The following is a 144,179-nucleotide window of genomic DNA, read 5'->3' on the forward strand; positions in this document are numbered from 1 at the left end:
AGCAATCAAACATTACAAAGGTCTTGCAATAACATATAAAACTACTATGCATGAATTGTATTAGCTTCCTGGTTGATTTGGAATTCTTTTTTTCTTTTTTATTTTAAAACTCTTTTATTATTTTTTCAGTATTGTTTATGACATTTTTACATATTATAAATAGAATTATTTAGCTTGTATTTCGGTTTTTTCATAGACTTTGATTGACCCCGTTTGTTTGCTGGAAAGTAATTTTCTTTTGGAAAGTGAATTCCGAGAAAGTGAATTCTGGAAAAGTGAATTACTTTCTGATGTTTGGTAGTGTAATGAAAAATAAGTTGGAAAACAGTTTCCAGTGTTTGGTTATGTCATGGAAAATGAGCTGGAAAATAACTTATTAATATTTTTTTTTCAAGTTTATCAAAATAATAAGGAACAAATCTTACAAATTAAATAGTTGAATGAGAATGAAATTGAAAAAAATATAATTTCATAAATTATCTCAAAAAAATAAATAATAATCAAAATAATAAAGATCAAATCTAAAAATTTTAAAAAAATAAAAGATGAAGAGATTAAAATAATAATAATCAACATTTCATAAATTATTTCAAATAAAATAAGTAACAATCAAAAGAATGAGGACCAAATTTGATAGATAAAAAATTTCAATAAAAAAATGATAAGGAAAAAGCAAATAGCAATTATAAAAATAAGGACCAAAGTTAATATAAAAATTAAATTTTAAGAGATGAAATTGAAAAATAAATATTCAATTTTTCTTCTTTACAAGCCTACTATCTAAAGTCCATTACAAGACTTTTTATCGTACGCATTGTAAATAATGGGTAATTGTCATAACCTAATTTTGGGTTTTTCCCCAAAATTACCATTTTCTTTTGAAATGAAAAACAATAAAAAAAATAAAAATAAAAGAGACTGGCAACTTGGCAAGAGCAGGCTGAGAAGGGTTTCAAATGCATGAAGAAATCAAGCTTTCTATCCAAACCATCATGAAATTCATCCTCCTTATTTACCCTCACATGGTTGAATTACTCAAATGGTTGAACTCCTCTAAGCCTTTAGTTTCTATATGGTTGAAACCTACCAGTTTGGTTTTCATCAAAATCCTTGGCCTTCTCATCAATATTTTCAGTTATAGATTATTTTATAGGTGAATTAGCTCATCTCATAGACCTTTTTCTTTTCAAACCCCTACGATCTGGCCCATCTCGAAGACTAGCCACTGTGATTCCCAAACTGGTCATCCTACTCGTTACTTCGATAAATCTTGTATTCATCAACTCTAATTATTGTTATGTGGCTAAATGACCCCATTTCAGGTTATTCCTATCTTTCGAGGTTATTCCTATCTTATGTATGGTGGTTGAAACTAAAAAGAAAATGACACAAAAACTACATGTTTTTTTTTTCTTTAGTTTTTAAGAAAACCCATCCAAGTAAACCTAAAATATCCCAAATTAAGATTTATCTCCAAGAAACCCTAAGAATCAAGATTTTTTTCATATGTAAAGCAAGTGGCCGAACTTTGGGTTTTTTTTAATAAGGATTTGCGACAAACCCTAAATTTTTATTGTTGTGATTTTCCTTGTTCTATTCTTTATAATACTTTATTGAATCAAAATCACAAATAATTTCTTTTTTTTACTTGATGTTGTTACTAGTTTTTAGAGAGGATAAAGAACTCGATAATAATGGAGTATACAACAACTTGAAGATAAAAAGGGATATAACCAAATCTAGAGCCATGCTTTGATACCAACTAATACGAACCCTATGGATATATAAGTCTAGAAATCTATAGTCAAATTGACTTTTCCAAAGAAAACTAAGATCGGGTTTGGAATTGAGCTTTACACAATGATACCCTGTACCGAGACACTAAAACTATAAGTAATCTAACCTTCACCTAATGCTTATAAAGAAACGTGAATGAGAAGTATAGAAGATACCATGAAACTTGGTTAATTCTTTAATAAATCAGAGTAGTTCAATGAAGAACAAAAAAGTATGAACAAAACCTCACACACATAATGATAATTACTAAGGCCATGTTTGTTTCCTGGAAAGTAGTTTCCAGGAAATCACTTTTCAAATTTTCCCGTGTTTGTTTGCCATTAGGAAAGTTGGTCAACGGAAAACACTTTTCAGTCAAAGAAAAATTTGGCTTGGTCTAGTGAATAGTAATGAGCTCGGAGATTTCTGATTTCGATGTTCATTGGTTAGATCATGCTTCTAATATTGATCTATATCATCGAAGCTAAGGTTGCCATAGTATCAATAAATTGATTCTTATCTCTGCTCATCTAAGTGAATTTTATCTTTCCAAACTCATTAACTAACTTCGAGAGGTAACCCTGATATGACTTCAGCTTCTCATCTCTTTTTTTTTTGTCATTCTCCTTTCACCTCATAGATAATTTAGCAATGAATCTCTATAATCATCAAGCTTTCTAACTTTCAGCTTTGAAGTAGCTTATAAACCGATGATGCAAGCTTCATATTCGATCATGTTATTAGTGCATTCAAACTATATGGAGAATAGTCAATATGTTTGTCACCTACAGTTTTGAAGTATTTAGAGACAAATGCCTATAATATAAATAAACCACTACAAAAGATGACTTTCTTTCTAGGGTTATATATTGTTAATTGTAACTCGTGGACCAGCTCTCTACATGGAACTAGAACGTGGTTGAGAGGCTTCAAAACATTTATTATATATATGATTTATCCCTATAGTTAGTGGAAAGTAGACCATGTTTGGCTAGGACATGGCATGCTCGAGTGTGGATGCACTAAGGGTGAGAACTATTGAGGTTGAAGCCTTCAATCTAGGCTAAAATGGCTCTTATTCTTATTATACAAAGGCTCATAAGCATATTCTTAGTCCTATTAGTGCCCAAGCATGCTTTTTAGTCCCATCAATGGTCTTGTCATTTGTGCTTCCTTATAAGTGCAATTATGGTGACTAGTCTTAAAAAGTATGCTCAAGTGCATTTACATATAACAAAAAGTTAGGAGTTCACATATAGATATATAAGGATGGAAATTTCATCTGAACCCCATCGATATTGATTTGAACCAACCTAAATGGTGGAGTTCTTTTTAAGTAGTTACCTTACCCAATGAATAATGAATATTGTATGAATATTATCAAACACAATCCAAACCTAACCTAATACACACACACACACACACATACCTCAAATATACATATATTTGAATAATAAATTGTACTTACATAATGGATACCCGAAACTCGATGGATATAGTATAAGTATGTAATGGATAAGGTATGAATATAGTAAAAACTCAACTTGTGGATGCTCATTACCATTTCTATAGACATGTGTAAGGATATAAAAAGAACTCACCTTTTAAAATTATAAAACAAAACCTTTTAATTTATCCATATCAATAGAAGGTAAACCACATACTAGGTCATTATCGGGTGGATAAACTATGTTAACTTACTCATATGACGTGACTGCCTATATAGACAGGATTGTATAAGGTCGAAAAGTTAGGGTCTCTTTTATTTTTCTACCTTTCGGTATTCTTTGACCAATGTCTCTTATAAAGACAATTTTTAATCAATAAAAAATGCCACAAACCACCACAAAACACCTTTAAAGCTTATATATAGGCAAAAAAAATTATTTTTTCTCTTGTTATAGCAATATTATAAGTCTTTATATTACCATAGGTTTGAAGAATGTTTTAAGCCTTTCTTGTACCATTGCTTTATAATTTGATCATCAAACTTTTATAAGGTTAGCTTCTTCCTTTTTTAAAGTCTTTAAAGTATAAAACTAGTGGACCTAAATAGGATAGTGTTTAGGTCTAAGGCTACCTTAATAGGGAGTATTTTGATAAAATGGTAGATAGGGTTATGAACCCTAATAAAGGGTTAATACACCGCCCATAAAGACTATGAGGCCTTCATTAAGTGACTAGACAACCTCAAGCTCAATTAGTGGATATCTATCTAAGTGATATGTCCTTGATAAAATCGATTGAATATCAAGCTTGATTAAAAAAAAAGGTAGATTTCTAAGATGTCTTTCAAATAAAAAGAATCAATGCTCATTCCACAAAGGTTTTATAAGGGGTTAAAAGATAACATGCCCTCTTTATATGTTTAGATATGGGTACATCTTTCTCATATCAAAAATTATAGAAAAGGTGTTGAACCATTTTAATCTTTATGCTGGTTAGTTTATGAAAGCTTCATGAGGTAGTTAAGGGAGACACTCTCTTCGAGTTTATTTAGGGATTGTTATAATATGATTAGATATTTAAGAAGCAGTAGGTGTATGTCCTAATTTTACACTCTTTTCCAGTTTAACAGCCTAATCAAAGTGTCATTAATGGGTAAACTGACTGTGTAAAGGAATAGAGGGGGAATGGCTCATTGTAGCTTATATAGGTAAAATCCTCATCCATTAACCCTTAATAGATTTAGGGATGTTCAAGTTTGTAAAGCACCCTGGTTGAGCCATACAACATGCTCAGTCTATCCTCGAGTGAGAAATGCCTTTATGATAAGCTTACAACCTCTACTTTTAAGTACAAGATCAATGTCTTAGCCTGAAGGTGTAATACACTATAAGTCTATTTTTCTTAGTATTTTTATTGATTCAAATGTGTTTGAAAATTTTATAATTTTCTTCCTCTTTATAGGTGGATTTGGACCTAAAAGACCATCTAAAAGCAAGCATTGAAAGAGAGAAACTCTTTAAAGCTTTAACTCAAGGATTTTTCTTCATCATAACTTTATGTACAAGCTTCTTTTAGTCTATCTTAAAAGTTAGCCTTAAAGCTAGGAAAAACTCGAGCCCAAATAGATCTTCTTTTCTACACCTATTGATATAATCCTAACATAAAATCTATAGATAATGAGGGTGTTACAATTAGGATGAAAGTTAAGAATAAAAATAAAAAGAGAAATAGCGTGCCTAACTTTATTAGTGGCACCCCTCTTCAATTTTGCCACTTTTACACTAAATAGGTTTGCTAGCTTAATTAATTAACATGTTTCTCAGGATTCTATGAATCCAATTTTGACTCTAGTTATAGCAATAGTTTAGGGCTATTAGGGTTACCTCTCCTCCCTAATAACATCCAAGTTTAAGGGTGGTCCTTACTTGTCCCTAAAAAAGGTCATCTTGCCCCGAAAAAGTTAGGCTAGGTTATATGCCCCTTTCTCTTTTTTAAATAAATGAAGAGGAGTCTAAGATTCAATTAGTCTTATTTAAGAAGAACTTTACTATTATTAAGTCAGGGAAAAGCCCAACATCAAAGTGTTTATGCTTATTTTAAAAAAAAACATTAGCGACATAAATAGGTGGATATAGTGCATACTTTCTACACTAACACAAAACATAGTTTATATAACTTAAAATATAAGTTTGTTTCTTACTAAGTCCTTTATCTTTTATTTATTTTATCTTATGTAGTATTCATTAAGTCTTATTGTTTTTATTTAGTACATATAAGTAGTCTAAATAAAATTCAACAATGTCTAACACTAGTAGGTCCAAATGAATATAACTTTAAAGATGATTATAAAGAATAACAAATCATAAGCTCTTAAAAAAAAGGCCTAAATCCTGAAGGATCTCAAGTAGACTTGGAGAACTAACTCAAGCTTGCTCAAAATATGCTTACAAAGTTTTTAAAAGAAAAATGTTACCACCTTGTGTTGGGTTTCCTAAAACACATACACGCAACAAAAATGGTAAAATTAAAATTTTTCTATAGTCTAAAGGGTCCCGTTAAATAAATCTAGAGTTGTTTAAGGATTATGCAATTACCTAAAGATCAAATGTTTTTTTTTTTTGCTTTTAATAGTTGCTTCAAGGTTGAGTTGTCGCAAACCACAAGCTATCTAAATGTTTGGCCTCTAACGGTAATCCACACGAACCACCAGTGAGAAATATCATAAATCTCTTTAGGAGAAAGAGATTTATATACCTTAGAGTGCTAGTTCTTTTTAAGTGTTTCTGTACTGTACTCTTCTCACATTCTCTTAGGAAATTAGAGACATAACATTCTATTTACAAGGAAACTTAAAAACCCTATAAATGAAAAAAAATATATATCAATTTTCCCCTTAAATAATATCACATATATTATTTTAGGTTAATTTTAGAAATTTATTCAATCAAGTCCTTACTTGATTGTTTTAGGTTTAGAATTGTAATCTCATGTGTTAACTATATTCTAGTCTTTAATTTCTAAAATTTATTTACAATCAAGTCACACTTGATTAATCAACCCATTTTAATATTTGACCAATAGTTCTTATGTGTGAGACCTATTAGATTCCCTAATAAATTGACCTAAATATAAATTATAATTATAAATAAAATAAGATTAAATAAATTAAACAATTTAATTTATTATCAACTCAATAATTGATTGACTTATATTTAAAGATCATGTACAATGTCTAGCAATCTGTCATGATCCCCTAAATATTAAGAAAGTCATAAGTAATTTGACTTAACTTTTCAGTTACTAGTTTCTCGGTGTAATTATTATCCCTTCATCATAAATATTCTGATTTAAACATTATAACATGCAGTATGTTTGCTTTGTCAAATCATGTTAGTTCTCAATATTATATTCATTAATTCTTTGAATAAGATTTTAAAACTCTTTTCAAAACCCATTTCACCTTGGCTAAGGATTTTACAATCAATACTATTTAAGAAGAAATGAAACATTTTTTCTAATTCACTCAAGTTGATGAATCCTCTCTTGATTTCTCAAATACCTTCATATAGTTTATGTTAGACCCAAAGCTGGTCGTTTGTTGCTCTTGATTAGGATAACATATGGTCAGGATAAAAGCATAACATTCCATATATAAGATAACTTAGTGATCTCAAGTTTGAGAATCACTTACACAACTTTCACAAGAGCCTTTTCATAGAAATATGTGATCTCTTCATATAAAATTATCTTGCAGGTTAGTTCAGTATACATGTTATCTAACAAGAACCTGCATATTAGTTACAAGTATCCCTCATACCTAAGTTTATGAGAGCAACTACTTGTTTTCATAAAGGAATGAACATAATATATTTTCTTTAATACTTTTCATAAATTTTCCATTTAACTTTAGCACCTAATTTCAATGAGATTCCTGGTCATGCATAACTATTACTATTGATCAATTAAATAATATTTACATAATTTATATTATTAATTCCTTGTTTCTTCATTTCAATAATGAGAAGATACAATTAGGAACTTAATCTCAAGCATAGGCATATAACAACCTTGAAATCAAACAAAGTAAAGAAACACAATAATAAAAGTGTTGTTGTCAAATATTCTGATCTTTGAGAAAGATATATTATTATTTTAGGCGATGTGAGGTAAAAAAGAGAGTAAATAAACTAGAATATAAAGGAAAGCTTATAAATAAATCAGTAAAGAAACACAATGATAAAAGATAAATTACAGGAAAACTATATAAAAAAAGTTGTATATATGAAGCTTACCATTATTTTTAGCTACTAGATTATTTATTTATAATATTACATGGATATAATTCCATACAAATTCCTAATCCTACACAAACCATTTATGGAAAATAAGGACTTTATAATCTAAATCCCAGTACAATTTATACTTTTTATTTGTGTGTATCCTTATTATAGTTGTGTGTGTTTTTGTTAAATTATAATATCCATTAGTTTAACTTAACCTAATTGACCAATGTTTTAATGTGAATTCTAATCTTCTTGGTCAATGGTTAATCTCAGTTATCTTCAATGGTTGATGGTCGATGGTCATTTTATCTTTCCTCGCTAACTTATAAAGTGAACAACTATTGTTCTTAATTAAATGGCACGTGCTTGTTTATTTTTAGTATAAACAATTCCCCTATACTCTTTTATTTAGAATAAATGAAGGAATATTGACATACCTTTTATCTCAAATTGATTAAAAAATCCACCATTAGATAATGCAAATAGCCAATTATTATATTGAATTAGGCTTAATCCTATTTGGTAATGATCATGTTTATAGTTAATTATTAACACCACAAGTTAGTATTATGATTGGTGTTTATTGTTTATTGATTATTGACTAAGTGACTAGTCTTTCTTGATCTAAAAACTAGTTCTCTTAGTAAGGTATATGATTTAACAACATCCTTTTTCATCATTGTATTTAAATATTGTATCCTTCAAAATTGGATTTTTGTTAGCTAACCTTATATTTACCTTTTTATATATTTAGGAAATATTAGTGATCAATAGTCTATTTGTCATCCTCATTATTGAGTTTTGATGACTTATATTATGGCTAATGCTTACATTATTTTTTTCAATAGGCTTTTTAGGCCTAAAGATCTTGAGCTCTTGTCGTGTACCATTATGTTCAGCTTTACCCCCCAAGTCTTTTCTACTGGGTACAATTATATGAAAAGTGGGATATTTCACTTGGCCACCTAGGTCTATTTTACTTCTTTACTAATAGGCTTATTAACATTTTTTAGCTTTTTTAATACAATAACCTCAAATGTTTATCCATTTTTAAGTTTTATGAATGATATCAGTTGTTGTTTAACTTCTTTAAAATCTTTTTCAAAGTTTAAATTGGTATTGAATGAGCCATCAAAACTTTGTTGAAATAGTCAACTAAACACGTTCCCTTAACTTGTTGATCGACAAAAAATCCTTAGGTATAGGAAGATTGAGATTGGCTTGATGAAAGGCAACTTATGGGGCACTAAACTACCCAATTATTGGTTAAGCTAGTAGTAAATAATGTGGTTGGGCCATGTATTTGGCTTAAGACTACATATACACTTGTAAAGTAGATGACACCTCGTTAGCAATCAGCTGAGCTTGTTATGATATATGTTGTGTGAATTGTTAAAGTCAATTTAATTAAAAGAGAAAAAAGCCTTGTAGGGCTACATGTATGTGGTTAAGCTGCAAAGAGATTTTTAGTGTAAGATATGAAGTAAAAAAATAAAAAGAGGAAGTTCTTTACCTTGGAGTTCAATATTGTTTATATAACCTTGAACTCACGTGTGTATGTTATATTTGAGGGTAGAATGGTCAATATGCTTGCCAACTATAATTATAGACTACTTGGGAACAAAGGCCTAAAATGATAACGAGTCATTGCAAAAACTTACCTTTATTTTAAGATTTGTGTATAATATACAATTGATGGTGGCTCTTAGACCAATCCTTTATTTGACACTTGGATGGGAGGCACATCAATATTTATTGTATGTATAATTTGTCTCTTTGGTTGGTAACTAAGGATAAGCATTGATAGTTTGGTTTGAATAAAAAAAAATCTAATTGGACTAAATTTTGTTTCTAAAATTTTAAATTAAATTGAATAATCAAACCAAACCGATCAATTTGGTTCTAATTTTTTAAAAAACCAAATAAGTCTAATTCAATTAATAGGTCTTTTTGTTCAACTATTTTTGACATGCTTTAATTTAATGGGTCTTTAGTTCTTCTTTAGTTTATAATGAATGTTTTTATTTAGTTTGGTTAAATATGCTTCAATTTGGTTTTTCTATTTTAACTTTTGAAACTAAAATCAAACTGAATTTTTTTTTAATATTCTAACCAAAATTATCCAAATTTTTTTGAAAACTATTTGGTTCGGTTAATTTTGTATCATATTCTATAGATAATTCGATTAATTTTCTCACCGGAGTAAAACATGTTTGACCAGGATATAGTGTGATCAAGTGTGTTCATACTTCGTACTCGAGAGCGTGCACTATTAAGATTGGGGCTTCTATTTAGAAGATGGTGGCCCCCATTATCTCAAGCCCAATGGTGCCCAAATACGTCTATGAAATTTAATTTACACATATAATGAATTTGTCTGCATTTCGTATGCATATTCACCAGGCATGTCAAACAAAAAACACTCTTTCTCAAAACTTACCAAATCTATTTGTGTAATAAGAAATTACCAAACTCTCAACAAAATCCAAAATCATACATTCCATTGTCTCCTCTCTATCTTACTTCACATTCACTGAGCTATGGCATGTTGATGTTGAGATTTAGCTAATCCTTCTCTAATCCCATTCGGTGTTAATGTTGAGATTTAGCTTTTGGTTTCAGTGATTCTTTCATTTTGTTATTGTCTATGGGTTTTGTTGTTTGATCTGGTGGACTTATTCTTGCTTTATTTGGATAAATCAATTAGTTGGGCTTATAGTGATAATATCAGTTGTGTGGGTTTCGTCACAGGAAAGGGGGACTTTAATCTTGTAGTTTCTAAATTCAATTTGAAGATGAATTCTACACTTCGACAGCTCTTGTGTGGTGATAATCTTATGGTTTGGCGAGATTCAGGGGTTTATGGCTGGAGATGGTGGCCAGTGAGGGATCAAAGGAAAGGAAGGTGACGGATCAAGGAAAAGGAAGGTGACGACTATGTTTAGTGTCTAGCATAAGAAGATGGGTGGAATGGCAAGGGGTTTTTTTTTTATTCAATGGATATTTTATACAACCAGATACTTCATAGGAACAAAGCTAGGTAACAATGTCAGCCCGAGTGTGTGTTTGTGTGTGTATATATATATGGCAGGTTTTATAGCCAGTGCTCCTTACAGGGTGACAACATTCCATGAGATATGTTATCGTTCTAATTGAGAATAGTGCTTGCATTTCTCTTGCTCTTCTCTCTAAATGAACTCCTTGACGTGTTGATGCTGGGAAGGAAAACGACTGGCAGTACGTAGTCCAGTTCCATTCAGGGCTTGAAGCTTTCCTATTCATACAATATGCTTCTGCGATCCCTTTGTATCCATCTCCACTGTGGAAATATCACCATCTTTATATCTATACCATTTGGCACACAAAAGAAAATAGCCGAAGTTGAGGATCCCCAGACCAACAATCATGTAATAGAAGCAATCCAGTTTCCCTTTGTTAAGATCATCGTCCAACCAGTCTCCAGATTTACTCCCTGAAGTAATGCGGTGGACTATAGTAACTAGGAAACCACTTAGAAAATTAGAGATAGCAGCACCTGCGAAAAAGGATGACCCAGCGATACTCCTCATATTTTCTGGGAATTGCTTGTAGTAGAACTCGATCTGTGCAATATAATTGAAACCCTCTGAAAGTCCAGAGAGTGAAAGTTGCGGTATCAGCCACATGGCAGACAATGATGATATAGCGCCTCCTTTACTTGTAATGCCTAAGGTTGGCCTTGTTAAAGCAACGTGCCTTCTGTTTCCTTCTACCAACCCAGAAACGATTGTACAAAGCATTGCTAGAACCATTCCAATTCCCATTCTTTGAAGCAATGTTAGTCCACCTTCTTTGCCAGTAAGCCTTTGAAGAAACGGAACAATGATTCGATCATAGAGGGGAATCCAGATGGTGAGGGTTATCATTGTAAAGATTACGTACGTTGCGGCAGGAACCTCAAAACTGGTGCCCAGACGTCTATCCATCTGAAGGGCTTGGAAAACTGCATAAGTCTGTTGCTGGATTAAGGGAATATGATAAAGTATGGATGTTGACCATATGGGAATTATCCTCAGCAAACACTTCACTTCCTCGACTTGTTGGATGCTACAAAGTTTTGATGGGTTAGTAGCTGAACCATCCAAATTAATTTGATCTTCATTTGTAATGATTGCTGCTTTGTCAAGAAACCTGCAATGGTCGTGATCATTGAGTATTAAAAGTCAAAACGAAAAATAAAAATTACCTCTGATTCTGTAATTGGCAATCAAATAATTAATGTATGCTGCCGAGTCTTCACACACGAAAGTACTCCACTGACGATGTTGTTGTATTAAATGATTCATGCTTAAATGCTGTCCAGAAATTAATCCTTCTCACCTAAATTGTTCCGTGCGAGGAAGCTTAGAGTTAATAGATTTGGCCGGAATGTAGCTGAAAAGAGAGACAGTAGAGTTTTCAGGAAGCTTCAGGCCTCGTTTCTTCGTAGCAGCAACAATTACATGCACCACACTACTTATTGGGCTGCCTTCAGGTTTCACTATAACATAAATTCTTGTTCCCACAAAGAACATTACACAAGAAAGGAACATTAGGAATGCCGGAATTCCGAAACCAATGGTCCAGCTAATGTTTGATTGCACATAGACAATGCCAGTCACCGATATCATCACGGCGAACGTGAAGGTAAAGTAGTACCAATTGAAGAAACTGTTGATACCCCTCTTGCCAGATTCAGTATTGGGATTGAATTGATCTGCTCCAAAGGCTAGGTTGCAGGGCCGTATGCCACCAGCTCCGATTATCAAAAAGGCAAACGCACTCAGCAGGAAGGCAAATTGCCAAGTTGTTGGCCCAGCGCACGCAGCTCCTGGCGCACACTTTGGAGGGTGTAGAGTGGAGATTGCTGCTGTTAGCATTAACGCCACCATTCCCTAAATAGAAACAGAGGAAAAAAAATTTAATATGGGAATTCAAACTAGATATATAGTACATGATACAAAAAGCGTCGTATAAGAAAAGAGCAACCGTAATAATTATATACTTGACGTCGTTGGGAAATAAAAGAAATTTATCTTCACTGGATTTACTGCCAAGAACTCCGCGCAGACAGGAATACTAAAAAAATTGTATATATAAATTATCGACAAATCAATTCGTGGTGTCTGAATAAAAAAATTGCGTGTTGTTAAATAATGGAGCTTGAAAATAAAATTGTTTTTTTTTTTAAAAAATATTTTTTATCTATAAATATATTAAAATAATATTTTTTATTTTTAAAAAATAATTTTTATATCATAGCATCAAAATAATTTAAAAATACCAAAATAATATTAATTTAAAGTAAATAAAAATAAAAAAATCAATTTTTTTTCCCGAAGTAATTAAATCTAAACTCAAGTAATTTTCATTTTGTATTTAAGATTTTTTGTTATATAAAAGATATTTTTATTTTATAAAATATGATTAATAATTATAAAAATTATTGTCCCCAGATGCTCTCTGACCTCACTCACACAACCACAGATCGAAAGAGTTTTTCTTTCCTATTCCTTTTTTTTTTTTTTTTTGTGTAACACAAGGCTGTAATTCAAAGAGAAAATATATAACTACGACAAGCTTTTCCCTCGTTCTTTAGAGATGACACCTACCATTAAAACCTAAAGCAGCACGAAACTGTCAATAAGTGAAGCATGAATTTTTAATTCCATATTCAAAACATATGTCAATGAATTGCATGTGAAGACAAGATCTGCGCTGTAAGTCTCATCAACTTGAGACCAAGAACGTAAAAGAAAAGTTTAGACTCTAAATTTGTTTAAATCCTTGAAAGTTGGAAGTGCTTAGGTGGTAGCATCGTGCTACAGCTATCCCTGTGCTTTTGCAGGGTCAACACTGGCCTCAACTCCCTTCACTTGCTTCATTGCTGAACACCATCTTTTCCCTTACTTGTTTTTTCCAGAATAATTCAAGAGGCGAGTTATAAAAAAGCAAGGAATTACCACGAAAGAAGAGATCGAAGCAAAACCCAAAGTTTTGTAGCGTCCGAAGTAAGTGTCAGTGAGGTAAGCTCCAAGAAGAGGTGCCAAGTTGGTGGTTCCACTGAAGACATTAAGGAATGTGGTGGCAGTGACACCCTTCATGTTGAAAACTGTTGTCAGATACACAACAAGATTTGTCAAGGAACCAACTGTGCCGAGCTTCTCAAAGGTCTCGTTTCCTGCACATATACAGACACATATAAATGTCATATCGATCATGAAGAGATCACGCACGGGCATGAACAGACTTTAACATCCAAAAAAGCCAACTTTTTCTGCCTACGAAAAGAGAAATCAGACAAAAAAAAAAAGCTGTGTGAGCTTACCAATGACAAAGGGCATGGCTTTAATTCCTCCGTATTTAACCACTGGCTCGTCATTTGAGGTGGTTTTCTCCTCCCTTCCATTCTCCATGGAGGTCTCGGGGGACGTGGGAGTCTTTTTGTCTTCATCCCCCATCTTACAAGAATGATATTTGTGCACTCTCTAGTCTCTACTATGAAGATAGAATTAGAGATGAGAGCTTATTATTGTATGAAACTTCTATCGTCGACGTTGCTGCCTTTAAATAGAAGTGTTGGTACGTCAGCCAAAGAAAAATGCTCCAATCTCTTTAATAATATAATGATATATATATATATAAACACGTAATTAGATAAAATAAATTCTGCCATTGCTTTTTTTATGCGATATTAAGAGATATTTTTGCATATTAACCGAGATTAAATATCCTTCTCGACTAATTTTAAAAATACAACTCTTACATTAGTTTTATGTTTACAAAACTACTCGACTCCAAACATTTGAGAGACAAGATGCTAACGTTTTATATGGTATTGTGCACGGAACACAACCTTTCATCATCGTAGGTCCATTTAATTGAATAAAATACAAAAATATCTAGTTTACTCTTATACATACTCTTGTGTATTCTACGCTTAGGATAAAGGTTGGGGGATTTTTAATTTTTACTTATCCTATGTTTTTTAATCGAATTCAATTGTGAGAAACTACACCATAAATTTATACTTAATTTTTTAAAATTATTTTCTTCAATCTTGATTTAGTGCATGGTATGATAGCACATAAATACAAAGGAACATATTTAAAAAACTGTGAATTAACTCTTAGAAAATCAAATAAAAAACCACACAAATGTAATATCCATTTTATTTTTTTGTGTAAAATAAATTAAAAAATCAAAATAATAATTTAATTAAAAATAAAAAAAACTTGTGAACTTGAAGCCAAGCCAGGCATAACATACCTAAAAAAAATCTAGGTTGAATCACGAGTCGAGCTTAGATTTCTTAAAATTAATAATCTTATATATTTTTAATCTACAAGAAAAAGACTTTTCAAATCTTAATTTTTGTTAAGGACCCGTTTATTTTTGTATTTTAAAAATATTTTTAAAAAATATTAATATTTTTTTTTTCTTTCTTTAATTTTTTTTGATGTTTTCTTATTATTTTGATATATTATTGTTAAAAATAAATTTTAAACAATAAAAAAACATTAATTTAATATATTTTTAAATAAAAATAATTAAAATAATAGTCAATATCACAGTACCAAGATCACGTTTTTTTTAAATGAGTGTATATATATATATATATATATATATATATATATAGTGATATAGTGTCGTGAACCGTGTGGATATTAGAAAGCACCGTGTGTACGCATGGTAAGGTATTATTGCTCGATGGTGACCGGCGACAGGGGCTGACAGGTACTGTAGAAAGCCATATGATCGTCCGTTCATACCGAAGAACAGCCATATAGATATATCTTCGAAAGTGCCTGCCTACCGCATTGCCTTTCTATCTTTCATTCTTTTCCCTACTCGATCATGTGACTCAGAAATGTCTAAGAAGCTTTGGTTTTGAGCAGCTGGAATTGACAAGTAGAGAAAATACATGGCGGATCCATAGGATCGTTCATACCTAAGAAGAACAGTCGTCTACAAATTCATTACGAGCTGGCTCGAATCCATGGCACCAACTACCATTCTATGGCTCCTATTGTCGATTTCCTCATTTTCTCTCCTTCTTTCGCAGCTAACTTTCGAGGATATATCTCTTCTTATCTCTATATGAGATTGCTTGCTTAATATTTTACTTCTCATTCCTTTTTTCCTTCCAGCAAAGAAAGATTACAATTGAAAACTTAAATCGTCAGCAGAGCCCTTGCGAGTAGAATAAAGTGTGAAATTCTCAACCTCGTTAAGAAAATTACTATAAAGTAGGTAAAAACAAAAGAATTAATTAAAACAATAAACATAAAATAAATAAAGCTATAGTGGAAAAATCCTCTAATTGTTTTTTAAATATCAACCATAAAACAATAAACATAGAAATGTATAGCTAATCAAGCACTATTCATTTGTTGGAAACTAAGAAGATTTTCTCCATACAAGAAAACGAAATACATCAAGATTATAACTGCTTTTCATGAAAAATTAAAACCATAATTTATAATAGTCATTTTAATATTTTGTATTTGTGGTAATTTAATTGTAGAATATTAATTTTATTTCATTAAATTAAACATTATAATGAAAAAGTTGTATTATTATCTCAAACAAATCTTTATAAAATAATTATGATAAAAAGTACATTTATCATGCTAACTAAATATGAAAATACATAAAAAATAATTTTAATATTTTACATTGCTAAAAAGTGCTAGTATATAAAAGAATTTTTTTTATTGTTCATGTTTTTTCTTTAATTGAAAAACTATAAAGAACCTCTAAAATATATTTTTCAAACTCAATACAAATTTGAAAAACTAAAAAACTAGTTTTTCAAAAAAAAAATTGATGGAAAAATATTGCATTTGAGAAAGAAAGTTGCAGTTGTCCTTTAATAACTATAGTTTTTCATAAAGTTGAAGTATTACTCTATTTCTAAACAACCCATGGATTTTGTTCTTCAAAAAGGCATTTTCCAACAACTCTAAAAGAAAACATTCTCTAATAACTTGTTTCTAAAACTTTATTAGCTACATGTCTAATGTTAACTAGGTAATTATAAGTATTGTCATATAAGGTATGGTTGGGGAATGTTTAGGGCCTTACCAAAAAGCAATTATTTTTTAAAGAGATCATCTCTTCTCTTTGAACATTAAAAGAGAAATACTTTCACTTTAAAATGACCATGTTATCCTCAATATTTGAAAGAAATTAATTGCAAAATGGCCTAGTATTGCCTCTTTTGATTACATCAACTAGCTCAACTGATTGAAGCAAAACTTTGGTAATGGGCAGAAATGTCAAAGGATTTTCAACACCATTTAAGTATTTAAGATTACCATAAAGATAAATAAAGAGATGTTGGTCATGCTTTCTCTTCTGGTCAAAATGTAATGTCTTTATCTCCAGGTATAATATGTAAATTATAACTCGTCTTGACTTGGATATGATATGAGGCCTTTTTAGGACTGAAAAATTATGTGTCTTTTTATAAGTTCATATTAGTTAATTTAAAGATCTATTAGCAGGCACCTTTACGTTATAACACTCTTCTCAAATGAGAGAAGAAAAAAAAACTTTTCAAATTAGCGTGAGCAAGTAGCTTTCTTGCTCTACTAGTTATGCAAATATTTAATCTTTTTTAAGTCCAAGAAGCCTAGTAACACCTACTTAAAAATAGTCATGGTCTTAGTAGAAGATCAAATTATAGCTTTAGAACTCTAAGTGATTAACTATATTAATAATGCCTTGAGTGAATGCTAGGTTAAGAGCAAATGTCATGACGAAAGAAAACATCCATGATGCTTTTTAGTGGGTGCCATTAAGAGCTATAGTATACTTTTCATGAGTTTAGTGATGTGTAGTCGACCTTAGACGTTCATCTGACATGTATTGGAGAAAGGTTGATGAAGACCTCATTCTATAGCTTCCTTTAAAATGCTACGTGAAAACTTTCTTAGCCATAGTAAGTATAATTGATTGATCCATAACATTCCTTGTTCTAATAAGGATCAGTCTAAGTTGGTTGTCTCCTCTGTTAAGTTCATAATAACAAAGAACATAAGTTGTAATGGAAGAATATATTTTAGCATGAAGAAGCATACTGACTTACTAGGATATTTATTTTGGCTTGGTGATCTACCTTGTTTAAAAGTATAAGTACTTCTTGTATGAGCCTTACACCCCTCACTATTTGCTAAGGTAGCCAAAATTCATATAATGCATCATATTTTTAATAATCTAGTGCCATAAATTGAATAGGCTTATATAGGGTAATCACTACCAGAATTCTTATATTTATCAACATAATTTTCCATTGATATTTGTACTATTATTATGTTGGTAATTAATTTACCGATCGGATCACAGACACAAATGCTTCGTTAATGAATCTTTTGTCAGTAATTTTTTGTTTGTCGGTAAGTCTGTTGGTAATAAAAAAAAATTATTACCAATGGATTTACTGACGGGAAAAGAGTGTTAAAAACAATTTACCCGAATCTGTCAGTATTTCCCTCGGGAAACTTGTCATATAACCGATAAAAATACCATATGCAACAACATTCATACAATTATTAAGAACAGAAAAATTTAAAAATATAATATAACAACAAATATAATAAAAAAACACAAAAAAAAAGAAAAAATGCTACCTTAATGTAATTGTGAGAGAAGCTGAGAAGAGAAAACAAATTCATAAAATATGTTAATAAAAAAAACCGAGAAAAGAAAAGAAGAAAAGAGAAGAAGACATACCTAAGCGTGGAGGAGAAGAAGGAGTTGAAGAGAGAATAGAAGAGAAGAGAAGAGAAGAGAAAGGGATGTTGATGTTTTTTACATAAGAGGAAGAAGATGACGATGAAGAAAAAAAGGTTTATCCGTTGTGAAATGAGGGATTCTAGTCTTTTTATTGGGGCATTTTACCAACAATTTTACTGACGGATAATTAATTATTAATATTTTTAATCATCCCATCGATATTCTGTCTGTAATATTTAATTTAAATTTTCAGTTATTCGAAAATTTTAAAAAATCATTAAATATCACCAATGACTTTTCAAGCTGTCAGTAATTTTGTCTATAACATTTAATTTAAATGTTAATAAGACTATTAGTAAAAAAGTAAAATAAACCAATGTGATCAAGTGAAATATCTCACTTTATATATAATTGTACCCAATAAAAAGGACTATGGGGGTAAAGTTGAACATAATGGTATACGACAAGAGCTCAAGATCGTTAGGCCTAAAAAGCCTATAGAAAAAAATGATGTAAGCATTAGCCACATTATAAGTCATCAAAACTTAATGATGAGGATGACAAATAGACTACTGATTACTAACATTTCCTAGATCTGGAAAAAGGTGATTACAATGTTAGCTAACCAAGACCCAATTTCAAAGGATACAACATTTATACAATGATGAAAAATAATGATGTTAAACCATATACCTTACTAAGAGAACTTGTTTTGGGATAAAGAAAGACTAGTCATTTAGTCAATAATCAATAAACAACAAACATCAATCATAGTACTAACATGTGGTGTTAATGATTAACAATAAACATGATCATTACAAGATAGGATTAAGCCTAATATAATATAATAATTGGCTAACCACATTATTCAATGGTTGATTTTTTTCATTGATTTTCAACATCATTTAAGTGTTTAAGATTACCACAAAGATAAATAAAGAGATGTTGACCATGTTTTCTTTTCTGGTCAAAATATAATGTCTTTATCTTCAATCTATCGATGATTTTGTCTATAATATTTAATTTAAATATTCAATTAAATTCAAAAATTCAAAAATCCACCAAATAACACCGATGATTTTTCAATCCGTCGATGATTTCATCTGTAAATAACAATAATTAATAGTGCGATTGAGAAGCGAACAATTCTAGAATTCTTTGGAAAATACCGACAAAATTTTTCGTCGATAATTTCATTGGTAATTGACATGATGAACAATGTCAAGAGGATGTGAACAATTTACCAATGAGTTTATCCATGAAATTAAAATCGTTGGTAATTATGTTGGTATAAATGACACATCATCTTACTTTTTGGCTTTGTTTTAATTCTTCTTCTTTTTTCCAACTGTAATTCCCTCGGTATATACCATGAGAATATTTTCATCGATAAAATTCACTGCAATTTACCAACAAAAACATTTCATCAATATTTTCATTTGTATTTATCAATTTTTTTATAGTGAATGTTTTAGAAAATAGAGCAAGTGGTAGATGTAACTTTGTAACCTAAACATCATCTGAGTTGCTATAGGGTGAGAGACTTCACATTGATAATTGATCATCAATCATGCATTTTTTTCTTTATATTATAAGTTTATTGATATCATCTTTAACATTTCATTTAAAAAGATAACTATCAAGTTCTTTTTTGACTAGGAACTTTATGTTTAAATCAACAAGACCATTGAGGTACTAATGAGAAGGTTAAGTAAAAAGCCTATCTAAGGAACTCATAGTAAGCACGTTTGATTTTATCTCATTATGTTGTCATTTCCATAATTTATATATTGGCATCATTTTTCTTGTTTATTTATAGTTTCTCAACCTACTAGGATTCCTCTTTAATTAAGGATTGTTTAACCTATTGAGGTTTTTAATGATGATGATGAAGAACTCATCACTCAATTGGTGAGAAGAATACACGTAAATAATTTGATTGATTGTCCTTTTATCATCATCATCATAATTTAAATATGAATTTGTCTTATCACCATCCTTTTTGTTTTTCAAGTACCAACTCTTTATGAAAATAATAATTATCTCTTATATTGCTCTAGTATTCACAAATGATCAAGATAAAGCATTAAAGTCTTTTTCAACTTTAACTTTAAGGAGATGACCACCATTCATAAACTAACTATTGACCATATTTCTAATTATAAAGATTCATTTATGTTATGGGTGTTATAATAACACTCCATCCATGACAATCTTGATATGATCTTTGTGGTAGAATCTTTCTCTTTAATAAGTTATGACAACACAAAAGCAGTTACTGAAAAAGTCAAAAAAGCTAGTATAAGTGTTATTGAAGCTCATTTAGACAACAAAGCTATTAATGAGCCTATAATACTCTTACCTTAGAATGGACTTGGTAGGAAGATGTTATTACAAGGACTAACTCTAAAAGTACTTAGTTTTTTAAAAGAACATAAACCAACATCAATAGTTATTCCATATTAGATTAGTGAAGAAACTGGAGAAGTTGGTCCTTCAACTACACTAGTGGTTATGCAAGAGTTGGTAGTTGGGAGCACATATCTACCAAACATGACCACTTTTTATTCTTCATAAAAAATAAGCGAACTTCTTATTCACTCTACTCTTTGACTTAGAGCAACAACCACCCCTAATAGTTTTTTTTTTATCTTAACAAGGCACTTTATATTAGCTGTTAGCCTTGTTATCCTCTCCAACTACATGGAAGATTTCTAGTCTAAAAGAACGTTTGGGAACACGGTTTGCAACGCATTCCCAAAAACTTTAATTTTTTTTTTTTTGCAAAAGATTAATTTTTTTGTATGTTTTGGATTGTTTTGATGCGCTGATCACAAAAATAATTTTAAAAAAAAAAACATCATTTTAATGCATTTCGGCACGAAAAGTACTTTGAAAAGCAACCACAACCACAACCACAATCTCAAACAAGATCGTTTTGATGCCAGTATAGCTAGTAAATAAGAATTTGCTAGAGATAAAGAACAAATAAATCCTTGCTAATGAATATCGAGGAACTTCTAGCTATACCGGCATAAGGAACGGACATACTAGGCAATAAAGCTAAAGTGGACCATCTCCAAAGCTTGAGAAAATCTATTCTCAAGGATCCCAAAGCTTAATAGGTTATAATACATGGAAGTCCCTCTAACAATTTCAGAAAAAAAAAAAATCTTACCCCTCTCAAAACCACAATGGTATCTACTTTAGATATCAAAATAAGGTATCTATTTAGAAATCTATGGTGTCTTAAAATGAGTTTTGGGAAGCTGAGTACACCTTTACCCAACAAACTAACCTCACTCTTAAAAACCTTGTAATGCATCTTCAATCTTATAAGGCTAATGTTATTCAATTGAGAAAAAAAAAGTTAGTGTTAAGTAAATGATTGTTAAGACTAAGGCTTCTATGAATCAACTAGAGATTAAAGCTAGGAGATATACGAAAAAAACCATTACTTTGCAAGAATCTATGAATACAACCTTAGTTAAGCTTAAGAATAGAGGTCACCAAGGAAAAATGCCTCAAAAGATCTCTAGTCTATCAATACTATCTGGGATAAGTTTAGGACCATATTAGAGGAAAATATATCTTAATTTTTTGTATGAACATTTTTGTTCTAAAATTTCTAATATTAATAAATTCATGCATTCAATTGTACATGTAATTTTATATGTATAAGTTCCTAAAATTTTAATAATGTTCTTAATTTGAACATAATATGTTTATCACTTAATATTTTAATTTGAACAAATATTCTTCTTATCTCTTGTTTACTATTTAAATGTTTGTATATGATAAATTCTCTACTTCTTGTAAATAACCTAAAATTTTTGTTGTTAATTAAATATTAATAATAGAAACTTAAGTAACAAAACATGAATCTTTTAGTCTATCATTAGGCATGCAATACAAACAATTTCTCTAAAGTAATCTAAACTTGTGATATCTAGGCTGATCATTTTCCTCCCAAGTATATTAACTTTTGTTATGTCTCACATATAAAGGTTTTTTTTTAGGTATCGATCATTAATGAACCAAAAATATAATTTCCCATCTTAGTTACCTAGGTAGGCTCCCTATTTAAGTACTTTCAACAATGATACGTGGGCTCTCCTAATTAGGTGATCACTTGTCAAATTTTAAATCCTTATACTAATTGGTAATATGATCCTCCATACTAGATAACCTATAAAGAGGTTCTTTGATATAACATACTTGTTGAATGTTCTTTTAACCTTTTTTTATTGATTAGCAAGTGGTCTAATATATTAAATCTTACCTTATCAAAATTCTCTAATTTTGCCAACATATGAGATCGATAATATATGTTATCCATATTACATTGTACAACCCTCTTAAGTGATTGAACTACAAGTTTCATTGGCATCAAAACATTATGGTTATAAGTGAGGGTAAATGATAAAGTTCTAAAGATAGTTTTCTGTGAAGTTCTTTATACCCATAATACTTCTAAAAATGCATCATAACAAGTCTTAGGATTATTTCTAACTAATATCTATATTTTAAGGGTGATATTTTTATTGATGTATTTGGTTTGCCCATTCGAATAAGGAGTGCAAATAATTATTTTAAATTAATATTCCTATTTGAATTCCTTTACATCCTCCCTAATGAATATCGATCCTTGACCATTTTATGATTATTTCTGGCAGTCCAAATTTATGGATGATTTATTCCTTAATAATTTTGATCATAATTTCCTAATTGATTGTTCAATAAAAAAAGATTCTAACCTATTTGGTAAAATAATGCGTAGATATCAAGATGTAATTATACCTCTTTAAAAACTATGTGTGTGCGCACGCAGATTAATATGTAACTACATTTAAGTCATATATATAGGACACCCCAAGTAAAATAGTTTTTTTAAGGAAAAAACTTAATGCGTCTCTTTCAATAATATGAATGCTTTGATCAACGACTTTCTTCTCGATAGTTTTTTTAAGGAAAAAACTTAATGTGTCTTTTTCAATAATATGAATGTTTTGATCAATGATTTTCTTCTCGACATAATAGATATAAGAATTCTTCACCACTAAAATACATAAAAGAAAAACTAATACTTAAATACTCATGGACAAGCTAAAAGGAAACTTGTGGCGTGCAGATTTATGGTATTTTTATTTTTATTTAAGTGGCTCATGGGATGAAACAAGTCATCCATGTCTTTTTTTGGGTATTCAGGGCTATTATTTGTTTTCTTTTACTGACTCTTATTTTATTTTTCTTGTCTTTAAGTAGTTTATTAACTTGTGAAACCTTTCTCTCTTTTTTGACAAATGAATTTTATTCAAACTCGGATTAATTTATAGATGAATTGTCCAATATTTGATTGGTTTTTCTATTTAGTTATTGATCGAGTGAAGCAGAAAAAAGACAAATTAAGGGCCTAATAAACGGCGTGAAGTGAGAAACAATAATTGATTCAAGCTCTACAAATGCATGAATGATATATCATATGCTATGAAAAGTAAGACCTACAAGTCAATAATAGAGTTATTTTGAATTCAACACTACATCTACTAGTCTTACTTCAAATCACCACGCAAGTGTAAAATGAGCTTCCTTGCATATTTTATGGTGTTTTTCAGTTGATCTATTTTTCATGTTGACTTTGTATGCACACTGTTTTCATCTTCTTATCCTTTTAAAAAACAAACTAATTAGCTAATGGTTGAGGGTAGAATTTTCTTTACAGTACAACCATTTTGGCATTTTAAAACTAATTGGCTAATGGTTTAGTGTCTAGCATAAGAAGATGGGTGGAATGGCAAGGGTTTTTTTATTTTATTTTTTTATTCAATGGATATTTTAAACAACCAGATACTTCATAGGAACAAAGCTAGCTAACAATGTCAGCCCGAGTATGTATATTGATGGCAGGTTTTATAGCCAGTGCTCCTTACAGGGTGACAACAATCCGTGAGATATATTATCGTTCTAATTGAGAATAGTGCTTGCATTTCTCTTGTTGTTCTCTCTAAATGAACTCCTTGAAGTGTTGATGCTGGGAAGGAAAACGACTGGCAGTACGTGGTCCAGTTCCATTCAGGGCTTGAAGCTTTCCTATTCATACAATATGCTTCTGCGATCCCTTTGTAGCCATCTCCACTGTGGAAATATCACCATCTTTATATCTATACCATTAGGCACGCAAAAGAAAATAGCCGAAGTTGAGGATCCCCAGACCAACGATCACGTAATAGAAGCAATCCAGTTTCCCTTTGTTAAGATCATCGTCCAACCAGTCTCCAGTTTATCTCCCTGAAGTAATGCGGTGGACTAAAGTAACTAGGAAACCACTTAGATAATTAGAGATAGCAGCACCTGCGAAAAAGGATGACCCAGCGATACTCCTCATATTTTCTGGGAATTGCTTGTAGTAGAACTCGATCTGTGCAATATAAAAAAACCCTCTGAAAGTCCAGAGAGTGAAAGTTGTGGTATCAGCCACATGGCAGACATTGATGATATAGCGCCTCCTTTACTTGTAATGCCTATGGTTGGCCTTGTTAAAGCAATGTGCCTTCTGTTTCCTTCTACCAACCCAGAAACGATCGTACAAAGCATTGCTAGAACCATTCCAATTCCCATTCTTCGAAGCAATGCGAGTCCACCTTCTTTGCCAGTAAGCCTTTGAAGAAACGGAACAATGATTCGGTCATAGAGGGGAATCCAGATAGTGAGGGTTATCATTGCAAAGATTACGGACGTTGGGGCAGGCACCTCAAAACTGTTAGTGCCCAGACGTCTATCCATCTGAAGGGCTTGGAAAACTGCATGAGTCTGTTGCTGGATCAAGGGAATATGATAAAGTATGGATGTTGACCATACGGGAATTATCCTCAGCAAACATTTCACTTCCTCGACTTGTTGGATGCTACAAAGTTTCGATGGGTTAGTAGCTGAACCATCCAAATTAATTTGATCTTCATCTGTAATGATTGCAGCTTTGTCAAGATACCTGCAGTGGTCGAGATCATTGAGTATGAAAAGTCAAAAGCAATACTGGCCTCACTTGTGACCTGGTGGCATATATAGATATTGCTCAGTTCATGAGTTCGAGGGCTGGTAGACAGAGGGAAGAAGAAACAGAAAGGTCAAAAGCAATCAAATAATTAATTTATGCTGCTGAGTCTTTTGTAGCTCTGCCTTGACACTGTAACTCACACAACCACAGACCGAAAGGGTTTTCTTTTGTAGCAGCAACAAGTACATGAACCACCCTTCATATTGAAAACTGTAGTCAGATACGCAACAAGATTTGTTGAGGAGCCAACTGTGCCAAGCTTCTCAAACGTCTCATTTCCTGCACGTATTAGTGTCGTGAACCGTGTGGATATTAGAAAGCACCGTGTGTACGTATGTCAACGTATTATTGCTTGACGGCGACCGGTGACAGGGGCTGATCATGTGATTAAAAAATGTCAGAAGCTTTGATTTTGAGCAGCTAGAATTGACAAGTAGAGAAAATGGCAGATCAATAGGATCGTTCATAGCTAAGAATAGTCGTGTTTGTATCCAATACGAGGCTCTCCTCGAAGATGGGGAATCCATGGCACCAACTACCATTCTATGACTGATGTCTTTCTTTCTTTCGCAACTAACTTTCGAAGATATATCTCTTCTTTTTGGTGTCGATCTCTATATGAGATTGTTTGCTTAATATATTAAATATTAGTAGTTTTTTCCTTGAAAAATTATAATTTCAAAACTTAATGATCACCAGTGGAGCCCTTGCGAGTAAAATAAAATGTGAAATTCTCAGCTTTGTTTAACCAATTAAGAAAACTATAAAGTAAGTAAAAACAAAAGAATTAAAACAATAAACAAAAAATAAAGAAGGCTACAATGAAAAAATTCTCTAATTGTTTTCAAAATATCAACCATAAAACAACAAACATAAAAGTGTAAGAAATTCACTTTGGCTTGGTGATCTACTTTATTTAAAAGAATAACTACTTCTTGTATGAGCCCCCACAACCATGCATCATTATGTGACAAGGATTCATACAATGCATCATGTTTGTGATGATATAGTGCCATAACCCTCACTATATGACAAGGTAACCAAGATTCTTACGTGATTATCCATATACCCTTCCATGTAGTTTATCGTGAGTCATTTCATTCGGACTTTATTATAATCTTCAAATAGCATTTTTCACCTCCTAGAAATCTTATTAGAAATATGCCTTTTAATATTTTCTTAATCTAAAGCAACCTTCTAAGTGGATGAAGATGGTTTTTGGATTGGAACCTTCCTCACCCTTACTACTAAGATCTTTTATTATAGAGTTCGTCTATTACGCTACCAAAAATTTGTTTAAAATTAACGGAATTACTGACGGAATAATTATATCGGTAATTTGTAGTGATAATTACCAACTAACACTTTTTTATCTGTAATTCAGTCGGTATATACCAACGATATATTCCAGTTGGTATATACCGACGGAATTACATATAGAATATATAGAATTTTTTTATAAAAAAAAAGCGGTTCGCTGACATGAAAGTTTTTGCGAACGATTTTACCGAGGGATTCAAACCAGGATCTCCGTACAGTGACGTGACCGATTCACCGTCAAAATTACCGATGGAATCATCGACAGAATGAGTTCTTCGGTGATTCCATAGGCAAAAGTTAATATATCACCACTCTGCCGACCCTTTCCTTCCCTATTTCTCCTTTTTTCCCATCCTAACTCTCCCCTCCCAAACTGCAAACAATCCCCCAAAAAAATCTCCCTCTTCTCAGCACAAGTCATATTTCTTTAAGTTTTATGGTCACAGCATTTGTGTTCTGATTTATTATGGATTTTATCATTTTTTTGTAAGTAAATCTATCTTTTGTAATTTTAACATTTAAATTTTAATTTTATTGTTTTTTTAGTATATGTATTTTATTAGTATATGTACATGTTTTATTGTTATTTCTCAAACAAACTTGTAGTATATGAATGTATAATTTTGTACTTGTTATGATTTGTTTTAGATTTTGTAAAATTGTATCTGTTTGTCAATTGTTGAAACTTTGTTGAATTACCGAATTACATGTGTTGTGGTGAAATAATTAATAACTTGTTTAACGGGTCCATTTTAATTTTTATCAATGCTATTGCGGAGTTGTAATTTTCATAAATTTATAAGTATAAATTTGTATGGACGTTGATAATTGATAATGAATATTTAATATTTATGAGAAGTTGTAATTAGTTTGTTGGATAATCTCAAGGTAAACAAATATTTTTACAAATTTATTTACCTAACATGGTTAATTGATACATGTTATCATCATAATTTTATAGAGGTTCGATAGAAGTCATGAATGATCGTTCATAAATATATCGAGATTCACCCCAAGGATTGTGAAGGATGGATTATTGTGACGGGGTTCGGGGTTTTATTAATTTCGCAACATCTATTCCCAGAAATTTTACTGGATGTGGTATTAGGTATCCATGTAGGAAGTGTCAAAATAAAAAGTATCTGCATCCAGATGCATACAGAGAAGTATTTATTTGTAATAAGAGCATGGAAGAAAGGGTGGTTTGGTCAACTTTTAGTGCTAACAATGTGCATAGAGTTGCAAATGAAAATAGTAATCCTTACATGAATACGGTTATGGATGCAATGATAGCAGCACGGCAACTGTGGATTATCCCAGCTTCCATTGAAGCAATATTTAAAAGCTCTCTTTCGCACCAACAGCCGTGAGCAAGCTCAAGCCAACAGCAGCAGAGGAGCTCCAGCAACTCCATCAAACTATAAGCTCCAACATACGACCCTCTTTCCCCAATATGCTCTTAAGGCTAGCGTCCACCAGCTCCTCAGTTGTGAGAAGTTTCTTCTCCACCGTAGTCAGCTTCCTTTTTTCTCCCCCAGTCGCTGCTCCAACCATCAACAGTACCAGATGAGTCGTTGCCCCGTCTTGCCATTTTTAATTAACTTGTTATAGTGCAAGCATGTATTGAGCAAATCGAGTTACTAGCTTAGGCCAGTAACTGGGTTTGACTGCTATGCCTAGCTCAACCCATACGGCTGGGCTAAATCCAGCCCAAAACAATTTAAAAAAATATATTTTTCTTTTCTTTTAATCCAAATTTTGAGGATTTATTCATTGACGCCAGAGTTAGGAAACCGTACTTTTTGGGTTATACAATATTTACCAACACCAGAGTTGGAAATATTGATAGGCCAATATTCACTAACACCCGAGTAAGAAATATTATAGGAAGACAATAAGAATGAAGCAAAAGCAAACTCTTAGCAATTTAAGACAAAAGCAGCAATGCAGTCTGTCACAGGTAAGATGCTTGAGGGGTGATAGTATCTTACACTTCACATAACTAGTCTCGTACCATAGAATCTCTGTTGACCAGTTAAGGTTGCTAGTAACTATAATACTAGGTGGTGACTCTTTAAACTAGACATTTTCCTCTAAAGAACAAGATGTCAGATATATGTTCTTTTTCAAAGAAAACTTTTTTAATTGGTCGTCGCGACGTCTGGGTGTGATACCTTGCATGCTCACATTATAATTAAAAAAAAATGAAAGAGAAGGTGAAAACATTATTTACCAAGATATAATGCATAATGTTTTTATCTTCTTGCCCTTTTAAAAAACAAACTAATTGGCTAATGGTTGAGAGTAGAATTTTCTTTGTAATAAAACCATGTTGGCATTTTAAAATTGATTGGGGGCAAGAACAAGCATTTTATGTTGTGTAGCATAGTAAATTAACATCACTATTTTTAAAAGAAATAATTTTTTAAGCTTTAATTGAGAGTTATTTTTATATTTTCTATAAAAAATACACCGTAAAATAACCTATTTACCATTGGAATTAAAAAAAAAACACTAACTAGCAATAAGGGGGTCTTTTCATGTTTTTAATTTGAAATGTATAGTAAAAAGATATAGTTACCCTTGAAGACAAAATTTTTATCTGTTTGGTCATAAGGTTGCTAACTATTTTTTTTAATTAATGAGTTGGGGTGGGGTCATTTTAATATTTTAATAAATAAAAAGTATTTTAAAAAAATACACTAATAAATGCAGCTAATTTCAAAAACTAAAATTGTTATTTAAAGATGGTGTTTGGTTCGTCTCGGCATTCTCTCCATAAAAATAAAAGTATTTTTATTTTTTATATATTTATAATAAATCCATTTAAGATAAGTTATGTTGTGATTTTATTATTAGTGGTAGGCCAGTAAGTTACACCCGATTAGTTTCGATTCTTTAGCCACATATAATAATATTTACAGCTGTCATTAACAAAAAACAATTAAAAAAATAAATTATCGGCACTACCAGCAAGCCAGGGCTTGGTCCAGCCATGATTTTTTTGGCTGTCCTTAGAATAATAATACAGCTTTAGCTTTAGCATATTGTATAATTCTTATTCTAATCTAATTATTAATAAGTCACCGTCAATTAAATAATTTAAGAAAGGGTCAAAGATTCTTAACAAACGCCTAATCTATCTACCAATATAAAATTAAGATACATAGAAAAGCAAGACAATAAAGCAATGATTGAGGTTTATTTAATTGACTAGGAATTTGTTTGTTTTCGCACAGAAAAGTTATTTTTATCTTTTATTTAAATTAATTTTTTTAAATTAATTTAATATGATAATGTTAAAAATAAATTTTAAAAAATAAAAAATATATTTTTAAATAAAAAATAACTACAATATGTAAAGTCGTTGACTGGGAGAGCGCACCATTTATTCAACGGGTAAGCAACGAGAATGCGGAGATGAACAACAGATCTTTCAACCTTGAATGTTTATATTATTAGGATATATATATATATATATATATATATATTGCCCTCGAATCTCATCAAAAGATTTTAAAATTGATAGTATCCCTTGCGAATTAGAAAATACCAATTAAAAAATACCCAAAATTAGATTTTAAACTTCAATTTCACTTATAAAATCATAAGTATCCCTTGCGAATTATAAGATAAAAAAATCCATTTATTATATTAAAAATAATTACAACTCCATAAGAGTTTGTTTTTAATAATAGTTAAAAATTAAGTGGGGGTCAAGTCGAGTGAATTCCTCACTCAACTATAGTCAAACTAAATTAGATTTTATTTGTCAAAGTTTGATTCATGGATACAAAAAAATTTATTAAATTCTGCATTCAAAATTTTTTATTAAATTCTGCATTCAATGAACCTTTTTTTTTAATATATATATGCAATTTAAGGATATCAAATAATTTTCAAATTAGATACCTTATATTTAAGGGGTTAAACTCCTTTTTTACTTCTATAAAGTTTAAACATGTTTTCAATCTCTTATTATATAAATATTTTAAAACATACTCATTTTATTGGCAATAACTGCTTATGATTTATTTTATTTTAAATAAATTATAGTCTTGGAGAATATTTTTATTTCTTGATAACACTTAATCAACTTGAGGCTTGTAAGGTAAAAATAAAATAATTATTTCAATTTACTCGATAGATTATAATGCTATATATTAATATATTTCAATTAAAAATGAAAATAAAAATATTTTTTATAATTTTTAAAATGAAAAAAAATCAATGAATGACTTTCAATTAAAAAAATAAGAGGGTTTAAAAAGAAATTAAAAAAGTGTGCAAAGCAGGAAAGAAAAAGAGTTGGTCTGCGCACGCCAAGTTTGATTTTTTTGGGCCTACATGCACGACCTAGCTTTAAAATGATTAAAAAAAAAAAACTTGAGAAGTGATGGATGACGTGACATCTACTTTTACCAGTTTTGATGACTTACGTTGACTGGAAAATTAGGACAGCTGGCTTTAGAAGTTTGACTTATTTTTTAGCTATTTTTTCTCGCTCGTAACTCCTTCTCTCTTTTTTATATTATTAGAGGCAAGGACTAAAATGAAACAGAAATGAAGTATTGGGATTGAAGTGTTAAGAACATCTAGAATGTCTAAAATATCATACTAGTTTATCTGGTAACTCAGTTATTAAATTTTTAACTTTAACGACTAGGATTGAATGAACCCATCCAATGGTTCTTATTAATTTCAATAATGGAAAACTCATTTCCTTATGGTTGTACCCACCTTACCTTTCTTGCATCTGGGTAGCTTCTCAAAAGTTTATTAATGAATATTTTCTAGTTGAAGATTTAGATTTCATTTTTAGAAAATGTATTTATTTTTGTTTTGGATAAAAAACACCTACTAAAATTTTAAAAATTTTAAAAATTTTAAAAAAATTTATTATTGTTTGATTATATAAAATTTTATCCTTAATTATTTTATTTCGAATCTTTTTTTTTAATTTCAACTCTTGAAATTTAAATTAATTTAATTTTTATATCATTTTTAGTCCTTATTTTTTTTATTATAACTTGTTTTTCTCTTATTCTATTTTTAATTAAAAAAAATTGATCTATTAAATTTTATCCATATTTTTATTACTATTTATTTTATTTAAAATAATTAATTAAATTATTTTTTTTAGTTTTATCTCATTTTAATTTTTTTATCTGAGAAATTTGATCTTTATTTTTCTAATTACTATTTTTTTATTTAAAATAATTTATAAAATTAGTTTTTTTTTTAATTTCACCAGTTTTTTATTTAAAAGATTTCCAAATGAACTAGGTTTTTCAAAACACACAGGTGTATTTAAAGTTGCATTTGTTACACATTTACAAATGCAGAATACAAAACGTTAAAAATCATGCTGTAGTTCAAACTTCATTGAAATGGAACTGGAACACCTTGCTTCGTGTCCACGATGGCCATTGCCAGATACCGAGTACCCATTCCAATGGGCACCTGTTCATCAGGTCCCTCCCAAAATGGGGCTTCACCTTCACCTACCAGACGCCAGTATCCTGTCCTCAGGGAATCAGCTTGTTCATCTGTGCAGTTCTGCAGCAATGATTCCACTCGGAAGTTTATGCCGAGAGCACCAAGAAATTGGGACTGAGTAATTGGTCCATGGACAGAGATATCCGCTAAAATCGTCATGTAATAAACGAATTAGTTTCCACTATTTTTCTTTTAGCAATCCTGTTTTTAACTGCACTCAAGTTCTAAAAGAAACGACGTAAATCCAAAATGATGTATAACCATACCTGACACTTCCTCAGCAGAGTGCCTGATGGAAGCAAAATCGACATATGCACTGAGATCAGCTGACCCAGGATTATCGAGTATGTTGATGAACTTGTGTTTCCTAATTGCCTGCACAGATGTAGTAAGGGAAAGAATAGAAGGGTCTAGAGAAATAGACTGACTCAAACCAGCACTCAAAGTTTTCAATGCAATGAGAGTAAACCCAAATGAATACAAACCTTCGGTTAACAGTGCAATCTTTCTATCCCTGAGGAAAGTTTGAAGAAACATAATAGAACATGTAGGAATGCAACAGTACAGGTCATAAATGCCCAAGTATTCAAACATTGTGTTGACAGATAATTGAAAATGTTTACAATCACATCGATAAACCATGCAGTCCGACAGACATAATGGAAGCACTTGCACCAAAAACAATGGTAAGAGTCCTCACCTGCAGACTATCTGAGACTACTCCATTTAGGCCATAGTCAATAATCAGGGCCCCTCCTCCATCACAACTTATTCTGTCAGCAATAGCATGTGTTAAATCCATTGCTTTGGGGCAAACCTCAATATGACTAAGCTTCTCTATTTCTTCAGGTGCAGCCCACTTGCAGCGCTTCATTAAATATAGAGTTGCTGGTGTTGGCTGTGGGGATAGAACAAAACGGAACCTAAACGATATACATAAGAAATATCAATCTACAATTATCTGCAAAAGGATTATATCTCTAAGATTAAACTACAAATGCTTACATTGAATCTTCCGAAACATCAACCATTTTTTCACACCAGCCACGAGAAGCTCTCTGCAGGTGTTGTCAATCAGACTGACTGGTGAGGAGAACAGAAATGAATATGACGGCCAAAAACCAATGACAAGATAAACCAAGGGAGAGTAATTTGAAATATCTTTCTTCCAGTTATGGGATGAATACAAAGTAAAAGTTTGAATTATGACCTAGAAACTGGCTACACACTTAGAGCAATATAACAACTTACGGTTAAGTTTTCCATTATAGAGAAGATGAGACCAAAATTACAGAGGAGAACATGTTATCATTTTGCAACCTCCATGTTGAGAAACAAACTGAGATAGCTCAGCCCATTGTATTTTTCTGTTCTTCTCTCATTATATTTCAGTGATATTTATCCTATCCTTTCTATAAAATTATTTTAATATTTCTAATAAGTAAGTCAATAAGAAGCTTGAGTAATATCAACTAGTACAAGTGTAAGAATAGGTAGAAAGAGAAGGAATATGGAAATCAAGAAAACAAGATCCAAATAGCTAAAAATTCAAAGATAATGAACACTATTTAGAGTTCAGGAAAAGAAAATGCATTAAGCATTTTGCAGAAAGGATCCTAAATATCAGATTTATGCAAATAATGGATTACACAAGTACTAATTAACTGTGACCTGAACCATTTTTTTTAGGGCAGAGCGACACCAAGAAAATCAATAAGACTAACCTGAAACTGATGCACAGGTAGAGCATCGTAAAACTCATGGGCAATGATAATTGATGGCACTGAAACATCACAATGAATGATAATCAGAGAAAAAGCAAACTGTCACTTTACAATGTTGGAAAAAGAAAATAAACTGCTATCCCAAAAATGTGAAACTAAAATAAAATTAACTCATTCCATTCCATTCAAACAATACAAGTCTGATACTTAACATTTCAACTAAAGGAAATTTAAAATATAACTACATACATCCTGATGGAACCTGCTCTAGCATAGCATGCCATGACACAAGTGTCCCTGCCAACGTGCTGATGGTCCTTTTTTCAACACCATCACCGTTATCGTCTTCATCTAAACATTTTAAGTTGTGATGCTGAAGCTTCTGTAACATAGGACTACATTCTACCAAGTGTACATGCAACGATTCTGTGAAGCTCTTAAACTTGGATACACCCTACAAGTAAAAGGCATGCTTATTCAATAAAAACTGAATAACTTAAAAATTTTAAAGCACCGACTTATTTCACTAGTATCATCAGAATTGTGGTGATATACACGCAGAAGATCAGCCATCAGAGTTCCTCGTCCTGGACCCAGCTCAACTAGGTTCACTTGTTTTGGCCGTCCCATTTGCTCCCAAAGGCACATGGCCCATACACCAACCATCTGATATTACATCAAAAGGGTTAAATTATTTCCTCAGATAGCAATCAACCAAGAATTAACAATTGAGGTAAACAGAATTGAATATCAAACAACTACAAATGCTCTTTCAGTACAATGACTCCCTAAATGCCTCAATGACCTTAGAAATGACGTAAAGGTTTCACAAGTTCCATGTTACTCAATCACACAAGTATTTCAAAGTTCAACAGAAACTCATTTACCTCACCAAACATCTGGCTTACTTCAGGAGATGTAATGAAATCACCTTCTGTTCCAAACACATCTCGACTAATGTAGAATCCAAACTTGGGATTCGTCAAAACTTCTTCCATATACTCTGCCACTGAGATTGGCCCACCTCGGAACTGAAAAACCATCCACAACCTCCAATAAATTTTTCAATAACAACAGCACAAAACAATACTTTTCATTGATGACATAATGAAAATTTTAGCATCCATTTCTGAAAAGAGTTTCAAAATCACATGTATCTAAGTTCCAAGCTTCAGAATTTCCTGATAACCATATTAGGGTGAAAGTGAACGTCCTTCATCAATCCATCAACAAAAATTTATTTAATTTGTAAGAAATTTTTTTTGAAGAAAAACAAACAGAGGCATTTTAACAAACATAGTATCTGCATTGTAAAAAGAAATAAAAATAAATTGGTGGCACCTTGATAATGCCTTTAAGGTGCTTGACAAGCTCAGACTCCGATGTGGGTTCATGAGAATGATCTACAATAGAGTACAATAATAACCAAACAAATCAAAGAAAACAAATCCGAAGAAACACCGCAAAAAAAAAAGAATACGAGTATGAGAAGAGAAGTTGGACCAGGTGGATTATATAGGTCGGAACGGTCAATGGAGATGGACGTGCTATTGGGATATTGATCGGTAACCTTGTCGTCGACGAAAGTAGTGGTGGGGCTTTGTGATTCTGGAGAAGAAGAAGAAGACGAAGAGAAAAGAAGTGATTTAGTTAACAAAGGAGAAGAAGTTTTAGAATTCAAGAGGAAATGACGGCAGGTTGAAGCTTGCTTTAGTAAGTGTCTGGTAAGCATTTTTTATATATTTGTTATTTACTTAGCTTTGCTCGTTAGGGATTTCAGGTTTTCTTTCTCTTTATTCCATTGATGAACGAACAAGCATAGCACAACCTGAGTGCATCCGTTCGAAATGATTCGCAATTCAAGCTTTATTATTATATTTATTTCCCGCACACAATTCAAGGCGGGGATGTAGCTCAGATGGTAGAGCGCTCGCTTAGCATGCGAGAGGTACGGGGATCGATACCCCGCATCTCCATTTCTTCTGTTTTTTCTCAAACAAATTCTCCTCCAGATATTTATTTATGGAGTATCTTTATTGCTCCCAAAAAATGTTTTCATTATAATTTTATCAATCAAAGATATTCATAAGGTTTCATAATTTTAAAAAGTATATACTTGATTCATATTTTTAAAATTTTAAATATAATTTCAAAAACTATATATTTTTATCTCTTTCCCGTTCTACTTACAAAAAAATATTAAAATAATATGATGAAACATTATTCTAGATATAAGGTTTATTATATTATTTGAAGAGCATGAAATAATAACTACAGGATTATAACTTACAATAATATATAGGTTTAGTAGGAAGCTCAAGCCTGTTTATTTTTACGTTTCAAAAACGCTTTTAAAAAAATTATTTTTATTTATTTTTTTCATTACTTTAAATTAATATTATTTTAATATTTTTAGATCATTTTCATGTGCTGATATTAAAAATAATTTTTTTAAAAAAAATATTATTTTAATATATTTTTAAATAAAAAATATTTTAAGAAACAACTGTAACTACATTATCAAACAAACAAGCTAAATTGTTATAAGGATAAATGTTTTGATCAAAATAGATGTTTCAATCAATTTTAGCTCATACAATGAGTTGTTTTCTCTAGTATGTAAGGTCAGCTCTCCATGGTTGGCTCCTTTAAGGATTTTTCTAAGGTCTTTATTATGTACCATAGATCTTAATTTATAGTGCTGGATTCCTGTAATACTCTTTTAAAGTAATATTTTTTTTAATATTTTTTAATTATTTTAATATATTAATATCAAAACTAAAAAAAATTAATATATTTTTAAGTAAATAAAAATTTAAAAATAGCACCCTACACTATAATATCAAACACACACTTTATATATTTTCATATACAAATTATAATATTCAAAATCTCTTAACTATTTTTAGGTATTTATTTTGCTATTTCATTTCATTAAAGAGATTTATTGCATGTTTGAGAGTGTGATTGCAGTTGTTTTTTAAAATATTTTTTATTTAAAAATATATTAAAATAATATTTTTTATTTTTTAAAAATCATTTTCAAATTAAAAAATTTAAATTTTTTATTTAATCACTATTAATTTTTTAAAAGTATTTTTAAAACATAGCTCGACATGAAAAGTAGAGGGAAGGGAAACATGCGATTTCTAATATCACTTCTCTCATATATATTGGCACATTTTTACCAAAGTTTTCATTCTAAACAAGCAATAAATCAAATAAAAAAATCATGATAATTAATTGAATTAAAGTTGCACAAACCATACTAATTTCTGCTAAAAACCCTTCAGTGGTAGTCTCAAATCCTTCAAATAGTGATCCACACTCAAAGAAACACACGCACTCTCCAAGTCCCGTAAATGCAGAGTATATCTTATTCTCGGTAATTGGCATATATGCATGATTAGGCATGCTACTGCACTACCAACAGAGATTCTGCCAGAATTGATCTCCAGGCTTTAGACTTCTTCTAACGTCTTGATATCAGGATCGACATCCCTGTCAGCAGGAGCAGGAAACTGGAGAATTTTGATGCTCTTAACACTGCAGAAAGCCTTGTAACCACGTTGGGCATCATAAATGAAGTGGGCATAGAAGAGAATTGCACTGCTCACAATCGCAATGCCATACATGAGGAGAACCACAGTCGGGCCCATAAATGTTGAAAACTGATATGCAAAGCCAAACATTATAGCTGATGTTAAGCTCCATATTGTAACTTTCAACAGCTCTTTCTTTGGTGATTCTTCGTCGGAAGGCAGTCGATTAAACACGGTTAAGCAGTGGTCTACGATAAAGTAACTGAAGTAGGCAAAAACTATAAATGCTACCATTGGGATGTCATTGTGCATGTATGCACGGCATATTGTGCGTATGCTATTGAATGTGAGGTAAAAGTATGCAATAGAATGTGTAAATCTCAGGCTTTCACTGCAAACGTTGCAGTTGTTTCTAGCAAGTGAAGTTGGGTTTTCGCCATGGAAATGATTTGGCAACATTTTTGAAAATTTGATGAATTTCTGGTCGGGGTGGCAGCAAAGATTAGCTGGAAAAGAAGCTGGTTATCCGGATGGCATACTCGTGTTATAACTTGCTCTTATATAAATGGATGTTTTGAGATATTCCAAGAAACTACATAGAATTACCATGGAAGATGTTTCTAAAAAGTCTATCCAAAAAGTGCGAAGCCGCGGAATGTATATTTCCAAATCTCTTCATGGCAGCAGCAAAGAAAGGAGCGCTTGAAACCGCAGATGAACTTGCTCTGAATCTTCCTGGTGGTTTACTTACGCTGTTTTCTGGGCACTTGTCGTGGTCAATACATTAAAAAAATAAATAAATGAAGTCCAATCAGGACCCCTAGAGTGTCTGTTGCTTCGTGTACCTTTCGCTCTTTGGGCTTTAATGGAGTTTAAAGCAGGCCGGGCTTCAAACAAGAGAAGGGACAATTTTGGAGATATCAATAACTATACATAAAATCACAAATTCCTTCCAAACTTTTGAAATTTTGACTCAATATTGTACTCTAAAAACATAATACTAAGTAGATTCAAATCCACCTATAATTAAAAAAAACAATATTAATAAAATTCTTTAAAATAAAATGGTTGATTTTTTAGAATGAAACTAAGATATAGATTAATCCATTTTTTTATTGTTTTCTGATTTATACACCATATAAAACACTGAATAATATAAAATAAGTTATATAAATCATTCTTGAATTATATATCACAATAATGATATTTTATTTTGAATATAAAAAAGTGTAAGAAAATTTAAGAACAACTCAATAAGAAACATGAAGTATTAAAATCTGAAAATAATCAGATTAAATTGAAATTTATACAATTATTAAATTGAATCATTTTTAATTTTTATAGATAATTATTTGTTATTATCTTGTGTTCTTTTTTACTCTTTTGGACAAAAAACATGATATTATTAAGCAAAAAAAAGGCAAGATTTCTTACACATATAATTTATAAAATTTTATATTTATACATGTATTGTTAAAATAAAAAAGGCCCATAATATTATAATTTGAGACTTATTATTTTAGTAATTACTAGTTTTAAGATTACATATATTCTTCCCCGTTATTTAATTTTAACTACTTTAATCCTAAAAGTCTAAAAAGGCTTCAAAACAAGCCAATAAAAAAATCAAATATTAAAATCTGGAATTAATTGCATTATATTATAATTTATCATATTATTAAATTGGATTATTAGTCAATTTTTTATAGGCTATTTGTTATTATTATCTTAGGTTATTTTTAAAACCTTTGGACAGAAACAATTATAAAACTTTTATTCATGTATATATTATTAATTTATATTCAAAATAATTATTAAAATGAGCTGTTTAAATTAATAATGGTTTATAATAATATAATTTTAAGTGAAAATTTGTTAGTAATTATTATTTTTTAAGATTTATATAAGTTTATCCTAACTACTAATTATTATATTTTGAAAGATAATTAATTTATGTCTCTAATTTTTACTTAAGTTCAATTAAAAAATATTTTATATAATTAAAAATTTTAATTTAATTGTAAGTATTTGAGTTATTTAATAAACATTCAAAATTAATATTTTATAATTAATTGTATGTCAATTAGAAAAGTGAAGAAAAATTAAATAAATCAGTTAAATAATATACGTGTATAGAAACTATAATTAACTAAAAATACACAGAAACTTTTTAAAGCCCAAAAGGAAGATGTTGTATTTATTTTCGGATAGGCTGTTTCAGATCTCATAATCCGTAATATCGTAAACAAAACGACAAAAAGTATGTATTTTATTGTTATTTTTATTAAAAAAATACTGTGAATTAAAATAATAAAATAATATTTTTATCCTTCCAAAAAAACCTAACAAAGCTTATTATTAAGGGTAAAAATGTTTTTTCAGGGATTGGACATTACCAAATTAGACAAATTGATTTATATATATTTTTTAAAATAAAATTACTTTGTTATCCTTAAAAACAAAAAAACAAAAGGCTTTTGTCTAGAAGTTTTTTTTTTATCTTTTTAATATTCCTTACAAGTAAAATTATGTTAATATCTTTAAAAGTAAAAAATTATTAACTTTGAAAGAGAAGCTTTTTTGTAATAATGACCTTAAAAGAAAAAAATATATATCTTAGGATGGTGTTTTTCTCTTTATTTTTTATGAATTGTTTTGTAATATTTAGATTTATTAGGTGATTATTTGGTTATTTAACAAATATAAATATTAAAAAAAAACTGTGTGATGCATGTGTTGCTTGTGCAAGTGTATAGGTGGTCTTCCTACCTTTTAGATAATACATGTGGAGTAGACAATCATCAAATATTATTTTTTATAAGAGATTTAGTAGCTTTTTTATGATCTAATAATGCATGGAGCCAATGGATCTCTGATTCAGTGCCGATAATGTTTTGTTTTCTCCTTTCTCCTCAAATTTTATTCTTGACTTTTTAAAATTTCAACATGGCCTTTCAATTATTTTCTCCTTTATATTTGGTTTATATTCTTTTAATTATTATTTATTTTATATGAAATAATTTATCAATTTAGTTTTGTTATTTTATCTTCCTTTAATTTTCTTAATTTTCAATTTTATATAAAAATATTTTTTTTCAGTTTTCACCCTCCCACATCAGATTATTTGATAAGTAAGCTTAATAATTTTACTTAATTTATTTTTGATGAGGTTACCCTAATGTCGCGATTAAGTTGCATATTAGCATGCTAACTCGGATGAGATTGGATCGGATTTTTTTAATCTTTTTTTGTTTTGCATTTTGTTGTCACTTTATTTATCATCATTGTATTTTTTTATTCATATTATTAAATATATCGAGCTTATTAAACCTAATCAAATCAATGACTAGAGTCTTACATTTATTTTTAGTTTTTATGGAATATTTACATTACCTTAACATCTATTTCATGTTAAAAAAAAGATGTCACCCCTAACACAACACAAGCCACTTATCTAATTTAATAAATTAAAAAAATAGTGCTGATTCACTGTTCATTTATATAATGGTAAATATTGTTTTTATCTATTTTTACCCTATAAAGTAAATTAATAAGGTGTTTAAAATAATGGTAAATATTGTTTTTAAAATGTTTTTTTATTTAAAAATTTATTAAATAAATTTTTTATTTTTAAAATCAATATATTAAAATAATCTAAATATATAAAAAATAATTTAAAATAAAAGACCAATTTCATGAAACAGTGGTGGTTGCCTAGCAGCCCAAAAACAATAAAGATTTTGGAAAATCACGGTTCGCTTTATTACAGATAGACAATTTATCTATTTTGGTACCTCATCCTCTATCTTCTTTTATTTTTATCCATGAGTTTTATTTATTTTCAATTATATCCTTATAAGTCATGTTTACATGTTTTTTATTTATTGATATCTAATTCGATTTCCATGTTTGCTTGTTTTACTACAAATTGATTTTTATACCATTTATGTGATTACTTCTTTTAATGAAACACATTCCATTTCAAGTTTCTTCACTTGCACAGTTTAATATAATTTTACATATTTTAGGAAACTAAAGTTTTGTTCTTTTACAGGAGCCAAAGAAACCAATTTATTCTTTTTTTGTAGCTAATAGCTGTTGATTTTTAGACTTGCACCCCAGATGTTTGATATAATGGCTCTACTGAAGTTTTTGAACTGCTGAGAGGTTGAGCTAATTTATGCAGATTATAGAGTATAGGGACTGGTCTGTGATTCGTTATGTAGAAAGGGGACTGAGTTATCCCGGTAAGATATAAATAAATAAATCCCATCCCGCTTCTAAAACCCTTGTCAGAAAACGTTTCCAATCCCCATTTCTGCAGAAGCAGCAGGGTGGTGGAGTAGACGAAGGATCGACATGGCTTACGGTGGTGCAGGCACGGCCTCAACGACAAGGCAAGTTAAGCTAGAGAAAGAGAGCGAGCTGAGAATCGAAGTAGCTAACGACACTCCACTTCGCTTAAGACTCCTAAACGGCACCGCAGAGATCTTTGGCACCGAGCTTCCCCCTCAAATCTGGCTCACCTTCCCTCCTCACTTCAAATTCGCTGTAATCTAGTTTCCTTTCAAATTACAAATTTTATTTATTTATTCGAATGTAGAATAAATGTTATTTAATTTTTATTGAAAAAAAGGTTTTTACTTGGTATGGAGCCACAATTGAGATGGATGGTTCTACGGAGACCGATTATACAGCTGATGAGGTGCCTCTTTTTGTGAATTTCTTTTCTGTGTCATTTCTGATTTTTTTTTTTTTTGAAATAATAAGCTTTTCTATTTTGTTAATTTACTGATTTTTTTTTTATATTTAATTTAGACTCCTATGGTTAGTTATGTAAATGTGCACGCTGTGCTCGACGGACGAAGAAACCAGGCTAAAGCATCTCCTGAATCTTCTCAGGTATTAATATTGTTGTTTTTGTTTGATTGTATGAACAAAATTGGTGTTTTGCGTTGTTGCTGTTGTTAAGTTTTTGAATGTGAATTGTTCATCTCAGGGCCCTAGGGTGATTGTTGTTGGACCTACAGATTCAGGAAAGAGTACATTGTCGAGGATGCTTCTCAGCTGGGCAGCTAAACAAGGTTGGAAGCCTACTTTTGTGGACTTGGATATAGGCCAAGGATCTATAACTGCTCCTGGATGCATTGCTGCCACCCCCATTGAGTTGCCTATTGATCCAGTCGAAGGCATTTCGCTTGAAATGCCTCTTGTTTACTTCTATGGCCACACAACTCCCAGGTTACTCATTTCTCACTTAATTAATGCATTGCATTGTTAGAAAATTAGCATAGCCAACCATCTTCTCAAAACCAACCGGGAAAATTAGTGAACTGCCAATTAATTTGAATGCTTTCAAATGTTAAAGCTGGAAAAATTAAAATCCTTCTAACTTGTAAAAGTTCATCAAAACACAGAGACGGCCTGGCAAAAACCGAGGCGGGTAAGTACCTTGCAGCTTTGTATATTTGTGAACCAGAACATATTTGCTGCTGATATTCCTGTGCAAGTTGATTGGTTTAAATGACTTGGCAAAGGTGACATTACTACAAAATTGTAAAATAAGAAAGAAAGATGAAGAAAGGATTTTCAATAATAAAGGTCTGCAAAATGACAAAGTGAATCCTCTTGAGGTTTTTGTTTTAGATTATTAAGCTTGCTAACAAAGTCAGGAACATGATGGGGCTCCCATGGCTTGAGACCTATGCATTCCTAAAACCTTGGCATTGCAATAAGAAATCTAGTTGAAGAGATCGAGAAAACCATGCCAGAATAAAAACCAAAGTAGGAAAGAAGATTGGAAAGGAGGAAGACAGAAACTGAGTAGAAAGATAGTTGCAGAAGCCAAAAAAATGTGGAGAGGGTGGGGGTGGTGGTGTTCGGTTTTAATATTAAAGAGGATTGTTTTTTTCCTTAGTCTGAGTGATGAAGATTGTTCCAGAACTTAGTGAGAGTGTGGATTTGCACATCATCATGCTTTCTTATTTTGGCCTTGGCTGGAAAATTGTTTAGCTGTTTTCAGGGGTACATATCATTTTACCTCTGCTAGGTTTAGGATTCAAATATTTGCTGCTTTTCTGCCTGTAGAATTCATCCCCTATTTTTTGTATCACCAATAACATCATTCTAATATTTTTTTGGTAATTGAAGCTGTGTGCTTAACATTAAAGCTGTTATAAGAGAGTAGAGAACAATTCTCGATTCAAGATGAGATGAGAAACAAAGAAATAGTATTTAGACACCCTTTAAGCTTTTTCATAATTTGCCTTTGATTGATAGTTTGAAGTAATGGCAAGTGTCATATGACATGATGTTGAGAACTTGAAGATCATCTTCACTTCAAGGTTCTATCTCATATTTTGACCATTTTAGATAAGTTACTGATATTAAGGTTCTGATGTCATGGCAATTTAAGGTCTTTTTTTTTTCCATTTCTACTCTAAATTCATAGACATAGCCATTGCCTTCACCTGATTGGTGTTTGGTTCCAATTTGAAAACTATGAAACCAACTCTCTGCATTCAGACTAACACATATTGTACTCCAAATAACATTCTGATGTCATGGCAATTTAAGGTCTTTTTTTTTCCATTTCTACTCTAAATTCATAGACATAGCCATTGCCTTCACCTGATTGGTGTTTGGTTCCAATTTGAAAACTATGAAACCAACTCTCTGCATTCAGACTAACACATATTGTACTTCAATTAACATTCTTTCTTATTATTCAGCCAAAATGTGGATCTGTACAAAGCACTTGTAAAGGAGCTTGCTCAAATATTGGAAAGACAATTTACTGGAAATGCTGAATCTCGTGCTTCAGGCATGGTGATCAACACCATGGGATGGATAGAAGGTGTAGGCTATGAGGTGATGGAGTTGAGATCTTATACTGATAAATTTTGATGCTTCATTTTATCATGGTAATGTTAATACCACACTTTTGGAGCCTGTTTAACAGTATGCTTTCTTATCCTGCAGTTGCTTCTTCATGCAATTGATACATTCAATGCTAATGTGGTCTTGGTTTTGGGTCAGGTAATTCATTAGTCATTGTTTTCTTTTCTATGTTCCTTTTAAAATATAATTTGGACGATGACGTGAGTAATATATGTAAGCACATTTGTAAAGCATTCCTGATTCAAGCATCTTTATGTTGTTACAATGATTCTGTAATTGAACTTACCAATTTGTTCTTGGTTTTCATAAAAAACAATCTATTATTCTAAAATCTTGAGATGCCTTCTTTACTGGCATACTGGCTTTTTCATATTTTTATTTATTTATTTATTTTTTATTAAAGTTGCTGTAATTTAATCACAAAGAACTATCATAAGAACTGTACAGTACATCTTAGTATTTTATTGATCTAGATCTTTGTTTCTTGAGCAGAGTAAGCAAGTTTGTACTGTTTAGAAAGGAGATACCGCATAGTGTCTACTGTGGCCAAAACCTTCAATTGTGATGAATCGTTAGCCCCTTCAAACCTTTTTGCTATATGGGCTGCAAAATCTCCCAATTCAATTTTTCTTGTTTCTCATGAGTTGCTCTCACTTGGAAGACTATTTTGGCCCCCTTCTTTGTCCATTCCACTTAAGGTGATGTCTGCGGAACATTTCCTCTCTGTCCAAGTTTTGGTTGTATTGATCTTCAGTTCTCCTGTCCACTACCCTTCTTCTAGAGATTGCTCACCTCATAGGTGGCGAGTCTTTCTTGGTGCTGTATTTTTTACCTCATTGCATTTCCTAATCTGTTCTCAGTCCATTGAAGCAGCGGGCATGTCAGTTTCTTATTTTATTTCAGATAAGTTGCATATTTGCTAGCCTCTACTTCTCATACCATGCCTTTTTCTAGGCATTCTTCACTTCCTTTTGATCGTGTTTGCATTTGTTTATTCTTAATCATGTGTTTGCTCTTCTGTTTGTTGAGCATTGTTGCTTTCCTCTGTCTTCATTTGAGCAGGATTCAATCTGAGGTACTATCTTAAATAGACACTTCCACTTCTAATCAAGCCAACTTCCCAAACAACAGTGTGGTCTACTGCACAGTTCTGTTTTTTTCTTTTCTCACTTTCTATTTTAGATTCTCCTTTTTTGCTGAGATGTGCTCCAACTTCATTGCCCCTTTTATATATGAGTAGTTGATTGATGATTCAATCTCTAGCTATGCCACGACCAAGCACTGTTAAAGGCCCATGTAATCTCATCATTATCAAATAAAGATCACAAATCATTTTATGTTTTTTCTTTGGATTCATTTGTCATTTCAATCTATTCATAATGGTTATAGTTCTTAATGTCAGATTATTTTTTTTCTTTTGGAATTTAGGATTAGCAACAACAAATTATGCATTGACTTGCCCACATGTGCTTGTGTTAGCAATGAAATCCAACCTTTAAAGTTATTGGTAAACTTCTTCTGTACTCCTGGACAATTCCTTGAATTTTTACAGCATTCCATTTGATCATTATACAGGAAAAGCTTTTCAGCATGCTCCGGGATGTGCTAAAGAGCAAGCCTAATGTGGATGTTCTGAAACTTCAAAAGTCCGGTGGTGTTGTTTCCAGGAGTTCAAAATTCCGCCAGAAGTCTAGAAGTTACAGGATTAGGGTAAAGACAGTGTTTATGGACATAAATTTTTACTTTCGATTTTTACCCATATTTCATAACTTTACAGATATCCTTAAGAGTTCACACACATTCTATAGCATCTATTGTTGGTTTTACTTCTGTTTTATTTATGTAAGTTTATTATCATTTGATACCAGGATTTGGGATAATTCTTGTGTTTAGTACTTTGCTTACTTCAGTTATATGCTGCTGTTTTGCCTTTTCATTTCCTATCTATACTAACAAGGCTGGTATCCTGCTCTTTCTCTCAGGAATATTTCTATGGCATTGCAAATGATCTTTCTCCACATTCAAATATTGCAAATTTTAGTGATTTATTTGTGTATCGAATTGGTGGCGGACCACAAGCCCCAAGATCAGCTCTGCCAATTGGGGCTGACCCTGTTGCCAACCCTCTGCGAGTTGCACCTGTTAATATTGATCGAGATCTGCTCCATGTTGTTCTTGCTGTTTCGTATGCCCAAGAACCTGATCAAATTGTTTCTAGGTAATCTTTCCTTTTCCTTTCCTTTCCTTTTTCTTTTTATAAAACAGTAATTTTATCACAAGAAAAAATATCAGACCCAAGTAATCTGTTCTTTTGATCCTAATCTGTTCCTTTTCTTTTGATAAATCAGTTATTTATACTGAACTTTTATGTTGCAAAAATGGGAATGTCAGACCCAAGTCCTATTGAAAAATTTCCTTGATTCTTGTACCTGGCCATTTAGTTTCACCATTTTTATAAATCTTCCATGATGCTAGGACTTGAACCAAACGATGAAGAATGTTTATCTCCTTTCAACAGTATTCACTGTGAAAACTAATGAAATGACTTATCTAAGCCTGCTAATGCGGTCACGTTATGCCCTTTTTGATGCAGTAACATTGCTGGATTCATCTACGTCACGGACATTGATCTTCAAAGGTTAGATTTTGTAGCTTTTGACCTGCTGGATGCCTTTATTGTGTAATTTGCTGGTAGTTTTAATCCTTGCTACACCTAAACCTTACAGGAGAAAAATTACATACCTTTCCCCAACAGCAGGGGAACTTCCAAGTAAATATTTGGTCATGGGAACGTTAACATGGCTTGAAACTTGAGCATTCAGAAACCGCTCGCATTCACAACTGAAAAGACCTTGGTATGGGAATGCAGCGCTCCAATCAGAACCGTATACTAGTTTGCTAATAGTCTGTGGGGCCATTCTAGTTTTCAGAGTTGTCTTGACCGTTTAATTCAAAACCAAGAACAAGTTCTATATTACATATTACATTAAATGTTACATATTACATTGATTAATAGCTAATAGCTAATATTAATATTTATTATTGGTATTATTATTATTATTATTAAGTGATAAACTAAAACAACTAGAGGATTCACTGTTCACCGTTAACTGTTGTTTTTCTCGCAATTGCTGTAGTGTTTTCCCTTGAAAAGTTTGCTTTGATATTTGAAGTTCACAAACTGAGGGGAAATCATTGTTCTTCACTCCATTAATGATTTTTTGTTTCCCGTTTGATTTGAACCTTTTATGTTAGATTAATTTGGGATTTGACTTTGTTGTTTATTTTGGTTGTCATTGGATTGTGTACTTGCTCTGTCAAGTAACAAATCCAACTCTTGGTTAATGCTTGAATTGATAAAATTGAATATAATTTTACTAATATAAAACAATTAAAGTTATAAGTGCTGAAATTGAATAATTGATAAATATTCAAACTTTTTTCAGCTCTCTTCAGAGACTAAATTCCAAGGGTAGGAGAAAGATTATTTTTTTTCCTTTTCATTTTTTTTTATTCTCAAGTTGACCTTTATGCATTTGATATTTTTAGGATTGGATTTAATAAGTTTTTTCAATTGGTTACATGTGGGAATTTTGTGATGTCAAGGGAAAACTAACTGAAAAGAGGAAATCATTGTTCCCTGGTTTATTGGAACAATGATTGTTTTTTTTTTTAGTTATCAATTTTTTTTCATTTTGATTTCATTTTTTATGTTAGATTAATTTAGGATTTAACTTTATTATTTATTTTCGTTGTAATGGCATTGTGCACTATGTTGGGGAACTAGACTCTACTTGATTTGACAAAATTAAATATAATTTTACTAATATAAAACAAATATAATTTTATTAATACAAAACAATCAAAGCTATAAGGAGGATAGAAATTGAATAATTGACAAATATTCATACCTTTTTTTTATGGACTATGTTCCAAGAGCAAGAGAATGATTAATCTTTTTCTTTTCTTTTCCATTCCTTGATTTATGTTTTTTAATTTGACTTTTCTGCATTTAATTTTTTTTTAGAATTGAACTTAATTGTTTTTTTAGGTTGGTTGCATGTGAGAATTTTATGATGTCAAGGGAAAATCATTGTTCCCCTCCTTATACATTAAAATTCACTAGAATATTGTTTTTTTTTAGTTATTTATTTTTTTCTTTCAATTTTATTCTTTATGATAGATTAATTTGGGATTCAACTTTGTTATTTGTTATAGTTTTTATGGTATTGTGTGCTTGTTATGTCAGGAACAAGCTTGACTCTCAGTTAATGCTTGATATGAAAAATTGAAAATAATTTTACTAATATACAACAGTAAAAGCTATAAGGATCGAAATTGAATAATTGATGAATAGTCTGATCCTTTTTCAGGACCAGATTCCTAAGGGTAAGCCTTTTTTCTCTTTTCCATCCCTTGATTTTTTCTTAAGTTAACCCTTTTGCATTTTTTTTTTATTGGACTCAACTACTTTTTTTTATTGGCTACATATAAGAATTTTTTGATGTCGAGGAAAATGTTTGTATCTTAGTTGATGCTAGATTTTGAAAGCCAAAACTAATTTTAGTTGATATAAAATAAATGTCAATGGACCAGAATTTAAACTAAAACAAATATGATGATTAAAATAAATAAATAGGAAAAATAGATTGGCGGGTATAAAACATATACAACAAGTGAGAGAGTCATGCAGTTATCATGGGGCGGGTGAGTTGTATCCCAATAGCCAATTGGCGGTGTTGGAAGCTTCACCCCACGCTCTTTCTAGTGGTGCGATGTATGTCAGTGGCGGTATAATGGTTGGATTCATGCAAACTTTTTTTTCTCTCTCTTCTCTCATTGGAAATCGCATTGACCTAAAAGTTTTTAAAGGTATTCTATCAATTATTTATTATATCAAACTTGATTCTCATTCTTTTTATTATTTTTTTAATCCTTTTTTATTGATTTTTTTTTAATTTCATCTCTTAGCATTCATTTTTATTGATTTTTATATCAAATTTGATCATTATTTTTTTGATTATCTATTTGTTTATTTTTATTCTTTTTTTAATTAATTGTTTTTCAACTTCATCCCTTAACATTTTGTTTTGTTTTATTTTTATGTTAAATTTATTTCTCATTCTTTTAATTATTATTTTTTGCTTTATATCCTTTTTAAAAATTTATTTATTTTAAATTTCATGTTTTAACATTAAATTGGTTTAGAATTAGCTTTCATAATTTTTTCAATGCAGTGATCTCGATCTCATGAATCGAGTCACGGTATAAGATGTTAACCTGGATTAACACATCAATCTTTTTTTTATCTTTTTTTTTACATTGATTTTTTTTAATTTTATCTTTAACATTGAGTTTGTTGGAGATTGAGTTTCGTGATTTTTTTTCTCAATTTTTTATATGAGTTTATCCAAGGCTTATGACCTAGGTCGTGTATCTGGCGGGTTTGCCCAAGTTAGTTTGGATATATTTTTTTGAATTATTTTTTTAACATTGAGTATTTTTTTTCCTGCTAGGCTTCATGCTTGTTCCTATTTTTCCTTCTATTAAGTTATCCCATTTGCGTTATCCGGCTCGAGAGGTTTGGCATCTTTATTTGGGCTTGCAAGTATTTTTTTTTTTTTGGTTCATTCTTTTACATTTGAATGGTTGGGAATTGAGCATTGTTAATTTTTTTTATTTGCTTTCTATAAGATTAGCTTGACCTCATGACCTGGCTCACGAGTTTGCAATACTAACTTGGATTAACTCAGACTTTTTTTTGTCAATTTTTTCTTCAATTTTATTTTTTTTAACATTGGGTTGTCTTGAAATTTAGCTTTGTTATTTTTTTTTCTTTTGACAAACATTCTTTTTCTTCAAGTCATTATTATCACTTTTTCCTTTTTAAATTTAATCCATTAATTGTCGTTGCTCTTTTTCCTAAACATAAGATTAAATGAAACCATCATATTGAACCCAATAGAGTCTGTAACTCGAGTTGAATTTATTCTTTAAAACATGGTAGACATGCTTGAACATTGTTTTTTTACGTTGCAAAAAAAATCAGCCTGCTTCGAGGCAAAACACGGGTCACCTATCTAGTCTTTTCTCCTTGTTATTTTCAATTTTGGTTTTATAATTTTAGGTTTCACTATTCACCATTCAATGTAGCTATTTTCATAATTGCTAAAGTGTTTTTCCCTTGAAAAGTTGCTTTGGTCCTTGAAGTTTTTGAATTTCTCATCCTTTTGTCTCTAATGTTTTTAGCTTTAGCATTTTGGTTTTATGATTTTAGTTTTTTTTAATATATATATATATTCATCCCTTGATGTTGAGAGAGGAAAGAGAAAGCCACCAAAAAAGAAAAGGAGAGAATTTTGCTAGCTATATTCTAGTTGTAAAAAGGTTTAATCTTGGTGCCAATATATTTGTCTTGAAGAGAGGAGTTCGGTAAAAGTTTTGTTATTTAAGAATAGGAAAAAAAAATTCAAAACTCTTAAAGTTTGTTTAGATTCAATTCAAGTTTTAGTTTTTGAGCTAATTAGAGGATGTTTTTGCTTGGAAATAGGGTTCTTAAGTTTTTTAGAATGTTTTTGTTTAGCGTTTTCAGATGAAAACAAGTTGGAGATTGGGTTTGAGTTCCAAAAACTCATATCTTGATTTTTTTTTATCATTAGATATGATTCAAAATTTTAGTGGGTAGCATGTTGGCCTAGATAGACTATGCATTATTCTTACATTTTAAAAATTAAAAATTATGTGGATAATGTATTGTCTGCTCATTTGAAAAAAAAACAAGTGTGTTAGCTTGGGCTTATCTCCTTTAGTTTAGGCTTAACTACACCTAAGCTATTTCGTTTTAGGAGGTTGCGCCTTTCGGTTTGATTCTTCTGGCCCAAAGCTTTTTTTAATTTTTTTATTAGAATAAATTTTTTTAAAAAACAAATTATTAAGATGATATTTAAAATTTTTATCTAGTTGTGCCAATATTTTTAAATAAAATAATAGCTTTTATGAAAATATTAGTAATTTTTTTTATAAATAATTATATATAAATTTGAAATACAAAATGACCTTAAAAATTTGCTCATGAATATTTAATAAGAATAAAATATCTATTTTATTATAAATATTTTATATAGTTTTCTCAAATTAATTATTCTTTTATTTTTTGGTACAATCGTATAAAAAATTACTTTTCAGATCATGATCAATTTTTATTTAAAAAAAACCTTAGTTTTGATATAAAAAAATGATATGGTTCACATTTAGGCTTGCTAAATTTATTGGGCAACACCAAATCAACTCCTATATGATTTAATTTAAATACAAACTGAGCAAGGAGCCAATTCGGGGGCCTCCATGTTAACATGCCAGGTCAGATCAAGTTTTATAATACTTCCAAAGAGTTCTTCTTGACAACACGCAGATGATGTATTATTTTTATTTTTCTAATATATTTGAGTCAAAATTATCTGAATATTATTTTGTTACTTAAAACTTGCTTTTATAATTATGATAAGATTTTTTTCTAAAAAACAAATATTCTTCAAAGAAATTGCCCAAAACAATTTAGTGTGTTAATAAGATAAAAGTATTTTAATTAGTCATATACCTTTTTTATCCTTAAATCATGTAATTGTTTTTTGCAATTTTTTGGATTGATTTTGACTTTTATTAAATAAATTATACAAAACAATATTTTTTTTAGAGATAACAAATATTAATAAAAATGCATATAACTAATTATTTTGTTTCAATGAAATTTAAATTATCACTCTTTTTTTTACATAAAACAAATATCGACATGTAAATAGATAAATAAAAACCTTGAGGGCTCCTTATAGAATATGATCATGTATCTCAATATATATATATATATGTCTCAACTTTTTAATTTAATTTTAAGTTGATGTTAACAACTCTTTTTAATATTTATTGGAGTATATAAGAATCAATCAATTTTATTAAATATACACTTTAAATTTTTAATTCACAATTAGAATTTTTCATGATTTTAGAAAACATGTTGGCAACGACTGCACCTTTTTTTGTAAAAGAAATTTTGGTACGACTCTCATGATAGAGCACGAGATAATTGACTAGTTTATATATTGTTTATCTAAATACAAATCACTATTCATTGACTATTCCTTTGTTGTTCACGTAGAAACAAATCATTATTCATTTCATATGGTTTTTTAGAATTTTTTTTAATATATTTTAGTATTGGTTTTTAGGTTTTTATTTGGTGGTATTTTGGAAGTTTTGGATGGTTTTGAGAGTTTTTATTTGTTGTTATAGATTGTGTATACATTTCAAATCCTTTTTTTTATATATAGAATTTATGTTTAATTAATGGTATTTTATTAGATTTGCATTCGTTGAAAGTTGAGATATGAGAGGATTAAGGGAATAGACCGCATTTTCTAGCCTAAAAAATTGTTGTCATTGGCATATATGTATTAGATTTGCTAAGATAGTTGATTCATCATGGTGGCAAGTTCCTATATGGCATAGGATATTGGCACATGCAATAATCAAGAGTAATTTTTATTAAAAAATATAAGATTTTTTTTTTACCAATTCAGTGAGTTTTTTTAACATTATAAAAGAAAATAAATATAAAAAATTATTATAATAATTAAAATATACATAGAAATCAAAATTAATGATAAAATATACATAGAAATCATTTTATAAATTAATATATACTTATATTGCAAAATCATGTAAATAATCAAGAAATAATAAAATCAGATTGAAATGATGTAAAACCATGATTTTATGACTGATTTTAATATTTTATAGTAATTCCAAATTCCAAACTCTTATCTTTTTTGTTGCAAGGTGTTTACTTATTAAAGTATGTGCCGCATAAGCGCTTATATTTATAGATCTTTTTTTTAATTAATAGTGCAATGGTAAAGAAAACAAGTCTTTAAACCCTTTCTAACAAATAAGAAATTGTCTATTATAGGACAAGACTTTGAAAATTTCTATAGGGATATCTTTATGCATAATAGTGACAAATCATATTCTGAAATCTGATCCCTGTATGTTTGTGTCTAAATATCATAATCTTTTCAATAAATTTAAAGCATCATGATTTTTCTATAGAAAATTAATTTGAAGCAAAGAAAAAAATTTAAAAAATTTTATTTTTTTTAAAATGCTTTTGAAACGTAAAAATAGGTGTGTTTGGTATTGTAGTAGTTATTGTGGTTGTGGTTTAAAAAAAATTGTTTTATAAAAAAGTACTTTTAATTAAGGTTGATTTGGAAAAATATATGTTTGGTTAAAACTGTGGTTGAAATTAAGGTTGAACCAAAAGTAGTTTATTGTGTTTGGTTAAGAATGCTTTTGAAATTGATGTTATAAAATAATTTTAAAAAATACATATTAATATTTATGGTTTTTAATTTAAATATTGTAGATTTAACTATCGCTATTATATCATGAAATAAATCATACTTTATATAAAAAAATTTTATTGTTCCATTAAACAATCTACAATTCCATTACATACAAAATTCATCCAACAATAACTACAGTTTCCATGATTTTTTGAGCGTGCAATAAAATTAGGTAAAATATTATCAGGAATAAAATTAAAATTACAGTACGAATAAATTTAATTCACCTTAAACTAATTTTTTTAAAAAACAAAAAAATATTATTGTTCACGTTTACGTGAACAGTGCGAGTGAAATCAATTAACTATATTGGTTTTTCAAAAACAAAAAAACTGTTCACGTGAACAGTGCGACAGTGGAGGCATGCTGCACTGTTCACTAAACATTGTAGCATGATGCAGCCGCAAGAAGCAGTTCCTATCTGCTTTCCTTTTCCATCAGTTTGAAATGCAAAATTTCATAGGATCTATGAACAGTAACCTATATTTTTTTGGTTACCGAACATTGTTGCATCTACGTTTAAAACAAAATACAGACACAACTTCTTAGACAAACACCGGCAGTCACAACCAAACCCAACTTCCTCTTCTTCTTCTATTTTTCTTCCATATATCTTAACTGTATTTAAATTTTTTTTATGCCAATATAGTAACCATATTTTACTCTAAATTAAGATAAAGAATTATCTACAATGATTAACTCTCTCTCACTTTTTTGTTAATATATTATTTTTTATTAACACATTAAAACTATAAAAATATAAATTTAATCATTTTTCAGATAAAAAATAATTTAAATAAAACAAGCGACCGCGATGCGAAACAGACCTAATTAGAAAACTCAAATAATGGGTTTAGCTGTTTAAGTATGATCAGTTGAAGAATTTTAGCTAATCTTCCTTTTCTTCGTTGGCTATGATACCAAAATACAAAACCGTTCCCAATTTGATTAACTCTAATTGATAAAACATGGCAGGTAATTTTGTGCGAATCACTTTGACTGTTAAAACAGTTTTAGGGATGGAAAAATTACATGCCTCAGGAGTACTTTTTTTGTTTTGTTTTTTTTTTAAATCTAAATATCCAAGTTAGTTTATGTACCAATCCCTGGAGATCCTGAAATTAATAATCATATAAATTTTTAATGATTTTAAAATTTATAAAACTTGAATTAATAATTTCTATCTTCGTAAGTACTATGTACTTGATTCGAGAGGGATGGGTTTGAGGGTATTTTTTTCTTTCATTTACAAATGAAATGAAACGATGTCTCTTAAAAAACTGAATCCAATTATATATACTTATAAATAATTTTATCATATATATATATATATATTTTTAATAATTGATCTTTTAAAATAATTTTTTTAATTAAATTTATATTTTGATTATTTATATTTAACCATGCAAAGAGTATGGGTAAATTTTAATATTTATATAGACATAGTATTTACCTTTTTCTATTGTGTATTAACTATTTAATATCACTTATAACTACCAAAGTTTATAATTTTTTTTATTAATGGGGAATCCCAAACAAAATGGAGAAAACAATTCTTCCCCACACTCTAAACCCAATTAATATAATAAGATGTAGTGGGTATATGATGAATTTCCAAGTTTAGAAGCGTGGTAAATATTATTTTAAAAAAATATTATTTATTTAGAAATATTTTATTATTTTTAAAAATTAATTTAAAACTACAAAAATTTTAATTTTTTTTTAAAATACAATTAGATCAAAATATCAAACAAGGAAAAGAAGGAAGTGTATTGTATATGTGTAGCCGTTACTTTGTTGAGCTAACAATGATCTTGGATTAGCTCAGTATATTTTATTTGTACCAAATTACTTTTTTCTACTTCTTCGGATCTTATTTCCTTGTATGTAAATCATCGCCATCAGTGTTATTTTTGTCATATTCTATAACATACACATTCAAAGGGCCGAAAAAGACAAGGAAAAAGTGTTGTTTGTGTATTTTTTGGCCCCATATACTAGGCTTAATTCAACCTTACTTCCCAATTATTTACATGATTAAATAAGTATTCAAAATAATTGCCTGAAATTATATATATATATATAAATTATTTCTACAATATAAAAAGATTCAATTCAATAACATTAAGTTATGAAAAAATATACATAAGCATAAATTGCAAATGGGTTATTTGCTTTTGCGATTGAAATTTTTTTTTCTTAAAATAATATTTTTTAATGTTTTTGGATTGTCTTGATGTGCTAATATAAAAAATAATTATTTTTAAATGAAAAAAATAATATTTTCATGCATTTTCAAACAAAAACATTTTAAAAAACAACTGTTACAATAATATCAATAACTATCATACTGGGTGATTTTGAGAATGTGGTAACAATTGTTTTTCAAAGTTCTTTTCACTCGGAAATGTATCAAGATAATATTTTTTTTATTTAAAAAAAATATTTATAATATCAGCACATTAAAATAATAAAAAATATCAAAAAATTAATTTCAAATAAAAAAAATCAAAACTTTATAAAAAATAATTTTTACCACAAAAATAATACATATTACACATCGAATAAGGTGCGAGGTGAAAGTCTTGAAAGAGGAATATAACCTATGTTTCTAAAAAAAGGCTCAAAGAATAGACAAATTAACCAAAGGTCTCAAACGGAGTGAAAATGAAGTATTTATAAGAATAGCGTGTGATTTTGATTAAATTGGTATAAGAATAGTTAAATCCAGCCTCATTTTTAGCCATTAAGTTTGAGAAATAAAAGGAAAGTCGTATAAATAAATAAATAAATAAATAAATAAATAAATAAAAGTTATTGCTAGTTTATGTTTTGACTAAAAAATATTATTCTTCCATCAACAATTTTTATCAACATGCTAAAAGTTTTTTTTTCATATATTTTATTCAATCATTTTTATTTATACATTTGAGTTTATTATTATTTGATTAAATAAAATATTAAATTTTTTTAAAATAAAATTATTAAATATAGCCAATTTCATGGGATTGTACTATAAGATCAAATATCTTAATCTACAATCTATACTTTTAATTTATGACATTCTATTTTTTTTAATTTGGAATATTTGGTAGAATACCCAATAAATTAGGGATGTTTTTAGTCCTCCAAGATGACTTCTAAAACCTAGCTCAAAGAGAGTGATTTTATTATTATTATTATTATTATATGGAAGCACCAACACATGGCATGAAGCTTATCAAGACAAAGAAGTCGTAACCAAATTGCAACTCCTACCCACTTGTTGACTTGTACGGGGCACCATGAGACCGGTGCTAGTGCTCAATTGTCATTGGAGTACATGTGGAATCACTATTTTATATTTTTTTATTTGTTTTAATTATTTTGATGTGTTAATATAAAATTTAAATTTTAAAAAATAAAAAAATATTATTTTGATATATTTCCAAGTTTAAAACACTATAAAAAACACAATTATTTCGTCTTTAAGTGTATTTGGAGTGGCTGTGTAATCACTGTTCCATCAAATTTTAATTTTTTCTTTAAATTAATTATTTATATGTTTTTAGATTGTTTTGATGCGTTGATATTAACAAATTAATTTAAAAAAATAAAAAATATTATTTTAATATATTTTTAAATAAAAAAACATTTTGAAATGACACCATAAATCCTCAACTTAGCAGCACATGTTAAATAAAAATTAAGTAATTATAACTTAGTCCTTGTACTCTTACCATACTTTTTTTTCCTCTGATATAATTTATCGGTACTATCTAACTAAATAATTCTTTGATTAGCATCGCTATTCTTAATTTAGTTGTTTTTCTTAATAAAAATTAATTAATTAATTTCCATGGTGTCACCTACTTCTCCTCGTCCTTTCAAAGAGAAAAAGATCATGGGAGTGATGCAGCCATGGAGGGACTAAGTTCTAAATTATTAATTTAAGGATTAAGCACATAGAAATTAAATCATAATTAATTCTATTTTTTATCATAAGATGATTTGCTGGCTGGAAAATGGAATATGCCAAGGTTACTGTTATGACCACTCTCTTTTCTCTCTCTTGCCCCAGCTGCCCTTTATCACTGTTTCAAACTGCCCAAAGTGCCCCTTGTTGAACACTTTCCCTCTTTCTCAAGCGTCTCTCTCAAACCTCCTTTTGACTAAAAATTCACAACCGGGCATCACTGATTTCACTGAAAATCCCTTGTTTTTTCAATTCTTGATGGCTTAGATGATATAAAGTTAGTACCTTTGAAATGGGTTTTCTCTGTTGTGATTAGTTTTTCAACTCTTCGATTGTGTCTTTTATTTATATTTATGAAGATGAAGATGGGTTTGAGTCCAGATTCTGTAAAGGTAAAGAATTCTAATGAGAAATCAAAGAGCAAGAAAAATAAGAAAAATGACAAGGATGAGGAGGATATAGGATGTTGGTTTAAACTCAGATTGCTGGGAAGCTGCATGCCCTCAAGATCAAAAGTTGATAGCTCTTTAAGTGGCATCTCACCTCATTATGGTAAAAGTCTCTCTCTGTTTCTCTGAGTGTTTTTCTTTAATTTTTGATCATCTGATATTTTTATGCAGAACCATATGTCTATAGGCTTGTGGGGATATTGTTTCTGATATATATATTTTTTAATGTTGTGGTGATTTGTTTCATGGCAAATCAAGTAAACAGAAGGCACAAGTTCTTGTTAGGACTTCTGAATATGTTGTTAGATTTACTGGTTTCAGTGATTGAGAGTATAAGAAGAAAAAGGAGTTGAAAACCGTTCCTGAATTATGATCCTTTTAGGTAGTACTGTTAATTAAAGTCCCCGTTCAGATTGATGGACCCTTTTTGAAGATTGTCATCTCATGATAATTTTGGAGTGGCATGTTGTTTCTTAACAAACAGGTCTATCCATATAAATATCCATGATATCCATGCATTAATAAACATGATAGCAACTAGTTTGTCTACTACTTCTTCATTGAACTTGATTAGAATTCAGTAATTTGTCATTTTTCCAATTAGTTCTCTTGAGAAATGTTGTTAATAAGTTGCTACATATAAATATTAAGAGACAGATGCTACTGGATTTGAATATTACCAAGTAATTTCCCGTTGCTTTGGTTTTCAGCGCAAAGTAAATCTACAAATGATAAGAACAAAGACCAACCAGTTGTTCCAGCAATGTCTTCCACTACCACAACTAGCAATGCAGAGAGTGCATCCTCATTTCCAACATTTAGTGAGGAATTGAAGCTTGCTTCTCAGCTCCGAAAATTTACATTTAATGACCTTAAGTTAGCAACTAGAAACTTTAGGCCTGAGAGTCTTCTTGGGGAGGGTGGGTTTGGGTGTGTCTTCAAAGGTTGGATTGAGGAGAACGGAACTGCTCCTGTGAAACCTGGCACCGGGCTTACTGTTGCAGTGAAAACCCTCAACCATGATGGCCTTCAGGGTCATAAAGAGTGGCTAGTATGATCCCTTTCTCCTTTTCACTTCCATCTTGGATCTTTTAAATGCTAGATGATTTTTGTTCTTAGAAAAATAAATATGCTACATGATTCTTTTACTTTATATTATTAGTCATGTTTTCCACAATATTTCAGGCTGAAGTTAGTTTTCTTGGGAATCTTCTCCATAAAAACTTGGTAAAATTGGTTGGTTACTGCATTGAAGATGATCAAAGGTTGCTGGTGTATGAGTTCATGCCTAGAGGAAGTTTGGAGAATCACCTCTTCAGAAGTATGAAAGCTATAGACTAGAATTTGCTTATTTATCTCTGATACAATTTGCTTTTCAAATTTTTACTGTGGAAAAATTAGTGTATATTACCATAATGTTCTACGTACATAAAACCAATAATTATTTGTGTTTACACACCTAATAATAAGATACACTATTTTACAGGATATTTGACAGGGTAGAAACTAAACTTGTTCAAGAAGAATCAGTGCTCTATCTCTGCCTTTTTTTAAAGAGATAATTCACTTATGACATGTCTATTTTACCACAGAAAAGAGCAAGATCTCTGATGTGCATAAATCAGATCACACTCTTGAAGTCTGTGTAGAAAGTGTCAAGGTTCTTGATTTGTACATGATGAGCTTTCCTAATACTAGCCCCATAAGTCTCAGAGCCTTAAAATTCTACCAATAATATTTTTTAGAAACTTGGAGATTAGCATTTTTTTAGATGTGCATCAGTCCACTTGAAGGTGATAACTATTGGGTCATCACTTGCACTGGTTAGGAGAGAAGTGTTTCTGTATATTGGCCTCCCAGTTTAGTAATATTGTCTTCTGTGACACTGCCTAAACAACAACAACAACAACAACAACAACACTGTAGCATTCTTTATTGCTGTCTATGCAGCTAGATTGATGCCTTGTTTGGTAAAAGTTGATTTAAGTTTAGGAAGAAGTTAAGAGACTTTAATCTTGAATTGTAGGAGTCTGCTGTGGAAATTTATTAGCTAGCGTCAACATTATGAAGAAGGATCTAGAGATATATCATGTAGAAATAGGTTTTTCAAGGTGATTTTGAATGTTTGAGGAGTTTATAGAGGGGCTTCATTGGTTTTTCCATTTACTAAAAACAGTTTGTAACCTTTTTGTTCTTGTAAGTATAAAACAGCCAGAAGCAGTTATTGCTCATCTAACCACTTCCTAATTCTTCTAATCAAAAACCTGTTTCAGATGTTACTGTTCCTTCAGAAAATGATTTTATAGCTCCCAAAATCAACACATTCTCTTTCCACATATGCTCGTTTTGTTTGAGATATCATCTGCAATCGATGCTTACTTTTCTCTGGTAACAACCATGTTATGTGCAGAAGGGTCCTTGCCTCTTCCTTGGTCTATCAGGATGAAAATTGCTCTTGGTGCTGCGCAAGGTCTTGCTTTCCTTCATGAGGAGGCTGACAGACCAGTAATATATCGTGATTTTAAAACATCTAATATATTATTAGACGCGGTATGTGGCTTAATATATGCACGTATTGGAAATTACTTCACTAATCATTTCCTCTTTTCAGTCCCTCTGATTCTGATACAAGACAATACTGTTTTAGGACTACAATTCCAAACTTTCTGATTTTGGACTTGCCAAGGATGCTCCTGATGGAGGCAAAACTCATGTGTCTACCAGAGTTATGGGAACCTATGGCTATGCTGCCCCAGAATATGTGATGACTGGTGAGTGGACTTTAACTCCTTTCCCTCTACATGTTATGTTATGTGTAGATGTATGGATACCTTTGAATGAACGATAGGAATTGCCTGTTAGTTGTTGAATTTCTTTGCAATGGATAAGGAGGCAGTCAGTCAATCATGTTAAAAATTGAATGTTCTAAATTGTCAGAGGTAAGGATTTAAACTGCAGCATTTAGTGTTTGCCTATATGAATGAGACTTGGTTAGGACATGCTTATTGGTGCAAATGAACAGAACAATTGGCGCAACTTTTCAGGCCTGGCTATATATATATAAGAAGGATTAAATGCAATTCATTTTCAGCCTCAGGAAATTAGATTCAAAGATGACCTTATATCTGTTCGGCTTCATTCTACTGATATAATTTTTACAACACCACCATACGCTAGTAAATGTGTGAAAGGAAAATCATGTTCAATGGCATTGTGTGATACATGTGGGTTTGAAGATGCCACAAATCTTATATCACTGAGAGGGTAGTGGGGAGAATGGAGATCTTTCTATGAAAGATAACTCCCTGCAATTTCGTGGACTGCAGAGCATGATTGTAGTGGTCCTCACCTTGTATGCTACCACCCAATCTTGCTCGTCTGCCATGGCATCGTCACTATTGAAAAGTGCAAAACTAGTAGTAGTCTTTTGTCTTTTTGGCTTGAACCCAATGATTAAAACAGCCGTCTTCTAGTCTTCAGTCATCTAGACTTGAAAGCTTGTCAAGAAAGGTAGAATTTGAGATGGTATTTGGATTAAGTTTCCAATTGAGTTTGAACTCTTGTATTGCTGTATTTCATGACAAAATAAGATCAGACGCCCTGGTATCAAATAGGACCAGATCATTTGTATCTAGTGGCTGTAATGCCAGAAACATTCATACAAAACCTGTTCTTCTGTCATGGATGCTATCGCTGAACTAATTTTCATGACTGATAACTTCCTGTATTTTGCTGGAGTCTTGCTTTTTAATCATTATCCATCCCTGTCCCCCGTGTTTATTTAATCTTAGATGTTTTAAAAGGCATGGAGATAATGAGAGATTTATATATGTTCATAAAATTATTTCCTGTGTTTGAAAAGCTGTTTTAAGTAATTCATCATGTTCTAATTTTAGCTATGCTAGTGTTGTGATATCCCACATGTCATGTTTTGGAGGACCCTATCTTTTATGTCATATCCAACTATCTTGGTCAGCAGAACTCTGTGCAATTCTATTTACTTGTGTCTTTCAGTCACTGCTGTTTGTAGAAATCATGGCAGTGCTGCTTTTGATAAAATGATGTTATGCCAATCTAATGTTTTCCACTTTGGTTTAGGACATTTGACTTCAAAGAGCGATGTCTACAGCTTTGGAGTAGTTTTACTTGAAATGCTCACTGGCCGAAGATCAATGGACAAAAACCGACCAAATGGGGAGCACAACCTTGTGGAATGGGCAAGGCCACATTTTGGGGACAAGAGAAGGTTCTACCGCATATTAGACCCTCGCCTTGAAGGCCATTTCTCAATCAAAGGTGCTCAGAAAGCTATTCAATTGGCTGCCCAGTGTCTTAGCCGTGACCCCAAATCCAGGCCCCGGATGAGTGAAGTTGTTGAAGCACTAAAGCCTTTACCAAACTTAAAGGATATGGCTAGCTCTTCGTACTACTTCCAAACTATGCAAGCAGATCGTAACAAATCAAACATGAATGCTAAAAATGGCATTAGAACAAATGCAGGATTTATAACAAGGAACGGACAACCACTGAGGAGCTTAAGTGATGTGCGTGCGTCTCCATATAACCAGCCTCGGCAGTCACCAAAACCTAGAGGGAAAAACTCATAGCACTATAGTTGCGTTTATACTATATCTGGATTCAGCTTTTTGGCAGTAGCTTCAGCAGTTTGAAATAGCACCGAGGTTTGTTCCATCATTAGTCTGAGAAGTGACGTCTGGTTATTTGTTATTCATCCACCATGTTCAATCAGTAAAATGATGGAACGAGCCTCCTGCTTTTATGTGGTGGCTTGTGATTGGTAATCATCGAAACGCATGTATTCTCTGCTCTTACCTCTCTAATGCATCGACTCTTGAGTAGGAAATTATACACTGGACACTGGAAAGATACTGAAGTCAAGTGGTGATGTAGAGGGAGGTGGGGGTGTGAACAGATGTTAGTAAGCTTGATTGTAAATTGAAGAGAAAGGAAGTGTGAGGCAAATTTATGTAGCTATTTAATTCTGATTCTCATCATCATATTTCCAATCTTTAATTGCCTTCTTCATCCTATTCTGAACTTGCTTTGATGCAAATGGTTTTCTTTATCGGAGTTGATGGAAATTGGAAATTCAAATGCATCTTGAAGTATTCATCTTGGTGCCGAGGCCAGAACCGTGAAGGTTTGGAGGGGATTCTGCACCCATCGAGGCTGAGGCCGGCGCTATTTTCAAGAGTCTAGCTAGTGAATTCAGACGCTGGCACTATTTATAAGAGTCTGATTAATGAATTCTGACAGTATGATCAGAGCAAGGATAACATCAAGTTAGATGGTTGAAGGATCTTCATGCTAGTAGATGATCGCAGCCACCTATAAACAGTGTAATCGGTTCAATTAACACTGAAAAAGATGTCCACCCATAAACAGGTCCATTATTTAAAACAAAAATCCGATTACAATATGGAATTTGAGAGGGGGGAAATGCACACACAGCACAAGACTCTGATACGTTTAAAATTTATAAAGTTTAAACTATTAATTTTTAAAAAACAATCTTAAAATTTAATTATTTGAGCTAGATTTCTTACAGTTGTTTTTGCCATTTCTACCCAGCACTTCAAGTTAAAAGGACATAAAAGCTGTCCAATGCCTGAGCCTGTTCATGTAAAAATGCTAAGATGAAAGGACTTGGGGCAGTGTCAGCAAATGAAGCTGCCTGCAATAGCGTGTCAGTGTGGGCCAATATGGTTGCTTTCTCATTTTAAAGGTGTGTTTGGTATTATTATAATTTGAAAAATATTGTTTTATAAAATATGTTTTTAATTGAGATTGATTTATTATTTATGTGTGTTTGGTTGAAATTGAAGTTGAATAAAAAATAATTTAATGTATTTGTTTAAAAAAATACTTTTTAAATTGAGGTTATATATATATATATATATATATATATATTGATGGTTTTAAATTTAACTATTGTAGATTTAACTACTGCTATTATATTATGAAATAAATAATACTTATAAAATATTTTTTATTGTTCCATTAAACTATCTATAATTTCATCATGTACGAAATTCATCCGATAAGGACAACAGTTTTCTTAGTTTTTTAAGTGCGCAACAACATTAGGTAAAATATTATCAGGAACAAAATTGAGATTGTGATCAAATTCTGCTAATACTAAGTTATTAAACAATCTCCTTCTAATTTTTTGAATAAAAAACAATTAAAAATAAAAATGAAATTGAATTTTTTAAACTAGATCGAACCCGGTTCAATGCATTTAACTTTGAACCAGACCCGGTCCGGCCGGAACAGTGGAGAGCCGCAGGTTTTATTTAAATTTAAGTGAATAGTAAACTGTGATTTTGCATTACCAAACAACAAACATCTACGGTTTGCTTTAAAAGCTGCCGCAACCGCGTAAATAAACAGCCACTCAATTCCATAAATTTTAATTTGTTGTTATTTTATTTTATTTTGGAAATTACATTTTATGAATCAATTTAGTTTTTAAACTTGGATAAAAAAAATCAAAATACTCTCATATATAATATATGGAAAACATCAATGTTATAATTTTTCTCGTCAATTTTGATTTCTAAACAATAGAAGTAGCAATAGAAGAAGTCCATGCTATTGGTCTTAGGGTTTCTAGCATTTGTTAAGTTACAAGATTTGTGCACAACCGGATCAAGAAATTAGGTTTTGGAACGTAATCTGTATGTGCGTCAGAGCAAGGTTTTTTGTTCATTTTTCTTAACGAGACTTCATTTTCTGCTTCTTTTTTCTTCGTATGCTTATGTTATAGTTATCAAACCTTACTAGTTATTGACCTGAATTAACATGAAAAAATAATATATTTAAAATTTTAATATTTTATATAAAAAAATTAAAAATAATTCATGTAAATATAAGCTATACATGCTATAAATAATAAAGTTTAAAAAATTATTTCTAAAAGATTTGTATCTCACATTCAAAAGATACTATTTTAGTATGTTATCTTTTCAAGTTGAATTATTTAAACTAAAAATATTTTTTATTCTACATTAAAAAAATATAATTTTTTTCTCGTGAATATAAAGTATATATATTAAAGGGCTTCAAATCCGACACTAAAAAAATAAAATATTTTTCTAATATTTAGATAGTGAACTTTGAAAAGAGTTAACCAACTAATATATATATATATATATATATATATATATATATATATATATATATATATATATATATATATATATCTATATATATATATGAGATTTTTGGCTAGGAGAAAAAACACATTTTAAAAAAAAAACTAGATTTCAACCAGGTTTTGCCGGGTCGCTTGGGTCACGGGTCAATTCTATAGGTCAACTGGGTTTTGCCGAGTTTTTGCTTATCCCGGTCTTTTACCTTACTTGGACTAGTTTAGCTATCGGGTCGAGCAGATCTCAGACCGACTCGCTAGGCCGGTTTAATTTTAATAACTATGGTTTATACAGTTGTTTTGGATCTATAGTGGTGTTGGGCTAAAACTAGTGATTTTGTGATCTATGCTTTCAGCCTTTTAGGCTGGCTGGAGATTGAAAAGTAAAAAAATAAAAATAATGGTTTCAATTATTTCATGTGAACTTGCTGGAGATTGAGAAAATGGAGGAAGAAGAACTTATCCATGGCGTCTATGGTTTTTGTTTAGTTGAATGGAAACTTTATAATATTAATATTGCAAGGCTTTTCATTAAATGAAATGTGATAACACTTTTATAAATAATTCAATATTTTTTGTTGATTTTTTTTATATGTCATTGTAAGGATGTAAAGAGTTGTAAAATTATAAACTTTATGATGTAAAATATAATTTTTAGAAGAAGCAAAATGAAGAAAATGAGCAAATATAATCCTGTAAATAATCCAACATTTTTTTTTTTATTTTTTTATATGTGCCAGCTTGAAATTATATTTGCTCCAACTTGGTAACAGAGGGAATAAAAAACATATGATTATTATCAATATGCTCCAATACTTGGTAACAGAGGGAATGAAAAACATAGTAAAATTGAAGAAAGCAATAACAACAAACAAGAAGGTTTATCATCTTAATTAATCCTCATTACAAAGGATCAATCATATGATTAACTGATACTATTAATTATCTGCCATTTTGATTGAAGGGTCTTGATAAGATCATCCAGAGCTTTAACAGAAGATCCTTTGTCTTCTCCTTCATCTCTCACTGATGCCCTTAACTGTTCTTTAATCACCCTTGCCTTGCTCCTCATATCACCTCCCTTCCCTTTCTTGTCCATCACCAACTCTATCACTTTCTTCACCTCCTTCCAATCTATGCTGTTCTGCACTCCTCTTGTCAGCTCGACACTCACACCCATCTCCTCTACCAGCATTTTGGAATTATAGGCCTGTTCAGCGGCCAAAGGCCATCCTATAATTGGCACAGCTTGGCTCAAGCTTTCCAACACTGAATTCCACCCACAGTGGCTTAGGAATGCTCCTGTGGACTTGTGTGACAAAATCTCCAATTGGGGCGCCCAGTTCCTCACCAACAAACCTTGTTTTCTTTTCTCCATTCTTTCTTCAAATCCTTCTGGTAAGTATTCTGCTCTAAATTCACTTTTTGGTTCAAAACCAACAGGAGGCCTGATGACCCAGATGAAAGGATTCGCACTCTCTTCCAGGCCAATAGCTAACTCCTTCATCTGGGAGGGACTTATGCTGTTTTGAGAACCAAAAGAAATATAGAGCACCGAAGCTGGACTGTGCGATTCAAGCCATTCCATGCATTTCTCAATAGAAATCTCTGGTCTTTTACCAGCACGTCTTGTGCTTATACCTGATGCAGCTACAGATAAAGAAGAATAATCATTCTTGAGCACATTTGGTGGCAGAAGAGGCCCTATAGCCCAGACAGGCAGTTTGACAAAGTTCCTCAACCATTCCAATCCTGCAGGCTCAAATTCCTCAGCTGTATTGCACAACCACCCAAAAGATTGCATTGAAAGTGAGATCTGTGACTGAAAAAACTTAGACCACGAATCAGTGCCATCAGCATTTCTTAAGAAATGATGCAACTGATTGATGTGAAAGCGACAGCTATCAGGAAATCCCGGCAAATGAAACTCATCAGAATCAGTTCTACCTCGATGAGGAAGATTGAGCCAAAGAGATGAGGAAGCCAAGGTTCCATAAGCACCACCTGTACAGAAAGTGACATTCACAGTCCTCAGATTGTTCGCAACTTCAGTTGCCCATCCAAGGAAAACATCCGATATTATACAAAGTGGCGGGTGACCTTGTTTAGCTGCAATATCAGAGACAAGGCTGTGAAATGGTTTCCTAAGACTTAGTGATGCAGATAAAAGTTTGCCAATGGAATCCAGAGACAAGTTCTCGGAGTTTTCCGTGTTTGGAGGCAAGCCATAATCAGTACTGCAAAAAGGTAGCTCAAGGAGGTGGATATGGTCATTTTCTGGTTCATCGGACGAGGAGTTGAAGGTGGAAGAAAGGTACTGGATGTTGAGAGGGGTGCTTGCAATGGATATTTTGAAACCAGTTGCTTGATGGATTTGCCTTGCAAGAGCAAGAAAAGGTATGAGATGGCCGTGCGCCATAAACGGGAGCATCACTATCTGTTCAATAGATTTAGACGCCATTAATTATTTTGTGGAAGTCTGTGTTCAAACTGAATTTGGCTCAAGAACTGGATCTCCAATGAGATGGGAGAAGAGTGGTGGCCTCCTTATAAAGGACCGTTGAAGGAAAGTGATGGTTGTCATTAGAGGTGCTGTTTAAAAGAAATTAACTTAAAAAACTAAATCGAGATACTGATTTAAGAACTAGAAAAATCACTTAGTCCAGTTCTATTTTAATTTCAAAAATCTAAAAATGATTGAATGAGTTCAACTCAATTTAATTTTATTTTAAAAAATATATAAATAGAACCTAACCCTAAAATACTTTTCTAATAAATTTGGGACAACTAGGTGTACTACAAGATTTCATAGTTTTATCGATGAAATTATTCTGTCGGTAATTTATTTACTGACATCTACACTGACGGAATACATCTGTCAGTTTTTCCTTCGTCGAAAATACCAAATTTCATCGCTATATCAGTCGGCAAAAAAAAACATTTACAGATGGAAATTGTGTGCAAAAAAAGTTTCTCGCTTGAAATTTACCGACGGATTTATCCTGTCGGTGATTGTGTGATAGACCGACGGATTAAAACCGTCAGTAAAATTGTCGATGAATGTTTGGAATACCAACCGAAGATATCCGTCTGTACATTCATCGGTCATTGTTGTAGGCACTGTAAAATATCGACGGGCTAAGTCCGTCGGTAAATTGGTCGATGAATCCCTAATACCGACCGAATATATCTATCCGTAAATTTGTCGGTGACTGTGGCAGCTACTGTCAAATGCCGACGGATATATTCTGTTGGTAAAACCCTATGTGATTATTTTTAAATATGTTTTTTTAAAAATTATTAAGAATACATAATATAAAATTATATAAATTAATGGTAATAAAAACCAATTATGCAAATAAAAGTTTTATTAAACATAAAAACAAAAGAAATAAAGTTAAATAATATTCATTACAAACTGAATGTGTTTAAAAAAATATTAAATTAACTATTAAAGTTAAATAATATTCATTACAAATTAACTTAATGGCGGAGTTGGAGGAGGAGGAGGAGGCTGGTTGTTATACGGCCAAAAAGAAAAAGACGCACATGTATCACCACTCTGTGATGCCGTGTGTTGCTGTAAGGCCACAAACTCCTTAGATTGGGTACTCGATACTGATTGGAAGCTCCCAACGGTTGAAACACTACGGGCCGCCTGCAAGTTCTCGACTGTAGTGTTGGAGAGCCCGTAAACCCGATTTTTATCGGGTCCACCAGACAATCCAACCTCCATCCATAAATCCGAATCGAATTCTGGATGGGTCAAAGGATCGTCCCCATATCTCTCCCTCAACCGGCTATAATAGGTCTCCATAAAATAAAAAAAGTAATCATCATATTCAATTGAATAAAAATAATAACTTACAAAATAAAAGGATTGTCCCCATATATCTCTCTCAACTGGCTATAATAGGTCTCCAGAAAATAAAAAAAATAATCATCATATTCAATTCAATAAAAATAATAACTTACAAAATAAAATGGTTGAACAAATATACCACGAAGTGTTGAGCACGGTTGTCAACGAACTGTTGCGCCCTCATTTGGCGGTCTTGACTCTGCACGTGCGTCTCCACAAACAGCTCCATCAGGCTCGACTCACGTCCAAGAGACGTAGCTTATAATGAAAAAAGATTAATTAAAAACAAATTCATTTAACGATATATTTCATTTAAATTAATCTTACCATCCGTTTTGCATGTGCAGGAAACGGAACGGAGCCGCCGGTGTGTGTTGTCACTGAGCCATGAATTGGTTGATTCCGGTTGCTAGCACCGGACTGTGAGTGTCATGTGAACCGCTCAGACGTCCGTGCTCAAGATAGTGCGGCCATATATCTTCTAGGATGTATATCGGTTTGAAATCCGTCCAAACCGCCACGTCGTTCCAGCCTTGGAGACCCCTATCTCTCACAGTTTTTTTTTGGTCTTTTTTTGTGATTCATATAAAAAATCACGCAACCTACTTCCATAACAAGAAATTAGAAGTTGAAACATAAAATTTTTTTCTAAAAAAATCTTGCATTGTTTTCGATGTTACCTAGTTGCTGTGTGATTTTCCCACACCCTCCTCACAACTTTGTCATGCGCCTTGTCTTAGGCGAATTTGTGTTGTGTATAAATAATTAGATAAATAAAAAAAATAATTTATTTACAATTATATTAATAAATTATTAGAAATAAGCTGGAAATTAGAAATTAACGTCAACCTCAAATCTGTTAAACCATGCATTGATTTGAGGTATCCATTCAGGATGTTTAGATACCTGACTCTATTGAAATAATTGAATCTCCATCGACGATTTAAACATGATGATATTACTCGGGCGGCCTCAATGTTTGTGAACCTGAAAATAAATTAAATTCATGAAATATTGATTAGTTGTTGATAAATTATGTTATAATTTAAAAGAAAAAACTAAAACCTTAACAAACTTATATTGAAAGGTCGTCCTTCCACTATGCCTCGTACTTGCGGGTGAATTGATTCCGCTGTGAAGATACGACACTTCTGCGCTGTGAACCCGCGCTAGAAGAAGCAGCATCGGTTGACGGTGCAGGTGGCGTAGGTGCCTCTTCTTGAGAGGCACCTAAAGATACGTCATCCTCGCTGCTAGAAGAACTAGCTGCGACCATACGTGAGCGACCAACTCTGGTTTTCGTTCTACACATCTACACAATTGTATACGAATAATTATATAATTAAATTCGAATGTTAAAAAATATTCGACAGCACCTCCCCTATACTGGATACTACCCAAATCCACAAAACTGCAAATATTGACAAAAGCCACAACCAATTGACTCTATCTATACTAATATTGTATATAACATAACATCTATACATATAACATTCATACTAATTACAAGGTAAATTCAATATTAATGCAACTAATTAAACACAAATCATGCAATAATGTAGTAAAATTACTAATTATTCCAACATATTCAATTACTTATTCTAAGGTAAATTCAACATTAACAAATACAATTCAACAAATTATTCAATCATTTTATAAATACAAACAATAAAAAATATTCAATAAATTCAACAAAAACTCTAGACTAACAATTAAAATTAATGCAAATAATTAAACACAAATCATGCAATAATGTAGTAAAATTACTAATTATTCCAACATATTCAATTACTTATTCTAAGGTAAATTCAATATTAACAATTATAATTCAACAAATTATTCAACAATTATGCCAATACAACAATAAAATATATTCAATAAATTTTTTTAAAAAACTATAGACTTTAGGAATGAAACATGCTTACCTTAATAATGTGTTGATTTCAAGACTTTATCTTCATTATAAAAATACACCAAAATAAAAAACACAAAAAAAATAAAAATAGCAAAAAAAAAACCCTTAAAGTAAATGAAATAGAGGAAACACATACCTTTTAATCTGAGGAAGATTCACAAGAACACTTGCTAGAGATTGTAGGTGAAAACCTTGAAGAAATTAGAGGAAAAAATTTGAAATTGAAGGTGAAGAACAGAAGAGATGAAAAAATGAACTGAAGGGGCAGTCGCTGGGATTTATAGGGCAGTTTTACTGACGGATTCACCAACAAACAATTAAAAAAATATTATTTTAATTTATTCTGTCGGTGACGTTCGAAAATCCGTCGGTAATTTTTGAATTTCACACCAACAATTTTAATTACCCTCCATATTTTTCGCATTCCGTCGGTAAGTTCGTCGGAAAACTCATGCGGTCAGAGATGCATTTAATGCACCGCCCCACATAGTCTGTCGGTGATTTTATCGGTAATAATACCCGCCGACAACTTACCGATGATCTTTTCATCCGTCGGTACAATCAACGATGATTGTGGCATTTCAAGTAATTATTTTCTAACTCTCTGTGAAATGCCGACAGATCGTATTTCGTTGGCATGGACGTCGGTAATTGTAGCATTTCAAGTGATTATTTTTGAACTCTATGTGAAAGTTATTGTTTTGTGTCCATCGCATAAAATTATAACAATAGTGCGTAAACAATACATATTTCGTGTTACAAGATATATCATCCATAATCTATATTACATGAAAAAAGGGTTTTACACAGGGCTTCATTTTGATAGTTAGTCAGAATTTTCTTTTTCTTCGTCATTAATTGAATAGTCATCACCTTTATCGTAATCTTCAATATGGTCATCATATTCATCGACATTTGCTTGTTCGCTAGAGCTCAAAACAATATTCAACTCCTCTGCGTCAACATCAACAAGACTATCATCGAAAACATGAAAATTTGAATTTTCTTCCAAGTCAACCGAAGGAGCAACTTGATATGGTTCAACCAACTCATTAACTTGAAAGATTTCATCTCACACACTTGTATCTTCGTTCTCATCCTGAACAAGCTCGACAAGACCCCTAGGTTTTTTTTTTAAAACGAACACCCAATCCACTCTTGATCGATCATTTCTAAAAAAAGGGGTGTATGTGTAATAAACTTGTTGACATTGCTTTATGGAAACAAAGACATCGTTTATGTTGCGGAGTCTAGCTTTTGAGTTGATTTCGACCAGACCATAGTGCAGATCAACTCTGATTCCTCTGTTAGTCGTGTTATACTAATAGCATTTGAATAAAAACACTATATCCTGCTCGTTATGATATTGCAGTTCGACAACCTTTTCTAATCTACCATAGTAGTCAACTTTTAACTCACTACTAGTCGATCCCTTAACACAAATACCCTTGTTGTATGTCTTTCTACCATGCCCGTATTCTTCAGTATGGAAAACATATCCATTGACAAAATACCCGTTGTAGCACTTAACTTTTCTTTCAGGGCCCAGGCTTAGTGAAGACAATGACTTAACAACACCCTTTCCCATTTGATAAACCTTGTATATAATGTACATCAATGAACAGTAAACGAGAATCACGTAATGACATGCATACAATAATTTTGCAAGTGAGAATGAGTTTGTGATAGTGCTTACATGTGTTCTGAACCATGTGACAAATTGTTTATCTTGTAATTGAAATATCTGGGATTCGGTTAGTTGTGACTTATTGGACAACAAATATTGTCGATGTTCCCTGCAAGTGGTAATGAATGTATTATATTACAATATCTAATTAACAGTATATTATTGATAAAGTTTAATTAGTATTACACATATATACACTCACTGAATAAAAGGTCTCAGCTCATCACAGTTAAATAGAATTTAATTGTGTGCTTATTTGAACTTCATTTCTGACAAATATCTTTCTTTTACGACATTTTTAGGTGTGGGTCGTCCAGGATTGGAGAATATTGACAAGTTCCCGCTGGAAGACACTTCACTGCCATTATCATGCCGTGAAACGCGATTGATTCTCGTTCTCAGATGAGGTTTGAAATAGTATGAGATAAATGTTGAGATCTCCTCAACAATATAGGCTTCACATATCGAAGCCTCAACATGCGCCTTGTTCTTAACCTTTTTCTTAAGATTGAACAAGTACCTGCATTGAATTAATCAAGTATTTTCAATGAAGAAAAACAAAAAAAAACTTTTATATATGAATTACATTGCAACTATGATATTTAACCGTTTGAATGGGTACATCCATTTATACTGGACCAGTCCTCCAACTTTTGCCTCGAATGGTATATGTATGGGGAGATGCTCCATTGAGTCAAAAAATAATGGAGGGAATATAATCTCAAATTTACATAGTGTCTCAACGATATTCGTTTCAAGCCTCTCAATGTGATCAACGTTCAACTTGCTGGAGCATAAATCTCTAAAGAAATGACTGATCTCCGTGAGTGCATCCTATATCCCCTTTGACAACAAATCATGAAAAGCTAATGGGATGAGTGTTTGTATAAACACGTGGCAGTCATGACTCTTCAATGCATACAATCTGCATTCCTCCATATTAACCAGCCTTAATATATTCAAGGCATGTCCATCTAGAAAACGCGGACTATTAAGCCATTTGCAGACTAGTAATTGTGCATTTTTCTCTAACATGAAGCTTGCTCTTGGTTTTATGACTCATGACCCATCACAAACCAACTCTATATTTTTCTGGTTATAGAACAACGCTACATCCAATCTAGCCTTGATGTTGTCCTTTGTCTTCCCCTTCACATCCATGACGGTGTTGAAAATGTTCTCAAACACGTTCTTTTCAATGTGCATGATGTCAAGGTTATGGCGAATAAGATTGGTCTTCCAATAAGGAAGCTTCCAAAAGATATTTCACTTTACCTAATTATGGGTCAAACCAAAATCAGGGAACTTCTGCTTACCTGATTGGAGACCAAAGATAATGTCACCGTATAATTTTACAACATCATACAATTCTTCACCAGAAAGACGCAGGGGTGCAACATCCTTTTCAAATCTGCCAACAAAGAAATCTTTTCTGTTCTTTCTGTACCTATGATTATGTGGCAAGAAACGATGGTGATAGTAAAAAAAAGAAGCTTTACCTCCGTTCTTTAGCGTGAATGCCTTGTTGTTTTCCATGCAGTATGGACATGCTAGTTTCCCATACGTGCTCCAACTAGAAAGCATTCCATAAGCTAGAAAATCATTGATAGTCCACATTAAAGCCGCTCTCATAACAAAATTCTGTTTCCTTGAGATGTCATAAGTCAAAGCTCTAGAGGACCACAATTGCGTCAACTCATCAATCAACGGAAGAAGACAAACATCTATATTCCGCCCCGGACTGCTCGGACCTGGTATGACCATAGATAAAAACATGAACTCCGGCCTCATACACATCCCCGGTGGCAAGTTATAAACCGTCAGCATGACCAGCCAACAAGAATAAGGAGCAGCAAATGACCCGAATGGGTTGAATCTGTCTGTACACAACCTAAGATGCACGTTTTTTGATTCAGTTGAAAAGTGAGGATGCACACTATTAAAGTGTTTCTAGGCTTCGCCGTCAGAAGGATGCACCATCACTCCATCAACCGCATCATGTGATTGGTGTCATGTCATGTGCTCAGCAATCCTGGTGACATGAATAACCTCTGCAGTCTAGATGTGATTGGAAAGTATCTAAGGTTTTTATATGCCACTAGAGGCTTTCCCCTACCAGTTCTAGGTTTGTAACGGGAATGCCCGTATGTCATGCACTCAGTCATCTCAACATTTTCAAGGTAGTATAACATGCAGAAGTTAGGGCACATGTCAATTTTCTTGTATCCTAAACTAAGGGGTTTCATCATGGACTTTACAGTAAAGAAGTTCTCTTTCAGCCTGTTCCCTTAAGCTAAAATGCTTTTTACCCATTTAATAATCTTGTCATACCCGGCCTCACTCAACCCGTGATCTGACTTGATGGTCAACACCTGTGCTACAACCGATAATTTATTATGGTTCGTGCAGCTATCCTATAATGGTTCATCAGAATCTTTCAACAAATCAAAAAACCTAACTGCATCTGCATTAGGTTCTTCTTCTATAATTGGACATTGACTGACATTATCTTGATTCATTCTCATTGCATCCATAACCATATTCTTGTAAGGATTAGTGTTGTTATTTGCTGCTTCATGCATGTTGCTAGCACTATAAGTTGACCCAACCACCATTTCTTCCATTCTCCTCTTACTAACAAATATTTCTCCGTGTGCATACCAACACTGGTAATTCTCCATAAACCCTTTATGCAGAAGATGCATCATTACAACATCTGGATGCAGATACTTTTTATTTTGACACTTCTTGCATGGACACCTAATACCGCCTCCAGTAAAATTTCTGGGAATAGATGTTGCGAAATTAATAAAACCCTGAACCCCGCTACAATAATCCATCCTCCGCATTCCTTGGTGTGAATCTCGATACACCCATGAACGATCATCTATGACTTCTATCGAATCTCTATAAAATTATGATGACAACATGTATTAATTAACTATGTTAGGTAAATAAATTTGTAAAAAAATTGGTTTACCTCAAGATTATCCAACAAACCAATTACAACTTCTCATAAATATTAAATATTCATTATCAATTATCAATGTTCATACAAATTAATACATATATATCAATTTACAAAAATTACAACTCCGTAATACCATTGATGATAAAAATTAAAATGGACTTATTAAACAAGCTATTAATTATTTCAAAACAACACATGTAATTCGGTAATTCAATAAAGTTTCAACAATTTACAAAAAAATACAATCTTGTAAAATCTAAAACAAACCATAACAAGTATAAAATTATACATTCATATACTACAAGTTTGTTTGAGAAATAACAATAAAACATGTACATCTACTAACAAAATACATATACTAAAAAAGAATAAAAACCATGATATTTAAATGTTAAAATTTAAAAAGATAGAGTTAGTTACAAAAACTGATAAAAATCCATAGGTAAATCAGAACATGGATGCTGTGATAAGAAGACTTCAAGATATATGACTTGTTGTGCTGAGAAGAGGGAGATTTTTTTGGGAGGGGGCTGGTTGTTTGCAGTTAGGGAGAGTTTAGATAAGGAAGAAGAAGGAGAAGAAGAAGGAGAAATAAGGGAGAATAGGGTCGAGTGAGAGTGGATGTATTAACTTTTGCCGACGGATTCATCGACAGAATATTCCATCTTTGATTCCGCCAGTTATTCTGATGGTAAATAGGACATGTCACCATATGGAACTGCCGTTTTGAATCCCTCGGTGATTTTGTTGGCATTTTCATCGATGAACCGGTCTCGTCACCATACGGAGTTGATGTTTTGAATCTCTCGGTGATTCCGTTGGTAAAAAATACTCGCAGTAACCTCCACGTCAGTGAATCATCCTCTTTGTTTTTTAATTCTTAACATACTGTTGGTAAGTCCGTTGGTATTTACCGACGAATGTTTTTCGTCGGTATGTGACGATGACATTACTGACAGATTGAATGCTGTTGGTAATGACAACCTTAAATTGCTGACGAAATTATTCCGTCGGCAAATCCGTTGGTATTAAGCGAGTTTCTGGTAGTGGTGCCACGTGGGATCTCATATTGGTGGGAAAGACGATGAAAATTCCTTGACATAGAACAATAATTGAACCTGCAGGATATAAAGAAGCTACCGCAGATCAACATTGGATAGCTACAATGAAGGAGGAGCTTATAATGATTGAGAAAAATCAAACTTGGATGCTAGTGAACAGACCTGCACATAAAAAAGCCATAGGAGTCAAATGGGTTTATAGAACCTAGTTCAATGCTGACAGTTCTATAAACAAACACAAAGTGACACGACCAAAAGATTGATGTCTTTTCCCAAGTGCAGGATTGTCGAAGTAATAAATAACCCGGCAAGACCGGGGTCGAACCACAAAGAGGTTACTTGTATAAATTATAAGCAACAATAATACTACAACAATAGTAACAACAACAACAACAACAATAATAGTAGTAGTAATACTAATAATAGTAGTAGTAGTAATAATAATAGTAGTAATAATAATAATAATAATACCAATAATACTATTAATAATGATAATAATAAAGATGATGAAGAAGAAGAAATTGATGAGAACTTTGAGATGAAAGATTAACGTAAGGATTAAACAATGATAACAACAAATGTCAAGGTTAGAGAATCCACTAATGGTATTTCAAACAAGTATAGTATAAACTCTTTTTATTCAATTGGAAACCACACACAAAGGAGGTTCCAATCAGATTATAAATTGTTAACATGATTACATTAGTTATCTTATTCGAATAATGCTAATACTTGTAAATGTTGTCAGGCAGTAATGATTATAACTTATGTTAACAACAAATCAAGTTCCTTTCATAGCTCAGGTATCGGTTATACCATACAGTATGGGCTATGAAAGTGCCAAGTATTTGTTGTACCAAGTGTTATACAACATAAATCTAGATTAACCATTTAACAAGCAAAATATTAAAAGTGAACAAGATAGCAAATATAAAGCATGTTAGTATCCAACATTAAGGTCAATGTTAAGTTTATATTATACTTATTCTTACACCATTAGTGTACCCTTTTCACCTTGACATAATTAACTTAGTTAAACATAATGAAAGAAAGAAACATAAACAAATAAAATAAGAATATAAATAAGATAAAGGTTAACTAAGTAAAGGAAAGAAAATAAAAGGCATAAACTTGATATTAATAAAAGCAAAACATAAGTAATACAAAGAGAGAAAACAAGAGCATGATCTTGATCTGAACACCAAGATGCCTAAATACATGGCAAATGCCTCCTTTTATAGGCCAAAATTCAGAACTATTGATTTGTTGACTAATTGATGAATGAGTGGCCACATCTTGACTTGGTGACAATTCTTATCTTCTTGTCTACCAAAAACGTCATTGATAACGTCATAATTTGAACAGACTTCAATCATGAAAGTTCTAGGAAATTGTCTCATCTTTCCAGGGTAAAACTTTGAGATCATTTGGACTTCTAGAACTCGAGATATGAGCTGAACACTAAACAGTGTTTGGGCTGTAGGACAGATTCAGACTTCTTCTTTGTTGTTATAATTTGGACTTGCAAACGGCCTTGTTAAATCTTGGGCTCCACATAAAAGTTGTAGGCCTATGTCCTATCTTTCCATCCATATAAAATGGACCTAAATCCAAGATCTATAGCTCCAGATATGACCCAATTACCGAACAGTGTTCCAGTTTAGACTACACCAGCATCTCTTTTCTATGTTTGGCCATCTCTTTGTCCTTTCAATTTCAGTACTTCAACTCATCAATCAATTCTTTCATTTATGTGATAGGCCTGCATTTAAGATGAACATTTACCATAAATTAAAGGTATCTTATATAATTAGATATGTTATTATAAAACATGCTTTAGTTAAGGAGTTATTGATACTTCAAGTGCAAAATGATGATATGAAACCTTGATAAAAATACACTTTTAAGTACTAATCACAAAGCAAGGCTTGTTGTCAAAGGATATGCTTAGATGTTTAGGGTGGATTTCTCTGAAACCTTTGCTTCGGTTGCTAGGCTTGATACTAAAAGAATGTTGCTTGCTCTTGCTGCTCAAAACGGCTGGACTATACATCAAATGGATGTCAAATCTGCTTTCTTAAATGGATATTTGGAGGAGGAAATATTTATAGAGCAGCCTGAAGGTTTTGTCATTCAAGGAGAAAAGGAGAAAGTATATCTACTGAAAAAGGCTCTTTATGGTTTAAAGCAAGCACCAAGGGCTTCGTACAGCAGGATTGATGCACATTTGTTAGACTTAGGCTTTACAAAAAGTCTAAGTGAATTTACAATCTATCTCTGGAAAATCAATGATGAATTGCTTGTGGTTTCTCTTTATGTGGATGACTTGTGACAGGAAGTAACATGGAGCAAATATGTGTTCAAAAGAGAAATGAAGAATTTTTTTAAGATGACTGACTTGGGAAAGATGACATTCTTGGGAAAGATAACATTCTTTCTCAACATGAAAGTTCAACAAAAGCAGAATGAAATCTTCATATGCCAGCAAAAATATGCCAAAGAGATTAAAAGAAGTTCAACATGGAAGAGTGCAGATCAACAGCAACACCAATGAATCAAAAGGAAAAATTTTACAGAAAAGATGGAGTTGTAAAGATTGATGAAACACTCTATAGAACCTTAATAGGATGCTTGATGTATCTTACTGCAACAAGACTCGAAATTTTGAATGCTACAAGTATACTTTCAAGGTATATGCATTGTGCAAGTGAAATTCATTTTCAAGCAGCAAAAAGAATTGTCAGATACATTAAGGGAACAATTGAGTATGGATTGAAGTTTTGTCAAGTTAAAAACTCCATACTCCATGGTTATTCTAACATTGATTGGCCAGCTGTGTTGATGACATGAGGAGCACTTCAAGTTATTGTTTTAACTTTGGTTCTGCTATTTTTTCGTGGAGTTCAAAGAAGCAAGAAGTCATTGCTCAATTCACAGTAGAGACAGAGTATGTTGCTGCTACTGCTGCCGTGAATCAGGCTATTTAGATTAGAAAATTTATGGCTGATCTACAGATGGAGCAAAAGGAAAGCACACAGATACTTGTAGATAATCAAGCTGTAATTTTAATTGCAAAAACTCCTGTGTTTCATGGCAAAACAAAACATTTTAAACTGAAACTCTATTTTCTAAGAGAAGTTTAAAGAGAAGGTGAAATACAGCTGATCTATTGTAAAATAAAAAATCAAAATGCTGATATTCTGACTAAGTCGCTTCCTCAAGCTAAGTATGAATTCTTTAGACAGAAACTTGGAGTCTCCAGCTTCACAGTCAAAAAGAAGTGTTGAATTAATGCCTCAAAAGCTGCTGATATAAAAATTGCTGATGTGGAAGCTAATATGAGTTTTAGTTTTAATAAAACACTTGTTGTTTTGAAATTGTCAAATTATGTTAGGATTGATATAATCCTTTTTGTTTAGTCATTATCTTTTGTTTTTATTACGTAACAGTAGCAGATTGTGCTGCTTGTTACTTACATTTAAAGCTTTCCTTTCGTTGTTTTTTATAAGTCTGGCATGATCAATAAAACAGTGAAGTTCGAAGAGGAAATTTGATAATTGCTAGCCTTTGCATTTCATTCTGTTAAAATCCAACAATTTTGCACCCATCGAGGCTGAGGCCGGCGCTATTTTCAAGAGTCTAGCTAGTGAATTCAGACGCTGGCACTATTTATAAGAGTCTGATTAATGAATTCTGACAGTATGATCAGAGCAAGGATAACATCAAGTTAGATGGTTGAAGGATCTTCATGCTAGTAGATGATCGCAGCCACCTATAAACAGTGTAATCGGTTCAATTAACACTGAAAAAGATGTCCACCCATAAACAGGTCCATTATTTAAAACAAAAATCCGATTACAATATGGAATTTGAGAGGGGGGAAATGCACACACAGCACAAGACTCTGATACGTTTAAAATTTATAAAGTTTAAACTATTAATTTTTAAAAAACAATCTTAAAATTTAATTATTTGAGCTAGATTTCTTACAGTTGTTTTTGCCATTTCTACCCAGCACTTCAAGTTAAAAGGACATAAAAGCTGTCCAATGCCTGAGCCTGTTCATGTAAAAATGCTAAGATGAAAGGACTTGGGGCAGTGTCAGCAAATGAAGCTGCCTGCAATAGCGTGTCAGTGTGGGCCAATATGGTTGCTTTCTCATTTTAAAGGTGTGTTTGGTATTATTATAATTTGAAAAATATTGTTTTATAAAATATGTTTTTAATTGAGATTGATTTATTATTTATGTGTGTTTGGTTGAAATTGAAGTTGAATAAAAAATAATTTAATGTATTTGTTTAAAAAATACTTTTTAAATTGAGGTTATATATATATATTGATGGTTTTAAATTTAACTATTATAGATTTAACTACTGCTATTATATTATGAAATAAATAATACTTATAAAATATTTTTTATTGTTCCATTAAACTATCTATAATTTCATCATGTACGAAATTCATCCGATAAGGACAACAGTTTTCTTAGTTTCATAAGTGCGCAACAACATTAGGTAAAATGTTATCAGGAACAAAATTGAGATTGTGATCAAATTCTGCTAATACTAAGTTATTAAACAATCTCCTTCTAATTTTTTGAATAAAAAACAATTAAAAATAAAAATGAAATTGAATTTTTTAAACTAGATCGAACCCGGTTCAATGCATTTAACTTTGAACCAGACCCGGTCCGGCCGGAACAGTGGAGAGCCGCAGGTTTTATTTAAATTTAAGTGAATAGTAAACTGTGATTTTGCATTACCAAACAACAAACATCTACGGTTTGCTTTAAAAGCTGCCGCAACCGCGTAAATAAACAGCCACTCAATTCCATAAATTTTAATTTGTTGTTATTTTATTTTATTTTGGAAATTACATTTTATGAATCAATTTAGTTTTTAAACTTGGATAAAAAAAATCAAAATACTCTCATATATAATATATGGAAAACATCAATGTTATAATTTTTCTCGTCAATTTTGATTTCTAAACAATAGAAGTAGCAATAGAAGAAGTCCATGCTATTGGTCTTAGGGTTTCTAGCATTTGTTAAGTTACAAGATTTGTGCACAACCGGATCAAGAAATTAGGTTTTGGAACGTAATCTGTATGTGCGTCAGAGCAAGGTTTTTTGTTCATTTTTCTTAACGAGACTTCATTTTCTGCTTCTTTTTTCTTCGTATGCTTATGTTATAGTTATCAAACCTTACTAGTTATTGACCTGAATTAACATGAAAAAATAAATAAAAAAATATATTTAAAATTTTAATATTTTATATAAAAAAATTAAAAATAATTCATGTAAATATAAGCTATACATGCTATAAATAATAAAATTTAAAAAATTATTTCTAAAAGATTTGTATCTCACATTCAAAAGATACTATTTTAGTATGTTATCTTTTCAAGTTGAATTATTTAAACTAAAAATATTTTTTATTCTATATTAAAAAAATATAATTTTTTTCTCGTGAATATAAAGTATATATATTAAAGGGCTTCAAATCCGACACTAAAAAAATAAAATATTTTTCTAATATTTAGATAGTGAACTTTGAAAAGAGTTAACCAACTAATATATATATATATATATATATATATATATATATATGAGATTTTTGGCTAGGAGAAAAAACACATTTTAAAAAAAAAACTAGATTTCAACCAGGTTTTGCCGGGTCGCTTGGGTCACGGGTCAATTCTATAGGTCAACTGGGTTTTGCCGAGTTTTTGCTTATCCCGGTCTTTTACCTTACTTGGACTAGTTTAGCTATCGGGTTGAGCAGATCTCAGACCGACTCGCTAGGCCGGTTTAATTTTAATAACTATGGTTTATACAGTTGTTTTGGATCTATAGTGGTGTTGGGCTAAAACTAGTGATTTTGTGATCTATGCTTTCAGCCTTTTAGGCTGGCTGGAGATTGAAAAGTAAAAAAATAAAAATAATGGTTTCAATTATTTCATGTGAACTTGCTGGAGATTGAGAAAATGGAGGAAGAAGAACTTATCCATGGCGTCTATGGTTTTTGTTTAGTTGAATGGAAACTTTATAATATTAATATTGCAAGGCTTTTCATTAAATGAAATGTGATAACACTTTTATAAATAATTCAATATTTTTTGTTGATTTTTTTTATATGTCATTGTAAGGATGTAAAGAGTTGTAAAATTATAAACTTTATGATGTAAAATATAATTTTTAGAAGAAGCAAAATGAAGAAAATGAGCAAATATAATCCTGTAAATAATCCAACATTTTTTTTTTTATTTTTTTATATGTGCCAGCTTGAAATTATATTTGCTCCAACTTGGTAACAGAGGGAATAAAAAACATATGATTATTATCAATATGCTCCAATACTTGGTAACAGAGGGAATGAAAAACATAGTAAAATTGAAGAAAGCAATAACAACAAACAAGAAGGTTTATCATCTTAATTAATCCTCATTACAAAGGATCAATCATATGATTAACTGATACTATTAATTATCTGCCATTTTGATTGAAGGGTCTTGATAAGATCATCCAGAGCTTTAACAGAAGATCCTTTGTCTTCTCCTTCATCTCTCACTGATGCCCTTAACTGTTCTTTAATCACCCTTGCCTTGCTCCTCATATCACCTCCCTTCCCTTTCTTGTCCATCACCAACTCTATCACTTTCTTCACCTCCTTCCAATCTATGCTGTTCTGCACTCCTCTTGTCAGCTCGACACTCACACCCATCTCCTCTACCAGCATTTTGGAATTATAGGCCTGTTCAGCGGCCAAAGGCCATCCTATAATTGGCACAGCTTGGCTCAAGCTTTCCAACACTGAATTCCACCCACAGTGGCTTAGGAATGCTCCTGTGGACTTGTGTGACAAAATCTCCAATTGGGGCGCCCAGTTCCTCACCAACAAACCTTGTTTTCTTTTCTCCATTCTTTCTTCAAATCCTTCTGGTAAGTATTCTGCTCTAAATTCACTTTTTGGTTCAAAACCAACAGGAGGCCTGATGACCCAGATGAAAGGATTCGCACTCTCTTCCAGGCCAATAGCTAACTCCTTCATCTGGGAGGGACTTATGCTGTTTTGAGAACCAAAAGAAATATAGAGCACCGAAGCTGGACTGTGCGATTCAAGCCATTCCATGCATTTCTCAATAGAAATCTCTGGTCTTTTACCAGCACGTCTTGTGCTTATACCTGATGCAGCTACAGATAAAGAAGAATAATCATTCTTGAGCACATTTGGTGGCAGAAGAGGCCCTATAGCCCAGACAGGCAGTTTGACAAAGTTCCTCAACCATTCCAATCCTGCAGGCTCAAATTCCTCAGCTGTATTGCACAACCACCCAAAAGATTGCATTGAAAGTGAGATCTGTGACTGAAAAAACTTAGACCACGAATCAGTGCCATCAGCATTTCTTAAGAAATGATGCAACTGATTGATGTGAAAGCGACAGCTATCAGGAAATCCCGGCAAATGAAACTCATCAGAATCAGTTCTACCTCGATGAGGAAGATTGAGCCAAAGAGAAGAGTAAGCCAAGGTTCCATAAGCACCACCTGTAGAGAAAGTGACATTCACAGTCCCCAGACTGCTTGCAACTTCAGTTGCCCATCCAAGGAAAACATCTGATATTATACAAAGTGGGGGGTGACCTTGTTTAGCTGCAATATCAGACACAAGGCTGTGAAATGGTGTCCTAAGACTTAGTGATGCAGAGCAAAGTTTGCCAATCGAATCCAGAGACAAGTTCTCGGAGTTTTCAGTGTTTGGAGGCAAGCCATAATCAGTACTGCAAAAAGGTAGCTCAAGGAGGTGGATATGGTCATTTTCTGGTTCATCGGACGAGGAGTTGAAGGTGGAAGAAAGGTACTGGATGTTAAGAGGGGTGCTTGCAATGGATATTTTGAAACCAGTTGCTTGATGGATTTGTCTTGCAAGAGCAAGAAAAGGTATGAGATGGCCATGCGCCATAAACGGGAGCATCACTATCTGTTCAATAGATTTGGACGCCATTAATAATTTTGTCGAGGTTTGTGCTCAAACTGAATTTGGCTCAAGAACTGGATCTACACTGAGATGGGAGAAGAGTGCTGGCCTCCTTACACACATTCTTCTAACGAAAAGTATTCATCTTGGTGCTGAGGCCGGAACCGTGAAGGTTTGGAGGGGATTTTGCACCCATCGAGGCTGAGGCCGGCGCTGTTTTCAAGAGTCTAGCTAGTGAATTCAGACGCTGGCACTATTTATAAGAGTCTGATTAATGAATTCTGACAGTTTGATCAGAGCAAGGATAACATCAAGTTAGACGGTTGAAGGATCTTCATGCTAGTAGATGATCGCAACTACCTCTCAACAGCGTAATCGGTTGAATTAACGCTGAAAAAGATGTCCACCCATAAACTTAAAACAAAAAATCCAATTATAATTTGGAATTTGAGAGGGGGGAAATGCACACACAGCACAAGACTCTGATACGTTGCTTCCAAGGTTGTCAACAGACATGCCGGCATTCATAATTTGTTTGTGGTATGCAAGCCAGTTGGGGACAATCTCCTCTCGGAGGAGCTGTTTCTGGTTGTAAGCAAAATAGACATAAAAGCTGTACAACTAAAAAGAATCAGGACAGTATTAATATTAAAATATTTAAAAACATTAAAAGCATATTAATTTAAAATAAAAAAAATAAAATATTTTTAAATTTTTTTAAAAACCGCAGTGTCAAACCTCCAGCGGAAGAAAGCATTGCTGCCTGCAATAGCTAGTCCGTGTGTCATGGTTGCTTTCTCATTTAAGTAAATACTTACTATAATTTTTTTTTTTATTTTGAAAATTACTTTTATTAATCAATTTAAGTTTTAAACTTGAATAAAAAAAATTAAAATACTCGTATATAATATATCAAAAACATCAATATTATAATTTTTCTTTTTAATTTCGATTTCTTTCTCTTCAAAATCCCTAATATCTTTTCTTAGATTGCTAATTGAATGAAATTAAACAATAGAAGAAGTGCATGTTATTGGTCTTAGGGTTTCTAGCATTTGTTGATCATGAAATTAGGTTTTGAACATAATCTCTTTGTGTGAGAGAGATGAGAAAAAATGACTATCTTCCTCCATTTGAAACAAGAGCATCGAGAGCAAGGTTTTTTGTTCATTTTTCTTAATGAGTCTTCATTTTCTGCTTTTTTTTTATTTTTTTTTTCATATGTTCATTTTTTTTTCTTCATATGTTTACAAGAGATGTTTGTGCATATGCTAAAACGAAAGGACTTGGGGGCGGTGTCGGCAGATGAAGCATAATCACTCGTCGGTAGAAGAAAGCATTTCTGCCTGCAATAGCAGTTGCTTTCTCATTTAAGTGATAGCTACTATGCCGGGATCACAAATGCTGTCTATTTCATAAATTTATAATCTTGAAATAATTTGATTTTACACGCGCGCGCACGCAGTTATTAAATCTGGACCGGTCTGATGGATTAACCCAAAATCAGTTAATCTAGTTGTTGGATCAATCCAAGTAAGGTAAAAGATCGGGATATAAGTAAAAACCTAACAAAACCGGGTTGACTCGTAGGGTTGACCTGTGACCCAAGCAACCCGGTAAAATCTGGTTGAGATCTATTTTTTTTAAACGTGTTTTTTCTCCTAGCCGAGGATTTATATATATATATATATTTAGTTGGTTATTAATTTTTTTCAAAGTTCACTAGATAACTACTAAAAGAATATTTTATTTTTTAAATGTGGGATTTAAAGTCTTTTAGTGTGTGTGTGTCTATATATATATATTTTATGTTTACAAGAAAAAAATAATCTTTTCAATGTAGAATTTGAAACCTTTTAGCATATATACTTTATGCTTATAAGAAAAAAGTTATGTTTTTTTAATGTAGGATAAAAAAATCTTTTTATTTGAATACTTCAACTTAAAAGGATAACATATTTGGTAGCAACTTAAAAGGATATAATATCTTTTCAATTTGAGATAAAAAAACCTTTTGAAATAATCTTTTAAATTTCATTATTTATAACATGTATATATATTCACATATATTGTTTCTGAATTTTTTTATATGAAATATTAAAACTTTAATTTTTTTTTAAAATTTTTTCAGCTTGATTCAGGTCAACCGGATAACTCAAAACCCGGGATGTAGGCTAATAAATAAGATTAATTAACAACAAATTAATTTAATAATATATTTCATTTAAATTAATCTTACCATCCTTTTTGCATGTGCAACAAACAAAACGGAGCTGCTGGTGTGCGTTGTCATCGAGCCATGAATTAGTCAATTTCGGTTGCCAGCACCGGACTATGAGCGTCGTGTGAACCGCTCATACATCACGTGCTCAAGATAGTGCGGCCATATATCTTCCGGGATGTATATCGGTTTGAAATCCCTCTAAACCGCCATGTCATTTCAGCCTTGGAGACCCATATCTCTCGCGGTTTTTTTTCTTTTTTTGTGATTCTTACTAAAAATCACGCAACCTACTTCCATAGCGAGAAATTAGAAGTTGAAACATAAAATTTTTTTGTAAAAAAATCTTGTATTGTTTTCGATGTTACCTAGTTGCTGTGTGATTTTCCCACACCCTCGTCACAACTTTGTCATGCGCCTTGTCCCAGGTGAATTTGTGCAGTGTATAAATAATTAGATAAATAAAAAAATAATTTATTTACAATTATATTAATAAATTATTAGAAATAAGTTGGAAATTAGAAATTAACGCTAACCTCAAATCTGTTAAACCATGCATCGATTTGAGGTATCCATTTAGGATGTCTGGATACCTGATTCCATTGAAATAATGGAATATCTATCGACGATTTAAACACTGATGATATTACTCGGGTGGCCTCAATGTTTGTGAACCTGAAAATAAATTAAATTGATGAAATATTGATTAGTTGTTGATAAATTATGTTATAATTTAAAAGAAAAAACTAAAACCTTAACAAACTTATATTGAAAGGTCGTCCTTCCACTGTGCATAGTTATTAAACCCGGACCAGCCCGGCGGGTCAACCCAGGGCCCGGTTGACCCGGTGGCTAGACCGGTTTGGGTTTGTTAAAAGACCGGTCAGTGAAACGACCCGGCAAAACCCGGTTGACCCGGCGGGTCAACCCATGACCCGGGCGAACCCGGATGAGACCCGGCGTTTTGAAGTTGGATCTGCTTGAGATGATTGCAATTTGCAAGTCGATCTGGGTTTGGAGATCTTGAGGCCTTTCCTTGCTTTGCTTCAAAACAGGGTCGAACACGTCCCTTTGTGGTGGATCGACCTCTTTTTTTTTTTTTTGTTTAAAGACAAGCATTATTGTCTTCCAAAACAAAACTGACAAGCCTTTGCCGGATGTTTATTCACCCACTCCTTCACAGAGCGATGACTAAGAGCGGGGAATCATGTACTAAAAGCTTTCTTCTTCCCAGTGGTAGTAGCTCTCGGCCGTGATTCTCATCCTCTTCTTTCTTTTATCCAGATTGGAACTAGATTTGAACGTATTTGGATCCTAAGTCGGCTCCACTTTCTGGAATCCATGTTTAGCATCTAGTAGGCTTTATTAACACTGAGAGAAAGAGGCAACATGTAGCACTGTAGCAGTACCAGCACCACAGGCTTTATTACTGTCAACAAGTCTTTAACTTTGATGTACAAGAGAGAGGATAGATGAACCACGAGAATTTACAGGGGAAAGATGTAAAAGAGAGAGGATTTGTGTGATGTTTTTAAGTTTTAAGCATGGGAAAGTGAAGGAACAGAGAGGGTAGATGAACTTTGTGTTTGTGAGGTGATGGTGATGAGATTAAAAGTCATTTCTCTCTCTGCACAAAACAATAGGGTAGATTAACATCGGGTTCCACAAAATAACCTGGGTTTTATGGGTTGACTCAGGTTAACCCGGGTTGACCCATAAAACCCGGGACTTGGCTCTTTGACCGGGTCAATTCCCGAACCGGGTTTAATAACTATGCCACTGTGCCTCGTACTTGTAGGTGAACTGATTCCGCTGTGAAGGCACACCACTTCTACGCTGTGAACTTGCGCTGGAAGAGGCAACATCAGTTGACGGTGCAGGTGGCGTAAGTGTCTCTTCTTGAGAGGCACCTAAAGATACGTCATCCTCCTTGCTAGAAGAATTAGCTGCGACCATACATGAGCGACCAACTCTGATTTTCGTTCTACACATCTACACAATTGTATATGAATAATTATATAATTAAATTCGAATGTTAAAAAAAATTCAATAGCACCTCCCCTATATTGGATACTACCCAAATCCACAAACCTGCAAATATTGACAAAAGCCATAACCAATGGACTTCATCTATACTAATATTGTATATAACATAACATCTATACATATAACATTCATACTAATTACAAGGTAAATTCAATATTAATGCAACTAATTAAACACAAATCATGCAATAATGTAGTAAAATTACTAATTATTCCAACATATTCAATTACTTATTCTAAGGTAAATTCAACATTAACAAATATAATTCAACAAATTATTCAATCATTATATAAATACAAACAACAAAAAATATTCAATAAATTCAACAAAAGCTCTAGACTAACAATTAAAATTAATGCAAATAATTAAACACAAATCATGCAATAATGTAGTAAAATTACTAATTATTCCACCATATTCAATTACTTATTCTAAGGTAAATTCAATATTAACAATTATAATTCAACAAATTATTCAATAATTATGCCAATACAACATTAAAATATATTCAATAAATTCAAAAAAAACCTATAGACTTTAGGAATGAAACATGCCTTAATAATGTGTTGATTTCAAGACTTTATCTACATTATAAAAATACACAAAAACAAAAAACACAAAAAAAAAATAGCTAAAACAAAAAAAACCCTTAAAGTAAATGAAATAGAGAACACATACCTTTTAATCTGATGAAGATTCACAAGAATACTTGCTAGAGATTGTAGGTGAAAGCCTTGAAGAAATCAAAGGAAAAAATTCAAAATTGAAGGTGAAGAACGGAAGAGATGAAAAAATGAATTGAAGGGGCGGTCGCTGAGATTTATAGGACAGTTTTACCGATGGATTCACCGACAAATAATTAAAAAAATATTATTTTAATTTATTCTATCGGTGATGTTTGAAAATCCATCGGTAATTTTTGAATTTCGCACCAACAATTTTAATTACCCTCCATATTTTTCGCATTCTGTCGGTAAGTCCGTCAGAAAACTCACGCGGTCAGAGATGCATTTAATGCACCGCCCTTTGAAATTCGCACAGTTCGTCGGTGATTTTGTCGGTAATAATACCTGCTGACAACTTACCGACGATCTTTTTGTCCGTCAGTACAATCAACGGTGATTATGGCATTTCAATTGATTATTTTCGAACTCTCTGTGAAATGCCGACGGATCTTATTCCATCGGCATGGACGTCGGTAATTGTGGCATTTCAAGTGATTATTTTTAAACTCTATGTGAAAGTTATTGTTTTGTATCCATCGCACAAAACAATAACAACAGTGCTTAAACAATACATATTTCGTGTTACAAGATATATCATCCATAATCTATATTACATGAAAAAAGGTTTTACACAGGGCTTCATTTTGATAGTTAGTCAAAATTTTCTTCTTCTTCGTCATCAATTGAATAGTCATCACCTGCATCGCAATCTTCAATATGGTCATCATTTTTATCGACATTTGCTTGTCCGCTAGAGCTCAAAATAACATTCAACTCCTCTACGTCAACATCAACAAGACTATCATTGAAAACATGAAAATTTGAATTTTCTTCCAAGTCAATCGAATGAGCAACTCAATATGGTTCAACCAACTCACTAACTTGAAATACTTCATCTCGCACACTTGTGTCTTCGTTCTCATCCTGAACAAGCTCGACACGACCTTTGTGTTTCGTTTTTAAAATGGACACCCAATCCACTCTTGATCGATCCTTTCTAAAAGAAGGGGTGAATGTGTAATAAACTTGTTGGCATTGCTTTGCGAAAAAAAGACAGTGTTTACGTTGCGGAGTCTAGCTTTTGAGTTGATTTCGATCAGACCATAGTGTGGATCAACTCTGATTCCTCTGTCAGTCGTGTCATACCAATAGCATTTGAATAAAAACACTCTATTCTGCTCGCTATGATATTACAGTTCGACGATCTCTTCTAATTTACCATAGTAGTCAACTTCTAACTCATTACTAGTCGATCCCTTAACACAAATACCGTTGTTGTATGTCTTTCTACCATGCCCATATTCTTCAGTATGGAAAACATATCCATTGACAAAATACCCGTTGTAGCACTTTACTTTTCTTTCAGGGCCCAAACTTAGTGAAGATAATGACTTAGCAGTACCCCTTCCCATTTGATAAACCTTCTATATAATGTACATCAATGAACAATAAACAAGAATCACGTAATGACATGCATACAATAATTTTATAAGTGAGAATGAGTTTGTGATAGTGCTTACATGTGTTCTGAACCATGTGGCAAATTGTTCATCTTGTAATTGAAATATCTGGGATTCGGTCAGCTGTGAGTTATTGGACAACAAATATTGTCAATGTTCCCTGCAAGTGGTAATGAATCTATTATATTACAATATCTAATTAACAGTATATTATTGATAAAGTTTAATTAGTATTACACATATATACACTTACTGAATAAAAGGTCTCAGCTCATCACAGTTAAATAGAACATAATTATGTGCTTGTTTGAACTCTATTTCTGACAAATATCTTCCTCTTACAACATTTTTAGGTGTGGGTCGTCTAGAATTGGAGAATATTGACAAGTTCCTGTTGGAAGACACTTCACCAACATCATCATGCCGTGGAACACGATTGATTCTCATTCTTAGATGAGGTTTGAAATAGTATGTGATAAATGTTGAGATCTCTTCAACAATATAGGCCTCACATATCGAAGCCTCAACATGCGCCTTGTTCTTAACCTTTTTCTTGAGATTGAACAAGTACCTACATTGAATTTATCAAGAATTTTCAATGAAGAAAAACAAAGAAAATACTTTTATATATAAATTACATTGCAACTGTAATATCTAACCGTTCGAATGGGTACATCATCTATACTGGACTGGTCCTCCAACTTTTGCCTAGAACGGTAGATGTATGGGGAGATGCTCCATTGAGTCAAAAAATGATGGGGGGAATATCATCTCAAGTTTGCATAGTGTCTCGATGATATTCGTTTCAAACCTCTCAATGTGATCAACATTCAACTTTTCAAGATTGGTCTTCCAATAAGGAAGCTCCCAAAAGATACTTCGCTTTTTCCAATTATGGGTCAAACTAAAACCAGGGAACTTCTGCTTACCTGATTGTAGACCAAAGACAATGTCACCGTATAATTTTACAATATCATATAATTCTGAATTAGAAAGACGCGGGGGTGCAACATCCTTTTCAACTCTGCCAACAAAGAAATCTTTTATGTTCTTTCTGTACCTATGATTATGTGGTAAGAAACGAAGATGACAGTTAAAAAAAGAAGCTTTACCTCTGTTTCTTAGCGTGAATGCCTTGTTGTTTTCCATGCAGTATGGACATGCTAGTTTTCCATGCGTGCTCTAACCAGAAAGCATTCCATAAGCTGGAAAATCATTGATAGTCCACATCAAAGTCGCTCTTATAACAAAATTCTGTTTCCTTGAGATGTTATAAGTCAAAGCTCTAGAGGACCATAACTGCGTCAACTCATCAATCAACGAACGAGGACAAACATCTATATTCCGCCCCGGAGTGCTCGGACCTGGTATGACCATAGATAAAAACATGAACTCCAACCTCATACACATCTCTAGTGGCAAGTTATAAATCGTCAGCATGACCAGCCAACAAGAATAAGGAGCAGTAAATGACCCGAATGAGTTGAATCCATCTGTACACAACCCAAGATGCACTTTCCTTGATTCAGTTGAAAAGTGAGGATGCACACTATTAAAGTGTTTCTAGGCTTCGCCGTCAGAAGGATGCACCATCACTCCATCAACCGCATCATATGATTGGTGTCATGTCATGTGCTCAGCAATCCTGGTGACATGAATAACCTCTGCAGTCTAGATGTGATTGGAAAGTATCTAAGGTTTTTATATGCCACTAGAGGCTTTCCCCTACCAGTTCTAGGTTTGTAACGGGAATGCCCGTATGTCATGCACTCAGTCATCTCAACATTTTCAAGGTAGTATAACATGCAGAAGTTAGGGCACATGTCAATTTTCTTGTATCCTAAACTGAGAGGTTTCATTATGGACTTCGCAGCATAAAAGTTCTCTTTCAGCCTGTTCTCTTTCAACCTGTTCCTTTCAGGTAAAATGCTTCTCGCCCATTCAATAATCTTGTCATACGCGACCTCACTCAAGCCATGATCTGACTTGATGGTGAACACCTGTGCTACGACCAATAATTTACTGTGGTTCGTGCAGCCATCCCATAATGGTTCGTCAGAATCTTTTAACAAATCAAAAAACCTAGCTGCATCTGCATTAGGTTCTTCTTCTACAATTGGACATTGACTAACATTACCTTGATTCATTCTCATTGCATCCATAATCATATTCTTATAAGGATTAATGCTGTCATTTGTTGTTTCATGCATGTTGCTAGCACTAGAAGTTGACCCAACCACCCTTTCTTCCATTCTCCTCTTACTAACAAATACTTCTCCGTGTACATACCAACACTGGTAATTCTCTATAAACCCTTTATGTAGAAGATGCATCGTTACAACATCTGGATGCAGATACTTTTTATTTTGACACTTCCTGCATGGACACCTAATACCGCATCAAGTAAAATTTCTGGGAATAGATGTTGCGAAATTAATAAAACCCTGAACCCCGTTACAATAATCCATCCTCCGCAATACTTGGGGTGAATCTCGATACACCCATGAACGATCATCCATGACTTCTATGGAATCTCTATAAAATTATGATGACAACATGTATTAATTAACTATGTTAGGTAAATAAATTTGCAAAAAAATTGGTTTACCTTGAGATTATCCAACAAACCAATTACAACTTCTCATAAATATTAAATATTCATTATCAATTATCAACGTTCATACAAATTAATACATATATATCAATTTATGAAAATTACAATTCCGCAATACCATTGATGATCAAAATTAAAACGGACCCATTAAACAAGCTATTAATTATTTCAAAACAACACATGTAATTCGGTAATTCAATAAAGTTTCAACAATTTACAAACAAATAAAATCTTACAAAATATAAAACAAACCATAACAAGTATAAAACTATACATTCATATACTACAAATTTGTTTGAGAAATAACAATAAAACATGTACATCTACTAACAAAATACAAATACTAAAAAAACAATAAAAACCATAATATTTAAATGTTAAAATTTTAAAAGATAGAATTACTTACAAAAACTGATAAAAATCCTTAGGTAAATCAGAACGTGGATGTTGTGACAAGAAGACTTCAAGATATATGACTTGTTGTGCTTAGAAGAGGGAGATTTTTTTTGTGAGGGGGCTGGTTATTTGCAGTTGGGGAGAGTTTAGATGAGGAAAAAGAAGGAGAAATAGGGGAGAATAGGGTCGAGTGAGAGTGGATGTATTAACTTTTGCCAACAGATTCATCGACGAAATATTCTGTCTTTGATTCCGCCTGTTATTCTGATGGTAAATAGGACATGTCACCGTACAGAGCTGCCGTTTTGAATCCCTCGGTGATTCCATTGGCATTTTCATTGATGAACCAGTCTCGTCAATGTACGGAGCTGACGTTTTGAATCCCTTGATGATTCTGTCGGTAAAAAATACCCGCAATAACCTCCACATCAGCGAACCACCTTTTTTTTTTTTAATTCTCAACATACCATCGGTATTTTTGACGGATGTTTTCCATCGGTATGTGATGATGACATTACCGACGGATTGAATGTTGTCGGTAATGACAACCTCAAATTGCCGATAGAATTATTCCATCGGCAAATCCGTTGGTATTAAGCGAGTTTCTGGTAGTGGCGCCACATGGGATCTCATATTGGTGGGAAAGACGATGAAAATTCCTCGACATAGAACAATAATTGAACCTGCAGGATATGAAGAAGCTGCCGCAGATCAACATTGGATGGCTGCAATGAAGGAGGAGCTTATAATGATTGAGAAAAATCAAACTTGGATGCTAGTGAACAGACATGCACATAAAAAAGCCATTGGAGTCAAATGGGTTTATAGAACCAAGTTCAATGCTGACGGCTCTATAAACAAACACAAAGCAAGGCTTGTTGTCAAAGGATATGCTCAAATGTTTAGGGTGGATTTCTCTGAAACCTTTGCTCCGGCTGCTAGGCTTGATACTATAAGAATGTTGCTTGATCTTGCTTCTCAAAATGGCTGGACTATACACCAAATGGATGTCAAATCTGCTTTCTTAAATGGATATTTGGAGGAGGAAATATTTATGGAGTAGCCTGAAGGTTTTGTCATTCAAGGAGAAGAGGAGAAAGTATATTTACTGAAAAAGGCTCTCTATGGTTTAAAGCAAGCACTAAGGGCTTGGTACAACATGATTGATGCACATTTGTTAGACTTAGGCTTTACGAAAAGTCTAAGTAAATTTTCACTCTATCTTAGGAAAATCAATGATGAATTGCTTGTGGTTTCTCTTTATGTGGATGACTTACTTGTGACAGGAAGTAACATGGAGCAGATATGTGTTCAAAAGAGAAATGAAGAATGTTTTTGAGATGACTGACTTGGGAAAGATGGCATTCTTTCTTGGCATGGAAGTTCAATAAAAGCATAATGAAATCTTCATATGCCAGCAAAAATATGCCAAAGAGATTTAAAAGAAGTTCAACATGGAAGAGTGCATATCAACAGCAACACCAATTAATCAAAAGGAGAAATTTTGCTGGGAAGATGGAGCTGCTGATGTAACCATATTATTCGATAGTTTCACCCACATTTAACTAGTGTTTTGCCTATGTTTTATGTATAAAATGCCTTGATATTCTTTGTTTTATGTTTTGAAGGCACCTTTAGATGAAAGATGCAAAAAAGAGTAAATTGAAGGTAATTGGCAGATTTGACCCTCAGTCGATGTTTTGTGCAGAACGTGAGTTCTAGAAGTCAAAATGAAGTGATTCCAGTGGCATTAGAAAGCTAACATCCATACCTTTCTGGAAATCTAAGTCAAGAAAAATAAAAATACAAAGAGCATGGAAATCACATCCTTCAAAGTCAAAACTCGCATTTTGCTAGTGTTGACCTTTGTCCATGCAAAATTCAATATCTGGAGCTGTAGATATCCAATTGATGCAAACTCAATTGTTTTGGATTCCTGACTCAAAGGTCTATAAACGCGCCAAATTGCAGCAAAAAATGATATCATATAAGGGAGATATGAGTTTTCAAAAAGGACAACTGAATTCTGCTAGCAAACAGGTTTCGTGAAGAAACGAGTCCAAATTACATTCTGAAGCATCTAAACCGACATACAAGTTTTTATTTCAGCAACTTAGCTCTTCTAGTAAATCAATCTAGAAGGTCAAAGAAGGCAGCCATCAACCTCAAACCACCAACCACAAACCAGCCGCCAGTTGCCTTCACACTACCACCATCTCTTGATGTTCACATTTGAATTTTGATTTTTCTTACTTACAATTTGTGTATAAATAGTCAGCTCAATTTATGCTATTAAGAGAGACAAGAGAGAGGGAGAGAGAGTGTAATAGAGTAAAAGAAAGAGGGGTGGCAGCCATAAGAGAAGAAACACAAACTCTCCCCTCTACAACCCAGAAATCATGTGTTCTTCCATCTTTAGGAGTAGTTGTTCAATAGATATGCAAGGCTAAGCTCATTTTCTTGGTTGCAAGGACGCAAAAACCTTCAGATTTCAAGAACTGTGAGATTTATTCTTCCATTTATTTTCAGTTTGTATTCTGAATGCGTATGTTTGTTTTCCTATGCATATTTCCTATGATTGTTTATCTTAATTGCTAGAGCGGACTCTAAGTTATTATTGTGAACAATCTATTGTTAAGTTTGATATCAAAACCAGAGTTGTGGTATATAATCTTGTGAAGCAACTAAGCTTGATAATTGTAGCGGAACTATATTATTAAACTTAGGGAGAACATATGATCAAAGCAACACAAGCAGACAACTTAGTTGTTAAGATTAATGAATTTATCTAGATCTTAAGGCTTCCATTGGATTAAATCATTAGTGCGGACATTGTGATTGTTTGCTGGTTAGGGTTAGTTATACAATGGATCTGTTAATTAACCAATATTAAGAAAAGATAAAAATTCAGAATATAAACTAGAGTTTCGTTTCAAGAATCGGTTCTGATTTCTATAGGTAGATGTGTGCTTGCGACCAAGGTTTGTTTTCTTGATATATTTTAGTTTCAATTGATTTTATTTGCTAGTTTAATTTCTTTCATAGTTTAGATCATCACAAATCAAAACCCCCTAATTGCATAATGTATAGCATAAAAATCTGAACTAAACCTTCCTCGTGGGATCGACCCCTTGCTTGCTCTATACTATCTTGTGTGTTTTAAGCTAGGGTAATTAATTTGTGCAACCGCGACATCGCAACAGCTGCAAAGATTGATGAAACACTCTATAGAACCTTAATAGGATGCTTGATGTATCTTACTACAACAAGACCCGACATTATGAATGCTACAAGTATACTTTCAAGGTATATGCATTGTGCAAGTGAAATTCATTTTCAAGCAACAAAAAGAATTGTCAGATACATTAAGGGAACAATTGACTATGGATTGAAGTTTTTTCAAGTTAAAAACTCCATACTCCATGGTTATTCTAACATTGATTGGGCTAGCTGTGTTGATGACATGAGGAGCACTTTAGGTTATTGTTTTAGCTTTGGTTTTGCTATTTTTTCGTGGAGTTCAAAGAAACAAGAAGTCATTGCTCAATTCACAGTAGAGGCAGAGTATGTTGCTGCTACTGCTGCTGTGAATCAGGCTATTTAGATTAGAAAATTGATGGCTGATCTACAGATCGAGCAAAAGGAAAGCACACAGATACTTGTAGACAATCAAGCTGCAATTTCAATTGCAAAAAATCTTGTGTTTCATGGCAAAACAAAACATTTCCTAAGAGAAGTTTAAAGAGAAGGTGAAATACAATTGATCTATTGCAAAATAGAAAATTAAAATGCTGATATTCTGACTAAGCCACTTCCTCAAGTTAAGTATGATTTTTTTAGATGGAAACTTAGAGTCTGCAACTTCAGAGCCAAAGAGGAGTGTTGAATTAATACCTTAGAAGCTGCTGATGTAGAAGTTGCTGATGTGGAGTTTACTGATGTGAAAGCTAATATGAGTTTTAGTTTTAATAAAACACTTGTTGTTTTGAATTTGTCAAATTCTGTTAGGATTGATATAATCTTTTTTGTTTACTCATTATCTTTTTTTTTAATTACGTAACAGTAGCAGATTGTGCTGCTTGTTACTTACATTAAAAGCTTTCATTTCGTTGTCTTTTTATAAGTCTGGCATGATCAATAAAACAGTGAAGTTCAAAGAGGAAGTTTGATAATTGCTAGCCTTTGCATTTCATTATGTTAAAATCCAACAATTTTGCACCCATCGAGGCTGAGGCCGGCGCTATTTTCAAGAGTCTAGCTAGTGAATTCAGACGCTGGCACCATTTACAAGAGTCTGATTAATGAATTCTGACAGTTTGATCAGAGCAAGGATAACATCAAGTTAGATGGTTGAAGGATCTTCATGCTAGTAGATGATCGCAACTACCTATAATCAGCGTAATCGGTTCAATTAACGCTGAAAAAGATGTCCAACCATAAACAGGTCCATTATTTAAAACAAAAATCCAATTACAAAATATATATATATATATATATATATATATATATATATATATATTAGTTGGTTATTAATTTTTTTCAAAGTTCACTAGATAAGTACTAGAAGAATATTTTATTTTTTCAATGTGAGATCTAAAGTCTTTTAATGTGTGTCACTACCAGAAAACAGGAGAAAAGCAACGGAATTATTCCGTCGGTAATTTATACCGACGAAAATAATTCCGTCTCAAAATCCGTCAGTATATACCGATGGCTTTATTCCGTCGGTATATACCGACATAATTTTTTCGTCCGTATATACCGACGGTTTCGCCGACGGGGTATACAGTTCGTCCGGAAATATGCAACGGCGTGGTGACGTCAGACGATTTTACCGACGGAAAGTACCGAGGGATTCAAACTGAGATAGCCATACAGTGACGTGGCGCTGTCACCGACGGCATCACCGACGGAATCACTGACGGAAGTAATCCGTCGGTGATTCCGTCGGAAAAAACCATTATATGCACCCATCTGCCGACACTCTCTTTCTCTGTTTCTCCTTCTTCTTCTTTCCTATCCCACCTCTCCCCTCTCAAACTACAGCTCCCCTCCCAAACTGCAGCCAAACACCCATCCTAAACTCTCCACTATTCTCAACACGAGCACTCAAGTTTCTTATATCTTGTACGTGGTCACAATATTTGTTTCTTGTAGATTTTATCATTTTTTTGTAAGTAAATCTATCCTTTTTAGTTTTAATATTTAATTGTGCATTTTATCATTTTTTTGTAAGTAAATCTATCCTTTTTAGTTTTAATATTTAATTGTGAATTTTATTGTTTTAGTATATGTATTTTGTTAATGTTTGTACTTGTTTAATTGTTATTTGTCAAAGAAACTTGTAGTATGAATGTATAATTTTGTAGTTGTTATAGTTTGTTTTAGATTTTGTCAAATTATATTTGTTTGTAAATTGTTGAAATTTTGTTTGAATTACACCGAATTAAATGTGTCGTTGTGATGAAATAAATAATTAATAGCTTGTTTAAGTGTCTTGTTTAATTGTTATCAATTATATTTTGAAGTTGTGATTTCTGTAAATTTATATATGTATAAATTTGTATGTATGAACGTTGATAATTGATAATTGATAATGAATATTTAACATAAGTGTTGTTTTAGTTTGTTGGATAATGTCGGGGAAAACCAATATTTTTGTTATGTTTTATAGAGGTTCAATAGAAGTCATGGATGATCGTTCATGGATGTATCAGGACTCACCCCAAGGATTGCGGAGGATGGATTATTGTAACGGTGTCCAGGGTTTTATTAATTTCACAACATCTATTCCGATGAATTTTACTGATGGCGGTATTAGGTGTCCATGCAGGAAGTGTAAAAATTTAAAGTTTCTACATCAAGATGTTGTAACGATGCATCTTCTAACCAAAGGGTTCATGTAAGATTACCTGTGTTGGTATGCTCACGGAGAACTATTTGTTCCTGATGAGAGCATGGAAGAACAGGCGGTTGGGTCAACTTCTAGTGCTAGCAACATGCATGAAGTTGGAAATGAGAACAGTAATCCTTACAGGAATATGGTTATGGATGCAATGAGAATGAGTGAAGGTAATGTCAGGGAATGTCCAATCATAGAAGAAGAACCTAATGCAGATGCAACAAGGTTTTTTGATCTGTTGAGAGATTCTGACTAACCATTATGGGATGGCTGCACGAACCACAGTAAATTATCAGCCGTAGAACAGGTGTTCACCATCAAGTCAGATCACGGGTTGAGTGAGGCCGGTTATGACAAGATTATTGAATGGGCGAGAAGCATTTTACCTGAAGGGAACAGGCTGAAAGTGAACTTCTATGCTGCCAAGTCCATGATGAAACCCCTCGGTTTAGGATACCAGAAAATTGATATATGCCCTAACTTCTGCATGTTATACTACCTTGAAAATGCTGAGATGATCGAGTGCATGACATGCGGGCATTCCCGTTACAAACCCAGAACTGGTAGAGGGAAGACTCTCGTGGCATATAAAAAACTTAGATACTTCCCAATCACACCTAGACTGCAGAGGTTATTCATGTCACCAAGGACTGCTGAGCACATGACATGGCACCAATCACACCATGCGGTTGATGGAGTGATGGTTCATCCTTCTGACGGTGAAGCCTGGAAACACTTTAACAGTATGCATCCTCCCTTTTCAGCTAAATCAAGGAACGTGCGTCTTGGGTTGTGTACAGACGGATTCAACCCATTCGGGTCATTTGCTGCTCCTTATTCTTGTTGGCCGGTCATACTGACGGTTTATAACCTGCCACCGGGGATGTGTATGAGGCCGGAGTTCATGTTTTTATCTATGGTCATACTAGGTCCGAGCAGTCCGGGGCGGAATATAGATGTTTGTCTTCGTCCGTTGATTGATGAGTTGACGCAGTTGTGGTCCTCTGGAGCTTTGACTTATGACATCTCGAGGAAACAAAATTTTGTTATGAGAGCGGCTTTGATGTGGACTATCAATGATTTCCCAGCTTGTGGAATGGTTTCTAGTTGGAGCACGCATGGAAAGCTAGCATGTCCATATTGTATGGAGAACAACAAGGCATTCACGCTAACAAACGGGGGTAAAGCTTCTTTTTTTGACTGTCACCGTCGTTTCTTGCCACATAACCACAGGTACAGAAAGAACAAAAAGGATTTCTTTGTTGGCAGAGTTGAAAATGATGTTGCACCCCCGCGTCTTGCCGGTGAAGAATTGTTTGATGTTGTGTCAGAGTACGGTGAAATTGTGTTTGGTCTCCAATCAGGTAAGCAGAAGTTTCCTGGTTTTGGTTTGACCCATAATTGGGTGAAGCGAAGTATATTTTGGGAGCTTCCTTATTGGAAGACCAATCTTCTCCGCCATAACCTTGACGTCATGCACATTGAAAAGAACGTGTTTGAGAACATTTTCAACACCGTCATGGATGTGAAGGGGAAGACAAAGGACAACATCAAGGCTAGATTAGATGTAGCGCTGTTCTGTAACCGTAAAAATATGGAGTTGGTTTGTTATGGGTCACGGGTCGCAAAACCAAGAGCAAGCTTCGTGCTAGAGAAAAACGCACAACTACTAGTCTACAAATGGCTTTAGAGTCTGGGTTTCCCCGATGGACATGCCTCGAACATATCAAGGCTGGTTAATACGGAGGAATGCAGATTATATGGAATGAAGAGTCATGACTGCCATGTGTTTATGCAAACACTCATCCCATTAGCTTTTCGTGATTTGTTGCCAAAGGGGATATGGGATGCACTAACGGAGATTAGTCATTTCTTCAGAGACATATGCTCCAGCAAGTTGAATGTTGATCACATTGAAAGGATTGAAAAGAATATCGTCGAGACAATATGCAAACTTGAGATGATATTCCCTCCATCATTTTTTGACTCAATGGAGCATCTACCTGTACATTTACCGTTTGAGGTAAAAGTTGGACGACCGGTCCAGTACAGATGGATGTATCCATTCGAGAGGTTAGATATTGCAGTTGCTATGACATTTATAATTAAATGTTTTTATTTTTATTTTAATGTTTTTAATCTATAATTTTTTATTAATATATATGCAGGTACTTGTTCAATGTTAAAAAAAGATTAAGAACAAAGCGCATGTTGAGGCGTCAATATGTGAGGCGTATATAGTTGAGGAGATCTCAACATTTATCTCATACTATTTCAAACCTCATTTGAGAACAAGGATAAACCGTGTTCCACGGCATGATGATGGTGGTGAAGTGCATTCAAGTGGAAACTTGTCAATATTCTCCAATCCTGGACGACCCACACCTAAAAATGCCGTGAGGGGAAGATATTTGTCTGAAATAGAGTTCAAACAATCACACAATTATGTCCTATTTAATTGTGATGAGCTTAGACCTTTTATTAAGTAAGTGGATGTTTGACTTAAACTTTGTCAAGAGTGTACTATTTATGTTTTGTGATACCATACACTCATATACTTTGGAACAACCTTGCAGGCAACATCGACGATACTTACTGTCCAATAACTCACAGCTGACCGAATCCCAGATCTTTCAATTACAAGATGAACAATTTGCCACATGGTTTAGAACACATGTAAGTCCTATCACAAACTCATTATCTCTTGCAATGTAATTAATTGTTATTGTTGTTACATAATATCCGTTTATTGATTATTGTTGTATTTAATTTACAAGCTAGGTTTATCAAATAGGAGGTAGTGCTGCTATTTCACTGTCTTTACTATGTCTGGGCCCTAAAAGAAAAGTCAAGTGCTATAATGGATATTTTGTCAATGGATATGTGTTTCATACTGAAGAATACAGGCATGGAAGAAAGACATACAACAACGGTGTTTGTATTAAGGGATCGACTTCTAGTGAGTTTGAAGTTGACTACTACGGTAGATTGGAAGAGGTCATCGAAGTGCAATATCATAGCGAGCAAAATAGAGTGTTTTTATTCAAATGCTATTGGTATGACACAACTGACAGAGGAATCAGAGTAGATCCTCACTATGGTCTCGTTGAAATCAATTCAAAAGCTAGACACCGCAACGTAAACGACGTCTTTGTTTTCGCAAAGCAATGCCAACAAGTTTATTACACATACACCCCTTCCTTTAGAAAGGACCGATCAAGAGTTGATTGGCTATCCGTTTTAAAAACAAAACCCAAGGGTCGTGTCGAGGTTGTTCAGGATGAGAACAAAGACACAAGTGTGATAGAGGAAGTCTTTCAAGCAAGTGAGTTGGTTGAACCATACCGAGTTGCTCCGTCGATTGACTTAGAAGAAAATTCGAATTTTCGTGTTTTCAACGATAGTCTTGTTGATGTTGACGCAGAGGAGTTGAATGTTGTTCTGAGCTCTACTAGTGGAAAAAAGAATGTTGTTGAAGAAGATGATAACGAAATTGAAGAATGCGATGAAGCTGATGATAATAATTCAATAGAGGACGAAGATGAAAATTCCGAGTAACTAAACATGTTATAAAGCCTTATTTTTATAATGTAATAATTTGAAACATGAAATATTTATTGTGTTTGGTCTCCAATCAGGTAAGCAGAAGTTTCCTGATTTTGGTTTGACCCATAATTGGGTGAAGCGAAGTATATTTTGGGAGCTTCCTTATTGGAAGACCAATCTTCTCCGCCATAACCTTGACGTCATGCACATTGAAAAGAACGTGTTTGAGAACATTTTCAACACCGTCATGGATGTGAAGGGGAAGACAAAGGACAACATCAAGGCTAGATTAGATGTAGCGCTGTTCTGTAACCGTAAAAATATGGAGTTGGTTTGTTATGGGTCACGGGTCGCAAAACCAAGAGCAAGCTTCGTGCTAGAGAAAAACGCACAACTACTAGTCTACAAATGGCTTAAGAGTCTGGGTTTCCTCGATGGACATGCCTCGAACATATCAAGGCTGGTTAATACGGAGGAATGCAGATTATATGGAATGAAGAGTCATGATTGCCATGTGTTTATGCAAACACTCATCCCATTAGCTTTTCGTGATTTGTTGCCAAAGGGGATATGGGATGCACTAACGGAGATTAGTCATTTCTTCAGAGACATATGCTCTAGCAAGTTGAATGTTGATCACATTGAAAGGCTTGAAAAGAATATCGTCGAGACAATATGCAAACTTGAGATGATATTCCCTCCATTTTTTGACTCAATGGAGCATCTACCCGTACATTTACCGTTTGAGGTAAAAGTTGGACGACCGGTCCAGTACAGATGGATGTATCCATTCGAGAGGTTAGATATTACAGTTGCTATGACATTTATAATTAAATGTTTTTATTTTTATTTTAATGTTTTTAATCTATAATTTTTTATGAATATATATGCAGGTACTTGTTCAATGTTAAAAAAAGATTAAGAACAAAGCGCATGTTGAGGCGTCAATATGTGAGGGGTATATTGTTGAGGAGATCTCAACATTTATCTCATACTATTTCAAACCTCATTTGAGAACGAGGATAAACCGTGTTCCAAGGCATGATGATGGTGGTGAAGTGCATTCAAGTGGGAACTTGTCAATATTCTCCAATCCTAGACGACCCACATCTAAAAATGCTGTGAGGGGAAGATATTTGTCTGAAATAGAGTTCAGACAAGCACACAATTATGTCCTATTTAACTGTGATGAGCTGATACCTTTTATTAAGTAAGTGGATGTTTGACTTAAACTTTGTCAAGAGTGTACTATTTATGTTTTGTGATACCATACACTCATATACTTTGGAACAACTTTGCAGGCAACATCGACGATACTTACTGTCCAATAACTCACAGTTGATCGAATCCCAGATCTTTCAATTACAAGATGAACAATTTGCCACATGGTTTAGAACACATATAAGTCCTATCACAAACTCATTATCTCTTGCAATATAATTAATTGTAGTCAATGTTACATAATATCTGTTTATTGATTATTGTTGTATTTAATTTACAAGCTAGGTTTATCAAATGGGAGGTAGTGCTGCTATTTCACTGTCTTTACTATGTCTGGGCCCTGAAAGAAAAGTCAAGTGCTATAATGAATATTTTGTCAATGGATATGTCTTTCATACTGAAGAATACAGGCATGGAAGAAAGATATACAACAGCGGTGTTTGTATTAAGGGATCGACTTCTAGTAAGTTTGAAGTTGACTACTACGGTAGATTGGAAGAGGTCATCGAAGTGCAATATCATAGCGAGCAAAATAGAGTGTTTTTATTCAAATGCTATTGGTATGACACAACTGACAGAGGAATCAGAGTAGATCCTCACTATGGTCTCGTTGAAATCAATTCAAAAGCTAGACACCGCAACGTAAACGACGTCTTTGTTTTCGCAAAGCAATGCCAACAAGTTTATTACACATACACCCCTTCCTTTAGAAAGGACCGATCAAGAGTTGATTGGTTATCCGTTTTAAAAACAAAACCCAAGGGTTGTGTCTAGGTTGTTTAGGATGAGAACGAAGACACAAGTGTGATAGATGAAGTTTTTCAAGCTAGTGAGTTGGTTGAACCATACCGAGTTGCTCCGTCGATTGAATTAGAAGAAAATTCGAATTTTCATGTTTTCAACGATAGTCTTGTTGATGTTGATGCAGAGGAGTTGAATGTTGTTCTGAGCTCTACTAGTGGAAAAAAGAATGTTGTTGAAGAAGATGATAACGAAATTGAAGAGTGCGATGAAGGTGATGATAACAATTCAATAGAGGACGAAGATGAAAATTCCGACTAACTAAACATGTTATAAAGCCTTATTTTTATAATGTAATAATTTGAAACATGAAATATTTATTCTTCTTTAAGGGTCAGCCTTTGCTATTGTGTTGTGTGTGCTGTAAGATTGCAATTCAAGATTTTTTGAGAGGGTTACATAAAAAAAATAAGAAACTTCACCGACGGATATACCGACGGATATACCGACGGAATATAAACCGTCGGTATTTCACAGAGAGTTGCAAAAAATATTACGGGATTTTGCCACATTAACCAACGGATTTCCGACAGAATTTCCGATGTCCAATACCGACGGGTTGTCGCTTGCATGTCTGACACGTGTCCATTTGCACCATTACCGACGAGAATTCAGACGGATCAAAAAGTTTGGTGGGATTTCCAAACTTTTTTGGTGCGAATTTCAATTAATTTCCGATGGAATTACCGACGGAAATTAATTGCACTCGGAAATATTGCTTTATATACCGCCCATCCCCCCCCACTTTGTTCATTTTCTCCTCTTCTCCTCTTCTCCCTTTCTCTTCTCCTCTTCTCCCTTGATCTTCTTCTCTCATTTATATTTAGCTTTTAGAAGGATTTTATTATTTTGGTGGTAGTTTTAAAAGGTATGTATTTTTTTTCTTTATCTTTGTATTTTTTTTATTTTAATTGTGATTATTTTTTTTGGTGTTCTTTGTTTTGTATATTGTTTGTAGATAAAATCTTAAATTCAACACATTATTAAGGTAAGCATTTTTTATTCCCAAATTTATTTTGAATTGATATAATTTTTTTTAGTTTTGTGTATTGTTTGTTTTGTGTTTATGTTGTGTGTTGTGTAGTGTTTTTTAGTTTTTTAATTTTATTTATTAATTTTAGTTTTTTAGTTTTGATATTATTGTTTGTATTGCTATAATTGTTATTGTTGAATTTATGTTAAACATGTTAATTTATAAATATAATTGTTATTGTTGATTTATTTTAAAAATGTTAATTTATATATATAGAATTGCATTTAATTAGTTTATCTTAATTTAGGATATTATTGTTTGTATTGCTATAATTGTTATTGTTGAATTTATGTTAAAAATCTTAATTTATAAATATAATTGTTATTGTTGATTTATTTTAAAAATGTTAATTTATATATATAGAATTGCATTTAATTAGTTTATCTTAATTTAGGAGATTATTGTTTGTATTGCTATAATTGTTATTGTTGAATTTATGTGAAAAATGTAATATTAATCCGTAAATTTGAATGTTCATAGTTGTAATTCTATATGATGTTATTGAATAAAATGTTGTGTTGATGATGATGAGTTGGGTTGAGATCTAGGATGATTGGATCGGGATGTGAAATAAAATTGGAAGTGTAATATGATTTTGTTGACAACTTGGGACCCCCCAGTACAGGGGAGACTCTGTCGAATTTTTTTTTTAAATAATCGAAGTTAATTATGTAATTATTCGTATACATTTGTGTAGATACGTAGAATGAAATCTACAGCACGTCATCAGAAGACGGTTGCAGCTAGTTCTTCTAGCAGCAAGGAGGACGTATCCTTAGGTGCTGATCACGGCGAGGAATCTACGCCAACTTGTGATGTTGCCTCTTCTAGCGCGGTTTCACAGCGCAGAAGCGGTGTGCCTTCACAGCGGGGTCAATTCACCTGCAAGTACCAGGCACAATGGAAGGATGACCTCTCAATGTAAGTTTGTTTAGGTTTTAGTTTTTTTTATATACTTATAACATAATTTATGAACAACTAATTAATATTAATTACTACTTTTATTTAATTTCAGGTTCACAAACATTGAGGCTGCAAGGACTATAACATTGGCGTTTAAATCGTCGATGGAGATTCCATTGTTTCAATGGAGCCAGGTTTCCAACCATCCTGAGTGGAAACCTAATATCGATGCATGGTTTAAGCAATTTCAGGTCGGTGTCAATTTTTAATAAATGATTTTTATAATTTTATATCTTGTACTATTTTTATTTTATATGAATTATTTATATACACAAAACAAATTTGAGTGGGATAGGGCGGACAACAATGTTGTGAGGAGGGTATGGGAGAATCACGCGACAACTAGGTAACATCGAAAATAATATTTATTTTTGTTTTATAATTTTATGTTTTAAATTCTAATTTGTTACTATGGAAGTAGGTTGCGTGATTTTTGGTATGACACCCAAAAAAAATCAAAAAGACATGCGAGGGATAACGGTCTTGAAGGATGGAATGAGGTGGCGGTTTGGCAGGAATTCAAACCGCCATTCATCTCGGGGGAAATATGGACGGCATATATTGAGCACGTGACCTCAGAGCGGTTCTCACGGTGCTCACAGTCTGGCGGCGACAACCGGAACCGGCAAATTTATGGTTCAGTGACCACGCACACTGGCGGATCCGTCCCATTCAGCGCACATGCAAAGCGGATGGTAAGATTAATTTTAATGAAATATATCGTTAATTAATTTTTCGTTCCTTATAATTTATTTAACTTTCAACCTATTTTTTCCTTACAGGCTGCGTCTCTTGGACGTGAACCGAGTCCAATGGAGCTGTTTCTAGAGACGCATGTGCGTAGTCAAGACCGCCAAAAGGGGGTGCAGCAGTTCGTGGACAACCGTGCTCAGCACTTCGTGGTATGTTCGTTCATTCATTTTATTTTGTAAGTTATTATTTTCTTGAATTGCATCTTGAATTGCATTTGATGATTTTTTTACCGATGGAATTTTCAGGAGACCTATAATAGCCGGTTGAGGGAGAGATATGGGGACAATCCGTCGACCCATCTAGATTTCGATCCAGATTTGTGGATGGATGCGGGATCGTATGGTGGACCCGATAAAAATAGGGTCTACGGGCTCTCCAACACTACGGCTGACAACTTGCATTCGACTCGTAGTGTCTCAACTGTTGGAAGCTCTCCATCAGTATCGAACACCCAGTCTGAGGAGTTCATTGCGTTGAAACAACAATATCAACAACTCTCGACGAATTATGATGAGCTCCGTCAAATAGTCATGGAGATGAGATCAAAGATGGGTGACGATACTTGTGCAGCTTCTTTTTAGCCGTATGGTCCTGGGAACAACCAGCCTCCTCCTCCTCCTCCGCCTCCTCCTCCAGCTCCGCCGTTATTTTAGTTTAATTTTGTTTTTTAAACACATTAAATTTGTAATGAATATTATTTAACATTACTTTTACATTATTAATGTTTAATGCATTTCTATTTGTTTATTAAGGTTTTTTACAATTAATAAATTATTTTTTATATATATTTTAAATACCTACCGACGGATATACCGACGGATAGTATCCGTCGGTATTTAACAGAGAGTTGTCGAACAATTACCATCCATGCCATCATTACCGACGGCATCACCGACAGATATAATCCGTCGGTGAGTAAATTCCGACGGCCTTACCGACGGATAATATCCGTCGGTATTACACAGAGAGTTCCAACAAAATTACCAGCCATGCCATAATTACCGACGGAAATTCCGTCGATAATTATTGTTCAAATTACCGACGAATTTATTCCGTCGGTAATGTTCCCGCGGGAAACTTTTTTTTGGCGCTCGTGTATCCGTCTGTAAACCGTTGGTGTTTCCGTCGGTGGGTGGTTTTTTTTTTATTTGCGACAGAATTTGCGACAGAAATGGGAATTACCGACGATTGTTTTACCGACGGAACATGTCCGTCGATGAGTCCGTCGGTATTATTTTCACCGACGGATTTCATTACTGTCACCGACGGAATTTGTCCATCGGTAAAACTGGATAATGTTGTAGTGGCACATGTATCACCACTCTGTGATGTTGTGTGTTGCTGTAAGGCCACAAACTCCTTAGATTGGGTACTCAATGCTGATTGGGAGCTCCCAACGGTTGAAACACTACGGGCCGCCTGCAAGTTCTCGACCGTAGTGTTGGAGAGCCCGTAAACCCCATTTTTATCAGGTCCACCAGACAATCCAACCTCCATCCATAAATCCGGATCGAATTCCGGATGGGTCAAAAGATCGTCCCCATATCTCTCCCTCAACCAGCTATTATAGATCTCCAAAAAATAAAAAAAAAAGTAATCATCATATTCAATTCCATAAAAATAATATCTTACAAAATAAAATGGTTGAACAAATATACCACGAAGTGTTGAGCACGGTTGTCAACGAACTGTTGCGCCCTCTTTTGGCGGTCTTGACTCTGCACGTGCGTCTCCACAAACAGCTTCATCGGGCTTGGCTCACGTCCAAGAGACGTAGCCTATAATGAAAAAAGATTAATTAACAACAAGTTAATTTAATGATATATTTCATTTAAATTAATCTTACCATCCGTTTTGCATGTGCAGCAAGTAGAACGGAGCCGCCGGTGTACGTTGTCACCGAGCCATGAATTGGTCGATTCCGGTTGCTAGCACCGGACTGTGAGCGTCGTGTGAACCGCTCAGACGTCACGTGCTTAAGATAGTGCGGCCATATATCTTCTAGGATGTATATCGGTTTGAAATCCCTCCAAACCGCCATGTCGTTCCAGCCTTGGAGACCTCTATCTCTTGCAGTTTTTTTTTGCCTTTTTTGTGATTCATACCAAAAATCTTGCATTGTTTTCGATGTTACCTAGTTGCCGTGCGATTTTGCCACACCCTCCTCATAACTTTGTCATGCGCCTTCTCTCAGGCAAATTTGTGCTGTGTATAAATAATTAGATAAATAAAAAAAGTAATTTATTTACAATTATATTAATAAATTATTAGAAATAAGCTGAAAATTAGAAATTAACGCCAACCTCAAATCTGTTAAACCATGCATTGATTTGAGGTATCCATTCAGGATGTCTGCATACCTGACTCCATTGAAATAATGAAATCTCCATCGATGATTTAAACACGATAATATTACTCGAGCGACCTCAATGTTTGTGAACCTGAAAATAAATTAAATTCATGAAATATCGATTAGTTGTTCATAAATTGTGTTATAATTTAAAAGGAAAAACTAAAATCTTAACAAACTTACATTGAAAGGTCGTCCTTCCACTATGCCTCGTACTTGCGGGTGAACTGATTCTGCTGTGAAGACACGCCACTTCTGTGTTGTGAACCCGCGCTGGAAGAGGTAGCATCGGTTGACGGTGCAGGTGGCGTAGGTGCCTTTTCTTGAGAGGCACCTAAGAATACGTCACCTTTGCTGCTAGAAGAACTAGCTGCGACCATACGTGAGCGACCAACTCTGGTTTTCGTTCTACACATCTACACAATTGTATACGAATAATTATATAATTAAATTCGAATGTTAAAAAAAATTCGACAGCACCTCCCCTATACTAGACACTACCCAAATCCACAAAACTACAAATATTGACAAAAGCCACAACCAATTGACTCTATCTATACTAATATTGTATACAACATAACATCTATACATATAGCATTCATACTAATTACAAGGTAAATTCAATATTAATGCAAATAATTAAACACAAATCATGCAATAATGTAGTAAAATTACTAATTATTCCACCATATTCAATTACTTATTCTAAGGTAAATTCAACATTAACAAATACAATTCAACAAATTATTCAATCATTATATAAATACAAACAATAAAAAATATTCAATAAATTCAACAAAAACTCTAGACTAACAATTAAAATTAATGCAAATAATTAATCACAAATCATGCAATAATGTAGTAAAATTACTAATTATTCCAACATATTCAATTACTTATTCTAAGGTAAATTCAATATTAACAATTATAATTCAACAAATTATTCAACAATTATGCCAATACAACAATAAAATATATTGAAAAATTCAAAAAAGAAAAAACTATAGACTTTAGGAATGAAACATGCTTACCCTAATAATGTGTTGATTTCAAGACTTTATCTACATTATAAAAATACACCAAAATAAAAAACACACAAAAAAATAAAAATAGCCAAAACAAAAAAAAAAACCCTTAAAGTAAATGAAATAGAGGAAACACATACCTTTTAATCTGATGAAGATTCACAAGAACACTTGCTAGAGATTGCAGGTGAAAGCCTTGAAGAAATCAGAGGAAAAAATTCGAAATTGAAGGTGAAGAACGGAAGAGATGAAAAAATGAACTGAAGGGGCGGTCGCTAGGATTTATAGGGCAATTTACCGACGAATTCACCGACAAACAATTAAAAAACTATTATTTTAATTTATTCTGTCGGTGACGTTCGAAAATCCGTCGGTAATTTTTGAATTTCGCACCAACAATTTTAGTTACCCTCCATATTTTTCACATTTCATCGGTAAGTTTGTTGGAAAACTCACGCAGTCAAAGATGCATTTAATGCACCGCCCTTTGGAATTCGCACAGTCCGCTGGTGATTTTGTCTGTAATAATACCCGTTGACAACTTACCGATGACCTTTTCATCCGTCGGTACAGTCAACAGTGATTGTGGCATTTCAAGTGATTATTTTCAAACTCTCTGTGAAATGCCGACAGATTGTATTCCGTTGGCATGGACGTCGGTAATTGTGACATTTCAAGTGATTATTTTCGAACTCTCTGTGAAAGTTATTGTTTTGTGTCCATCGCACAAAACTATAACAACAGTGCTTAAACAATACATATTTCGTGTTACAAGATATATCATCCATAATCTATATTACATGAAAAAAGGGTTTTACACAGGGCTTCATTCTGATAGTTAGTCAGAATTTTCTTCTTCTTCGTCATCAATTGAATAGTCATCACCTTCATCGCAATCTTCAATATGGTCATCATCTTTATCAACATTTGCTTGTCCGCTAGAGCTCAAAACAACATTCAACTCCTATGCGTCAACATCAACAAGACTATCATTGAAAACATGAAAATTTGAATTTTATTCCAAGTCAACCGAAGGAGCAACTTGATATAGTTCAACCAACTCACTAACTTGAAAGACTTCATCTCGCACACTTGTGTCTTCATTCTCATCCTGAACAAGCTCGACACAACCCCTGGGTTTCGTTTTTAAAACGGACACCCAATCCACTCTTGATCGATCATTTCTAAAAGAAGGGGTGTATGTGTAATAAACTTGTTGACATTGCTTTGTGAAAACAAAGACATCGTTTACGTTGCAGAGTCTAGCTTTTGAGTTGATTTTGACCAGACCATAGTGCGGATCAACTCTGATTCCTCTGTCAGTCGTGTTATACCAATAGCATTTGAATAAAAACACTCTATTCTGCTCACTATGATATTGCAGTTCGACGAGCTCTTCTAATCTACCATAGTAGTCAACTTCTAACTCACTACTAGTCGATCCCTTAACACAAATACCGTTGTTATATGTCTTTCTACCATGCCTGTATTCTTTAGTATGGAAAACATATCCATTGATAAAATACCCGTTATAACACTTAACTTTTCTTTCAGGGCCTAGGCTTAGTGAAGACAATGACTTAACAACACCCCTTCCCATTTGATAAACCTTGTATATAATGTACATCAATGAATAGTAAACGAGAATCACGTAATGACATGCATACAATAATTTTGCAAGTGAGAATGAGATTTTGCAAGTGAGAATGAGTTTGTGATAGTACTTACATGTGTTCTGAATCGTGTGGCAAATTGTTCATCTTGTAATTGAAATATCTGGGATTCGGTTAGTTGTGAGTTATTGGACAACAAATATTGTCGATGTTCCCTGCAAGTGGTAATGAATGTATTATATTACAATATCTAATTAACAGTATATTATTGATAAAGTTTAATTAGTATTACACATATATACACTCACTAAATAAAAGGTCTCAGCTCATCACAGTTAAATAGAATATAATTGTGTGCTTGTTTGAACTCCATTTCGGACAAATATCTTCCTCTTACGACATTTTTTGGTGTGGGTCATCCAGGATTGGAGAATATTGATAAGTTCTAGCTGGAAGACACTTCACTGCCATCATCATGTTGTGAAACACGATTGATTCTCGTTCTCAGATGAGGTTCGAAATAGTAAGAGATAAATGTTGACATCTCCTTAATAATATAGGCCTCATATATCGAAGCCTCAACATGCGCCTTGTTCTTAACCTTTTTCTTGAGATTGAACAAGTACCTGCATTGAATTAATCAAGTATTTTCAATGAAAAAAAACAAAAAAAAAATACTTTTATATATGAATTACATTGCAACTGTCATATTTAACCGTTCAAATGGGTATATCCATCTATACTGGACCGGTCCTCCAACTTTTGCCTCGAATGGTAGATGTATGGGGAGATGCTCCATTGAGTCAAAAAATAATGGAGGGAATATAATCTCAAGTTTGCATAGTGTTTTGACGATATTCGTTTCAAGCCTCTCAATGTGATCAACGTTCAACTTGTTGGAGCATAAATCTCTAAAGAAATGACTGATCTCCGTGAGTGTATCCCATATCCCCTTTGGCAACAAATCACGAAAAGCTAATAGGATGAGTGTTTGCATAAACACGTGGCAGTCATGACTCTTCATTCCATACAATCTGCATTCCTCCATATTAACCAGCCTGGATATATTCAAGGCATGTCCATCAAGAAAACACAGACTATTAAGCCATTTGTAAACTAGTAATTGTTCATTTTTCTCTAACACGAAGTTTGCTCTTGGTTTTACGACTCGTGACCCATCACAAACCAACTCTATATTTTTTCGGTTACAAAACAACGGTACATCCAATCTAGTCTTGATGTTGTCCTTTGTCTTCCCCTTCATATCCATGACGGTGTTGAAAATGTTCTCAAACACGTTCTTTTCAATGTGCATGACGTCAAGGTTATGGCGAAGAAAATTGGTCTTCCAATAAGGAAGCTCCCGAAAGATATTTCACATTTCCCAATTATGGGTCAAACCAAAACCAGGAAACTTCTGCTTACCTGATTGGATAATGTCATCATATAATTTTACAACATCATGCAATTCTTCACTAGAAAGACGTAGGGGTGCAACATCCTTTTCAAATCTGCCAACAAAGAAATCTTTTCTGTTCTTTCTGTACCTATGATTATGTGGCAAGAAACGACGATGATAGTAAAAAAAAGAAGTTTTACCTCCGTTTCTTAGCGTGAATGCCTTGTTGTTTTCCATGCAGTATGGACATGCTAGTTTCCCATACGTGCTCCAACCAGAAAGCATTCCATAAGCTAGAAAATCATTGATAGTCCACATCAAAGCTGCTTTCATAACAAAATTCTATTTCCTCGAGATGTTATAAGTCAAAGCTCTAGAGGACCATAATTGCATCAACTCATCAATCAACGGACGAAGACAAACATCTATATTCCGCTCCGGATTGCTCGGACCTGGTATGACCATAGATAAAAACATGAACTCCGGCCTCATACACATCCCCGGTGGCAAGTTATAAACTGTCAGTATGACCGGCCAACAAGAATAAGGAGCAGCAAATGACCCGAATGGGTTGAATCTGTCTGTACACAACCTAAGATGCACGTTTCTTGATTCAGCTGAAAAGTGAGGAAGCACACTATTAAAGTGTTTCCCCGCTTCGCCGTCAGAAGGATGCATCATCACTCCATCAACCACATCATGTGATTGGTGTCATGTCATGTGCTCAGCAGTCCTTAGTGTCATTAATAATCTCTACAATCTAGATCTGATTGGGAAGTATCTAAGTTTTTTATATGCCACTAGAGTCTTTTCCCTACCAGTTCTAGGTTTGTAACGGGAATGCCCGTATATCATGCACTCAGTCATCTCAGCATTTTCAAGGTAGTATAACATGCAGAAGGGCACATGTCAATTTTCTTGTATCCTAAACTAAGAGGTTTCATCATGGACTTTACAACATAGAAGTTCTTTTTCAGCTTGTTCCATTCAGGTAAAATGCTTCTTGCCCATTCAATAATCTTGTTATACCCGACCTCACTCAACCTGTGATCTGACTTGATGGTCAATACTTGTGCTACGGCCGATAATTTACTGTGGTTCGTGCAGCCATCCCATAATGGTTCGTCAGAATCTTTCAACAGATCAAAAAACCTAGCTGCATCTGCATTAGGTTCTTCTTCTACAATTGGACATTGACTGACATTACCTTAATTCATTCTCATTGCATCCATAATCATATTCTTGTAAGGATTAGTGTTGTCATTTGATGTTTCATGCATGTTGCTAGCACTAGAAGTTGACCCAACCACCCTTTCTTCCATTCTCCTCTTACTAACAAATACTTCTCCGTGTACATACCAACACTCGTAATTCTCCATAAACCCTTTATGTAGAAGATGCATCGTTACAACATCTGGATGCGAATAGTTTTTATTTTGACACTTCCTGCATGGACGCCTAATACCGCCTCAAGTAAAATTTCTGGGAATAGATGTTGCGAAATTAATAAAACCCTGAACCCCGTTACAATAATCCATCCACCGCAATACTTGGGGTGAATCTCAATACACCCATGAACGATCATCCATGACTTCTATTGAATCTCTATAAAATTATGATGACAACATGTATTAATTAACTATGTTAGGTAAATAAATTTGCAAAAAAATTGGTTTACCTCGAGATTATCCAACAAACCAATTACAACTTCTCATAAATATTAAATATTCATTATCAATTATCAACGTTCATACAAATTAATACATATATATCAATTTATGAAAATTACAACTCCGTAATACCATTGATGATCAAAATTAAAACGGACCCATTAAACAAGCTATTAATTATTTCAAAACAACACATGTAATTCGGTAATTCAATAAAGTTTAAACAATTTACAAAGAAATACAATCTTACAAACTATCAAACAAACCATAACAAGTATAAAACTATACATTCATATACTACAAATTTGTTGAGAAATAACAATAATACATGTACATCTACTAACAAAATACAAATACTAAAAAAACAATAAAAACCATGATATTTAAATATTAAAATTTTAAAAGATAGAATTACTTACAAAAACTAATAAAAATGCGTAGGTAAATCAGAACATGGATGTTGTGACAAGAAGACTTCAAGATATATGACTTGTTGTGCTGAGAAGAGGGAGATTTTTTTTGTGAGGGGGCTGGTTATTTGCAGTTGGGGAGAGTTTAGATGAGGAAGAAGAAGGAGAAATATGGGAGAATAGGGTCGAGTGAGAGTGGATGTATTAACTTTTGCCGACAGATTCATCGACGGAATATTTTATCTTTGATTCCGCCGGTTATTCTGATGGTAAATAGGACATGTCACCGTACGGAGCTGCCGTTTTGAATCCCTCGGTGATTCCGTCAGCATTTTCATCGATGAACCGGTCTCGTCATCGTACGGAGCTAACGTTTTAAATCCCTCGGTGATTTCGTCGGTAAAAAATACCCGCAATAACCTCCACGTCACCGAACCACCTTTTTTTTTTAATTCTCAACATACCGTTGGTAAGTTCGTCGGTATTTACCGACGAATGTTTTCCATCGGTATGTGACGATGACATTACCGACGGATTGAATGTTGTCGGTAATGACAACCTGAAATTGCCGACAGAATTATTCCGTCAGCAAATCCGTTGGTATTAAGCGAGTTTCTGGTAGTGGTGCCACGTGGGATCTCATATTGGTGGGAAAGATGACAAAAATTCCTTGACATAGAACAATAATTGAACCTGCAGGATATGAAGAAGCTACCGCAGATCAACATTGGATGGCTGCAATGAAGGAGGAGCTTATAATGATTGAGGAAAATCAGACTTGGATGCTAGTGAACAGACCTGCACATAAAAAAGCCATAGGAGTCAAATGAGTTTATAGAACCAAGTTCAATGCTGACGGTTCTATAAACAAACACAAAGCAAGGCTTGTTGTCGAAGGATATGCTTAGATGTTTAGGGTGGATTTCTCTGAAACCTTTGCTCTGGTTGCTAGGCTTGATACTAAAAGAATGTTGCTTACTCTTGCTGCTCAAAATGGCTGGACTATACATCAAATGGATGTCAAATCTGCTTCCTTAAATGGATATTTGGAGGAGGAAATATTTATGGAGTAGCTTGAAGGTTTTGTCATTCAAGGAGAAAAGGAGAAAGTATATCTACTGAAAAAGGCTCTCTATGGTTTAAAGCAAGCACCAAGGGCTTTGTACAACAGGATTGATGCACATTTGTTAGACTTAGGCTTTACAAAAAGTCTAAGTGAATGTACACTGATTAGTACTTAAAAGTGCATTTTTATCAAGGTTTTATATCATCATTTTTGCACTTGAAGTATCAATAACTCCTTAACTAAAACATGTTTTATAATAACATATCTAATTATATAAGATACCTTTAATTTATGGTAAATGTTCATCTTAAATGCAGGCCTATCAAATAAATGAAAGAATTGATTGATGAGTTGAAGTACTGAAATTGAAAGGACAAAGAGATGGCCAAACTTAGAAAAGAGATGCTGGTGCAGTCCAAACTGGAACACCGTTCGGTAATTGGGTCATATCTGGAGCTGCAGATCTTGGATTTAGGTCCATTTTATATGGATGGAAAGATAAGACATATGCCTACAACTTTCATGTGGAGCCCAAGATTTAAAAAGGCTGTTTTCAAGTCCAAATTGTAGCAACAAAAAAGAAGTCTGAATCTGTCCTGCAGCCCAAATACTGTTCAGTGTTCAGCCCATATCTCAAGTTCTAGAACTCCAAATGATCTCAAATTTTTACCCTGGAAAGATGAGACAATTTCCTAGAACTTTCATGTTTAAGTTTGTTCAAATTATGGCGTCATCAATGACGTTTTGGGCAGACAAGAAGATAAGAATTGTCACCAAGTCAAGATGTGGCCACCCACTCATCAGTTAGTCAACAAATCAATAGTTTTGAATTTTGGCCTATAAAAGGAGGCATTTACCATGTATTTAGGCATCTTGGTTTTCAGATCAAGATCATGCTCTTGCTCTCTCTTTATATTTTGTAATGCTTAAGTTTTGCTTATATTAATCTCTTGCTTATGCTTTTCATTTCCTTTCCTTGTTTATTTATGTTTCTTTCTTCATTATGTTTAGTTAAGTTAACGATGTCAAGTTGAAAAGGGTACACTAATGGTGTAAGAATAAGTATAATATAAACTTAACATGGACTTTAATGTTGGATACTAACATGCTTTATATTTGTTATCTTGTTTACTTTTAATACTTTGCTTGTTAAATGGTTAATCTAGATTTATGTTGTATAACACTTGGTACAACAAATACTTGGCTCTTTCATAGCCCATACTGTATGGTATAACCGACACCTGAGCTATGAAAGGAACTTGATTTGTTGTTAACATAAGTTATAATCATGAATGCCTAACAACATTTAAAAGTATTAGCGTTATTCGAATAAGATAACTAATGTAATCATGTTAACAATTTATAATCCGATTGGAACCTCCTTTGTGTGTGGTTTCCAGTTAAGTAATAAAAAGAGTTTATACTATACTTGTTTGAAATACCATTAGTGGATCCTCTAACCTTGGCAATTATTTTTATCCTTGTTTAATCCTTACATCAGTATCACATCTCAAAGCTCTCTTTAACTTATTATTATTATTGTTGTTGTTGTTGTTGTTGTTGTTGTTGTATTATTGTTGTTTATAATTTATACAATTAACCTCCCTGTGGTTCGACCCCGGTCTTGCTGGGTTTTTATTACTTCGACACTCCTGCACTTGGGAAAAGACATCAATCTTTTGGTCGTGTCATACACTCTATCTCTGGAAAATCAATGATGAATTGCTTGTGGTTTCTCTTTATGTGGATGACTTACCTGTGACAGGAAGTAACATGGAGTAGATATGTGTTCAAAAAAGAAATGAAGAATTTTTTTAAAATGACTGACTTGGGAAAGATGACATTCTTTCTCAACATGAAAGTTCAACAAAAGCAGAATGAAATCTTCATATGCCAACAAAAATATGCCAAAGAGATTTAAAAAAAGTTCAACATGGAAGAGTGCAGATAAAAAACAACACCAATGAATCAAAAGGAGAAATTTTACAGAGAAGATGGAGCTGCAAAGATTGATGAAACACTCTATAGAACCTTAATAGGATGCTTGATGTATCTTACTGCAACAAGACTCGACATTATGAATGCTACAAGTATACTTTCAAGGTATATGCATTGTGCAAGTGAAATTCATTTTCAAGCAGTAAAAAGAATTGTCAAATACATTAAGGGAACAATTGAGTATGGATTGAAGTTTTGTCAAGTTAAAAACTCCATACTCCATGGTTATTCTAACATTGATTGGGCCAACTGTGTTGGAGACATGAGAAGCACTTCAAGTTATTGTTTTAGCTTTGGTTCTGCTATTTTTTCGTGGAGTTCAAAGAAGCAAGAAGTCATTGCTCAATCCACAGTAGAAGCAGAGTATGTTGCTACTACTGCTGTCGTGAATCAGGCTATTTAGATTAGAAAATTTATGGCTGATCTGCAGATGGAGAAAAAGGAAAGCACACAGATACTTGTAGTTAATCAAGCTGCAATTTCAATTGCAAACACTACCAGAAAACCGAAGAAAACCAACGGAATTACCGACAGAATTTTTCCGTGGGTAATATATACCGACGGAAATAATTCCGTCTCAAAATCTATCGGTATATACAGATGAAATAAACCCGTCGACGACACCATCGGTATATACCAACGGTTTCGCCGACGGGGTATACAGTTTGTCTGGAAATATGCAATGGCGTGGTGACGTCAGGCGATTTTACCGACGGAAATACCGAGGGATTCAAACTGAGATATCCGTACAGTGACATGGCACTTTCACCGACGGCATCATCAACGGAATCACCGACGGATTAATTCCGTCTGAAAAACCATTATATATCCCCAATCTACCGACACTCTCTGCCTCTGTTTCTCCTTCTTCTTCTTTCCCATCCCACCTCTCCCCTCCCAAACTGCAGCTCCCCTCCCAAACTGCAACCAAACACCCATCCCAACTCTCCACTATTCTCAACACAAACACTTAAGTCTTTTATATCTTGTACGTGGTCACAATATCCATTTCTTGTAGATTTTATCATTTTTTTGTAAGTAAATCTATCCTTTTTAGTTTTAATATTTAATTGTGAATTTTATTGTTTTAGTATATGTATTTTGTTAACGTTTGAGCTTGTTTAATTGTTATTTGTCAAAGAAACTTGTAGTATGAATGTATAATTTTGTAGTTGTTATAGTTTGTTTTAGATTTTATCAAATTATATTTGTTTGTAAATTGTTGATATTTTGTTTGAATTACACCGAATTAAATGTGTCGTTGCGATGAAATAAATAATTAATAGCTTGTTTAACGAGTCTTGTTTAATTGTTATCAATTCTATTTCGAAGTTGTGATTTCTGTAAATTTATATATGTATAAATTTGTATGTATAAACGTTGATAGTTGATAATGAATATTTAACATAAGTGTTGTTTTAGTTTGTTGGATAATGTCGGGGAAAACCAATATTTTTGTTATGTTTTATAGAGGTTCAATAGAAGTCATGGATGATCGTTCATGGATGTGTCGGGACTCACCCCAAGGATTGTGGAGGATGGATTATTGTAACGGTGTCCAGGGTTTTATTAATTTTGCAACATCTATTCCGAGGAATTTTACTGATGGCGGTATTAGGTGTCTATGCAGGAAGTGTAAAAATTTAAAGTTTCTGCATCAAGATGTTGTAACAATGCATCGTCTAACCAAAGGGTTCATGGAAGATTACCTGTGTTGGTATGCTCACGGAGAACTATTTGTTCCTGATGAGAGCATAGAAGAACAGGTGGTTGGGTCAACTTCTAGTGCTAGCAACATGCATGAAGTTGGAAATGAGAACAGTAATCCTTACAGGAATATGGTTATGGATGCAATGAGAATGAGTGAAGGTAATGTCAGGGAATGTCCAATCGTAGAAGAAGAACCTAATGCAGATGTAGCAATGTTTTTTAATATGTTGAGAGATTCTGACGAACCATTATGGGATAGCTGCACGAACCACAGTAAATTATCAGTCGTAGCACAGGTGTTCACCATCAAGTCAGATCACGGGTTGAGTGAGGCCGGTTATGACAAAATTATTGAATGGGCGATAAGCATTTTACCTAAAGGGAACAGGCTGAAAGAGAACTTCTATGCTGCCAAGTCCATGATGAAACCCCTCGGTTTAGGATACCAGAAAATTGATATATGCCCTAACTTCTGCATGTTATACTACCTTGAAAATGCTGAGATGACCGAGTGCATGACATGCAGGCATTCTCGTTACAAACCCAGAACTGGTACAGGGAAGACTCTCGTGGCATATAAAAAACTTAGATACTTCCCAATCACACCTAGACTGCAGAGGTTATTCATGTCACCAAGGACTGCTGAGCATATGACATGGCACCAATCACACCATGCGGTTGATGGAGTGATGGTTCATCCTTCTGATGGTGAAGCCTGGAAACACTTTAACAGTATGCATCCTCACTTTTCAGCTGAATCAAGGAACAAGTGTCTTGGGTTGTGTACAGACGGATTCAACCCATCCGGGTCATTTGCTGCTCCTTATTCTTATTGGCCGGTCATATTGACGGTTTATAACTTGCCACCGGGGATGTGTATGAGGCCGGAGTTCATATTTTTATCTATGGTCATACCAGGTCCAAGCAGTCCGGGGCGGAATATAGATGTTTGTCTTCTTCCGTTGATTGATGAGTTGACGCAATTGTGGTCCTCTAGAGCTTTGACTTATGACATCTCGAGAAAACAAAATTTTGTTATAAGAGCGGCTTTGATGTGGACTATAAATGATTTCCCAGCTTATGGAATGGTTTCTGGTTAGAGCACGCATGGAAAGCTAGCATGTCCATACTGTATGGAGAACAACAAGGCATTCACGCTAACAAACGGGGGTAAAGCTTCTTTTTTTGACTGTCACCGTCGTTTCTTACCACATAACCACAGGTACAGAAAGAACAGAAAGGATTTCTTTGTTGGCAGAGTTGAAAATGATGTTGTACCCCCGCGTCTTTCCGGTGAAGAATTGTTTGATGTTGTGTCAGAGTATGGTGAAATTAAGTTTGGTCTCCAATCAGGTAAGCAGAAGTTTCCTGGTTTTGGTTTGACCCATAATTGGGTGAAGCGAAGTATCTTTTGAGAGCTTCCTTATTGGAAGACCAATCTTCTTCGTCATAACCTTGACGTCATGCACATTGAAAAGAACGTGTTTGAGAACATTTTCAACACCGTCATGGATGTGAAGGGGAAGATAAAGGACAACATCAAGCTAGATTGGATGTAGCGCTGTTCTGTAACCGTAAAAATATGGAGTTGGTTTGTTATGGGTCACGGGTCGCAAAACCAAGAGCAAGCTTCGTGCTAGAGAAAAACGCACAACTACTAGTCTACAAATGGCTTAAGAGTCTGGGTTTCCCCGATGGACATGCCTCGAACATATCAAGGCTGGTTAATACGGAGGAATGCAGATTATATGGAATGAAGAGTCATGACTGCCATGTGTTTATGCAAACACTCATCCCATTAGCTTTTCGTGATTTGTTGCCAAAGGGGATATGGGATGCACTAACGAAGATTAGTCATTTCTTCAGAGACATATGCTCTAGCAAGTTGAATGTTGATCACATTGAAAGGCTTGAAAAGAATATCGTCGAGACAATATGTAAACTTGAGATGATATTCCCTCCATTTTTTGACTCAATGGAGCATCTACCCGTACATTTACCGTTTGAGGTAAAAGTTGGAGGACCGGTCCAGTACAGATGGATGTATCCATTCGAAAGGTTAGATATTACAGTTGCTATGACATTTATAATTAAATGTTTTTATTTTAATGTTTTTAATTGATAATTTTTTATTAATATATATATATATATATATATATATATATATATGCAGGTACTTGTTCAATCTTAAAAAAAAGGTTAAGAACAAGGCGCATGTTGAGGCGTCAATATGTGAGGCGTATATTGTTGAGGAGATCTTAACATTTATCTCATACTATTTCGAACCTCATTTGAGAACGAGGATAAACCGTGTTCCACAGCATGATGATGGTGGTGAAGTGCATTCAAGTGGGAACTTGTCAATATTCTCCAATCCTGGACGACCCACACCTAAAAATGTCGTGAGGGGAAGATATTTGTCTGAAATAGAGTTCAGACAAATACACAATTATGTCCTATTTAACTGTGATAAGCTAAGACCTTTTATTAAGTAAGTAGATGTTCGACTTAAACTTTGTCAAGAGTGTACTATTTTATGTTTTGTGATACCATACACTCATACACTCATATAATTTAGAACAACCTTGCAGGCAACATCGATGACACTTACTGTCCAATAACTCACAGCTGACCGAATCCCAGATCTTTCAATTACAAGATGAACAATTTGCCACATGGTTTAGAACACATGTAAGTCCTATCACAAACTCATTATCTCTTGCAATGTAATTAATTGTAGTCAATGTTACATAATATCCGTTTAGTGATTATTGTTGTATTTAATTTACAAGCTAGGTTTATCAAATGGGAGGTAGCGCTGCTATTTCACTGTCTTTACTATGTCTGGGCCCTGAAAGAAAAGTCAAGTGCTATAATGGATATATTGTCAATGGATATGTCTTTTATACTGAAGAATACAGGCATGGAAGAAAGACATACAACAACAGTGTTTGTATTAAGGGATCGACTTCTAGTGAGTTTGAAGTTGACTACTACGGTAGATTGGAAGAGGTCATCGAACTAAAATATCATAGCGAGCAAAATAGAGTGTTTTTATTCAAATGCTATTGGTATGACACAACTGACAGAGGAATTAGAGTAGATCCTCACTATGGTCTTGTTGAAATCAACTCAAAAGCTAGACACCGCAACGTAAAGGACATCTTTGTTTTCGCAAAGCAATGCCAATAAGTTTATTACACACACACCCCTTCCTTTAGAAAGGACCGATCAAGAGTTGATTGGTTATCCGTTTTAAAAACAAAACCCAAGGGTCGTGTCGAGGTTGTTCAGGATGAAAACGAAGACACATGTGTGATAGATGAAGTCTTTCAAGCTAGTGAGTTGGTTGAACCATACCGAGTTGCTCCGTCGATTGACTTAGAAGAAAATTCAAATTTTCATGTTTTCAATGATAGTCTTGTTAATGTTGACGCAGAGGAGTTGAATGTTGTTCTAAGCTCTACTAGTGGAAAAAAGAATGTTGTTGAAGAAGATGATAACGAAATTGAAGAGTGCGATGAAGCTAATGATAACAATTCAATAGAGGACGAAGATGAAAATTCCGACTAACTAAACATGTTATAAAACCTTATTTTATACTGTAATAATTTGAAACATGAAATATTTATTCTTCTTTAATAGTCAGCCCTTGTTATTGTGTTGTGTGTGATGTAAGATTGCAATTCAAGATTTTTTGACACGGTTACATACAAAAAATAAGACAAATTTACGGTTTCACCGACAGCTTTTCCGACGGAATATAACCCGTTGGTATTTCACAGAGAGTTGCAAAAAATTTACGCGATTGTGCCACATTCACTGATGGCGTTTCCGACGGAATATAACCCATCGGTATTTCACAGAGAGTTGCAAAAAATTTACGTGATTGTGCCACATTCACCGACGGCGTTTCCGACGGAATATAACCCGTCGGTATTTCACAGAGAGTTGCAAAAAATTTACGAGATTGTGCCACATTCACCGACGGATTTGCCGACGCCCAATACCGACGGATTAACGCACATACCGAAGCACACGCATGTTTGACACATGTCCATCTGCACGAATACCGATGGATTTTCGTACGCCCAATACCGACAGAATCACTGATAGCTAACGCATGTCTGACACGTGTCCGTCTGCACGAATACCGACGAATCGAAAAGTTCGGCGGGATTTTTGAACTTTTTTGGTGCACATTTCAATTAATTTTCGACGGAATTTAATGCCACCGACAACAATTAATGTCCGTCGGTAATTTCGTCCGAAAAATTGCAATATAAATCCCCCCTTTCCCCCATTTGGTTCATTTTTTTCTCTCGGCTCCGTTTCTCTTCTTCTTCATTTCTCTTCTCCTCTTCGTTTCTATTTGGCAAATTGAAGAGATTTTATTGTTTTGGTGGTTGTGATTTTACCAAGGTATGTAGTCTTTTTTCTTTATCTTTGTATTTTTTTATTTTAATTATGATTATTTTTTTTGGTGTTCTTTGTTTTGTGTATTGTTTGTAGATAAAATCTTAAATTCAACACACTATTAAGGTAAGCATTTTTTATTCCCAAATTTATTTTGAATTGATATAGTGTTTTTTAGTTTTGTGTATTGCATGTTTTGTGTTTATGTTGTTTTGTGTAGTGTTTTTTAGTTTTTTAATTTTATTTATTAATTTAGGATATTATTATTTGTATTGCTATAATTTTTATTCTTGAATTTATGTTAAAAATTTTAATTTATATATATAATTGTTATTGTTGAATTTATGTTAAAAATGTTAATTTATATATATAATTGTTATTGTTGAATTTATGTTAAAAATGTTAATTTATATATATAATTGTTATTTTTGAATTTATGTTAAAAACTTTAATTTATATATATAATTGTTATTGTTGAATTATTTAAAAAAATTTAATTTATATATATAGAATTACATTTAATTAGTTTATCTTAATTTAGGATATTATTGTTTGTATTGCTATAATTGTTATTGTTGAATTTATGTTAAAAATGTTAATTTATATATATAGAATTACATTTAATTAGTTTATCTTAATTTAGGATATTATTGTTTCCATGTCATTGTTATTGCTTGTTATTACATTTTTATAATTATGTGTACACGTTAATTTCTATTTTGAGGTCCATTAGGGTCGATCGTGTTATGAATGATATTGATTTAGTTATCTTTTGCTTATGACCATGTAATTATTTATAAATTAAGACTCTTGTCTTCTAAAACTTGAAATGTAATATTAATCCGCAAATTTGAATGTATGACTTTAATCTAATGTTTGTAACTCTAAGTACCAATTTAACAATGAATGTTCATAGTTGAAATTGATTCTTTTACTTGAATATCATTATATGATGTTATTGAATAAAATGTTGTGTTGATGATGATGAGTTGGGTTGAGATCCAGGATGATTGGATCGGGATGTGAAATAAAATTAAAAGTGTAATATGATTTTGTCGATAACTTGGGACCCCCCAGTATAGGGAAGACTCTGTCGAATTTTTTTTAAAATAATCAAATTTAATTATGTAATTATTCGTATAAATTTGTGTAGATGCGTAGAATGAAATCTACAACACGTCGTCAGAAGATGGTTGCCGCTAGTTCTTCTAGCAGCGAGGAGGACGTATTCTTAGGTGCTGATCACGGCGAGGAATCTACGCCAACTTGTGATGTTGCCTCTTCTAGCGCGGTTTCATAGCGCAGAAGCGGTGTGCCTTCACAGCGGGGTCAATTCACCCGCAAGTACCAGGCACAATGGAAGGATGACCTCTCAATGTAAGTTTGTTTAGGTTTTAGTGTTTTTTTTATATACTTATAACATAATTTATGAACAACTAATTAATATTACTATTTTTATTTAATATCAGGTTCACAAACATTGAGGCTGCAAGGACTATAACATTGGCGTTTAAATCGTCGATGGAGATTCCATTGTTTCAATGGAGCCAGGTTTCCAGACATCCTGAGTGGAAACCTAATATCGATGCATGGTTTAAGCGATTTTAGGTCGGTGTTAATTTTTAATTTTCAGCTTATTTTTAATAAATGATTTTTATAATTTTATATCTTGTACTATTCTTATTTTATATGAATTATTTATATACACAGAACAAATTTGAGTGGGATAGGGCGGACAACAATGTTGTGAGGAGGGTATGGGAGAATCACGCGGCAACTAGGTAACATCGAAAATAATATTTATTTTTGTTTTATTATTTTATATTTTAAATTCTAATTTGTTACTATGGAAGTAGGTTGCGTGATTTTTGGTATGACACCCAAAAAAAATCAAAAAGACAAGCGAGGGATAACGGTCTTGAAGGATGGAATGAGGTGGCGGTTTGGCAGGAATTCAAACCGCCATTCATCTCGGGGGAAATATAGACAGCATATATTGAGCACGTGACCTCAAAGCAGTTCTCACGACGCTCACAGTCCGGCGCCGACAACCAGAACCGGTAAATTCATGGTTCAGTGACCACGCACACTGGCGGATCCGTCTCATTCAGCGCACATGCAAAGCGGATGGTAAGATTAATTTTAATGAAATATATCGTTAAATAATTTGTCGTTCCTTATAATATATTTAACTTCCAACCTATTTTTTCCTTACAGGTTGTGTCTCTTGAACGTGAACCGAGTCCAATGGAGCTGTTTGTAGAGACACATGTGCGGAGTCAAGACCGCCAAAAGGGGGTGCAACAGTTCGTGGACAACCGTGCTCAGCACTTCGTGGTATGTTAGTTCATTCATTTTATTTTGTAAGTTATTAATTTCTTGAATTGCATCTTGAATTGCATTTGATGATTTTTTACCGACGGAATTTTCAGGAGACCTATAATAGCCGGTTGAGGGAGAGATATGGGGATAATCCGTCGACCCATCCAGATTTCAATCCAGATTTGTGGATGGAGGCGGGATCGTCTGGTGGACCCGATAAAAATCGGGTCTACAGGCTCTCCAACACTACGGCTGAAAACTTGCACTCAGCTCGTAGTGTCTCAATTGTTGGAAGCTCTCCATCAGTATCGAACACCCTGTCTGAGGAGTTCATTGCGTTGAAACAACAATATCAACAACTCTCGACAAATTATGATGAGCTCTGTCAAATAGTCATGGAGATGAGATCAAAGATGGGTGACGATACTTGTGCAGCTTCTTTTTGGCCGTATGTTCCCGGGAACAACCAGCCTCCTCCTCCTCCTCCAGCTCCGTCGCTATTCTAGTTTAATTTTGTTTTTTAAACACATTAAATTTGTAATGAATATTATTTAACATTACTTTTATATTTTTAATGTTTAATCCATTTTTATTTGTTTATTAACGTTTTTTACAATTAATAAATTATTTTTTTATTATTTATTTTAAATACATACCGACGGATATACCGACGGATAATATCCGTCGGTATTACACAGAGAGTTGCCAAACAATTACAGCCATGCCATCATTACCGACGGCATCACTGACGGATACCATCCATCGGTGATTAAATTCAGACGGATATACCGACGGATAATATCCGTCGATATTTCACAGAGAGTTGCAAAACAATTACCAGCCATGCCATAATTACCAACGCCAAGTCCGTCGATGATTCTGTCGGTACATACCGATGAAATTTCAGACGGATTTATTCCGTCGGTAATGTTCCTGCGGGAAAAAAAATTTTGGCGCGCGAGTAACCGTCTGAAAGACCATCGGTATTCCGTCGGTGTGTGTTTTTTTTATTTGCGATAGATTTAGCGTCGGAAATGGAAGTTACCGACGACTGTTATACCGACGGACGTGTTCCGTCGGTGATGTCGTCGGTAGTTATTTAACCGACGGAGTTCATTGCTATCACCGACGGAATTAGTCCGTCGGTGAAACTGTATAATGTTGTAGTGAAAAAATCCTGTGTTTCATGGCAAAACGAAACATTTTAAACTAAAACTCTATTTCTTAAGAGAAGTTTAAAGAGAAGGTGAAATACAGCTGATCTATTGCAAAATAGAAAATCAAAATGTTGATATTCTGACTAAGCTGCTTCCTCAAGCTAAGTATGAATTCTTTAGACAGAAACTTGGAGTCTGCAGCTTCAGAGCCAAAGAGGAGTGTTGAATTAATGCCTCAGAAGTTGCTGATGTAGAAGTTGCTGATGTGGAAGCTGATATGAGTTTTAGTTTTAATAAAACACTTGTTGTTTTGAATTTGTCAAATTCTGTTAGGATTGATATAATCCTTTTTGTTTAGTCATTATATATATTTTTTTATTACGTAACAGTAGCAGATTGTGCTGCTTGTTACTTACATTTAAAGATTTCCTTTCGTTGTTTTTTATAAGTCTGGCATGATCAATAAAACAGTGAAGTTCAAAGAGGTTGAGGCCGGCGTTTTTTGATAATTGCTAGCCTTTGCTTTTCATTCTGTTAAAATCCAACAATTTTGCACCCATCGAGGCTGAGGCCGGCGCTATTTTCAAGAGTCTAGCTAGTGAATTCAGACGCTGGCACCATTTAGAAGAGTCTGATTAATGAATTCTGACAGTTTGATCAGAGCAAGGATAACATCAAGTTAGATGGTTGAAGGATCTTCATGCTAGTAGATGATCGCAGCCACCTATAAACAGTGTAATCGGTTCAATTAACACTGAAAAAGATGTCCACCCATAAACAGGTCCATTATTTAAAACAAAAATCCAATTATAATATGGAATTTGAGAGGGGGGAAATGCACACACAGCACAAGACTCTGATACGTTGCTACCAAGGTTGTCAACAGACATGCCGTCATTCATAATTTGTTTGTGGTATGCAAGCCAGTTGGGGACAAATTCCTCTCGGAGGAGCTGTTTCTGGTTGTAAGCAAAATAGACATAAAAGCTGTCCTACCAATGTGCATTGTTTGGTAAAAGTTGATTTAACTTTAATCGTGAAACAATATGTATCTCCTTCAGAAAATGATTTTATAGGTCCCTAAATCAACACAATCTCTTTCCACATATGCTTGTTTTGTTTGAGATATCATCTGCAATCGATGCTTACTCTTCTCTGGTAACAACCATGCATGTTATGTGCAGAAGGGTCCTTGGTCTATCAGGATGAAAATTGCTCTTGGAGCTGCGCAAGGTCTTGCTTTCCTTCATGAGGAGGCTGACAGACCAGTAATATATCGTGATTTTAAAACATCTAATATACTATTAGACGCGGTATGTGGCTTAATATATGCATAAATTGGAAATTACTTCACTGATCATTTCCTCTTTTCAGTCCCTCTCTGATTCTGATACAAGACAATACTGTTTTAGGACTACAATTCCAAACTTTCTGACTTTGGACTTGCCAAGGATGCTCTTTGTCATAACTCAATTTTTGACTATTTAATTTTAATTATTATTTTTTTTTATTTACTGAAAAGGATATAAAAAAATGATGATGAAAAAAATAATAATGATGAAAAACAAGTAAAATAAAATAAATGAAGAATGAATTAAAATTTGGGTTAAGGGCAATATGATTGGAAGTTTTGAGGTTTAATTAAACTTTGGAAATAATCTAATTAATCCAATCAAGGGTTTAATTGGTGAATTGATAAGTTTTGAGATTTAATTAAGCTTGAAATTAATTTAATTAATCCAATCAAGGTTTTAATTGGAGAATTGATAAGTCACTACAAGATTTAACAGTTTTACCTTTTCCGTCGGCGTAAGACACATATTTCGTCGGTAATTAATTTACCGACGGAACCACCGACGGAAATGCTCTGTCGGCATACCTTTCGTCGGTAATTTTTTTTCCGTCGGTAAATCCGTTGGTAATAAAAAATTAAATTTATCCGCTTCATTTTGTCGGTATATCCCTCGGTAATAATTTTTTTTTATTACCAATGGATTTACCTACGGAATTACCGACGGATATTCCGTCGGTAATTCCGTCGGTAATTATTTAAAAATATTTTAAAAAAATTCATTTTATAAAATTATAAAATAATTAAATTAGCATAAATTAACACTGTATAATATATACTCAAAATGCTTGGAAAAAAGAATAAGAAAATCAACTCAAACAAATTTGCAACAAATAAATAAAACAAAAAAATAAATTCAACTAAAAAAATTCATATGAAAAAAATAAGTTGCAATTGCTAAAAATTTAAAAATCCTATAAATAAATCAACTAAAAATTGATCTCATATGAAAAAAAAATCTCACAACAACATTTATACAATTATTAAGAACAACAACAATTAAAAATAAAATAAAAAACAAATATAGTGAAAAAAATCATGAAAAAAGAAGAAAAAAAATCTTACCTTAATGTAGTTGCAAGTGAAGCTAAGGAGAGAAATTTTTTTTTGTTAAGCATATTAATTAAAAAAAAACTAAGAGGATAAAAGAAGAAAGAAGAAGAAGACATACCCAAGCATGGAGAAAAAGAGAAGGAGATGAGGAGAGAAAAGAAGAGAAAGAAATATATATTGATGTTTTTTACATATAGTGAAGAAGAAGAAGAAGTAGAAGAACAAGAAGAAGAAGAAGAATAAGGAGAAGAAATGAGTCTGTCTCTTGTAAAATAAGGGGATTCGGGCTTTTTATTGGGGCGCGTTACTGACGGATTTACCGACGGATAATTGAATATTAATATTTTTTAATTATTCCGTCGGTAATTCCATCGGTAATATTTAATTTAAATTTTCAATTTCATAAAATTTTTTCAGAAACCGCCAATAATTACCGACGGTTTTTCAATCCGTCGGTGATTCCGTCTGTAATACTTAAATGAAAATTTTAAATTAATTGAATTTTTTCAGAAAACCGCCAAATAACACTCTCTGGAAAATACCAACGGAAAATTCCGTCGGTGATTCCCTTTGTAATTGACATGATGAACAATGTTCACAATTTACCGACGGAATTACCGAGGGAATTTACCGACGGAATGTTCCATCGGTAATTCCGTTTGTAAAAATAACACATCATCTTTTTTTTGCTTTGTTTAAAATTTTTTTTCCCACGGTAATTCCGTCGGTATATACCGAGGGAATATTTCCGTCGGTAAAATCCCTCGGAAATTTACCGATGAAAATATTCCCTCGGTATTTCTGTTTGTATTTATCAATTTTCTGGTAGTGAGTTTTGAGACTTAATTAAGCTTGGAATTCATTTAATTAATCCAATCAGGGGCTTAATTGGAGAATTGATACGTTTTAGACTTAATTGGACTTTGGATTTAATTAAATTAATGAAATTAGGGACTTAATTGAAGAAATAGCAAAGTTTGGGGTTAATTGAAGGCACGATTGCATCAGATTAAAGTCCAAGACGTGCCAAAATGCAGAGCCAATTACAGTTTAAACCAGGGGCTTAATTACAAGACTTTTGAAACTGCAGGGGTCAAAATGTAAAATGGCCACCTTTTATCTCCAAACGGCGTCGTTTTGAAAGGGATGTTGTTCATCTTTTTCTTCTTTAAGCCAGTGACCGTTTTCTGCAATAAAAGTTGGGAAACGTTGCAACAGTAATCATCATCCGTTGGTTTCAGTTATGGGCGCCTTAATAGTTGTCGACCCTCAGCATGCCGCCCGTTACCGACCCGTCGGACCCTATATAAACGAATGAGCACCGAAAAAAACAGAGGTTGGTTAGAGGGAGAGAGGGAGAGAGAGAAGAAAGAAACCTGAAACACAAAGACACTTGCTGAATTTTTAAGTGTTTTTTAGAGCCCCATACCGAAAACGAGCTTCCCCTCACCAACACCGGCCTAAAACTACGAAAACGGAAACAAACCGAGAGAGAGTTGGGAGAATTTGAAAAACAGAGCACGGGGATAATTTTTCAGACGAGGGCAGAGGAAACAGAGGGCAGGAAGGCAGAGGTCGAAGGAGGAATTCTAGCTTATTATTGACGGACACCACCACTGATCGTCGCCCGACACGCTAACACTCCGGCGAAGCAACCTGCAACAAGGTAGGCTTCCTCTGTTTTCTTCGTTTTTTTTCTCTTTTGAAAGTTCAGTGCATTAGGCACTATGCCAAGGTAATTAATTACCTTGGCATAGTGCCATGCACGCATGAAGCTAGTTCATGCATGCTGTGGCCCAGCCGAGTCACTGGCTTGGGCCAGTGACCAAGCCGGCTGGGCTTAGCCAAGCCCATGTGGGCTAAGCTGGGCCCAGCCCCAAAAATAATAAAAAATAGAAAAAAAATAAAAAATAGGAGAAATAGAAAATAGAAAAATATGTATATGCATGAATAAAAATAATATAAATTTACTAGTTTATTCACCAACGCCAGAGTCGGGAGTAAAATACTGGTTTAAGTTTATATTATTTTTATTCGTTATATTTTATTTGATTTAGCAAGAAACAAATATGTGTGCATGTATGAAAAATAAATAAATTTATTTATTTATTTATTCACTGACGCTAGAGTCAGGAATAAAAACAGTGATTTAATTGTTTTTTTTATTTACATAAGAAATAGAAAAATATGTGAATGCGTAATAAAATGAATTTAGTTTATTTGTTTATTCACTAGCGTTAGAGTCAGGAATAAAAAATATTAATCTAAATTTATTTTATGGCTACGTAATAGTTACCAACGCTAGAGTTGGAATTATCCATAGTCGAATATTCACTGACGTCAGAGTCAGGAATATTGTGAATAAATCATCAGAACATAAACCAATAAAAAATTTAGCAATTTAAGACAAAAAAAAACAATGCAGTTTGTCTTAGGCAGAACGTTTAAGGGGTGATAATATCTTTCCTTTTACGTAACCAATCCCGAACTATAGAATCTTTGTTGACCAGTTAGGGTTTCTAGTGACCATAATACTAGGTAGCGACTCCCCAAACAAGATACTTTTTTTTTTTAAGAACAAGATGCCAGAAATCTGTTCTTTTTTCATATTCAAGAATTAATTTTTTGGGCTGCCGCGATATCGGGTGCGACACTCCTAATGGAGGCAAAACTCATGTGTCTACCAGAGTTATGGGAACCTATGGCTATGCTGCCCCAGAATATGTGATGACTGGTGAGTAGACTTTAACTCCTTTCCCTCTACATGTTATGTTATGTGTAGATGTATGGATACCTTTGAATGAACGATAGGAATTGCCTGTTAGTTGTTGAATTTCTTTGCAATGGATAAGGAGGCAGTCAGTCAATCATGTTAAAAATTGAACGTTCTAAATTGTCAGAGGTAAGGATTTAAACTGCAGCATTTAGTGTTTGCCTATATGAATGAGACTTGGTTAGGACATGCTTATTGGTGCAAATGAACAGAACAATTGGCGCAGCTTTTCAGGCCTGGCTGTATATATATATATATAAGAAGGATTAAATGCAATTCATTTTCAGCCTCAGGAAATTGGAGTCAAAGATGACCTTATATCTGTTTGGCTTCATTCTACTGCTATAATTTTCACAACACCACCATACGCTGGTATATGGGTGAAAGGAAAATCATGTTCCATGGCATTGTGTGATACATGTGGGTTTGAAGATGCCACAAATCTTATATCACTGAGAGGGTAGAGGGGAGAATGGAGATCTTTCTATGAAAGATAACTCCCTGCAATTTCGTGGACTTCAGAGCATGATTGTAGTGGTCCTCACCTTGTCTGCTACCACCCAATCTTGCTGGTCTGCCATGGCATCATATTTCCAGTCTTTAATTGCCTTCTTCATCCTATTCTGAACTTGCTTTGATGCAAATGGTTTTCTTTATCGGAGTTGAAGGAAAATGGAAATTCAAATGTATCTTGAAGAGGGAAGAGCCAGGCAACACACGCACACACATTCTTCCAACGAAAATGGAAATTCAAATGTATCTTGGTGCTGAGGCCGGAACCGTGAAGGTTTGGAGGGGATTTTGCACCCATCGAGGCTGAGGCCGGCGCTATTTTCAAGAGTCTAGCTAGTGAATTCAGACACTGGCACCATTTTTAAGAGTCTGATAATGAATTCTGACAGTTTGATCAGAGCAAGGATAACATCAAATACTTTTTAACCGCAGCACCAAACACCATCCGCGTGGAAGAAAGCATTGCTGCCTGCAATAGCTAGTCCGTGTGGGCCGCTGCCTGCAATAGCTAGTCCGTGTTGGCCGCTATGGTTGCTTTCTCATTTAAATAGATAATTTTTTATTTATTTTGAAAATTACATTTATGAATCAATCTAATTTTTTAACTTAAACAAAAAAAATTAAAATACTAGTATATAATATATCAAAAAAATCAGTATTATAATTTTTCTTTCTAATTTTGATTTCTTTCTCTTCAAAATCCCTAATATTTTTTCTTAACGAGTCTTCATTTTCTGCTTCTTCTTTTTTTTCCATATGTTTACTAGAGATGTTTGTGCATATGTGGTTGTAAAAATGCAAAAACGAAAGGACTTGGGGGGCAGTGTCGGCAGATGAAGCAGAATCCAGTTGTCGGTGGATGACAAATGCTGTCTATTCCATAAATTTATAATCTTGGAATAATTTGTCAGTTCAAGGATATAAAACATAGATATTAAATCAAGATTTGTTTTTTTGGGTTAACTCAAGATTAGTTGAGCAGGTTGTTGGATTAATCCGGGTAATGTTAAAAAAACTGGAATATAAGTAAAAACCTAACAAAACCCGATTGACCCGTAAGGTTGACCTATGACCCAAGTAACTTGGCAAAACCTGATTGAGATCCTTTTTCTTTCAAATATGTTTTTTCTCCTAGTAAGAGCCTCTTTATATATATATATATATATATATATATATATATATATATATATATATATAAAAGTTGGTTATTAAATTTTTTTAAAGTTCATTTTATAAATACTAGAAGAATATTTTATTTTTTTAATGTAAGATTTAAAGTCTTTTAGTATTATATTTTATGTTCACAAGAAAAAAAATATTTTTTTAATGTGGAATTTGAAACCTTTTAGTAAAGTTATGTTTTTTTAATGTGAGATAAAAAACTTTTTTGTTTGAATACTTCAACTTAAAATGATAACATACTAATATAATATCTTTTCAATGTTAGATAAAATAACTTTTGAAATAATATTTTAAATTTTATTATTTATAATATGTATAGCCTATATTCACATATATTTTTTTTTTAATTTTTTTATATGAAATATTACAACTTCAAATATTATTTTAAATTTTTTCAGGTTGATTCAGATCAACTTGTGTGACTCGAAACCCGTCTCAACTCCTGAATCCGCTCTAATAACCATGATATAAAGAGTTGCAAAATTATAAACTTCATGACGTCAATTATAATTTATAGAAGAAGCAAAGCAAAAAAATAAGCAAATATAATCATGAAAATAATTTAATACTTTTTGTTTATTTTTTTTATATATCAACTTGAAGATATAAAGGGTTATAAACCTATAATTGTAATTTCCGAAACAAGAAAAAAAAAGGCGCAAACTATAGGAAGCTGATTGTAATTAACCTTAAATTTATTTATATCATTTTTAATCTTTTTATTACAATCCAATTATTATTAATATTCTAGACTTCCCCTCTCACAGAGTAATTAATTAGTACAAGATTACAAATTGAAATCCTTACGAAGTAAAACTGAAGCAAGCAATAACAACAACCAAGAAGGTTTATCATCTTAATTAATCCTCATTACAAAGGATCAATCATATGATTAACTGATACTATTAATCATCTGCCATTTTGATTGAAGGGTCTTGATAAGATCATCCAGAGCTTTAACAGAAGATCCTTTGTCTTCTCCTTCATCTCTCACTGATGCCCTTAACTGTTCTTTAATCACCCTTGCCTTGCTCCTCATATCACCTCCCTTCCCTTTCTTGTCCATCACCAACTCTATCACTTTCTTCACCTCCTTCCAATCTATGCTGCTCTGCACTCCTCTTGTCAGCTCCACACTCACACCCATCTCCTCTACCAGCATTTTGGAATTATAGGCCTGTTCAGCGGCCAAAGGCCATCCTATAATTGGCACAGCTTGGCTCAAGCTTTCCAACACTGAATTCCACCCACAGTGGCTTAGGAATGCTCCTGTTGACTTGTGTGACAAAATCTCCAATTGGGGCGCCCAGTTCCTCACCAACAAACCTTGTTTTCTTTTCTCCATTCTTTCTTCAAATCCTTCTGGTAAGTATTCTGCTCTAAATTCACTTTTTGGTTCAAAACCAACAGGAGGCCTGATGACCCAGATGAAAGGTTTCGCACTCTCTTCCAAGCCAATAGCTAACTCCATCATCTGGGAGGGACTTATGCTGTTTTGAGAACCAAAAGAAATATAGAGCACCGAAGCTGGACTGTGCGATTCAAGCCATTCCATGCATTTCTCAATAGAAATCTCTGGTCTTTTACCAGCACGTCTTGTGCTTATACCTGATGCAGCTACAGATAAAGAAGAATAATCATTCTTGAGCACAGTTGGTGGCAGAAGAGGCCCTATAGCCCAGACAGGAAGTTTGACAAAGTTCCTCAACCATTCCAATCCTGCAGGCTCAAATTCCTCAGCTGTATTGCACAACCACCCAAAAGATTGCATTGAAAGTGAGATCTGTGGCTGAAAAAACTTAGACCACGAATCAGTGCCATCAGCATTTCTTAAGAAATGATGCAACTGATTGATGTGAAAGCGACAGCTATCAGGAAATCCCGGCAAATGAAACTCATCAGAATCACTTCTACCTCGATGAGGAAGATTGAGCCAAAGAGAAGAGTAAGCCAAGGTTCCATAAGCACCACCTGTAGAGAAAGTGACATTCACAGTCCCCAGACTGCTCGCAACTTCAGTTGCCCATCCAAGGAAAACATCTGATATTATACAAAGTGGGGGGTGACCTTGTTTAGCTGCAATATCAGATACAAGGCTGTGAAATGGTTTCCTAAGACTTAGTGATGCAGAGAAAAGTTTGCCAATCGAATCCAGAGACAAGTTCTCGGAGTTTTCAGTGTTTGGAGGCAAGCCATAATCAGTACTGCAAAAAGGTAGCTCAAGGAGGTGGATATGGTCATTTTCTGGTTCATCGGACGAGGAGTTGAAGGTGGAAGAAAGGTACTGGATGTTAAGAGGGGTGCTTGCAATGGATATTTTGAAACCAGTTGCTTGATGGATTTGTCTTGCAAGAGCAAGAAAAGGTATGAGATGGCCTTGCGCCATAAACGGGAGCATCACTATCTGTTCAATAGATTTAGACGCCATTAATAATTTTGTCGAGGTTTGTGCTCAAACTGAATTTGGCTCAAGAACCGGATCTACACTGAGATGGGAGAAGAGTGCTGGCCTCCTTACAAAGGACCGTTGAAGGAAAGTAGTTTTTTAATTTATTTAGGCATTAAAGTGATGGATTGGTTGTCATTAGAGGTGCTTAACTTAAAAAACTAAATCGAGATACTGATTCAAGAACTAGAACAATCACTTGGTCCACTTATATTTTAATTTCAAAAATCTAAAAATGATTGAATGAGTTCAACTCAATTTAATTTCATTAAAAATATAAATATAACCTAAACCTAAAATACCTTTTCTAATAATTTTGGGACAACTAGGTGCCACGTGGGATCTCATATTGGTGGGAAAAACGACAAAATTCCCCGACATATTGAGGACAATGTCGTAAAGATGATGCAGTCCAATGCATCGGCAATGCACACATTTGATCCCTGATTTGTATCCTTTCTTTTAAGGTCATATTTGTGTTTTACGTTTAAAAAATATTTTTAAAATTTTATAATATTTTTAGATCATATCAAAAATAATTTTTAAAAAATAAAAAAATTATTTTATTATATTTTAAAGTAAAAAACACTTTAAAAAACAACTATAACTATACTCTCAAACACGCTCAAGCCTTGTTCAAACAATATACAAAAACACATCACCTATTATTTCCTATAAACCCTTTAAAAATAAGATTTGATATTTGAAAGTTGAGTAATAGATATTTTATTTAATTTTTTTATTTAAAAATATATTAAAATAATATATTTTTTATTTTTTAAAATTATTTTTAACATCAACATATTAAAATAATATAAAAATATTAAAAAATTAATTTAAAATAAAAATAATAAAATAATTTAAAATTTTAAAATACAAAAACAAACATCTATAATTCTCAATATAAATTTTAAAATCTTTCAATTAAAAGTGTGTTTGACTTCATTCAAAAAGTGTCCATTTCCAAGTAAATGTATGTCAAATCATTCATCCAGGCTTCAGTGTTTGGCATTGTAGTCAGGAAGTATTTTTAAATTTTTTTATTTTACTTTAAATTAATATGTTTTTGATGTTTTCAGATCATTTTGATATACCGATATTAAAAATAATTTTTTAAAAATAAAAAAATATTATTTTAATGTATTTTGAAATGAAAAGTACTTTAAAAAACAATCGCTATCAAGGTTGTTAAAATCGCGATTCAACTCGTAAAATCGTGTGTTTTTATGAGTTAATATAGGCTTTACGTGCTAAATCGTTCATAAAACTCGAAAATGGGTAAAATCAGGTCAAAATCGGGTAAAATCGTTAAAATCGGGTGAAATCGTTTAAAATCGCGATTTCACCACCGATTGAACGAGTTTGCCCACAGGAAATAAAAATACATTGTTTCTGCCAGGTGTCGACCACCTATAATGATTTAACATATTAAAAGCAATTCAGTAATTCACCGAATCAGTCTTCTCTCTTTTCTCCACATTCACAATTCACGTTCAAACTTCAGAACATCAAAATCCCTAAATTGAAAATCCCAAATTTCACATTCCTCAGTGACTCTGTCTCAGTCTCTTAATCTCTTGCTCTCAGCCAACAATCAACCACCGTCCACAACAGCCCTCGCCCCTCATCTTTTTTATTTTCCCATCATTGATGGTGTCCTTTTCACTGGCCACTGTGAGAACCAGAGTCCACACAACAACAACAGCGTCTCTCCAGTCTTCACCAGGTAAATTACTTTGTTTATCTTGTTTCACCTCCCTCCTGCAAAAATTCACTGTTTCTCTCTTCTCTGTTGGATTGTTGATAACTATCAGACACCAGTGCCAGGGGTTTTTTTTCCCCTGTCCGTTTCTTAGTCTAATGTTAATATTAGTTTGATTGGATTCGCAGGCTCCAACTTTGACTGCAATATTGATCTGCTTAGCCTTAGTCACTGCTCACTACTCATTGCTCACTGATTAGAGCAGAGGTAAGCTTCTTAGTTTCTTACCATGTCCGTTTCTTTACAGTTTAATGATGTTTATTATTGAGACTCTCAAGTTTCTGTGACTATGTTAATATTCAAGTGTCCATCAATTTGAGAGTTTGCCTGCGAATTTTAGATTGAAATTTAACCGTGTGTGACTGTGTGTGTGACTCTGTTTTTTCTTACCCTTGATTTGGATTTATTGTAATTTAGAGTGTTGTTGCTGCTGAGTTATGAATTGTGATGAATGGATTTATTGTAATTTAGAATGATGCTGCTGCTGCTGAGTTGTGATGAATGGATTCCTTGTAATTTAACCGTGATTTGGGTTGTAACTTGTGATAAATGGATTTGGGTTGTAACTTGTAATTTAGAGTGATGCGTGATTGTAATTTAACCATGATTTGGGTTGTAATTTGTTAATTATTAGCTAATGAAAAGTTATTAAAATTATGTATGGATTTTTATTTAAACCATGTATTTTAAGGTGCTTGAACTATGTATAGATTTTTATTTGAATCATTTATTTTAAGGTGCTTGAACTATGTATGGATTTTTATTTGAACCATGTATTTTAAGGTGCTATGAATTTTTACTTAAAGCATTAATTTTTTTTAATGCATTTTAAAATTCCTTACAATTTTACGATTTTACGATCCGTTTTTACGATCCGATTTTGTTTTGTACTTTCCGTGCCGTGTTAAAATCATGATTTTAACAACCTTGACTACTATCACATTTCTAAACACTCTTAAGGATAGAATTAAGAAACCCCTAGGTTCTTTAACCTTAGGCAGCGTGGGGTTAATAATTTGGAGGGAAAAAAATAATACGAGAGTAGGATTAAAAATGAATTTTAAAGATATAAAAAGTACTAAAGAATGAAATGTGAAATGATATTTGAGCAGAATTGATGATAAAATGAATACCAATATAAATCAAAATATTAGATTTCAAAACATTTAAATTATATAATTTTTTTTTACTAATGTTATACTTGTGGTTCAAAATGAGAAGTGTAATAGCATAAAAAAAGAGTAAATTAATATTAGATTTAGGGCCCGTTTTTTTGCTGGAAAATAGTTTTCTTTTGAAAAGTGAATTTCAGAAAAGTGAATTATTTTTCAATGTTTGGTAGTGTAATGGAAAATAAGTTAGAAAACACTCTAGTATTTGGTTATGTCATGGAAAATGAGCTGGAAAATAACTTATTAATGTTTTATTTTTTTCAAGTTTATTAAAATAATGAGGAACAAATCTTACAAATTAAAAAGTTGAATGAGAATGAAATTGAAAAAAAATATATAATTTCATAAATTATCTGAAATAAAATAAATAATAATCAAAATAATAGAGATCAAATATAAAAAATAAAAAATTGAAAGATTAAGAAATTAAAATAATAATAATTAATATTTCATAAATTATTTCAAATAAAATAAGTAACAATTAAAAGAATGAGGATCAAATTTGATAGATAAAAAATTTCAATTAAAAAATGATAAGGGAAAAGCAAATAACAATTATAAAAATAAGGATCAAAATTAATATAAAAATTAAATTCTATTAGAAATGGCTATAACCTATTTTTGGAAGAAAAAAAAGTTATTACAAGAGTCATGAGTGTAAAATAAGTTAATTATTGGGTTTAAGATAAATTAACTCTAAATAAGTTCAGTACAACTTTCAAATTACAAGTTTACCACTTGGTTAAAAAGAGCAAGACTTTTAGTGTGATCAAAGTGTGAGAAATCATTTGACCAAATTTATGTTATCCATATTAAAGGATTTTGAGCAATAATACCAGAATATTATAATAATAAAAATTTTCATAAGGTATTTTTTACTATTTATTAATTTCAAAAATGAAATTATATTTTTAGATAGTAAAATCAGCATTGAAAAATTATTTTTGTGATGCTAAATTAAATCCTATAAAGACTTGATGACATGAAATTATACTTAAATATCTTCAAGTCAAGTTTGCATCCAATGAGTCCATATTGATTCTATTTGATATAAAAAAATTCATACAACAATCAAGCTTTGGACATACATATTAAATTCACTAATTTTTTATTGTCATCAAAATCATTAATCCATAGATGCTAAAGACCTTTATGCTAACAATCCCTCCCTCCCTCCCTCGTCATGACAAACAAATTGTGCAATAAGAAAATAAAGATGATATTATCCAATAATATACTCCTCCAATCCTAAACAATATGTAAAAAGTCTTCTAAGGGTTAGGTGTATGACAATGAAAAATACGGTTAAGAGGTGACTATAGATCAAGGTTGCATTTGATGAGAAAGCAAAGGGCATGAAGAATGATTTTCCTATGGGTCTTAAAACTAGCCATAACCTAAATTATAAGTCCATCAAGTTCATTATTCAAGATACCATAGGGTAAAATGAAAAGACTTTATTGACATTTCATAAAGGACTCGGTCAAAAACACTCAAACGATTTATAGATCTAGAGCTCATAGCCATGACCTCATCATTATGACCGAACAATATGTCATATTATTCATAAGGAGTAAAGGTATTATTTAGATCCATAAGCTCACTTTTTTTGAACAAGTCATATTTTCTTGTGGGTTAGATAAAAAAAAAAAACAGAGCAATGTCTTTCAATCTTATGATGACACGTTCTTTGTTCACCGTACTAGATAATTCAAAAGTCTTACCACTAGTGTAAACCCCCCACATAAACATAGGGTCAAAGGTAGTAATAAACCGATGAATAATATAAACTTAGGATGAAAATAATGAATAAATGATTGAAATAATTATGAATAAGATGTTTAATAGATATGATGGCCTCTTTGGGTAAATTTAAAGGTGTTGATTAAGTTGAAAAGTGAATTATGAATTTCAGGTTTAAGATTTGTAATATTGGCAAAACCAGTAACAAGCTTTGATTGATAAAAGAATAAAGAAAATGAGAAAATATCTCAGGAATTAGTATAGTAATAAATAATAAACTGTAAGAAATGATAGTACAAAAAAAAGTACAGAATAATGGTGCAAGCACCAGTTAAAAATCGGTAATGTTATAGTAAAATGGTAGTAAGTTCGTAAATAAAATAAATGGTAAAAGGAAAAATAAATATATTTGAGATAACAAAATGGTCCTGAGGATTCAATAAAATAATTGATATGATTTATACAGGGGTTGAATAAAAAAATTCAGATTTTTGATGAAGAATCATAATCTGACCAATTTTAAGCTAACATGTATAACTCTCAATTCGACCATCGAATCAAGAAAATTTACAAGAAGTCTCTTGACATATTGTTTTATCTTAGGTTAACAT

General features: G+C 33.0%; 7 protein-coding genes, 1 non-coding gene and 1 pseudogene across 9 annotated transcripts; 3 read left to right on the forward strand and 6 right to left on the reverse strand.

The window, feature by feature from the left end:
* Positions 1-10,474: 10,474 nt before the first annotated feature.
* On the reverse strand, positions 10,475-14,108 carry LOC133670416 (protein NRT1/ PTR FAMILY 2.10-like). Its single transcript, XM_062090905.1, has 4 exons — positions 13,855-14,108; positions 13,490-13,707; positions 11,868-12,421; positions 10,475-11,678 (listed from the first exon to the last, which is right to left on the reverse strand). The coding sequence occupies exons 1-4, from the start codon at positions 13,985-13,987 to the stop codon at positions 10,787-10,789; spliced, it is 1,797 nt and encodes a 598-aa protein (XP_061946889.1). The 5' UTR covers positions 13,988-14,108; the 3' UTR covers positions 10,475-10,786.
* A 9,855-nt stretch (positions 14,109-23,963) lies between these two features.
* Positions 23,964-25,286, reverse strand: LOC133670789 (protein NRT1/ PTR FAMILY 2.10-like; annotated as a pseudogene).
* A 6,641-nt stretch (positions 25,287-31,927) lies between these two features.
* Positions 31,928-35,678, reverse strand: LOC133670448 (uncharacterized). Its single transcript, XM_062090944.1, has 10 exons — positions 35,367-35,678; positions 35,205-35,266; positions 34,751-34,894; positions 34,419-34,529; positions 34,113-34,317; positions 33,864-33,922; positions 33,145-33,197; positions 32,840-33,062; positions 32,406-32,514; positions 31,928-32,285 (listed from the first exon to the last, which is right to left on the reverse strand). Exons 1-10 carry the CDS (start codon positions 35,593-35,595, stop codon positions 32,023-32,025), a joined length of 1,458 nt encoding a protein of 485 aa, XP_061946928.1. The 5' UTR covers positions 35,596-35,678; the 3' UTR covers positions 31,928-32,022.
* Positions 35,679-35,766: 88 nt separating this feature from the next.
* TRNAA-AGC (transfer RNA alanine (anticodon AGC)) lies at positions 35,767-35,839 on the forward strand. Its single transcript has one exon. It is a non-coding gene; the product is annotated as a tRNA-Ala (tRNA).
* A 5,652-nt stretch (positions 35,840-41,491) lies between these two features.
* LOC133670356 (protein CLP1 homolog) lies at positions 41,492-47,344 on the forward strand. The gene is made up of 10 exons (XM_062090838.1): positions 41,492-41,956; positions 42,042-42,110; positions 42,224-42,307; positions 42,405-42,646; positions 44,137-44,275; positions 44,387-44,443; positions 45,881-46,015; positions 46,288-46,523; positions 46,899-46,943; positions 47,032-47,344. The coding sequence occupies exons 1-10, from the start codon at positions 41,765-41,767 to the stop codon at positions 47,117-47,119; spliced, it is 1,287 nt and encodes a 428-aa protein (XP_061946822.1). The 5' UTR covers positions 41,492-41,764; the 3' UTR covers positions 47,120-47,344.
* A 10,402-nt stretch (positions 47,345-57,746) lies between these two features.
* LOC133671534 (serine/threonine-protein kinase PBL34-like) lies at positions 57,747-63,158 on the forward strand. Of its 2 annotated transcripts, none has more exons than XM_062092299.1 (6): positions 57,747-58,210; positions 58,818-59,158; positions 59,293-59,428; positions 60,518-60,657; positions 60,755-60,878; positions 62,206-63,158. In XM_062092299.1, the coding sequence occupies exons 1-6, from the start codon at positions 58,012-58,014 to the stop codon at positions 62,712-62,714; spliced, it is 1,449 nt and encodes a 482-aa protein (XP_061948283.1). In that variant the 5' UTR covers positions 57,747-58,011; the 3' UTR covers positions 62,715-63,158. The 2 variants fall into 2 exon arrangements, with proteins under 2 accessions (XP_061948283.1, XP_061948284.1); XM_062092300.1 differs by having other exon boundaries at positions 60,521-60,657.
* A 2,902-nt stretch (positions 63,159-66,060) lies between these two features.
* Positions 66,061-67,801, reverse strand: LOC133671126 (UDP-glycosyltransferase 92A1-like). The gene has a single exon (XM_062091776.1). The coding sequence runs from the start codon at positions 67,740-67,742 to the stop codon at positions 66,207-66,209; it is 1,536 nt and encodes a 511-aa protein (XP_061947760.1). The 5' UTR covers positions 67,743-67,801; the 3' UTR covers positions 66,061-66,206.
* A 15,300-nt stretch (positions 67,802-83,101) lies between these two features.
* On the reverse strand, positions 83,102-85,388 carry LOC133670992 (UDP-glycosyltransferase 92A1-like). The gene has a single exon (XM_062091603.1). The coding sequence runs from the start codon at positions 84,781-84,783 to the stop codon at positions 83,248-83,250; it is 1,536 nt and encodes a 511-aa protein (XP_061947587.1). The 5' UTR covers positions 84,784-85,388; the 3' UTR covers positions 83,102-83,247.
* Positions 85,389-137,122: 51,734 nt separating this feature from the next.
* On the reverse strand, positions 137,123-139,036 carry LOC133670515 (UDP-glycosyltransferase 92A1-like). Its single transcript, XM_062091020.1, has one exon. It carries the CDS (start codon positions 138,871-138,873, stop codon positions 137,338-137,340), a length of 1,536 nt encoding a protein of 511 aa, XP_061947004.1. The 5' UTR covers positions 138,874-139,036; the 3' UTR covers positions 137,123-137,337.
* Between the last annotated feature and the right edge of the window lie 5,143 nt (positions 139,037-144,179).

The sequence above is a fragment of the Populus nigra genome, chromosome 13, assembly GCF_951802175.1.
Source record: "Populus nigra chromosome 13, ddPopNigr1.1, whole genome shotgun sequence".
Lineage (NCBI taxonomy): Eukaryota > Viridiplantae > Streptophyta > Magnoliopsida > Malpighiales > Salicaceae > Populus > Populus nigra.

Bases quoted from the DNA above. Each gene is read 5' to 3' on its own strand.
- LOC133670416 (XM_062090905.1), bottom strand. From the start codon at position 13,987: ATGGGGGATGAAGACAAAAAGACTCCCACGTCCCCCGAGACCTCCATG. The intron at 13,708-13,854 runs GTAAGCTCACAC...GTATATGTGCAG, and splicing joins AGCCATGCCCTTTGTCATTG to GAAACGAGACCTTTGAGAAG. The intron at 12,422-13,489 runs GTAATTCCTTGC...GTTTCTATTTAG, and splicing joins CTTCGATCTCTTCTTTCGTG to GGAATGGTGGCGTTAATGCT.
- LOC133670448 (XM_062090944.1), bottom strand. From the start codon at position 35,595: ATGCTTACCAGACACTTACTAAAGCAAGCTTCAACCTGCCGTCATTTC. The intron at 33,198-33,863 runs GTTAGTCTTATT...CAACACCTGCAG, and splicing joins TACCTGTGCATCAGTTTCAG to AGAGCTTCTCGTGGCTGGTG. The intron at 32,515-32,839 runs GTGAGGACTCTT...ACATCTGTGCAG, and splicing joins TAGTCTCAGATAGTCTGCAG to GCAATTAGGAAACACAAGTT.
- LOC133670356 (XM_062090838.1), top strand. From the start codon at position 41,765: ATGGCTTACGGTGGTGCAGGCACGGCCTCAACGACAAGGCAAGTTAAG. The intron at 44,444-45,880 runs GTAATTCATTAG...ATCATTATACAG, and splicing joins TGGTCTTGGTTTTGGGTCAG to GAAAAGCTTTTCAGCATGCT. The intron at 46,944-47,031 runs GTTAGATTTTGT...TAAACCTTACAG, and splicing joins ACGGACATTGATCTTCAAAG to GAGAAAAATTACATACCTTT.
- LOC133671534 (XM_062092299.1), top strand. From the start codon at position 58,012: ATGAAGATGAAGATGGGTTTGAGTCCAGATTCTGTAAAGGTAAAGAAT. The intron at 59,159-59,292 runs GTATGATCCCTT...ACAATATTTCAG, and splicing joins AGGGTCATAAAGAGTGGCTA to GCTGAAGTTAGTTTTCTTGG. The intron at 59,429-60,517 runs GTATGAAAGCTA...TGTTATGTGCAG, and splicing joins GGAGAATCACCTCTTCAGAA to AAGGGTCCTTGCCTCTTCCT.
- LOC133671126 (XM_062091776.1), bottom strand. From the start codon at position 67,742: ATGGCGTCTAAATCTATTGAACAGATAGTGATGCTCCCGTTTATGGCG.
- LOC133670992 (XM_062091603.1), bottom strand. From the start codon at position 84,783: ATGGCGTCCAAATCTATTGAACAGATAGTGATGCTCCCGTTTATGGCG.
- LOC133670515 (XM_062091020.1), bottom strand. From the start codon at position 138,873: ATGGCGTCTAAATCTATTGAACAGATAGTGATGCTCCCGTTTATGGCG.